Raw genomic sequence first — 144,179 nt, 5'->3', positions numbered from 1 at the left:
ACAGCAATAACAACAAAAACAGCAGTAAGAAGGAAAGATAACTTTGGAAAGAAATTGATCTGTTTGAAGAGCTTTTAGAAGTTAGTAGTTACTGTTAGAGCCTCACTCTCTTCCATGCATTGTATATGTGTATTGTATTTCAGTGCTATCACAATCATGCAAATGAGAAAGCTAATGCTATGTGGAATTAACACATTTGCTGGATTTAGTTTCTCTTCCTGTTTTCTGTTGAGAGGAAGTTCCATATTTAAGTATCTTTATTCTGTATCTGGAGGAGCTATGTTGTATTACCTTTGTATATAAATAACAAAGCGCTGGGTTTTTTCTTAATTTCTTTTTTTAGTGTGTTTGCTAATCCTGAGGCTTGAACTCAGGTCCTGGGTGCTGTCCCTGAGCTTCTTTTGCTCAAGACTAGTGATCTACCAATTAAGCCACTGTGCAACTTCCAGCTTTTTCTGAGTAGTTTATTGGAGATAGGAGTCTCTTGGAGTTTTCTGTCTGTGTTGGCTTAGCACCGCGATCCTCAGATCTCAGCCTCCTGAGTAGCTAGGATTACAGGCATGAGCCACTAACACTGAAACAGTTTTTCAGTTTTATGATTTGTGACCATGGAAGTTCATGGTTGGCTCTCACGTCACTAGGTGGAGATGTAGCATTGTTTGGTGGTATGGCTAATGCAAAAGGAATGAGTCTTGATTCTCTTTTTATGAAGTATTTATAAAGGATAATTGTTAAGGTTTATTACTGCCTGGAAAAGAAACTTACAAATCTAGTATAATTTGAAATTCTAGCTCAGGTTTAAAATTCAGTATCACCTGAAGGCCTATTTTACACTGATAAGTGAGTTTATAATTTATAAAATCAGAGAATGTCCATTAAACATCTAGCCAGGCACTATACTGAATTCTGGGTATAATAAAACAAGTGTAGGAAACAATTCCTGACCTCAGATTGGTTTTAAGGTTTTTGTCCTAGTGATTCTTTATTCTTTTTCTTTTTTCATATTAATATAAAGTAGCAATTTCTTCCTTTTTAAAATACATGGCAGTAAGCACATACTTTTGGATTGTGGAAGCCAGATTTTTTTCTTTTCCTTTTTCTTCTCTCTCTCTCCCTCCCCTTCTCTTTCTCTCTCCTCTCTCCATACTTCTCCTTCTTCTCTCCACTTCTCTCTCCTCTCTCTGATAGTTTACAGTTCAAGAGAAAAGGTATTGTGTCATGAGATACTTATGTTTCTGACTTTCTATCAGCCCCAGCCTGTTAGCTTTAGCTAATATGGACATTTTAAAGTGATGTCGGTGCCACCAATAACGGAAATTATGTGTCTCATGGCAACCCAAGCACTGAGAAAGTCCTTATTGATGTTTCATTTACAGATAACTGCCAAATCATAGGACTGATTGCAGTATTTTTTTATAATTACAAATATATCCTCTTGCTGCAGTTTAGTCAGACAGCATGAGGTTCGTTTTCATGAAAAAGACCTTTTAGCAATATTTAAAAGTTAAATGTGTGTACTTGCTGTAAAGCTAGCTATATTGTTCCTACCCTCTTTTTAATATGGCTGTAACTTTAAGGAACTGGACACCAGTGGCTTATACCTGTAATCCTAGCTACTCAGGAGGCTGAGATCTGAGGATCACAGTTTGAAGCCAGCCCGGGCAGGAAAATCTGAGATTCCAACCTCCAGTTAACCACCAAAATGCTGGCAATGGAGCTGTGGCTCAAATGGTAGAACACTGGCACTGAGTAAAAAAGCTAAGCTAAGGTTCTGAGTTCAAGCCCTAGTACTGGCATACACACACACACACACACACACACACACACACACACACACACACACTTTAAGGAAAGAGATAAGAGAATTTTTTAGTCATAGTAATACAACAAAGCCAAAAGGCTATGTTTTAAAAGATGAAGCAGTTTGCCTTTGTTACTTTACATGTTTGTACCTATGTCATTGCTGCAGAAGTGAAACTTTTCTCTCTTATAGATGCATATGAAACGGCCAAGATGCTTTGTGAGCAGTATTACATGGTGGCTCCAGAACTAGAAGTTGAAGAATTCAATGGTAAAAGAACATTAATTCTTACCTTAAATCCAAAGTATCTAAGCTGTATTTCAATGAGAATCCTTAGGGGCTGGGAATATGGCCTAGTGGCAAGTGTACTCGCCTAGCATGCATGAAGCCCTGGGTTCGATTCCTCAGTGCCACATAAACAGAAAAATCCAGAAGTGGCGCTGTGACTCAAGTGGTAGAGTGCTAGCCTTGAGCAAAAAGAAGCCAGGGACAGTGCCCAGGCTCTGAGTCCAAGCCCCAGGACTGGCAAAAAAAAATCATTGAGAATCCTTAATATGCTGGGTTTAAAAAGTCTTTACAATCCTTAGGAAAAAAAAAAACTTTTGTATACTTTTGGTCAACTGGGAATATTACTGTAAGTTTTCATAGAGAAATGTGTAATGAGTTAGATTGCAAAGTTCTTGGAGCAGAAGTGATCAAGGAAGGAGATGACAAAAGCTATACATAGACAGTTTTCAAAATAACAAATGCAAGTAGTCACTAAATGTGGAAACATGTTTAACTTTACTAATTAATTAAAGACGTACAGGAAAAACCCCAAAATGTCACTTTTGTCTTTTAGAATGAGAGTGATTAAAGCATTGTAGTGTTTTCTGGTGAGGCATGATACCTTTAGCCTTAGAAGACTAAAGAAGCAGGTGGAGAGACAGAACAGTGGTGTGAGCTTCCCTAGGCAATAGAGCAAGACCTCACCTAAAAAGCTAAAATGCTTTAATGCAAGTATAAATTCATAAAGTTTTTGTTAAAAATGCTTGCAATGTCCCTTGGTTGGCTCAGTAAATTTAACTCGTATTTCTTTGGTCTAGTATATTACACTGAAATGTATTCTAAGAAAATAGAGACGTTTGGGGGGAGGGGGAATGAGGGAGGAGGTAACAAACAGTACAAGAAATGTACCCAAGGCCTAACGTATGAAACTGTAACCTCTCTGTACATCACTTTGACATCAATAAGGGAAAAAATATATAAAAAGAAAAGAAAATAGAGATGTTCATAGTGAATGATGATCAAGTTTTGAAAAGTTCATAAACAACCCATTTTCCACAGTATACAATTATTTAAATTTCAAGATAGCCATAAAATAGAATACAATGTGGCATTCACAGTAACAATTTACATAGCATAAATAGAGAAAAATGAATTGTTACGTTCACCTTCCCAACTATCAGGAGAAAAACATTTTTACTAACTTAGTAAAGATCTTTGACTGCTTGCTTTCTTTGCGATCTAGATACAAATATCAAAGAAAAATCTACTGTTGCCATTCTTCTTGAAGAAAGGCACTAAAACAAGTCAATTCCAATTCTCCCTTAAGAGAGAGATATAACTTACATTGCTATGATACCAAACAACTTAATTTTTTAATGGAAATTTAAAGAAATGTTTTAGAAGAATATTGTGAGCCAGGTGCCAGTGGCTCCTGCTTGTAATCCTAACTTCTAAGGTGCCTGAGATCTAAGGATCACAATTTGGAGCAAGTCTGGGCAGAAAAGTCTGTGAGACTTTTATCTCCAGTTAACCACCAAAAAGCTGCAGGTGGAGCTGTAGTTCAATTGCTAGCCTTGGGCACAAAAACCTCAGGAACAGTGCTTAGGCTCAGTTCAAGCCCTAGTGCTTGTACAAAAACATAATTTCTGTGGGGTGCCAGTGGCCCATGCCTGTAATCCTTGCTACTTAGGAGGTTGGGATCTCAGGACTGAGGTTCAAAGCCACCCTAGGCAGATAAGTCCCCATGAGACTCTTGTCTCCAGTTAACCACTCAAAAACTGGAAGTGGCACTGTAGCTGGAGTGGTAGAGTGCTAGTCTTGAGCAGAGAGGCTCAAGGACAGTGCCCAGGCCCTGAGTTCAAGCCCCACAACCAACAAATAATAGTTTCTTCTAATGAAGTTAAACCATGAAAAGACTTTAAGCTACTGTTGAAGAACAGTTGCTCCTGCTGTCTACATGAAGGTATGAAATCAGAGCTGCTTTCAAAGTCTATTAGGTTCTTTCAGAAGAGTTGTACATCCATTTTGAATAAATAAAAGACCATACTGGAGTGGGTTTGGCTTGGATATTCTTTTTTTTTTTTTTTTTTTTTTTTGGCCAATCCTGGGCCTTGGACTCCGGGCCTGAGCACTGTCCCTGGCTTCTTCCCGCTCAAGGCTAGCACTCCGCCACTTGAGCCACAGCGCCGCTTCTGGCCGTTTTCTGTATATGTGGTGCTGGGGAATCGAACCTAGGGCCTCGTGTATCCGAGGCAGGCACTCTTGCCACTAGGCTATATCCCCAGCCCTGGCTTGGATATTCTTGATTGGAAATGTCTTAACATTCTACTTGTTTTCTATTGGCTAGGGTGGGACTTGACTTAAACAGTCATCCTGATTTTAATGTGGGTCAAACAATGGAACCTAAAATGGCTCCCTCATACATGGTGTATGGCGGCCTAATTCACCTTCCAGCCCAAGCAGCCAGCCTGATCTTGCTGTCCCAGAGCTTAGCTATGTCAGCACATTCCTCCCATGTAGGCTGTCGTGCTCAGCTGCTCAACCTGCCATGACCACCACAGTGTTACAATTCTTTTGATACTATCGTGAAAGAATGAAGGCCCTTTTTCTATCACTAAGCAAAAATGAATGCTGGTGTTTATAGGCAACCTCTAGTTCTCTGTTGCCTTGGGTAATGTAGTTATGATTGGTATTAATGATTTCCTGAATGCCAGAGCTCTTTGTGAGCATGATTAAAGAATATGCTTTAGCTCTAATGAGCTCCATGTTAGGCATACGGGTCAGAAGGTGATCTGAAAAACCTTAAGTACTTTTGTGTTACTGTGTGTGTGTGTGTGTGTGTGTGTGTGTGTGTGCTTCCCCCAGTATAAGAGCTGAGTGTGTGTGTGTGTGTGTGTGTGTGCGTGTGTGTGCGTGCTCCCCCCAGTATGAGCTGACCCCATGTTCTAGGGGGGGGCTCAACCCCAGATTCATGTGGGTACATTTTAGGAGAACTCTTTGTGTGTGTGCCAGCCCTAGGGCTTGAACTCAAGACCTGGGCGCTGTCCCTGATTGCCTTTTGCTCAAGGCTAGTAGTGCTCAACTACTTGAGCCACAGCTCTACTTCTGGCTTTTTTGGTAGTTTAATGGTGATAAGAGTCTCATGGAGGCTGGGGATATGGCCTAGTGGCAAGAGTGCCTGCCTCATATATATGAGGCCCTGGGTTCGATTCCCCAGCACCACATATACAGAAAATGGCCAGAAGTGGCGCTGTGGCTCAAGTGGCAGAGTGCTAGCCTTGAGCAAAAAAAAGAAGCCAGGGACAGTGCTCAGGCCCTGAGTCCAAGCCCCAGGACTGGCCAAAAAAAAAAAAGAGTCTCATGGACTTTCCTGCCAGGGTTGGCTTTGAACCACGATCCTCAGATCTTAGCCTCCTAAGTAGTTAAGATTACAGGTATGAGCTACCAGCTCCTGGCACATTTGTGAGCTCTTTGGGATCACTTTACCAGTTCAGTTTTGGTGGGTCAAGTGTATTTATTATTACATTCTTCTCTCATTTTTAGCTATGGGTTTATCCAATCTTTAGTTATTTTAAGCCAACACTGGGGCTGTAACTCAGAGCATAGGTACTATGAGCTTTTGTGCTCAAGATTAGTGCTCTACCACTTGAGCTACAGTTCCACTTCCAGATTTTTGCTAGTTAATTGAAGATAAGAGTCTCATGGACATTTCCTGCCTAGAGTGGCTTCAAAGTGTAATCCTCAGGTCTTGGCCTCCTGAGTAGCTGGGATTACGGACATGACTCACAGGTGCCCAGCAAGATTTTTTTTAAATGTAGGTACTCATAATTTTTTTCCTCTTTACTGCTTTCTCTGTGTCCCAAAAGTGATTGTAGGTTGTGTTTTTATTTCATTAGATTCCAAGAGCTTTTTAAAAATTTTCTCTTTATTTCTTCTGTGATAGCTCACTCATTCTTTAATAATGTGTTGTTTAGCTCTACATGCCCAAAGGAACTTGTAGCTTGGGTTTTCATTTTCATTAGATTCCAGGAACTTTTTTATTTCTCTCCTTTATGCCTTTACTGATCCACTGGTCACTTGTTTAGTCTCCATGTGTTTGAGTATTTTATGTAATATATTTTGCTCTTGAGTTCCAGTTTTTTATTGTGATCTAATAGAATATAGGGAGTTCTTTTAATTTTATTGTATTTTCTAAGAGTTGCTTTATGTCCTAAACTATGATCTATTTGGGAGAAAGTTCCATGGCACTTCAGAGAAGAATGTGTGTTGTGCAATTGCTGGATGAATCTACTCTGTCAATGTTTTTTTAAGTCCATGTGGTCTGTGGTATCATTTAGTTTGGAGATTTCTTTGTTGACTTTTTTTGGTTTGGATGGAGTCTCCTACCACTATGTGCTTGCCAATCCAGTGCTTGAAAATCCAGAAGTGGTTTTTAGTGCTATTGTTGTTTGTTTTCTTTTTATCAGTACTTGAATTTCAACTCAAGGCTTTGCACTTGCTCATCTTACTTGCTCAGCTAGTGCTCTTATTCCTTGAGCTGTACCTCCAGTCTGCTTTTGAATGACAGATACTTCTAAGTCACCAACTTGCCCTGCTTTCATATAAGTTTTAATAGGGTTCACAGAAAAGGTATCTGTCTCTCCTAGGGTATCTTATGTCTGGTTCCCCCATATTGGATACTTTAAGTGGCCCCCATATACAATTCAAAGGTCATTACTGAGAACTCTGTGAACATGGAGAAATGAACTTTTCGTGATGGCAATTATAGTCAACATGTATTGATTACTTACTATGTAAAAGGCTCTGGGTATACTAGTTTAATAACTGATATCTCATTTCATCTTTCTATGTACCTGATGAAATGTGTACTGGGCCCGTTTCAGAGATGAAGCACTGAGGCCCAGATGGGCTAAATACTTACTATAGATACAAATTGGCAGCCAGGACTTGATCCCAGTGTGAACGTTGAACCATACTCTATACTGTTTTTAGTAGTCTTATTCATTGACTTTGAGAATCAATTAACCACCTTTAGCTACACTTGTACCTTTTCTTTTATATGCTTTTTTTCCTACTTAGCCTCTAGTTTCTGTTTTTCATGCTTGTAAGAAAACTCCCCCCAAATAACTTTTTTTATGTAGTGTTCTGTTGACCTTTATTAAATGCTGCTTCAGCTAATGGTATTTGGGGCAACCACTGCGCAAAATAGAGACTTTGTTATTTCGTGCATCTTAAGCGCATCTTAAGCGCATAGAAACGTAGACCTTTTCTTTTCATTGACTTTTAAAATGTACTATTAGGTGGAAAATTCATATTCTGTGTCTTATTTTAGAAAGCCAACAAACATCATTTAAGCATACATAACTTAAAAGCCACTAGACCCGGGATAAGGGAAGAGTGATGGACAAAAACATTTGACTCGGTTTTAAAAGAAGGAAAGTAATGTAAACTGTAATATTCCCAAAGAAAAGTGCAAATAATTGAGCAAGACTTTAGATGGCTTCTAGAAAGTTATTTGAATTTTTTTAAAAAGCACCATAAGAGGTTTTTTTTCTTCATTTCCTTAAGATTTAGAGTGAAAAGTTTGGATTCAGAGGCTGTTTATATAAGTAGTCATGCCTTTTGGCACAAGATAGACTCTGCTTGCTCCATTGAAATGGCAATAAAAGAAGCTAGAGAAACCCAGCAATGGAAACTAGGTGGGACTCTGCAGTGCATAACTGTTTTAGTTCCTTCAGGTTTTGTTCATAAAAATCAACAAAGGTTAGGTGGCTTAGCCAGTAGACATTTATTTCTCCTAATTCTTGTAGCTGAGAAATCCCAGATTGTAGTGCATGAAGCTCTGAGTTTGATACTTTACCCAAAAGAAGTTCTTGAGCCAGTTACATTAGTTAACTTTCTGTTGCTGTAACAAAATACCTGAGATAAAGTAGGGAAGATTTATTTTGGCTCATGATTTCAGAGGTTTCAGTCCAAGGTAACTTGGCTCCATTAGTTTCAGGCTTTCTAGCAAGGCACTATATAGATATAGATGATGTAAATGTAGATATAGATATAAATCATCGCAGGGAGTGCATAATGGAGTAATGTTGCTTTGCCTCATGGTGGCCAGGAAGCAAAGAGAAAAGGGGGAAGAGCCAGGTTCCTGGTATCCCCCTCAAGGGGATACTCCCAATGGCCTAACTTACTCCCACAACACTTCACCTCTTAAAGGTTCTACCATCTTCCCATAGCTGGCAGAGATGCTTTTAACACATGGCCTTTGGAAGACATGTGATATCCAAATGATAACACCAAGTGCCCAGTTTCATAATCACTTATGTTACCAGAGCCACAGTCTTTCCAAAGCCTGTTTGCTCCCATGTACATAACATCTCCCACCCTATGAGCCACAAAGGATTTAATTGGATAATGTATGCGGAAGCTCTCTGTAGAGGATTAAGAACCAGATCAATGTTAACTGTAGATTCTTTTTTTTTCTTGCCAGTCCTGAGGACTGGACTTAGGGCCTGAGCACCGTCCCTGGCTTCTTTTTGCTGAAGGCTAGCACTCTACCACTTGAGCCACAGCACCACTTCCGACTTCTATATATGTGGTGCCAAGGAATTGAACCCAGGGCTTCATGTGTACGAGGCGAACACTTTACCACTAGGCCATATTCCAAGCCCCTGTAATTTCTTAAGTTCATATAGTTTCAATCATATCAAGTCATGAAGAGTCATATCAAGTCATATCAAGTCATGAAGAGGGGGAAGGACTACATTTCTGAGCATCTTACACTATTCTTAGTGCTTGACATAGAATTCAGTTTCTCAGATTTTCTTCAGTTCTCTGATGCTCAGAAAAATTACTTCAAGTCTCCAGAGGTTAGTTGCTAGTAGAAAGTTATATGAACCTTACATTTGACTCTACTATATGCCCTGTTCATCATAATTCAAAGTTTAATACCATATGTGCTGTTTTTTGATTCCTGTGACAAAATGCCTGAAAAAAAAACACACACAACAACTTAAGGAGAGAATGAACTATCTATAGGCCTATGGATTCAGTCTGTGGTTGGCTGACTCCATTGTTTTAAGGTAAAAAAGACTGTATGACAGAGGAGGCTGCTCACCTAGAGGAGACAAGAAACAGAAGACAAAGGGATGGTGATAAGACATACAGGTGAAGGGCAAGCCCCCCAACTCCAGTGACCTACCTCCTCTAACTGGCCCTTACCTCCTAGTTTCTACTTCCCAATCATCCTATTAAATTGAGAATCCACCAATAGATTAATCGCTGAGTTAGTCAGAGCTCTTACAATCAATCCAATCACTCCCCAGAGACCATCAGCTAGCAACTGGTTAAGCCTTTTAACACATGAATCTTCCCAGACATTGCAGATTCAAACCATTACACTGCTATTAAGTCTGATTCATCAGCCTCTCTTCTCTTGTGACTCATAGCTCCACATATGACCACTGGGGTCGGTAATGAAGGTGGCCTTCTAATTTAAAACAAAGCCAAGTGATATTTAGTTATCTGTGTAATTCTCACATCATAGCATAGATGATAATATTCTTATTTTGCTCAGCTACGTTCCAAAGAACTAGAGTGATTTGTCCAAGCTCACAAAGCTTGCTAAGTAAAGGAACTGGGTTTCACCCCAGTGTTGGTTTACTTGGAAGCATATGTTTTTCCCTCAGTCTTACCATTGGAGATAAGAACCTTATATTCATTTTATAGATTTGTGTTTTATGTACTTGGAAAATAGAGTATGAACATCATACTGACTTTTAGTTTGGGTCCTATTCATTGATGGTTTTGTCTCTGTTTGCAGCCAAAGCACCAGACAAACCTATTCAAGTAGTTTATGTGCCCTCCCATCTGTTCCACATGCTATTTGAGTTGTTCAAGGTAAGTGGAATTTAAAAACATGGAATGAAGTCTTCATTTTAAATTACTTTGATTCAGGGCATAATGGATTCATTAGATTAGCATAAGAAAAAGGTTTTGCATAACCATTTTAAAAATTCTATTTCTGATATCCTGTGGTTTTTTTTTTATAATTTGTACACTGTGAGATGAAAAATTGTTGTGTATGGTGTAGTTTTCCTGAGTATTAGTATATACTGATTTTGAAACTTAATTGTACTTTAGTGACTTGACATCAGATCCATACTGTTTTTCTTCAGTTATCAGATGAGAGATGCTTTTCAGTTTCCAAACTTGGCAAAGGCATTATTGGTGGGCGTCAGACCAAAATAAAACCATGTTTATCCCGATACATGCTTCTGAGCATTAGCTGTGATCATGCATTAGTAGCTGTTCCAGCCCCGAGAGATCCTGCGGCCCTTTTGCATATTTGAATCAGTTCACAAGCTCTGACAGAGGCAGATCTGAAGAGAAAAATGTGGATAGCCTGTACCCAACAGGACAAAAAACAAAAGCCCAAAGACAGCTGGGTGCCAATCCTAGCTGCTCAGGAGGCTGAGATCTGAGGACCTTTTCCTACCTGGGCAGGAAAAGACCATGAGACTCTTACCTCTACTTAACCTGAAGTGGATCTGTGGCTCAAGTGGTGGAGCACTAGCTTTGAGCACCCAGGCCCTGAGTTCAAGCCCCACCACCAGCAAAAAAACCAAAGACAAAAACCCTCTTAAGATTCTCTATAGACTAAGTTGTTGCTTTTCTTTCCTAGTAAATAATGATGTTAGCAGGGTTTGTTTTTTGTTTTGTTTTGTTTTGCCAGTCCTGGGGCTTGGACTCAGGGCCTGAGCACTATCCCTGGCTTCTTTTTGCTCAAGGCTAGCACTCTACCACTTGAGCCATAGTGCCACTTCCGGATTTTTCTTTTATGTGGTGCTGAGGAATCGAACCCAAGGCTTCATGTATGCTACGCAAGCACTCTACCGCTAAGCCACATTCCCAGCCCCTGTTGTTAGCAGTTTTAAAGCATTTTAAATAAAATTCTATGTCTTCCATTGTGAAAAACACTACCTTGAACACCTGAAAAATCAGTTATGCTGATTTGCTTTCAAAAATTAGAATATTACTGCTGTAAAACTATAGAGTAGAGATGGGCATTCAGTTGTGAACTTTCTCTTCAACAGCTGTCGGGGGTTTCAGAATTTCTTTGTAACTGATATTTCTTGTACATTTTTTCAGCCAAATGATTAATTTCTTTATGAGAAGCATGAATGTTTTCCATTTTTCTGCCATCTTTAGAGGAAAGGTGCTTTATAAATGGCAGACTGACAAATAGTATTTAAAGTGCACACATCAGCCTCTGTAGCCTCACTACATGTGATTTAAAAAAAAATTCCTCTGAGTTGAGTTAAATAATTTTAGAAGTCTAAAGCAAAAAATAACGGAAGCAAGGAAAGAAAAAGAAATATTGATTTGTTGGATAGGGCTAAAAACTAGATGCATTTGTTTTTTCCTTGATCGGAACTCATTTGGCTAAGCTCCTTAAAGGGAAAATGCATATAAATCCAGTTAGCATTGGCCCATAAAAATTGTTGGATATGGGCTGGGAATGTGGCTTTGGGGTCGAGTACTTACCTAGCATGCACAAAGCCCTGGGTTCAATTGCTCAGTACTACCTACCAAAAAAAAAAAAAAAGCCATAAGTGGGGCTGTGGCTCAAGTGGTAGAGTCTTAGCCTTGCGCTAAAGAGCTCAGGGATAGTCCCCAGGCTCCTGAGTTCAAGCCCTGAGACTGGCAAAAAAAAATTGTTGGGTATAAGTAACTTGTGTTCCTTTCTTTTTTACATTTGTGGGGTGGGGGTATAGTTCAATGGTAGGGTGAATGTGTGTTTAGCATGTACAAGGTCCTGGGTTCAATCCCTAACACCACAATTAATTAACTAAATACATAGTGGCTTATAAGTCAGCAGCATGTTTGGTTTTTAAAGACAGTCTTATTATTTCAGAACTCAATGCGGGCAACAGTCGAATTATATGAAGACAGAAAAGAGGGTTACCCAGCTGTGAAAACTCTTGTTACTTTGGGTAAAGAAGACTTGTCCATTAAGGTAACTGCTTTATTTACCTGTATACTTTGTCAATTGACTTAATAATGTCTAGACATTATGAGATCAGAAGAGGAGAAAAAAATTGACATCTATTATGTTATCTGTCAGTACAGCTGTGTTTCAGTCAGTCATGCATTGACTATCTATGATGGTGGTCCCCAGAAGGTTACATTGCTTAGTGACACAGTAACTGGCCTAGTTGTATAAACACACTCTTTGATGCTTGCATAATGAAACTGCCTAATGAAGCAATTCATAGGATGTATCCTTATGGTCAAGTGACATATAAATGCAACGTGCTGCATTTTTATTTTTTTTTTTGTTTTTTGTTTTGGCCAGTCCTGGGCCTTGAACTCAGGGCCTGAGCACTGTCCCTGGCTTCCTTTTGCTCAAAGCTAGCACTCTGCCACTTGAGCCACAGCGCCACTTCTGGCCATTTTCTGTATATGTGGTGCTGGGGAATTGAACCCAGGGCTTCATGTATACGAGGCAAGCTCTCTTGCCACTAGGCCACATCCCCAGCCCTGCATTTTTAGCTTGTTATCCTATTTAAACTTCAACCATAAGCCTGCTGGACCCACCATTGTTGTACACTGTTCCCAAAGGAACCACAGTGGTTCCTAGTATGTTTCCGTGCATTTTGGCATGGGATTTATTTAATGAATTCATTGCTTCCCACTAAGTATAGATTGACTTCTCTCTTTTTAAATTTTTTAAATCTATTTGTATACTGCAGATAAGTGACCAAGGTGGTGGAGTCCCACTTCGAAAAATAGATCGCCTGTTTAACTACATGTACTCGACTGCTCCTCGACCTAGCCTGGAGCCTTCGAGAGCTGCTCCTTTGGTAAGCATTACAAACTACTACTGAGGGAAATGGCTTTAATACAGGGATGGAGAGTGGCCTAGCTTCCTTACTGAATTAGGGTGCTTCCCATGTGGTTTGGAGAAAGGGAAGATTTTTGCCTTGGTCCCTCCTCCTCCTCCTCCTCTTCCTCCTCCTCTTCCTCCTCCTCTTCCTCCTCCTCCTCCTCTTCCTCTTCCTCCTCCTCTTCCTCCTCCTCCTCCTCTTCTTCCTCCTCCTCCTCCTCTTCCTCCTCCTCCTCCTCCTCCTCCTCCTCCTCCTCCTCCTCCTCCTCCTCCTCCTCCTCCTCCCTTTCCTCCTCCTCCTCCTCCCTTTTCTCCTCCTCCTCCTCCCTTTTCTCCTCCTCCTCCCTTTCTTCCTTTCTTTCTTTTTCTTCTTTCCTTCCTCCCCTTGCTTTCCCTCCCCTCCCTTTGTCTTCCCTCTTTCCCTCCTTCCTTCATTGTGCCAGTACTAGGGCTTTTTTTTGCTGGTTAATTGGAGGTAAGAGTCTCAGGCATGGAATTTCCTGCCTGGGCTGGCTTCAAAACCTAATCCTCAGATCTCAGCTTCCTGAGGAGCTAGGATTACAAGTGTGAGCCACCAGTGCCAGGCTATGGCTACTTTCTATGTGAGTCCTTTAGCCCTAGATTGCTTCTTTAATTTTTCTAGGAAACTCTCCGAGCTGAGTCTCTTCCTCCAAGATACAATGGAAAAGCATTTCCCTGTGGTGAGCATCATTTACCACCTGGAACTTGCTGTCCTTGGAGTGGGTAGATATTATCACCCAGTGAGCAAAGGCCCTAAGCAGAGAGTGTGACTTCAACATGGTCCTGACTACTTTGGTGTTGCATCTCTAGGAGGCCCAACTTACTCAGGGACTTTGACTCTCTACTGTCTAGTTTGTTTATGTAATTAGAATGTTAATTATGAAAACATTAAAAATGTCCTATTACACCAGGTGCTGGTGGCTCAAACCTGTAATCTTAGCTACTCAGGAGGCTGAGATCTGAGGATCACTGTTCAAAGCCAGCCAAGGAAGCAAAGTCCATGAGACTCTGATCTCCTGTTATCCACCAGAAAACTGGAAATGGTACTGTGGTTCCAAGAGATGGAACACTAGCCTTTAACAAATAAACTTGGTGATAGGGGCCAGACCCTGAGTTCAAGCCCCATGACTAACAAAAATTTTCCTATTAAGTCACCTAAGCACAAAACATGTAAGTGATGTATGGATTTTCTGAGTCCTTTCTGTCATACCCTTTCTTCCCTGTGGAGTGAGTCTAATTGACAAATAACAGTTGAACCCTTTGTTTTGTTTTTGTTTGTTTTTGTTTTTTTGCCAGTCCTGGGCCTTGGACTCAGGGCCTGAGCACTGTCCCTGGCTTCTCTTTGCTCAAGGCTAGCACTCTGCCACTTGAGCCACAGCGCCACTTCTGGCCATTTTGTATATATGTGATGCTGGGGAATCGAACCCAGGGCTTCAAGTATACGAGGCAAGCGCTCTTGCCACTAGGCCATATCCCCAGCCCCCCCCCTTTGTTTTTAAACACAGAAACATATCTATCAGTCTGAAAAATGGTTCGAGGTCGATAATAAATTGCATCTTAAAGTCCTACCTGACTTTGATAAGCATATAAGGTTGTCTTATGTGTATGCATAAGATTATTTTGCATCGTTTATTTGAGGCAGAGTTTGTTACCTCAGCATGTAGAAAACAAGAGAGATAGTAATTTTTATGGGGATTCAAGAAAATTTGCAAAAGATCAACTTGAAAAAGTTTTGCCTATGCAGCTTCTGATACCTACTTAAATAAACATCAAAGAAAAAGAGAATACTGCAAACAAATCCAGTGCTTTCCCAAGTTGTTTATAAACAAAACATGGCTTGCAAATTCCAGCTCTTAAAAAGGCATCCTGAGGGTAGCTGTTATGTCAGTGTTTTCCTTATGAACCTGAAGAGTTGAAGTAAGAGACCTTTAACTATGTCTTCACATTTCTACCATATAGATGAGGAAATGAGATCAGTCCTTTGTCCATGGTCAGTCAGCTGATTCATGGTAAGGCAAATGCTGGTTATATGTGAATTCTTTCCCTATATAAGGTATTTTCTCTTTCTGAACAAATGCTTCCTTCCACTGGCATCTCCCCCAGTTTGGAAGCTGCTCTCAGCTTTCAAGTGAGTGCTGGATATGTACTACTGGAAAACATATGTTCTTCTCCCAGCATCTTAGTAACTGATACCTCTGTGCTTTGACACATGCATTTCTTTTTTGAAAATGGCCACCCTGCTCATTCTTATTGGTCCATGGACACACTGGGAAATCTTGCCTAAACCTTACCAGACTCAAAGTAGAGACCTTTGTGCTGTGTTCCTCAGCACTTCAGGTTTTCTTGCCTCCTCACAGGGATTCCTGTGTTCTCTGCTGTTTCCCTGTAGACCTAGAGTTCACATGGTCTTTTCCTGTGACACCCTGATTCCACTTCAGTCACTACTATGGATAGCTTGTCTTTCCTGCTGGCTGTATTCAGCCAATCTTAATGCCCTTAAATGATGGAGGGTTGCATCCTGTTACCTCTACTCTTTCAGTTAGGCTTAACCTTGAGAAGGTAACAAGAGATGTTAGAAAACAGTAGAAATCCTTGTACCTCATTAAACTTGCTGCTCTTCGAAGTCATAATACCAGGGGCTGGGAATATGGCCTAGTGGCAAGAGCGCTTGCCTCCTACACATGAAGCTCTCGGTTCGATTCCCCAGCACCACATATATGGAAAACGGCCAGAAGGGGCGCTGTGGCTCAGGTGGCAGAGTGCTAGCCTTGAGCGGGAAGAAGCCAGGGACAGTGCTCAGGCCCTGAGTCCAAGGCCCAGGACTGGCCAAAAAAAAAAAAAGAAGCCATAATACCAACTTTCATTTCTATTAATTTTACTATGGTCTAAGCACTGTGCTAAGACTTTACATTTATTATATCCTTTAATCCTTCTAGCACAACTAAGGTAAGTATTTTTTATCACATTTGGGTACGTCTCAAAGAGATTGAGACTTCTCAGTCTCACACATTTAAGTTGATTTCAACTTAGGTCTGACTTCAAAGCCTATAGGACCACTTCCTTTTGCTTCGGTGAGAGGAGATGAAGCTTGATTTGAAAGCATCTTCTCCCACCCACTCATGACCACCACTATTAAATTTAGTCTCAATTATTCTTAGAGGTCTCATCAATATCTGAGACCCCTTTAAAGAAGAAAAAAGTTACTGGTTGTCTGAGTTCCAATGACAGATAGAGGAAGCTACTAGAATTCTTTTTCTTATCTCTAAAAAAAAATAAATTAACTACTGTATATTAACATGTCATATCATTTCCAGAACCTTAAGAAGTAGACTCAGAGGAAATGACTTTCTTTTCAGTCTTTTAGCCTTGTTACTGGTGGCCTTGAACTTTTGTGCTATTAATTCTCACTTTAGAGAACAAGCAAATCTGATAATGGAACTTTGAAATGAATGTAGTTTAGTTTTATCATCAGATAAAATTCCCTTTGATTTGGTATTTGCTTTTTGAAAGTGCTAAAAAGTGTTAGTTTAAAAAATGGGATTTTTGTCTATTATTATTCAGGCATATGAGAAATGTTTTATAGAGTAAAAATAGATTGGTAAACCATAGATAAGAATATATGTCATAGTGGTTGATTTAATAATTCATTTAAATTAAACCTGAATCAATTATTTTCATTTCTTCTGAATGGTACTCATATAAAATATTTGTGCTTGTCTCACTATTTTAATTTTTTTTTAAACAGGCTGGCTTCGGTTATGGTTTGCCAATTTCCCGTCTGTATGCTAGATATTTTCAGGGAGATCTAAAGTTATATTCCATGGAAGGCGTGGGTACTGATGCTGTCATTTATCTGAAGGTACTGCATTCTATTTCTGTTACTGTATAACTAATTGGGAAAAACACCATATCATCATTTGCATTCCTCACTTTTGATTTTATGCTCAGCATACAGCAAAATATGAAGCGTGGAAATATAAAAAGTTAAAATACTCACGTTTAAAACCATAATTCTAACTTGTCATTTTTCATAGTCTGAAGTCCTTTAGACTGTTGCTTCAAAAATGGACTGGCTTAGCTGGGCACCAGTGGCTCACGCCTGTAATCCTAGCTGTTCAGGAGGCTGAGATTTAAGGATTGCAGTTTGAAGTCACCTCAGGCAGGAAAGTCTGATTACCTACCAAAAAAGCGGAAAGTGGGGCTGGGGATATAGCCTAGTGGCAAGAGTGCCTGCCTCGGATACACGAGGCCCTAGGATCGATTCCCCAGCACCACATATACAGAAAATGGCCAGAAGTGGCGCTGTGGCTCAAGTGGCAGAGTGCTAGCCTTGAGCGGGAAGAAGCCAGGGACAGTGCTCAGGCCCTGAGTCCAAGGCCCAGGACTGGCCAAAAAAAAAAAAAAAAAAAAAAAAGCGGAAAGTGGAGCTGTTGCTCAGATGGTAGAACGCCAGCCTTGAGCAAAAGAAGCTCAAGAACAGCGCCTAGGCCCTGAGTTCAAGCCCTAAGACCAGCACACACACACACACACACACACACACACACACACACACACACACACACACTCACACTATCCTTGGCTTTCCCAAAGTATAAGAATTCAGTAACAAGCTAGGCGCTGGTGGCTCACCCTGTAATCCCCAGGAGGCTGAGATCTGAGGATTGCAGTGCAAAGCCAGCCCGGGCAGAAAAGTCCCCTATAGACTCTTATCTCCAATTCACCACTCAAAAACCGGAAGTGGTGCTGTGGCTCAAATGGTAGAACACTCACCTTGAGCAAAAAGCAGCTCAGAGACAGCACCCAGACCCAGAGTACTAGCCCCAGGACCATTGATTCTCTGTAACAACCCTTCTTACTCATTGCTACTGTTAGGCTTTTATTTCTTTTTTCCTTTTGTTTTCTTTTTCTTTTTCTTTTATCTTTAAAAAGAAGAAAAAAATCTGTATTTTTGCAAGTCAAGGGCTGACTTTCAGTAGATCAAAAGCAAGGGAGCTGCTCTGCTATGTTCAAAACTCTGATTCAGAAGTCTGTTATCTAAAAAATGGTTTGGAGCTGGGAATGTGGCTTAGTGGTAGAGTGCTTGCCTAGCATGCATGAAACCCTGGGTTCAATTCCTCAGTACCACATAAACAGAAAAGGCCGGAAGTGGTCCTTTGGCTCAAATGGTAGAGCAAAAGAAGCTCAGAGACAGTGCTCACGTCCTGAATTTAAGCCTCAGGACTGGCAAAAAAAAAACAACAACAAACTATAAAAATGTTTAATGCCAGCATCCATAGGAATGTGCATTTTATAATGGCTTTTATTTCTAAATGTGCAAATATTTAGAGTATTTTTGAATAGTTAATAGAAGCACTAGTAAAAATTTACAAAAAAAGCTACCCCCCCCAAAAAAAAAAAAAAAACAGAAAGAAAGAAAACCAAGTCTACCACCACTGGTCCTAAGCCACCAGTTCTTTTACAGTGGTGACTACAAATCTTAATTTCCTAGAGGTGATTATATATTTATAAATATATGAAAGGAACCTAGTCTTTCCCCATATAACAGAAATTTCGCTTCTTTTCATATTAGCTTATGCTTACTTTGCAGATCTTCCTACATATAATTAATATAGAACTGATTGATTCTTTTTAACTGTGGCAGAGAATGTTTACAGTATCATATATACATATATACATATGTGTGTACGTGTGTGTGTGTGTGTGGTTGTGAGACTTGAACTCAGGGCCTGGGCACTGTCCCTTAGCTCTTTTCCTCAAGGCTGGCGCTCTATCACTCTGAACTACAGCTTCACTTCGGCTTTTTGAATGGTTAACTGAAGAAAAGAGTCTCATGGGGACTTTTCTGCCCAGGCTGGCTTCAAACTGGGGTCCTCAGATCTCAGCCTCCTGCATAGCTAGGATTGTGGGCGTGAGCCACCAGTGCTTGGCTACAGTACCATAATTTAATCAGTTATTTGGAATGTTTCTCTTAGATGTCATTGATTGTAGATAATGTGATTTTTGTTTGCTTTGGTGCTAGAAATTGAACCCAGGATCTCATGCGTGCTAATAAACACACTGTTAACACAAAGATACATGCCCAGTCCTAAAATACTGTAATATTTGATATCACTTTATGTTTATAAATCTGATATGCATGAGGTTATTTCTTCCTTAACCCTTTTTGGGGAGAAGCTGCCTATTGAACAATAGCACTTGATCTAATAGTCAGATTTTGTGCTATTTATATATATTTCGGTACTGATTTTTGAATGAGTAAGTGAATGTTTTCCTTCCTTTAAAAAAGCTTCAGTTTTAACATGGAGCCAGTGGTGGTTCTTGCCTGTAATCCTAGCTACTCAGGAGACTGAGATCTGAGTAACATGATTCAAAGCCAGCCCGGGCAGGAAAGTCTGTGAGACTCTTATCTCTAGTTAACCACCAGAAAACCGGAAGTGGAGCTGTGGATCAATGTGGTAGAGTGCTAGCCTTGAACACAAGAGCTGAGGGACAGCATCCAGGCCCTGGGTTCAAAACTCCAGTACAGGGACCGGGGGAAACCTTTAAAATATGTGTATCCTCTGAGAAAAAAGCATCACGGACCAATGCTGTATGTGCTTTTCCCATAGGCCCTTTCGAGTGAATCATTTGAGAGGCTGCCAGTTTTCAATAAGTCTGCATGGCGTCATTACAAGACCACACCTGAGGCTGATGACTGGAGCAATCCCAGCAGTGAACCAAGAGATGCCTCAAAATACAAGGCTAAACAGTAATATAGTACTTTGATTGCCATTCTAAACATCTGATTTGTCCCCAGAATATACCAGCTGGATGAGTGAACAATGCTTTAACACTTGATGTCCTCTGCAGTTTTATCCCTGGGAAAGCAAAATGTTCTAGGGAGAAAGATTAAAACATACTATTCATGTCCCCACAGAAGGGCGTAACCAGAGTCACCATGTGAATAATGATCAACTCTCCTAAGAATCCTTGCACCGTGGGGGGATTAACCACAGTAACCAAATGTCTTATCATGAATTGCATCTAAAAAGCACCTCTAGCCAGGCGCTGGTAGCTCATGCCTGGAAATCCTAGCTACTCAGGAGGCTGAGCTCTGAGGATCACGGTTTGAAGCCAGCCCAGGCAGAAAAGTTCTGGTGAGACTCTTATGTCCAACTAACCACTCAAAACTGAAAGTGGTGCTGTGGCTCAAGTGGTAGAGCGCTAAGCTTGAGCACAAAGAGGCTAAGGACAGCTCCCAAGCCCCAAGTTCAAGCCCCACAACCAGTAAAAAATAAATAAATAAAAAGCACCCCAAGAAGCCTTTGTTGTCAAACAAAGAACCATTTTTTCTACCTCTTGTCATCAGAGGGACATGTACTATGTACCCTTTTGGTGTCTTTTCTTGTGTGCAGTCTATATTATTGCATGTAGTGAGCATGATCCTGTTTACTACTTAGACTGCCACACCTTTGGCCAATGGGAACTGTTTTGAATGAGATCATTTTCTTGTTTTCCATTGCGAAAACCCATTAATCATTGGAAGATTTCCTGGCTTTTGGCCAAAGATGATTAACCTAAGCTCATCTTATACCTTTCATGCCCGCTCCCAGCATTATCCGTTTCCAATGTGTTTCCCTTTTTATTATCTTTCAGTCAATATTAAAAACCTTTATCTGGGCATTGAGATTGTTCAACTAGACTACCTAGATTTTCCTAGGCCCTTTTTCTAGACAGGTATTTGCATATATATGTGTGCGTGTGCATATATGTACATATATAATGCATATATATGTATATGTGAGTGTACATATATATCACTCACACATACATGTATCTATATGCCCGCACATATATATGCATATGTATATAAGTTCATATTGTTAATTTGATTATTTTGGGCATTCTGTTATTTCTCTAATACATTTTATTTAGTCTTTTTATGAAAGCCTTGATTCTTCACATGTTTAACATAGTATAGCAGAATAGTAGCTTTTACACAATATAGTTTATATAGCTCTGCACTGTTGTACCATTAGTCTTTGCTGAAGAGTGATGTAAATGATATTGTTTCCTACAGAAATACCTTGAGAGAGCTCCATGCCTCTCATCGCAGATATGAAATTTAGACAAGTTTGGTTGCCTTTCCTTTAGTCATAAGATAGCAATGCAGTTGTCCCACTGCAACCATGATGGGTTATTCTTCTTGGGAGGAGCTGTGCTCTGACCAGCTATACAGGCTTGATTGTATCTCCTTTTATTTTAGCTCCACTTACATAAACACTTTACCATGCTCATCCAAGATTAAGCTAACCAGCTGAAATACCTGTATCACATCAGTTTCCATGTCAAATGTGTGTGTAAGCCACATAACACTTTGGACATTAAGTGAGACCCAGTAGTTCAAACTATGGCTCAGATAAAAGGAGGATTCGGGTAATACAGAAGCTATCTATAATAAAGTCCATTTGGGGTGTGAAAAGATAGTTTTGATGGAATCCTCTTGTCAGGGTAATTTTAAACTGAAAAGTGACATACACGCGTAATCCTAGCTACTCAGGAGGTGGAGATCTTGAGGATCATGATTTGAAGCCAGCCTGCGTAGAAATGTCTGTGAGATTCTTATCTCCAATTAACCACCCCTCCCCACACACACATATACAAGCAGGAAGTGGGGCTGTGGTTCAAGTAATAGCGCGCTAGCCTTGAACAAAAGAGCTTAGGGATAGTACCCAAGTCCTGAGTTCAAGCCCTAAGACCAATACACACATACACACACACACACACACACACACACACACACACACTCTAAATAATTTAGCATGTTCTATATTAAATATCCATTTCTAATATGTTGTCAAATTCTAGCAAAACTGTTTACCTTGCCAATCTTAAATGTTAAACTAACAGGTAATGGATAGAGGTCTTCAGAAATTATTTAGTAGAGTTGGAAAAATTGGTGTTTATTCATGATGAATTCTATAAAAAGTTATTCTCTAGCCAATTCTTACATACTACATTTTGTTTGAGATATAGTTCCCATTGCATGCACTTCACCCCTTTGAAGTATACAGTTCAGGTGTTCTTAGTATAGCCACAGTTTTGCAGCCCTCACCACTAATCTAAATTTAGAATATTTCCTCACCCCAAGAAGAAATCCCATATCCATTAAATAATCACGTTTCATGTCTAATCAAGATTTTAACTGAGAGCAAAGAACTATTTTAAAGTATATATAAGTAATTAAATGATATTTTTCTATAGTCACGATAAAAATGATTCTGAATTAAGGCAAGGATTTCTGACTAACTAAATGCTCTGAATAAATATGGGTTACAATAGAGATTATACTTATAAACTTACTGTGGATATTCCCCATTATTTCCTTTATAGGGACAAGATCAAGACTAATAGAACATTGTAGAAAACTGAATGCTGTGAAGAAAGATTGTCTTCTGGAACTGCACCAGAGAACTTTCTCCCACCTATTCTGACCATTACACTATAGTTACTTCCAATGTTTGAATGTGTGTTTTCTTCATACCTTTCTGTGGAGCCTTTCCTATAATCACTCCATCCAGATCTTTCACTAACGTAATAACTTGAGTAATTATTCATGGTACCTTGCTATGGTGTGGCTGGCATCTGTCATAAAAGAGCACAGAGTGCTACCTAGAGCTCCTAAACCCTCATACACTGTATCCTGTTATAATGGCATCTAGTGTCGAAAGTCTTCCCAGGATTCTGAACTCTTTGCCCATTGCAACTACAACAAATCCCACTGTTGCTTTTTTATGATATAATACCATATTTCTTCCAAGCTAGAGTCTGGAGAATCTGGAAGTGGAAGATAACTGCTGACTGTGTCTTAATAATTCAGTCCCAGAGACCTTCTTTTCTTGTCTTATATGTGTTCCTTCTCCACTCTGATTTAGACTTGTTTTCACCTTCCATCTGACTGTATTCTCACTATGAGGTATGGCATCTTTATGCTAGACCTTAATCACAATGGCATTTATTTTATTTTAACATTCGTTTGTATGCTTCCATTCTGCTGATTAAAGCACCTCCAAAAAGTTGTCTTTGAAATTTTCACTTAACAATTTGGTTTCAAAGATCTTAAGTGAAAAACTGTCTTCTAGTCAATATCTGATTTGTAAAGAATGGAAACTAAAGCTTTTATACTTTCATAAAAATCTCACCAATCTAATACTGCATCATTGTCCTATTATATTCCTTTGTCTTCTATGGAAAGTTCCTGTGTGATGTACTTTATTAGTTACAAAATAAGCCTATCAAAGAGAAATGTTCTTTCTAGTTGATTTTGAAAAAGGCTATGACTTCCTAATTTTCATTGTCATTAATTTTAGACAACTGTAGAATTGTCAGCTTAATCTGATTTTCACAGCCCTTCTTGCTGGAAGGTGGAAATAAGAACTAGCAGAAGACTTAGGACAAGGAAGGAGGATATTTACACTTAATACCAGAAGCTCTGAATGTCCAGAGTCAAACCAGCTTCGAATACGACTCCACAGTATGTGTTTTTGTTTGTTATTTTTCTACCCACTCTTAATGTCCATATAAATGCTTTACTTAAATCCACTGTTTTAGACATAGTAATTTTATAGCTTTATGTGGTGATAAACACCTATAATCCCAGCACTTGGTAGGCTGAGGCAGGAGGATCACGTGTTCAGGGCCAGCCTGGGCTACATACAAGACCCTATCTGAAGAAAAAAAGTTTTAACTTGTGAGATATTTCTCTTCCTTTAGTCGTACTATAGGAGCACTGTAGTTGTCTTTACTGCCACCATAGTTAGTGATTTTTCCCTGGGAGGAATTGTGCTCAGACCAGCTACATTTGGCTTGATTGCAGCTCTCTTTCTTAGTGCCACTAAATCTGAGTCTCTTCCATTTTATTATCTTACCTAAGCTCATGGTAGCTCCCTTCATTTTTGGAAAGGTCTTATCTCTTCCATGTCTTTGACACTAGATATATAATACAGCAGCTCACTGGTTTGAGGGTGAGTCTGTGTTTTGGGACGTGAAACAGTTCTGTATGATCATTTTCTTGTGCTTTGAACAATGTAAAAATAGGGATCCTTTACATTTCAAGATCCCAGCTTCCTTATAAACATCTGACAGCATGTCTGTATTTTACTAGGCTTCAATTTCCAAGCACCCTCCTTTATACTTTTCATGTATGATATATTATGGGGAAAAGGAAGTAGCAGATTAAGTCCATAGGAGCTACTGCCTCATTCCACCAGTATTTTGGGGGCCAGTCCCGGGGCTTGAACTCAAGGCCTGAAGGTTGTCTCTGAGCTCCTTTTTGCTCAAGGCTAGCACTCTACCACTTGAGCCACAGCTCAACTCTCAGCTTTTTTTTTTTTTTTTTTTTTGGCCAGTCCTGGGCCTTGGACTCAGGGCCTGAGCACTGTCCCTGGCTTCTTCCCGCTCAAGGCATCTGCCACTTGAGCCACAGCGCCGCTTCTGGCCGTTTTCTGTATATGTGGTGCTGGGGAATCGAACCTAGGGCCTCGTGTATCCGAGGCAGGCACTCTTGCCACTAGGCTATATCCCCAGCCCAACTCTCAGCTTTTTTGATAGTTTATTGGAGATAAGAGTCTCACAGGCTTTCCTGCCTGGGCTGACTTTGAACTGCCATCCTCAGATCTCAGTCCCCTGAGGAGCCAGAATTACAGGCCTGAGCCGCTGCCACCAGACTTGCAGCAATATTTTTATTACTTGAGGGATGCCTTCACAACAAGCATCACTTAAAGTGAAGTATGATATGGAAACATCCCGTCATCTTTACACATCCTTTTCAAAAGCAAAAGTTTGTTTCAGTGTTTAAATGAGTCCTCTACTAGTTAGTCCTCTACTAGTATACTTTGGGCTTACTTATAGCCATGTGACCCCAATACAATATGGCTCTTCTTGTTTTTGTTTCCTTCTTTAAGAATTGAACTTAAGGGGCTGGGAACTTGGCTTAGCGGTAGAGCGCTTGCCTAACATGCATGAAGCGCTGGGTTCCATTCCTGAGCACCACATAAACAGAAAAAAAATAAAGCCAGGCGTGGCGCTGTGGCTCAAGAGGTAGAGTGCTAGCCTTGAGCAAAATAAGCCAGGGTCAGTGCTCAGACCCTGAGTCCCAAGCCCCAGGACTGGCAAAAAATAAAAGAATTGAACTTAACTCCTAAAGCAACCATTAGGAGAGTTTGAGGAACATCTTACAACTCCCAACCTTGTCAACTGTACTGATCCTCCGGACTTGAGCATGTCTCTTCAGTTGTTTTCTGGGTTTGTCTATAAACAGTCAGCTTTCTATATAGAGGTTGTACTATAAATAGACATTGATCCCTTTTCAGCTAACTTCTTCCCTATTCTTCTGTAATGCCCTCTCAAGCATTCTTTTTTTTTTTTCTTCTTTTTTTGGTGTTGATGGTAAATTGGGGATAAGAATCTCATGAACTTTCCTGTCAGGGCTGGCTTTGAACTGCAATCCTCAGAACCCAGCCTCCTGAGTAACTAGGATTATAAGCATTAACCACCAGTACCCAGTTCTCATTCATTCTTATTTAATTTTCTGAGGACCATGTGTACTATATGAAATAGTGCCTGGTACATAGTAAGTATTGAATGTAAATATGTATTGAATCAAAGAAAGAAAACTTGGGGGGAGATGCAACATTTTGCAAAGTTCATAAACTGTCCTTGTCTATAAATTAGTAAGTCAGGTCCTGTGATAGTATTACATTTCCTTTTCATTGTGCTAAAAGATGACTTTAAAATGTGGGAAAGTGACAGGATGTAGAGCCACTCGCAGAGACTATCTGATCCTTTCTTTGTCTCTGAGTATCTGATTTGGGGTCCGGGGTTCTTTTCATTTAAACAGTAACATGGTTTTATAGCCTGGCTTTTAGATTCCAAAGAAATCTTTCCATTCAGTGTCACGTTGAATCATTATGGTGCCATGAGCTAGGCCATGCAGAAATAGCTCTGCTTTTCCTATGAATCACAAAGCAGTTAAGTAATTCACTAGCAGAACCAGAGTGAGTAGCTGGGTCTTCTTCTGAGGTCTGGGCTCTCAACAGTACACTGGGTAATTAGCATTGTTCCTTTTGAGGAATTCCTTGGGTATATTAATCCTCTAGAGTAAGCTACGTTCTAAACCAAAAATTTTCTATAATACAAGGTAATTCTACTCCGGAGAGGTTTTCTTTTATATATTTTCATTTTGGCAAGTTTGTTGGAGGAGATAATCAAATGGATTTGGCAGCTTTTACCTGGAAAGATAGGCACCTTAAAGTGTATAACTGTAGGTAATTACTAGAGTTATTTAGGCTTAATTCTATGTTTGAATGAAATCAGTGCTTACTGCCAACCCTTCCATACAAGACTCTACATGCAAGAACTGATGCTTTTTATCTTTTGGTAGACCTGATTACAGGTTTAGTTAGAGTCTCACATATTTGCAAATGTATTTTTATTGCTGTTACTTATGGACAGTAATTAAGCTACCAATTGGATTCTTGAATCACATTTTTTTTCTCTTGATTCTTTGAGGATGTTACTTCGTTGTTGTTGATTTCTGGTGGCACTGAGAGATCTGAGAGCAGATGGATTTTTCTTCCTTGTTTGCATATGACCTGCTTGCTTGCCAAGGATACACGTGATGCTTTGTTCATCCTTTAAATCAGTCACTTCGTTTGAGTATATCTCAGGGTTAAGGGTTTTCTTTCGGCTTTTCGAATACAGAATGAGCATTACATACTGATATGTCTGGCCTTACAATGAATTGTGTATTGTTATGGTCTGTCCTACTCTTTAAGAAGTCAACATTCTACAGGCTTTTTCTATCCTTCACATTTATCTTTCTTTTGATGGCTTTTGTGTGCTTGTCTTCTTCCTTCATGCTGTATGATTTTTTTTTCCTTCAAGTCATCCACCATTTCAACGATTCGACTTTTTTCTACTGTTGTTTGTAGGTCTGTACTGTTGATTATAATGTGGCTTTCACTTTGCTACAGGTTTTTTTTAATGTACTTTTTACCTTATACCATCATGTTATCCTTTTTTGTGTGTTTCAGTCCTGGGACTTGAACTCAGGATCTGAGCGCTGCCCCTGAACTTTTGTACTCAAGGCTAGTGCTCTACTATTTGAGTCACAGATCCATTTCCAACTTTTTAGTGGTTCATTGGAGATAAGTGTCTCACAGACTTTCCTGCCTGGGCTGCCTTCAAACCACAATCCTCAGATCTCAGCCTCCTGAGTAGCTAGGATTCAGGCATGAGCCACCAGCACCTGGCTCATGTTGTCCTTTTGGATTCCTTATTTTCTTTCTCTGTACTAGACAATTTTTTTTCTAAATGTTTTATAGTCTCTGAAATCACTATTTGTCCAGAATGTATTTATGTTTTTTGCTTTCTTGTTAGACATACCCTTGGAGTTCGAGGTATGAGGTTGTGGCTTTTTATATCTCTTTCATTACAGATAGCTTCTTGCTCAACTTTTGGTTTTGTGTGCCTGAGGACAGGAGTACTTACACAAACATAATTTATTCTGCCATCTTTCCCAGTGGTCCAGGTGCTTAAACATTGACTTTGAAGATAATGTCCTTCTTAATCTATATGTTAGTAGACAGAAGGAACCAATACTGCCAGCAGGAAAGCACCATTAATAGCTTAACAGGGGACTTGTGTTTACTGTTCTGTGTGGAAAGATAACTTTTAACTCAGGTTCCTGTTCTATTGATTAGAAATACTACTACCTTCTGGTTTAAACATAGGGAACAGATGACATTTTAATGAAATGAAGTTATCAGCCAGTAACAATGATTAATTAGTTAATTAAATACAAGAGAATATTTCAAACAAGCATATAATCAGGGTTATCAAGTATAAGCTCTTTATTAACAGGGTGTTGTCAAGAAGTCTCACTGAGGTGGTTAACCCTTCTGAGAGCTTTGCTGTAATAATTTTCCATATCTGTCTTTTCAGTGAACCCTTGTAAAATGCGGTTCATTAAGAAGTAGAAAAGTAAGTTGGGTGGCAGTGGCTCACACCTAGCTACTTAGGAGGCTGAGATCTGAGGATCATAGTTTGAAACCAGATGGGGTAGGAAAGTCCGTGAAACGCTTATCTCCTTTTAATCACAGAAAAAGCTGGACATGGCCTTATGGCTCAGTTGGTAGAGTGCTAGCCTTGAACAAAAAGAGCCCAGAGACAGCACCCAGGCCCAGAGTTCAAGCCCCAGGACTGGAAAAAAGGAAGGAAGGAAGGAAGGAAGGAAGGAAGGAAGGAAGGAAGGAAGGAAGGAAGGAAGGAAGGAAGGAAGGAAGGAAGGAAGGAAGGAAGGAAGGAAGGAAGGGAGGGAGGAAGGAAGAGAGGGAAGGAGGGAGGGAGGGAGGGAGGGAGGGAGGGAGGGAGGGAGGGAGGGAGGGAGGGAGGGAGGGAGGGAGGGAGGGAGGGAGGGAGGGAGGGAGGGGAGAAATGAAAAGTGTGCTAAGCTGAGTGCCAGTGTCTCATCATTGTAATCACAGCTACTCAGGAGGCTCAGATCAAAGAATCATGTCTAAAACCTGTCTGGGCAGAAAATTCCAAAGACTATCTCCAATTAGCCAGCAAAATGCCAGACTAGAAGCATGGGTCAAACTGTTGAGTGGCAGCTATAAGGAAAAAAATAAAAACCAACCAAGCATGAGGCCCTGAGCTCAAGCCCCTAGTACTGACACCACAAGAAAAAGAAAAAGAACAGAGGGTGCTAGGCATGGTGGTGCACACCTATAATCCCAGCACGTGAGAGGCTGAGACAGAAAGACTGAGCTTGAGGGCAGCCTGGTCTATGATATAAGACCCTTTCTAAGGTGTTAAATCTTTGTGGCAATTTTTTTGTTATTTATGAATATATATTTAAATAGTTTATAATTCTGAAGGATGTAGCTTAATGTTTCAGGAGTGTGTTTGCAGGTAGATTATGGGGTGAAGGTTTTATTTGTTGGTAGGATTGAGCCTTCTTTGCCTCAATGGCTAGTATGTCCCAGTAGCAAACTCTTGTCACGTTCAGAGCTCTTGCCTAATAGTAAAGGAGGACAAGTGACAGCCTTGTTCTCTCTAACTTTACTTAAGGCAGGGTTTCCTCATAACTAAGCTCAGAGTCAGCCTTAGGATTCAACTGGTATGAGATACAGAGTTTTGGACACATATGATGATGATAACAGAGAAGTCATGGAAATGAAAACAATGCTGTCTTCCATTTGAATCATATCCATATCTTGAACAAACTAGAAACTACTAAGTGCTGGGCCTGTGGCCGTAAGAAATTTCTAAAGCAGAGAGAAATCTCTAGAGAAAAAAGGTGATTTTATAGTACATTTGGGAGGTGAGTACCATGGAGAAAAGAATGTACTAAAGCGTTGCACCAAACTTCCTTTCTCACTGTTGGGTTCATCATAGACAGATGTGTTCATCCCAGGCAAAGTGTGAATGAGTCCCCAGTTGTTTTCCCCATTGTCTCTATGGAAGAATCTCCTGTGCCTGCCTCTGTGCCAAAGCCTGTCAAGGGCCACGTGCTGCAGCTCCGGGCAGACAGAGGGGCGCGGGTCCCTTTCAGTCCTTATCTTGCTGCCCTCTGGGAACGGAGCAGATGAAGGGGTGATGACTTCCCCATATTTTCCAGGGTAGGTTTAGGGCTGTCACTTCCTGTGTGCAACATAAAACTCTTCCGTGCATATGGCAGTCCCACTTGCCCACAGAGGGAACCTCAGAGTCAGAGTGAGGACTTTATGGTTCTCCCTCTCTGCCGGTTCCCCTGGGGGTAGAACTGAGTGACCCAACTAGGAGAGGCTTAAACTAATTGGAGAAGTGGAAGTGATGTGCTTAATTCTTCCTACCTGCAGGGCCAAATTGTTACCCTTTAAGGGGACTTACTTGCATATGAACAAAAGCACCTTGGGGCATCATTCCTAAACGTCTCCAAACAACATCTTGATATAGTTTTGTGCCTGCATTCAAAGAGAGCCCTCCCTCACATTAATATACATTAGGGGATTTACTAAAACCATAAGACATTTTGCATGCACATGGCTGTTTTCAACCCAAGGTGGAGAACTGACCTCAGATCCCAACATCCTTTCCACTGCAGTGTGGGAGATACTGTAGGCATAGGGTTTTCGATGGAGGGCTGTCTGAAAGTCTCTTGAACATGAGAAGAAACCTTGTTTTGTTGTTTGAAATCCCATAGTCTGGTGGGTACTGACGGGAACCTTTTTTGTGAGCTGCTTTTTTTAGTATAAATATTGGAGAATTGAAATGGTAACATTAGATCCAGGAAGCTTACAGTGAAAAGAGTATGAACTTAACCTGAAAAATATTTCTTCTGTTCTATAAATCTCTCAGTGACATTTGGATTAATCAAGCATAATTAAATGTAGTTAGATTTTTGTCAGATTGTAGTTCAAAATAATATTCATCTATGGAGAGGGTAATGTATTCTGTAGAAATTTTATTAAGCATTTTAGTTAAGCAAACACTAAGGAGAACAAAATCAGCCTCAGGAAGGTTAATTACTAAAAAAACACAAAGTATAGTAGATTATGTAAATTATTTTAATTTTGAATACCATGGCTGGAACTTTAATTTACATAGGTATTTTGGATTTGTTTTTCACATTCTATTTTCCAAAAGTACAGAATTATACTTGCATTCTTTAAAAGTTCTAATAATTCCAGGATTCTGTCAAGTTTGCTCAACTTTTCCTATTATTGTTTCTAAGAAATGAAGGCTTCCAGTTACATTCTAATTCTTTTAGGATTCTACCAGGTTTGTGTTAATTATAAGAACTGTATTTTATTTCTATACAAAAGATGGTTTTAAGAGAAGTATCAGTCCATGGAGGCGCTGCAATGAATGTTCACTTAAAAGAAAGAAATATTAAGAAAGATAAAACAGAATTTAGACTACAATGATAAATCTTTTTATTTTAGTAGTTTCTTTAAAGGGAGGAGTAAAGACAGAGATCCCATTGATTTTATATGTATATTTTTTATACCCAAAGACTTATTAAATTTTCACTACCCTTTCCTGTCTCAGGGAATAGCCAATCTTTCATAAGAATTCCATGAAAATCTGTAGAACTGCATTGTATTGTATTCAGTTTGGTAGTTCTTGACTAAACTTCAAGCTAGTGTTTCAAAAATTACTGTCATCTCAGGAACATGAGATTACCAAACAACTGACTCTTGCCCTTTTCATGACAAATGACAGCCAAATTTCCTTCCTAGAGAAGGCACATCCGGGTCACTTTATGGGAAGTTTTCATGGAAAAAAACGCTTTTCATTTTGTTTCGTAATTTGTTTCCTATTTTTTTTTTCATAAGAACACTATTTTCCATTGGAATTTTTCTCCTTTGGGGATAATAAATGTTCATTTAGAAGAGCTTTCCATTAAGTAATTTTAACTTCTCTTAATCTAAAAATGGCTTACTAAATACGCTAGATGACTTTCGCGCAAATGTTAAAGATCATATATGGATTAAAAGATATTTTTCCCTTCAGTTAACAAAGTAATGTGTAACTCTGTCATGCAGGATTGGTTTAACTGCTCTCCAACTCATCTTTGCCTTCCAAGTTGATTGAAAATGGCAAACTTCCAATGGAGTGCATATTAATAACAGCACTACTTCATGTTTAAAATATTTTTGCCTTCAGATTCTTTTTGAGAAAGCAAAAGGAATCTTTACCATCTAACTCTTACCCTGCTTTGGCTGTTCATGTACACTAGGCATTGACAAGGAAATTTCAAAAGTTAAATCTTGATTGGAAATTGATGCTGTTCACCACTTAACTACACTGAATGGCACATCACAAAAGGGGTGTGAGAATTCAGGAAGAAAATATTATATTGTTTAAATCATAGCATTTTTTCTCATAAATTCCGTTTTTTTGTCCTTTGAATTGCTAGAAGTGAGAAGCATCAATCTGAGCTTTCAAATGTACAACATATTCCTAGTTGAAACTGGCTTATGCTGTCATCTTTAAAAGGTCTGAGGATAGTATCCCACATGCTCAATGAGAATGTTGTAGAATATTTGTAGCTAAAGCCTATAACTGCAGGGATCTGAAAAGACTTGAGGCTGCCTGCCTCTGAGGAACCAGGTTGACTCTCGGGGGAGAGAGGAAAATTTCCCTTCAGCTCTTGTGATTAGCATAGAAAGTAAAAGGCCCTATACTGGGGCTGGGAATGTGGCTTAGCAGTAGAGTGCTTGCCTTGCATGCATGAAGCCCTGGGTTCGATTCCTCAGTACCACATAAACAGAAAAGGCTGGAAGTGGCACTGTCACTCAAGTGGTAGAGTGCTAGCCTTGAGCAAAAAGAAGCCAGGGACAGTGCTCAGGCCCTGAGTTCAAGCCCCAGGACTGGCAAAAAAAAAAGGGCCAGTACCTGCTCATTTTATTTTGCCCCTGGATGCCTGGGTAGTTTTTCCTGGGGAAAACATCACAGAAAGTCCCTGGGTCTCTTGCCTTTCACCTTGAAATTTTCCTGTTAGAGTACAATATGTTATACATATACTTAAAATTTTGTAAAACTATAAACTTCAATGTATCTTGACTCTTGAATGGACAGCCAAAGCAGGGTTTATCTATAAGTAATAAAGTACAGTGATTTGCATTGGGGTGGCTGGAGACGTAGCTCAGTGACAGGCACTTCACTAGCATGTGTGAGGCCCTGGGTTCCATCCCCAAGACCACAAAAAGAAAAGGTCATAGATTGCATTCAGTGTTGCAGAAAGAATTCTGTTGCCTCTTCCATTTCCATTCTGTTCTCGTGCTGCACTGCAGTAGAATTGAATGTTCCACTCTGGGGAGAAGTTGGAGTCGGGCTTGAGTCAGTCCTGGACAACAGGACCCACAGAACACTGGGACATACTGCTTTAGTGTTCTAGTGAACTCTGATCTCAGCAGAATTGGTGGTGGTTAAAATCACTTGAGGTTGTAATTGATGCCTAGAGTTTATACACACCATCTGTTGCTCTTAAGTTCACACACACACACACACACACACACACAAAAGTATACAAGTACTAGAAATTGAAATCGTTCCCAGATTTAGAACACAACCTGTGAATGCCTAAGAAATGCTTTGATTAGATTTTTTAAAAATGTGATTGTGGAATAAAATCAACCTTTGTGAGCATATCTAAAATACTGCAATGAAAAGTTTCTTGCTTTGCTCAGTTTTCTTCATAGCTCTTTGACTTAGGAAAGTGTTGTCTTAACTGGGAACAATTACTGATTTAATGACCAAAAACACTAACTTGCATATGAAATAAATATTCCTTACAGTATTTGTACCCACAAAAGCAAAATCAACCTGGTTCACTTTGTGCCTCTGTCAGCTTAGTCATAAGTGTACACACAGGTTCAGTGTTCCCAAGCAACCTTGTGATTTATAGAATAAAACCCAGCTTCCCTAACCCGCAAGTTCTGTGCTGATCTGTGCTCTGGCTGGTACACACTGGCATGGATAAGGAATGACGATGGATGAGGTCATTTGTCACTGCACATTCCATGGAGAAAAGTGTCTTGTGAGTGTTGGAGAAACCAAAGCAGAGACGTGTAGCTCAGATCATAGTCCCCATCCGTTGAGGGCAATCTGTGGTCTCCATCGTAGCCCGCCTAGTCCTGCAGCACACAGGCAATTCTGTACCCCAGTAACCAGAACAATAAAATGGTACTTGTTATTCACAGAGTTTCAGAGTGGTGGTGTCTGAATTCTCATCGCTGTCACCTATACACTTCATCTTCTCTCAGTTTTGGGTTTTTTTTTTTCTTTTTTAAAAATTTATTGTACAGGGGCTGGGGATATGGCCTAGTGGCAAGAGTGCCTACCTCATACACATGAGGCCCTGGGTTCGATTCCCCAGCACCACATATACAGAAAACGGCCAGAAGTGGCGCTGTGGCTCAAGTGGCAAAGTGCTAGCCTTGAGCAAAAAGAAGCCAGGGACAGTGCTCAGGCCCTGAGTCCAAGGCCCAGGACTGGTCAAAAAAAAAAATATATTGTCCAGAGGGGTTCTCTCCATTTTTGAAATGGCATGTATGAGCAACAGCAGCAGGAACCTTTGCAAGTTGCTGCAAGTGCCCCAGGGATCCCTAAATTCTTAGGAACCACTGAAGGAAAAATCAGCTTTTTGGATTCCATGTAGCAGGGAACACTGAACTCAACTCTGGCAGCAACTATGAACAAAATAGAATAGCTGTGTTAGAGTTCAGTCATTGTGGTATTTTTCCAACTATAGTCCATGGATAGAGGAAAGAAGGCAATGTGCTATATTGCCCCACCTGGGTATTTTCTGTAGGGAAAAGGAACACCTAATAATTATGCTATATGCAAACATAGAAAAATACTTCTGCTTGTAAGCCTTACAAACCGATGTAAATTGAGACTGTCCTAGACAAAGAGATGACACAGTTATAGTTCACCTACACTAGAATTACTTGAAATGCTGATTATATAGAGTCAGACTTCTGAGATTGAGGCGTGAGAATATTTTAGCGAATGCCCCAGAGAAATACTTTATATGTTTGGGACCTGCCACTTGAATTTTTCAAATAAAGGACCGTTGGATCTATGATATCTTTTAGGAAACTCAGCAACACCAGTGTCCCTAAAGTGCAATGATATACATCCCTAATAATAAAAAAAAAATGCAGTCCATGTTATTTAGCCACGTGTCATTCTTTACTGAACATTTAGTAGTAAAGGGGGGGGGGATGTCTTTTAAAATTTAACATTAAAAACCACATCATTTTCAGGCATTAGTGGCTCATGCCTGCAATTCTAGCTGGGAGGCTGAGATCTAGAGGGTCATGGTTGGAAGCCAGCCTGTGCAGGAAAGTCTGTGAGACATATCCAATAAACTGTTCAGAAAAAGCCAGAGGTGGTGCTGTGGCTCAATTAATATAGTGCTAGCCTTGAGCAAAAGAAGCTCAGGAACAGTGCCCAGGCCTAGCGTTCAAGCCCCAGAACAGGAGGGAAAGTAAATAGTAAGTAAATAAATCCATGGAAACCATGTTATTAAATTTTTTTGTCCCAAAATGCAAAATTAGTGACTTCATTTGTGCTAAACAGATGTTTCGCTGGTGTTCCTGGCCTAGGTTGGCATCTAAAAGGTAAGTACCAACAGTTTCAAGTCTCGGACACTCTCCAAGTCAATTTTGAGGACTTCCATAAAGCTGCTCCAGAGGATTGCACAATAGCGTGTATGTTTTTATTTGTCCTTCACAAAATCCTTCCCAAATGACTTAATAATGCATGCTTCCAAGTGATTATCTGCTGATAATGTTTTCAGATGTTCATGTCATAATAGCACATAGATTTACACTTTGATCACATGAATTAATCATAAGGCATCATGAAGAAGGGGCTGCCCTCTGCGAAGGGTTTCTGGAGCCATTCACTACTAGCACTCAGAGTTGTTGAGATGATCTGTGGCTGTGCTATCTGTCATGGCTGCCACTAGCCAACTGAACAGTTAAATCATGGTAGGAAGTAGATTTGCCAGTCCTGGGGCATGAACTCAGGGCCTAAGCACTGTCCCTGGCTTCTTTTTGCCCAAGGCTAGCACTGCTCCACTTGAGCCACAGCACCACTTCTGGCTTTTTCTGTTTATGTGGTGCTGAGGAATCGAACCCAGGGCTTCATGCATGTGAGGCAAGCACTCTACCACTAGGCCATATTATTTTATATGATCAGTTGTACATAAGCATTGCCCCTTTGTATTCCTCCTCTAAGAGTATCATCCTGTGGTCTCATTGTGTGTATGAATACCTAGAGTCTTGTATAATTTATGCAGAATTCATGTACCTAGCTTCTGCATATGAGAGAAAACACGTGCCATTTGTCTCTCTAACTTGGCTTACCTCACTTGACACTATTCTAGGTCCATCATTTCCCTGCAGATGACATAATCTTTCAAATGGCTGTGTAAAGTTCCATTGTGTATAGGGACCACATTCTTTGATCCACTTTATTGTAGGGCATCTGGGTTGTTTCCATAACTTGACAGTTGTGAATAGTGCAGCAATGAATATAGATGTGTGTCTATGGGATCCTGGCTTGATTTTTGTTTATTTCTATTTATTTATTGATTGATTGATTGATTGTTTGATTGGTCAGTTGTGGGGCGTGAACTCCAGGCCTGGGCATTGTCCCTGAGCTCTTTTTGCTCAATGCTAGTTCTCTACCACCTTGAGCCACAGCGCCACTTCTAGTTTTCTGGTGGTTAATTGGAGATAAGATTCTCACAGACTTTCCTGCCTAGGCAGGCTTTGAACCTTGATCCTCAGATCTCAGCCCCCTGAGTAGCTTGGATTACAAGTGTGAGCCACTGGCACCTGGCTGGTATCCTGGCCTGTGATGTTCTGGGAAGATGTCCAGGAGTTTGTATGGCTGGTATGGTTGTAGGGAAAATCTGTGTTTAGATTTTTTTTTTTTTGCCAGTCGTGGGGCTTGAACTCAGGGCCTGAGCACTGTTCCTGGCTTCTTTTTGCTCAAGGCTAGCACTCTTATGTATGTGCTGCTAAGGAATCGAACCCAGGACTTCATGTATATGAGGCTAGCACTCTACCACTAGGCCATAGTCCCAGCCCTGTGTTTGGATTTTTGAGGAACCTCCAAGCTGCTGTCCAGAGTGGTTCAACTAGTTTACATTCTCACCAACAGTGCAATAGGGTTCTTTTTCCTTCACTTTTCCACCAGCATTTGTTGTTCAATTTCTTAATGTTGACCAATCTAACTGGAGTGAGATGAAATCTCAAAGTTTTCTCTTTTTTCTTCTTTTTTGCCAGTCCTGGGGCTTGGACTCAGGGCCTAAGCACTGTCCCTGGCTTCTTTTTGCTCAAGGTTAGCACTCTACCACTTGAGCCACAGAGCCATTTCTGGCTTTTTCTGTTTATGTGGTGCTGAGGAATTGAACCCAGGGCTTCATGCATGCTAGGCAAGCACTCTACCATTAGGTCATATTCCCAGCCCCCTCAAAGTTGTTTTGATTTGCTTTTCCATAATGGCCAGGGATGTTGAATATTTCCTCACATTTTTCTTTTCCATCTTACCTCTTCCTCTGAGAAGTCTCTTCTTAGCTCCTTTGCCCATTTAAGGATTGGTTTATTAGCTTTGCAGGGGTTAGGTTCTTGAGCTCCTTGTATATTTTAGGTATTAGGCCTTTCTTTTATGTACTTCTAGTAAAGATCTTCTCCCAGTCTGTTGGTTGTCTTTCTAGTTTAGTAATTACATCCTTTGCTGTGCAGAAACTTTTTCTTTTGATGTAATCCCACATGTCAAGTCTCTCCCCTATCTGCTGTACCCCTGAGACTCTCTTCAAAAAGTTTCTATGCCTATGAGTTCCAGTGTTTCTCCTACTCCCTTTTGAGTAATTTCAAAGTTTCAGGTCTGACATTAAAGTCTTTGATCTATGTTGAGTTGATATTAGTGCATTGTGACAGACAGGAATCCACTTCTAGATTTCTGCATATGGATATTGTTTTCCCAACACCAATTATTGAAGAGGCTATCCTTTTTTCTACCATATATCTTTGGTTTCCTTATCAAATATCAGATATCTGTAAGTGTATGGTTTTATTTCTGTGTCTTCTAGTCAGTTCTATTGGCCTTTGGGTCTATTTCTGTACCAATACCAAGAAGTTTTGGTTATTATAGCTCTATAATATAGCTTGAGGTCTGGGATTGTGAGACCTACCACCAGCACTGCTTTTTTATTTTTATGTTTTGGCCTGGAATTGCTTTGGCTATTCGAGGTCTTTTGTTGTTCCATATGAATTTTTGGATTGTTTTCTCTATGTTGGTAAAGAATGTCATTGGGATTTTGATTGTCTCCTTCAGATAATATGCTTCCCTTTATTATGTTTTGCAGTGCTGGTTTAGTATTCATGAATTCCTTTAGTATTTGTTTGTCATGGAATGTTTTAGATCTTCCATTGATTGTCAATACTAGGTTTGCTGGGTATACCAGTTTAGGTTGACAATGGTCATTCCTAGCTTGAATTTTACCACTCCAGGCTCTCCTCGCAGTCAGAGTTTGTGTGGAGCATTATGTAGTAATTCTAATCTCCTTTCCCTTGTAATTAAGTTCCCTCTTTAATTTTGCTGCATTTAAGTTCAAAGCTTTCACAACAATGTGTCTAGAAGTATTTCTTCTTGGATCCTGTCTGTCAGGAGTTCTGTATGCCTCTGTCAGGTGGGTGTCAGGCCCAGAAATGCAATAGCAAGCTTTTGGGCCTGGCTGGGCACAGACTCCCAGGGCTGTGCGTGGCTGGTGGTGGCCCTCTTTTGCATGCGCATGCGGCTAGGCTGGGTGCAGACCCCAGGTGGGGCATTGGCAGCGTGGGGATGAATGCACTCATTGGCTTTTAGAGGCCCGCTGTGTCCTCTCACAGGTGCTAGAGGTTCCGTTCCTGGGGCTCGAGGCCCTGCCAAGAGTACTCTGGGTGTTAGAGGTGTTGCTGCGTCTGTTCCAGCATGAAGGGACTTGCCAAGACTAGTCCAGGGTTAGGCTGTCCAGTCTAATGCTACTGTGTCCACTCCTGGCATTAGGAACCCACGGAGACTTTCAGGAAGAGCCAGAGGGTTAGAGGCCCCGCAGGACTTTTTTTTTGTATTTTTAAAAATACTATTTTATTTATACACATGTGTGGAAAAATGATTATGTATATCATATTGATATACATAATGAAAACAGGATTCAGTAACAAGTCATATTTAAATTCTATAAAGAACAATCATTAAAACACTGATTGGTTATAGAGAGCGAAGTAGGAAGAAAAGAGTAAGCTATAATTTTCCTTTTCATTAAAGAGAAGCACCCTCTGAAAAGAACTCATTAGTGAGATATATCTACACTGCAAAGTAATATATATATATATATATAAAGTTAGTGATTGTACTGATTTTATTAATGTTACTAAGCCATTTTATCTTCCTCACACTCAATGCAAAGAAATGAAATGCAATGGAAGAAAAATATGTCCTCAATATTATTGACAATAAGAGGGTCTGCTGCACGCTTGCAGCCGGGGAGTCCTGTATGATAGGGAGCGCTCAGTGGCTCAAGTGGATCAATGCACCATTTTGATTCTGATCCAGGGAATAGGATCCCATCCGTATATAGTGACTGTACTAACTCCATGGGAGCTGTGACAAACTGAACCATTTCACATCACCCCCATTATCCCCATATCTCTCTAAATAAGAAAAGACCTTACAAAGCAAATGTAATACCTGATCTGTCTATAAAGTACCCCTATAGGCTGATTCTTTAGTGTAAGGTGGAAAAGGGCTTTCTTACATACATCTCAAGAAAAGTGTTATTGTGATCTAAAGATTGCTAGATTGACTTGTGTTTTTATAATAAGGTATACACCCAAACCACCATCAGATTAAGAAACTTCCCCAAATTTGATCAATTCTTCAAACAATGGAGCGAGTTCTTTTTCCAGGCTGACAATTAGTCCTGTGTGGGCATTGCTACTGGCTATGAAACTCACCACAAGAGGTAAACCGATTGAATTGAATTACCTGGTGGGTGTTATAGTAACAGATAATGCTTTTATTCTTTGAAAGTTAATGATAACAGTTAAACAGATAATGCTTTCATTCTTCCAAGTTTGCTCCCTTAGTCTGTTGCAAGGGCAAAAGTAGATAAGAAACCGAAGCAGAATGCTCCTCGGGAGCATTATCTTTGGCCACTTTGATAACAGGTACTCCATCTCGATCTGACACATCAATAGCATGGACTCCTTCAACACTTGGTAACTTCTTATACAGGAATCGTTTTAGGTCATCGGCCATGACGAACCTCTTTCCCTCGCAGGATCAATCTTGCTCGCCGGGGTTCCTTGGCCACCGTAGTATCCCCACCGTACTGGAGCTAAAAAACGAGTCCCCGCCAAGTGGCTGTCACATGACTCGTGACCCCCGCAGGACTTTTGTAGTTACCTTGTGAGTGGCTTTGTCTCAGAAAATGGTGTTCCTGGGGCACTGCTGTGGCTGCCTTATCGAGTTCTGAGATTCAGCTGCTGGATCCCAGGTATGTTGTTGCTGTTTGCTGGTGAGGTTGTCGCCAGAGGGGAGCGAGGTGGGGAAAGGAAGGAGGAGAGGAAAAAGAAAACACAGGATGGCTCTCTGGCTGGAGCCTGTGGCTGCCACGCAGCCGCACTGGGTGCCTGCTTTGGTTTCTCTGTTTGAATCTCGGTTGGGGCAACAACTCTGATTATTTCTAGTTTGTTTGGTGCAGTCTCTTTGTTAGCATTCCCCACCCCCTCAGGTCCTCAGCTCCTCCCGTTAGCCCTCAGATCCACTCATACCTCAACTCCATGCTCCCTGCTATAATGAGCCACTCCCAGTCACCATTCAGACCTACCTACTTCCCCTTTAGACCCAGAGAAGCTGCCACCTGGATAAGGTGCAGATGCCTTGTAGCTCCCTCTCCCGTGGGAACTATGGCCCCACTAATAAACCTCCTTATGAACCTTCTTCTCCTGTCTGTGATTATCTCCGCATGGTCCTGTGGGATGGCCGGGACATATCCTTTCCCTCTTGAAGTGGAGTTCCATGCTAAAGGCCCTGGTTCTCTGTTAATCTTTGTCAGGATTCTGCCATCTTGATTCCTCCTCCTTTGTTATTTTTTTTTTTCAATGTACATCAAACGACTATTTGTAATGTTGAGTGGATTAGATGCATGGTGGTAACTGTCGTTTTCAAATGTTGCTATTAAATCTTCTGCCCTCTGCTTATGGATGGTGCTTTTCACATAATGATTTGCCTTTGGGTAAAATAACAATCTGTAGACTTTGTTTTTATTGTTGTGGCCACATGGCCAGTCAGTTCTCATCACTGCTACACAAGCAATATACTGGTCATTCACTTCTTTGGATTCAGCTACTATCAGATTCATTTTGTTCCCTGAGCTAAAAGATTATTAATAGCTCAGAGGGTGTCAATGTGGTTCTGTGTGTTTATCTCAGAGCCCCATCCATACCTGGAATCCACCAGAGGGATTCTAGCAGGTATTTTTTTATTCCTTGCGATCTGCTAACATATGACTGTAATATGGAGGTCAGATCTGGCCAGCGCCATCATTGGCTGTTGAGGGGTGTCAGATTGACTCCAACTCAAATGAAAGAGAGCAGAAGCTGACTCCATCTTCACTAAGATCTCCCCGGCCCGATCCAGGGAAGCTCCCCTTGGCTCTGATAAGATTGTGTAAAGTGCTTGACCACCTGAGTAGTGGAATGTTCAAGATTAAACCTGTGCCTTCCCCTGGGTAGGCGTGTCCGCCTGCATCACTTGAGCCCCACCAAATCCGCGCACCAAGTCTAACTAAAATGATAGGTTGGTTCAAACAGTTGCTATGAGACAGATTGTAACTCCATTGGCCACCTGCGTGTGACCTGGCATGCTCTGTAAGTGTTGTAACTTCATTGGCGACCTGTGTGTGGCAGGCTTGACCATGTGGTGTTTGCCTTTAAAACCCGACCCGGAGCGTGGCCCGGGGCGCGCAGTCCCAGCTCTCGAGTCTGGGTCGTGACCTTGGCTGGTCAGTATACATTTTACTTCCCCAATAAATCCATCTTTTTACTTGAGACTGTCTCTGAGTGGTGGACTCTTGGAGGAATGGAGGATTCCCCACCTCGGACCCCATTACATTGTGGTCCTCTCCCTTGGGGGGACCCCATTACAATGACAGGGTTGGAAACCATTGATAAAGTCTAAGTTGGGGCTGAGAATATGACCTAGTGGCAAGAGTGCTTGCCTCATATACATGAAGCCCTGGGTTCGATTCCCCAGCACCACATATATAGAAAACGGCCAGAAGTGGCACTGTGGCTCAAGTGGCAAAGAGAAGCCAGGGACAGTGCTCAGGCCCTGAGTCCAAGGCTAAGGACTGGCAAAAATAAATAAATAAATAAATAAATAAATAAATAAATAAATAGATAAAGTCTAAGTTTTAGAATTGAATTTAAGAACTATAACAGATATTCTTAGGAGAGGATCACAAGGAATCAATAGTTATGTGCATATAATCATACAAAACAATATTTATCAAAATGAACTCCAAGAAATGGAAACAAGAGGGTTTTCTTTGTACTGTTTGCAATTATTGTTTTCCTTCAACTCAATCCCTTTTATCACTGGTTTTGATTTCTGTGCCCTCTGTCATGTATATAAATTTATCTGATTTGAGGAGAAGGGGAAGCACAGAACTGGTGAGACAACAGGCGAGCCAATTCCGCAGTGACCCTCACTAGACATTATGTTTTAAATGAGCTACACAACCTGAGGATGATGGAGCCTGGGAGAGGGAAAATGGAGGAAATAAGGGACGGTTGACACTGTTCAAAAAGAAATGTACTCATTACCTGACATGTAAATTTAACCCCTCTGTACATCACCTTTACAATAAAATTTAAAAAAGAACTATAATAGCTTGGCACTGGTGGCTCACGCCTATAATCCTAGCTGTTCAGGAGGCTGCGATTTGAGGAGCACTGTTCAAAGCTAGCCCAGACAAGAAAGTCTGTGAGACTCTTCTCTCCAACGAACTACTAAAAAGCCAGAAGTGGAGCTGTGGTTCAAGTGGTAGAGAGCTAAGTTTGAGCAAAAAAAGCTTAGGGACAGCACTTAGGCCCTGGCACAAAAAAGAGCGAGAGACAGAAAGAGAAGAAAAAAGAAAAAACAATAGCTAGAACAGTGGCCACAGCAAGCTTATTTCCTGCGCACAAAGCAGGCCTAGGACCCTGTGAACATTTCTGATGTTCACTTTAACAGCTGATAGAAAAAGATTTTCAAAGGAGAAAAGGCCTTGTCAGTTTAAATTAGGGCAACTACACAGCCCTGCTGTTTCCTTCTGTATGTGAAACCCTAAGCTAGGCTAATACTTCTCACTGGCATTTTTGTCCAAACAGAATTTGCCAGTTCTCAAACAAAATAAACACGTTAATAATTTCAATAACAGTGATGGAGGCAGAAGCTTTTGACAGATCTTTCTAACAGCTTCATATAATTGTGTAATTATTTCTAAAGTTAGAGATAATTACTGTTACCTTAACCATAGTAATTGCATTGGATTTTCCCATGCCAAAAAAAAATCTCTTCTAGGGTTACAAGTGGTAATGGGGAAATAGGTTATAAGAGGAAATAAAAGCCCTATTATTCAGAGTAGGGGGCTGTTAGACATTCTAGGCGAAATTGAGGGTAAGATCGAGAAAGACCATTCCATCTATAAAACAGTTTAAGCTATTCCCTGGGGTGCCCCAGGCCTATAAGTCAAGTCCTGAAAGTAGAGGTGATCAACAATGATGTTGGTAGCTTATCTGCAGCCTAGCTGCTAGCCATGGGTTTGGATATGAGAGAAAATTATCCTCTCCTCTCTCCTCTTCAGCATCTTCAGAGTCGTTTCAAATCAAAAATCTTTATTAAAACCGATTTTGAATTGGAAATCTTTGCATTCTAGAAAGTTAGAGCATGCCACTCCAATGAGATTAGTAAAATTAGAAAGTTAGATCACAGTAAAATTCTGTTTTGAATGGAAGCATGTATGTAACTTGAGGGGACAGGGAGGTTGAGAGAGATGGGAGACGATGACAGAAGGGGTAACATTGGTCAAGATGCATTGTATGTATAAACTGATTAGTTGAGTTGAAACCCCTTTGTATACCTAAAGATAATTTTTTAAGTAAGCAAAAAGTTTCTATTTGGTAGAATCAGAATTCTTTTTTCTTTCTTGCCAATCTTGGGACTGGGCATTGTTCCTGGGCTTCTTTTGCTCAAGGCTAGGAATTGAGGATTCATCCCTTCCTCTCCTCATGTACCAGCTAGCATGCTTATTTAAGTGAGCCATCTCCCATTCTATCTCTTCCATGCCTCTCTTGTGAGTGTGTGTCACAACTTGAGATACTTAAGCAAGGTCATCCTTATCAGCTGTTAACGAATCAAATGTTAAATGGAAATAATTAAAAAGAAGAAACTATTTCTGAAATCTTGACCTAGGAAAAGATGCAAAGTTTCATTGGGTCGCCCCAGCTCCCAGGAGCTGAGATGCAAAAAGATCATGTTTGTTCCAGGGTAGATTGATTGGGCTACATAGCCCATGCCTCCTCCTCTTACCCCCCCCCACAACCTTCCCCAAAGATGATCATGCTAGAAGAATGACTTCTATGGCCTAGTGGTAGAGTGCTTGCCTCGCATACATGAAGCCCTGGGTTCGATTCCTCAACACCACATATATAGAAAAAGCCAGAAGTGGTGCTGTGGCTCAAGTGGTAGAGTGCTAGCCTTGAGCAAAAGAAGCTCAGGGACAGTGCTCAGGCCCTGAGTTCAAGGCCCAGGACTGGCAAAAATAAAAAAAAAATAAAAAGAAGAAGCTGCTTGGAGAAGAATGACTTCTCAAAAGAAAGCCACCTCCTACTCCTCACAACGTGGGAATAGGTTGTATCAAAAGAGGTAATTAAGGTTGCTGTTACAATTGTAGATGACCTTAAAGTAAGTAGATTTTTCTGGATTATCTGGTGGGCCCAATGTGACCCTACTTGTTAGTGGGCGAGGTAGTCAAAAGGATGAGTGCCAGGATAACGCCACATGAGAAAGACTTGGTCAGTCACTGCTGGCCTTGCAGATGTTAGAGAACCAGGAGCCAAGGAAACGCCAGGTTATCACTAGTCACAGTTAAGTAAGAGGAATCTAAAATCCAGCACCAGTAGTTCACACCTGTAATCCTATCTACTCAGGTGGCTGAGATCTGAGGATTGTAGTTCAAAGCCAGCCCAGGCAGGAAAGTCCATGGGACTCTGATCTCTGATTAATTGCACATACAAAAAAAAAGCCAGAAGTAAAGCTATGGCTCAAGTGGTAGAGTGCTAACCTTGAGCAAACAAACTTAGAAACAGCACCTAGGCCTTGAGTTCAAGCTTCAGGACCAGCACACACATATAAGAAGAGGAATCTCTTTCACAGGGGCTTTCTTGGAGCCTCCAGGAAGGTACTGCTGTTACCTGACAATAGTGCCTGTTTCCTGCTTTAGCCCAAGACACTCCATTTTGGACTTCTGACCTCTAGGACTATAAAATAATAAAGCTGTATAGTCATAACCCACTCAATTTGTCATAATTTGCTTCAGCAATGGAAAACGACATACCTTTTCAACTTTTCTCATCTCTTCTCATTCATCTCCAGTTACTAGATAAGAGGAAAGGAATCAATGACTTGGTTGTGTTAGTGTGGATTTGTGATCAAGGTAGTGAATGGCATCTCATCAACATCTTATCCCCTGGATAGCTACTACTAAACAAGTAAGAAAGATGTGTTGTCTTCTCAAGCTGTGTAGTGGGGCATGATTCGTTGCTTGAAGATGTTAAAGTTATTTGCAAGTGCTATAAATTAAAAAGGGTCCCTGTGGAAAAGATCAAATATTCCATACTGTTTCAAATATAGATTCATTAGTTCTTTTTTGTGCCAGTCCTGGGGCTTGAATTCAGGTGCTTTTGTGCTCAAGGCTCCACTTCTGGTTCTTTTGGTAGTATATTGGAGATAAGAGTCTCATAGACTTTCCTTCACTGCTGGTTTTGAACCATGCTCCTCAGATCTCAGCCTTCTGAGTAGCTAGGATTACAGAGGTGAGCCACTGGCACCTGGCCTGATTCTCATTAATTTTTTAATGAGAGGGTACATTATCAAATATTTTTGTTGTATCTAATCCCTTTCAATAGAACTCTTGCTCAGAGTCCAGTAAACGTACAGACTAAACCCTTCTCTCCAACCCCAACAAAGCAAGAGTATAAAGTGAAAAAGAGATATTTGATTGTAGGGAACAATTGGGCCACATTTGAACTTGTGATCCTTCTTCCTCAACATTCTAAATGCTGAGATTACAGGAATGCACCATCACATACTTGATACTTAAAGAATTGGATCACTGGGTATACTTTGATGGGCACGAAATGTCACACTCTGTCTGAAAAGCATCTCTATAAGAGTCTCGCCTAACAGATCCTGCTGAATACATAGAGCAGTCTCTTACATATTCAAATGGAATAGCCAATGAGGACTCCAACACAGATGTCTCTGTGTGCGTGTGTGTAAAAAATTTTAATAGTGTACCTTTTCCTCAGGAATTTTGTTTATTACCAAAGGCTAATTCACTTGGGATCAATTCTCAAGGTTCTTAAATATGAGTTTTATCACACTGTAGAATTTACTGTTTTCCCTCCACATATCTAAGGTATCATTGAAGTCAAGAGGAAACCAATAACTCTTGCTTTAAATACAGCCTGCTAAAAATGTGTTTGATCTATGTGGCAAAGCTTCAGTACAGTCTATGAATAATAGGCGTTCTATTTTTAAAACTTCTTCCCTTACTGACTACAGCCCTGGCTTTGTGTATTTTAGAGCTCAGGCTAATGTTACCGCTGCAGTCATTTCAAAGCACCAACCCTCTCCAGATGGAGTTAATGGAAGTTCCTAAGTTCAGTGGGGGTGGAGGAGTGCACAGTGCCCAGAACATAACATCTGCCCTCATTGTTGACATTTGCCCTCCTGATTTAGCACCACTACCTCCATCTGTCTGTCTGCACCTGATTGCAGTGGCTTTTTCCCAAAGATGGAAAGGCAGTTGGAATGGCTACTTCCCAAAGCCTAGGAATATTTGAGAAGCATTCCATCAAGTGACAAGACAGATCAGTGGGACCCAAGAGCTTTTATGTCAATGCTCCAAGTAGGGGAATATGCTCACTTGTGCTGCTAGTTGTGGAGGTCCCAGAACAGAGAAGTAACCCTTTTTGTCCTAGTTACTTACTGACAACATGGTAGCTGGGCAAAACTTAGGGAACAATACAGGCTCTTTCATAAGTCCAGAGACCTCCATAAGCAAACGGGACCTATTTCCTCCAACCTCCCCATTTTACAGAAGCACACATTGAGGCCAGAGAAGTGAAGTGGTTTGGCCCAAGGTTGCAAGTCAAATAGGTGAGGAGTCCTACAATTCAGAGCCCTGACCAAAATCACTATGTGATTACCCCTGTAGGTGGGTCTGTTCCTAAACTTACCCTTTTTGCTGGTACCAGGGCTTGATCTTGGGACTTTATGGTTGCTGGATTTTCCTGCTCACAGCTAGTGCTCTGCCACTTGAGCCTCACACATCCCAGCCTTGCTTTTTTTTTTTTGCTGATTATTTTGGAGATGGAGTCTTACAGATTGCCCAGGCTGGCTTCAAACCTCTTGTGAAGCTAGGATTACAGGGGTGAGCCAACAACAACTTATGTTGTAAGTCAAGATACAGGTCATTTGGCAACTCCATGGCATGACGCCATTCAGCAAAGTGAAGATTCAGATCTTCCTGGAGCCACAGCTAGAGCCAGTCAATGGGCTGGGACAGTTGCCACAATGCCCATATTTTCCTGCATTGAACTAGGGCTCCTACATAGAAACAGACAGCGACACACTTCAGAAACACAAGCACAAGTGCAGTTGTGCATCCCTTTATTTATAAACCAGTTGGGAATGCCATGTTCTGTGTGGGAGCAGGACTGAGGGAGAGGGAGTGTGCAGAGAGGGAGAGGGGCTGATTCCAGTAGTTTGCGTTATTCAGCACCAGAACAAATGCTTGGGCATAAGGTCGTGCTTTAACCCAGACAAATCACCATCATCTTGTTTTATATGTACAACAGTCTCAAGCATGTATGCTCTTCTTATGGCTTTGTCCCCAGACAGATTGCAGTGACACAACAAATAAAACTAAGGAGGAGTCTAAAGAGAAGTTGAAAATGCCTCATGAACACTCTCTCTCTCTCTCTCTCTCTCTCTCGCTCTCTCTCTCTCTCTCTCTCTCTCTCTCTCTCTCTCTCTCTCTCTCTCTCTCTCTCTCTCTCTCTCTCTCTCTCTCTCATGGAAATCAGTCAGGACTGTGCTGAGAGGATGCCTGAGGAGCATGTTAGATTCTGTTAGATTCAGCTGGGACACTCATGCCATCTCACCTTTCTTTTACGTGTGACTGGGGTCCTAAAGGAAGTCCTTGGGGATGGACAGAAAATAAGCCTGTGTTCTTCATCCCCTCCCACTCCCAAGGCTGGGCTCACACAGTGTGCATAGAGCAAGGCAGAAAGGAAGACTGATCTCCCACAGCTGTGTGTCTTGCATCCAAAGCAGGCCAGAGCTAGGCTTGCTCTTCCTGGGGGTTGGCTTGCCTTTGCCTTTTTTTTTTTTGGCCAGTCCTGGGGCTTGAACTCAGGGCCTGAGCACTGTCCCTGAGCTGCTTTGTGCTCAAGGCCCGCACTCTACCACTTGAGCCACAGCGCCACTTCTGGTACTTTTGTCTGGAACTTCAGTTTATGTGGTGCTGAGGAATGGAACCCAGGGCTTCATGCGTGCTAGGCAAGCACTCTACCGCTAAGCCACATTCCCAGCCCCTGCCTTTGCCTTTTGAAGGTCCTGGCACACAGCAGTTGCTTACCACAAAGGGGCCATTCCATGTGATTATTGCATTACAAGGCCATGTCTGTTGTGGAGCTGCAGGAGGAGGTCAACATTTGGTTTCAGAGTCCCCTTGGGAGACTCTGGGAGTTCTCCAAGAAGCATGCCCAGAAGCAAAGACCTACCTGCTGCGTGGGTTTCGGCTAACCTAAGTGATACTAGACAGGAATCCCTCCTCTTTCATCTGTTAGGGGCCAGGTTAACCCTGGAAACAGAAAGGAAAATACTTACCCTCAAGCTCCCACCCCATGTCACTGCCATTTCCTCTCGTCTCGGTCACTGTCCCTTCACAGCCCTGAGTCACTGTCCTCAGCCTGTGGCTTCTTTCCCTTGAGAGAGTAGAAAGAATCTCTTCCCCTACCTTTTGTCATTGCCCATTACCTCTCTCGCTTATGGCATGCTTACTGTATGCATTCCTGGGGAGGGGGGTGTCCGTAATAGGCCTTGAAATTAGGGCCTGGGCACTGTCCCTGAGCTCTTACACTGGAGGCTAGCACTCTACCACTTTGAGCCATAGCTCCACTCTAGGTTTTCTGGTGGTTTATTGGAGATAAGAATCTCACAGACTTTCCTGCCAGGGCTGGCTTTGAACCACAGTCCTCAGACCTTAACCCCCCGAGTAGCTAGGATTACAGACATGTGCCACCTGGGCCCAGCTCTGTATGCATTTTGTTTCGTTTTTGTGGTTTTTTTGCCAGTCCTGGGGCTTGAACTCAGGGCCTGAGCACTGTCCCTGGCTTCTTTTTGCTCAAGGCTAGCACTCTGCCATTTGAGCCACAGCACCACTTCTGGCTTTTTCTATATATGTGGTGCTGAGGAATCGAACCTAGGGTTTTTTATGTATACATACGAGATGAGCACTTTACCACTAGGCCATCTTCCCAGCCATCTGTACGCATTCTTTTTTTTTTTTTTTTGCCAGTCCTGGGCCTTGGACTCAGGGCCTGAGTATTGTCCCTGGCTTCCTTTTGCTCAAGGCTAGCACTCTGCCACTTGAGCCACAGCACCACTTCTGGCCATTTTCTGTATATGTGGTGCTGGGGAATCGAACCCAGGGCCTCATGTATACGAGGCAAGCTCTCTTGCCACTAGGCCATATCCCCAGCCCTGTACGCATTCTTATTGTAGCCTTAATTCACTCTTGGCCATGACAGTTGACTGGGTGGCACAAACAAAGTGTGACCACAGCTCTTACTGTGTGTAAGGAAAAGGCCCAGAGAGACCGAGAGGCAACCAAGAACAATCAAAAGTTGGATTACAGAATCTTCTCAATAGACTTAGGGCCGTGTGAAGGTGGAGAGGTGGAGGTTAGGAGGATGAGATTTTGAACCCACTTAGGGGTTGCATTAGCTCATCCCTGAACATTCCCATTGCTGGTCATTTCCCATAATTGGCAGCTATGGTGGCACAATCTGAGTCATGTGATGTGGCACCTGTCAGTATGGTGTGTAAGGCTTGCAAATTTAAAGTCAGTCAGATACGTCAACCCCATACTATTTGCCCCAGAGCAGGACTTGGGGGAAAATGGATCCACCTGCACTGGGCTATGGAGTCAGAGCATGCAAAGACCTCCCCGGGAGAGACTGTCATGTATAAAATGAGGTCCTAAAATGGCTTAAAGAAGATTGTTGTCTTTCACTACCTATCCTCTCATCGGGAGCTTCTTTTTTTCTTACTACTTCCCCTTGGCTACCTGGTCTTCTTTCACTGTCACAAGTACCAATCAGGTGAACATGCACAGCCTGTGGACAGAAGAGGACAAGGAAGCAAGGTGAAGAATGGAGCCCTTGCCTCTCTCTGGAGAGTCTTGAAAGAACTTTCTTCTCACAGGCCATGTTCCTGCCAGTCATCTGTCCTGCAGGAGTGCTTTACAGAGCTCTGGGGAAAGAACCTTGAACAAAGGGATTCCAAGCCAGTTTTATCCCATAGTCTTGCTTTCCAACAAATACTACTCATTTCCAGGTGGGAAGGGAGGTAGACTTCAACACAAAGAGGAAAGACAAGACATACCACTTTCCTTCATTGGTTGTCCCCAGAAAACTTGTTCCCAAGGCCTCTGAAAAGGGATGCTTCTGTTATAAGAGGTCATGAGCTCTTTCCACAAGTTTCTGGGTGAGGCCTCTGCTCTGTCAGGCCCTAGCTCTGTCTGACATAGCAGGATAACCAGGCAATAGCTCCTTCTACCCAAGAGTCTCAATCTTGACTGGGCCTGCTCATCCCCTGTACACACTGAGGGAGCTGTAACGTCAGGCAGTTTCTGTGGGAAGCTTAGGGTCTTCATCCCATCAGCAAACTTAAGGCCAGAAACAAAGAAGCAAAAAAACCACACTACTACCTAAACCGTTCAAAGAACTAAATCTACAGTTCCTTGCAAAGCTATCCAGAGCCTCTCTTCACTCCAGAAAAATGTTGTGGAGGGCCATGAGAACAACAGTCATTTTCTGGTTGGGACAAAACACTCCTACAGAAATCTAAAATGAGCTTTTGACAAAATGTCCAAGTCATAAGAGGACCAGCGGATTCTTTACATACAGGGTTTCAGCAGGACACTACAGTGGAGAGCAGGAGAGAAGTATACAGAAAAATGTCTCCACCATATATTCATATTGCATATGGTATTCACCTTAGGGTAGTATATTTGGAGCATACATAGAACAGATACGTGCAGGTAGCACCCCCTATCTTTATGCTATGTTTGGTACATCAAACTGTTACTCAAGGTCTATGAAACAGACTGGTCAGAAATGGAAAGAGCCATTCCATAATAGCATCCTTGAAGGAGAAGCTTCAGACATTTGTCATATGCCACACTTGGTGTCAAAGCAAAGCAAAATCCTGGGTTGGTTGGTTTGTTAAAGACAAAATGGTTTTCCTTGTAGCAGTTCCCACCAATGAAGGTAATTTCTGGAAAGCGACGAAGTCACACCAATGATGAGAAGGTACAGCCAAGAGCATGTTAGGCTGTAGGTGAAGTTCATCTTGGAAAAAAAAAGTTCTCCTTTGAATGAGATGTTACAGTTCATATTAGATCATCTTTTTATATCTAGTCCAAAGTGAAGCTTTGTCACTGAGCCATAGCCCTGGAACTAGAGAGAGATGATCCATTGCAACAACAGGTTTGGGTGGCTGAACTGAGAAGGATGGAATTTGTCTTTAAACGTGACTATGTTTGAGATTTCTTTGCCACATTGGATGGAAGTGAATTTCATTTGGCAGAGCTCGGGTGGTAGGAAGCAACGTGCAGGGCCCTTAGAGAGCTGGAAGTAGCAGGTTGAGGGAACAGCCAATTTCCACAAGTGGTTTCTTTGATGAGGATGGGTGTACAAACCAAAGCAGAAGTCACCCCAGAGAGTGCAAGTGTTGCTAGGGTGTTCCACCCCTTTCTTCAGCAAGGTTAAAGTGGGGTGACTCTAGATGATGCTAAGAAGGTTGGTGCAGGTTGTCTGGCTGGAAACCTCCATGCTGAGCCCATGGTGAGCTGTGTGGAGAATGAGGAAGACCTGGGTCCCAACTGACATCTTCCTGTATGAGAGCTCAGGGTCTCCCTGCTGAGCTGCAGCTCCAGTGACTCTTCTACTTCAAACACCACTCAGGCATCCTCAGAACTCCCTCCTCCCCTTCCTGTGTGGTATGCTTCTTGCTTGCCAGCCTCCCTCCTTTACTTCTCATCCTCATCTCCCTCACTCATGCTACTGATGGAGGCTGAGGCTGCTTTGGGTGAGGAAGGAGGGGATGTTTTGTTTGGGAGCCATGAGAAGGTAGGGGATGGGGAACGTGAAGGGGACCGGCTCCTGGTTGGGCTGCTCACAGGGCTCTGCTTTGGGGATAAGGCCTGTAGCATCCGGCTACTCCTCTCTTGGAACATCTGCTTCTAAAGAGAAATTGGAGAGAAGGCATCTGTTAATATAGCAAACCCAGGTGGCAACTAAACAGAAAGGAAAGACAGGATGGAGAGCCAATCTCTCAAACACTGCACCCACAAACATAGACTTCCACACTGTCCAAGACTGTGAGTGGGAAAAGAAATTAAGTGAAATTCTAGGGCAGTGAGGATACCAGTATCGAAGATTACAATTACTACTAGTTCTTAGGATTCTGCTTACCTGGCTTCTCCCAGTTACACAATTTAACTGAGTATTTCTTAGTTGACAGGCAAAATAGTAATGTCCTAGTCACTGGTGAGGTACAGTAAAATAAAACATCAACTTCTATCATCATGGATATGAGGAGGAATCACAAAAGAAACAAAACACAGGGTTATGCTGCATGGAACTGTGAGAAAAAGAAAATGAGAGAGGATAGCAAGTAGAGGTGGAGGCAGGAAGTTCTAATTGTGAATGAGGCACTGAGGAAGACCTTACTTTGAAAAATGCTTATTTGAGGACTGGGAATATGGCCTAGTGGTAAGAGTGTTTGCCTCGTATACATAAAGCCCTGGGTTCGATTCCTCAGCACCACAATAATAGAAAAGGCCGGAAGTGGCGCTGTGGCTCAAGTGGTAGAGTGCTAGCCTTGAGCAAAAAGAAGCCAGGGACAGTGCTCAGGCCCTGAGTTCAAGCCCCAGGACTGAAAAAAAATGCTTATTTGAGCAAAGACCTGAAATAGATGAAGGAATCACACTTTCCAGGAGACGCACTTTCCAGGAAGACCATGTCAAGAAGACACTGAGCGGGGTGTCAGGAAGAGCAAGTAGGCCATGAGGCTAGAGTAGGGTCTGCGGGGTAAGGAGTGGAATAAAGGAAAAGTAAGGTAGAGAGAATCAGAAGGGGTTGAGGACCATGGCACCGAGAATCTTGGCAGCAATGATGGTAACTGGTCGCAGGGAGAGGGAGGCTATCATAATGACAGGTAGGGAAAGGGGAGAATGGAAAGCATTTGGGGAGATCACACCAGACAAGTAATAGGAGGCTGTTTCACATGAGCTCAAGAGAAGAGAAACATCTGGAGAGTTGGGAACAAAGCAGTAACCCAACTTGCTTTTTGTTTTCTACTGACCTCTCTGGACAGAGACCACTGAAGATATCATCACAATAGGAATTCTCTAGCGTGGTGGCTCCTCGCTCAGGATAGCTGTGGTGATAGTGGGGGAAAAATGCTAGAAGCAGGACTCTGGTGGCTCACACTTGTAATTCTAGCTATGCAGGAGGCTGAGACGTGAGGATCACGGTTTGAGGCCAGCCCAGGCAGTAAAGTCCATGAGACTTTTATCTCCAATTAACTACCAGGAAACCGGAAGTGGCACTGTGGCTCAAACTGGTAGAGTTCTAGCCTTGAGCAAAAAAGCTCAGGGGCAATGCCCAAGGCCTGAGTTCAACCCCTATGACCGGAAAAAAAAAAAAAAGCTGGATTCCCAATATATGATTCCCCTAGTACTTACTAAGGTCTAATAAACTCACTCATTTTCAGGTACAGTTCTATGAGTTTTGAAAAGTGCATCTACTTGTAAGACAACCATCACACTCAGGGCATAGGAGAATTCCATCAGCCCCCCCAAGTTTCTTTATTGACCTTTGTAACCACCCCTTATTCAGTCTCTTACATCAGATCTGCTTTCTGTCCCTCTGGTTCTGTCCTTTCCACAGTGCCATCAGAATGGAATCACGGTCTAGGAAGGTGGCTTAGTGGTAGAGCGCTTGCCTCATACACATTAAGCCCTGGGTTCGATTCCTCAGCATCACATAAACAGAAAAAGCCAGAAGTGGCGCTGTGGCTCAAGTGGCAGAGTGCTAGCCTTGAGCAAAAAGAAGCCAGGGACAGTGCTCAGGCCCTGAGTCCAAGGTCCAAGACTGGCAAAAAAAATTCTAGAAAAAAATAAATGAAATTTATTTTTAAATTAAAAAATAACTTTTATACTTTAAGAAACACCACAAGAGCTGGGGATGTAACTCAGAGGTAGAGTGCTTGCCTAGCAAGCACTCCTATAGCCCAGGCAAAATGTACATACATAGGCACACATGCACACACATATGCATACATGTACACACATGTATGTACATACACACACAATGACAAGCCATCATGAAATAAGACAAAAAGGCAAGGGGTAACAAGTATGACAAGAAATGGCCTCACTACCTTATGTATGTAAGTGTAACCACTCTGTCCATCACCTTGACAATAAAATTGAACTTTAAAAAAAGATAAAAAGGCAAAGACAAAAACTGTAGGCAGAACTACGCCTACTTAATCTTTGATAAAGGAGCTAAAACAATAGTATGGAAGAAAGATAGCCTCTTTAACAAGTGGTGCTGGCAAAACTGGCTCAACACATGCAACAAACTAAAACTAGATCCTTATATATCACCCTGCACCAAAATCAATTCCAAATGGATTAAAGACCTTGAAATCAAAACAGGCACCCTGAAAACACTAAAGGAAGGAGTAGGAGAAACACTTGGGCTCCTTGGCACAGGACAGAACTTCCTTAACAAAGACCCAGAAAGGCTACAAATCAAAGAAAGGTTGGACAAATGGGACTGCATCAAACTCCAGAGCTTCTGCACGGCAAAGGACATAGCTCTCAAGATAAACAGAAAGCCCACAGACTGGGAGAAGATCTTTACTGGACATTCAACAGACAAAGGCCTCATCTCTAAAATATATGCAGAACTAAAAAAAATTACCTTCTTCCCAAACAAAACCGCAAAGAACCAATAGCCCCCTCATCAAGTGGGCTAAAGACTTACAAAGAAACTTCTCTGATGAGGAAATGAGAATGGCCAATAGGCATATGAAAAAGTGCTCTACATCACTGGCCATAAAGGAAATGCAAATCAAAACAACATTGAGATTCCATCTCACCCCAGTAAGAATGTCATATATCAAGAAAACTAATAATAACAATTGTTGGAGGGGATGTGGCCAAAAGGGAACCCTACTTCATTGTTGGTGGGAATGTAAACTGGTTCAGCCACTCTGGCAAGCAGTATGGAGATTCCTCAGAAGGCTCAATATAGAACTCCCCTATGACCCAGCAGCCCCACTGTTGGGTATCTATCCAAAAGACCACAAACAAAATCACAGTAATGCCACCAGCACAACAATGTTCATCGCAGCACAATTTGTCATAGCGAGAATCTGGAACCAACCCAGATGCCCCTCCATAGATGAATGGATCAGGAAAATGTGGTACATATACACAATGGAATTTTATGCCTCTATCAGAAAGAATGACATTGTTCCATTTGTAAGGAAATGGAAAGAATTGGAAAAAGTTATACTAAGTGAAGTGAGCCAGACCCAAAGAAACATGGACTCTATGGTCTCCCTTATTGGGAATAATTAGTACAGGTTTAGGCAAGCCATAGCAGAGCATCACAAGGCCCAATAGCTATACCCTTATGAACACATAAGATGATGCTAAGTGAAATGAACTCCAAGTTATGGAAACAATTGTTATATCACAGTTGTAACTACTTTCAACGTCCTATGTGTCTGTGTAGTTTCTATTATTGATGATGTTCTTGTATCACCTTCCTATGGTTGTACCTACACTATCTCTGTAATCTTATCTGAGTATATTGGAAACTGTGTTTACTGGTATTGGAAGCAGGAAATTCAAAGGGAATACCAAATTTGAGAGACACAGGGTAAAAAAGGAGAAATAACTACAAAAGCAATACTTGCAAAACTGTTTGGTGTAAGTGAACTGAACACCTGGGGGGGGGAGGGAAAGGGGGGAGGGAGGGGGGGTATGAGGGACAAGGTAACAAACAGTACAAGAAATGTATCCAATGCCTAACGTATGAAACTGTAACCTCTCTGTACATCAGATTGATAATAAAAATTTGAAAAAAAAATAAAGGATAAGAAAAAAAAAACTGTAGGCAAAAATTTCACAACACGTAGACACAGGCTCCGGAATGATTCACCTGCTTAGCATATGAGGTTCATCCCAACACCACAAAAATGTAAATAGCTATATACACTAAGTCCTAGTGTATAAACAGTGCTTGGAAATAAAAAGGAGAGGATTAAAAAGAAACACTAACTAAACCAGGCACGATGGTGCATAATTCCAGTACTCTTCAGCTGTAATTCCAGCACTCGGGAGGCTGAAGCAGGACAATCCCAGGTTCAAAGCTAGCCTGACCTACCTAATAAGACTCTATCCCTGAATGAATGAATGAATGAATGAATGAATGAACGAATGAATGAAAACTTAATTTAAAAAGTAGATGGAATGTATAGACAATTTATAAAATAAATTTAGAAATGGAAAATGTTCAGTATCACTAGTAATCAAACAAATGCAAATGATTAAAATGTAAAATACTTAGAGACAGTGAGGGAAAGAGTGATATTGTCCAAAAAGAAATGTACTCATTACCTGACTTGTAATCCCTCTGTACATCACCATTATAACAATAAAAAAATTTAACGCAATTTTTTTTTGCCAGTCCTCGCGCTTAAACTCAGGGCCTGGGCACTGTCTCTGAGCTTCTTTTTTTTTTTTTTCAATTAATAAGTACAGTATGTTTTATTCAATGTTTCTGAGCTTCTTATGCTCAAGGCTAGCACTCTACCAGTTGAGCCACAGTGCAATTTCTGGCTTTTTCTGTTTATGTGGTACTAAGCAATCAAACCCAGGGCTTCATGCACACTAGTCAAGCACTTTACCACTAAGTCACATTCCCAGCCTACAAAATACTTTTATATATCAGATATTAGAGATTTTAAAAAAAAACTGTGTTGATCCTAGAGCTTGAACTCAGGGCCTAGGTGCTGTCCCTGAGCTTCTTTTGGCTCAAAGCTACCACTCTACCACTTGAACCATACCTCCACTTCCAGCTTTTTTGGTAGTTAATTGGAGATAAGAGTCTTAAGGACTTCCCTGCCCCAGGCTGGCTTTGAACTATGATCCTCAGATCTCAACCTCCTGAGTAGCTAGGAACACAGGCATGAGCCATCAGCACCTGGCTAATTTTAAAATATTTTAATATCTAATATCAAAGGCCCAGGGAAAGGCCTATACTTATGATACTGCAGGTAGGAGGGTAATGGAGTAGCAGTTCTCTGAGGGATAATTTGGCAATAGTTGCAAAAGCTATTTCTTTCCTGAGGAGACATGTTATTGAATTTATTGTTATTGTGCATATATGGATACACATATTTATTGTGTATATGTATATTCATTGCAGCATTATAACAGGCCAAACTGCAACCTCCCTAAATAGGTCAGGAAATCTAATACAACTTACGTGTTATACTAAGCGGATGATAAAAATCATGTTCTTACAAATTGTTAAATATGACAAAATATTGGGTCCTGGTGGCTCTTGCCTGTAATCCTAGCTGCTCAGGAGGCTGAGATCTGAGAATCACAGTTCAAAGCCAGCCCAGGAAAGCAAGCCCAAGAGACTCTGGTCTCCAATTAACCATCAGAAACCTGGAAGTGGAGCAGTGGCTCAAAGTGGTGGAGTGCTAGACTTGAGTAAAAAAGCTCAGGGACAGCGCCCAGGCTCTGTGTTCAAGACCCATAAAAATAACAACAACAACAACAACAACAATAATAATAATGAGAAGAAGAAGAACTAATAAGACAAAATGTTCATGAGTGATTGTGAAATCAAAATGATTTTAGGATAGTATCGTTTCAGTGTTGTAGCAAGAATGTATATAATGCCAATGGAAGAAAGATCTGGGTAGTGGGTTTGCAAGTGCTTTTTAGTCTTAGTTTACTTTCCAATAATTCTTTCCCCTTCATATCTATGAGCTCTGTATCCATAGGTTCAGCTAAACGTTGACCAGAAAGGTATCTGCACTGAACATATAGGACTTTTCTTGTCATTATTCTCTCAACAATATAGTATTAACAGCTATTTACATAGCATTTACAACACCTTTGGTATCAGATGTAATCTGGAGATCCTTTATACAAGAAGATGTGTGCAGGTTCTATACAAATACTATAAAGGACTTTTTTTTGTATAAGGGATTGAGTAACAGGTATATGAGAGAAGGCTTGGAACAAAGGAGTTACAGATACCAAGGTATGTCAACATATTGCTTTTACCATCATTGAAAAAACACATTACGGTTGGGCTGGGAATGTGGCTTAGTGGTAGAGTGCATGCCTTGCATGCATGAAGCCCTGGGTTCCATTCTGCAAGTACCACAGAAACAGAAAAAGCCAGAAGTGGCGCTGTGGCTCAAGTGGTAGAGTGCTAGCCTTGAGCAAAAGAAGCTCAGGGACAGTGCCCAGGCCCTGAGTTCAAGCCCCGGGGACTGGATTAAAAAAAAAAAAAGAAGAAGAACATTATGGTAAGAAGAAACGTGGATAACCTGGGCAGGGAGATCAGGCAAAAGGGCAAGTACTGTAATAATGACTTAGGTGAGAAAATATGAAGACCTCAGGATATCCTTAATTTCCCAGGTACTGACTTTCCTTTCTTGGGCTCTACCCTCTTATTGTTTAGAGACTCAAATTTCCTCTAGCAAATAGAATAAGAGATGTCTTGCTGATCATGAAGATCCTTTCCAGACTTAAAATTTCACATGTCTACAAATACACCAATTATTTACCTTCCATTAAGGGTACTGATAATTCAGCCAAAAGACATCCAATCCCCCTCCAATCAAACAGAAGAAAAAAACAGCACAGTACAACGGCATTCCCTTAGATTAAGCCCATTTGTGAGACAAAGTCAAATGCAAGAAGGATTGGGTAGCCTATTATTAACAGCAACATTAAAAAAATCCTTGAACTTCTAGCAGGCACTTTAAAATATGTGTTTTTATTACTGTAATCTTTAAGTATATTTTTAGTGGCAGCCATTAGCCCTCCTGCTGTTAATGGATTGTCAGCATTTCCATTAGAAGACCACTTTCTAAGAAATCTACATTTTATCTACTCTACTTTGAGTCAAGCTCAAAACTGAGAATATTCTGACTAAGGGGCTGAAAGAATTTGAATCTTTAATGATGAACAATGGTGTCGGCACTTCATAAAAATGTGATATCCATGCAAAACAGTTCCAAGCCTGGTTTGCAGATTCTCTGATCTGTTTCTGTTGGGCTTTCGAGGGTGGTTTCCCTGGCAAAGGAGCTGAATGTAATCCGGTCAGGAGACAGTTTGTAATGAGCTTCCTGGGAAGAAAAGCACTTTAGAAATATAACAAATAATGAAGACCATGGCATGACATTTTTCTAAGAGAAAAGGAATTTCAATTCAATCTTTGACTGTATTAAGAGGTTTCCATTTATAAAGTTTTCCCCCAAGAAAAATAATCCCATTTAGAGTCCTGTCCATATGAAAGTAATTTTTTTTTATTTCTCTCCTACAAAGTTTTCTTTCTTAAGAAGTACTTAACATGGAGCAAGGCAGTAAATGTCTTGACAAAGGCCTTTAAAGGTTTCTGTGTTTCTGAGAAATCCTGTCATCTTTACTAAAATGAAATGGAAAAACTCCTGGTGTGCTATGGCTTGGAACTCTGATAAGCAAGAGCAACTAGTCACAAAGAGAAGCTGGAGGTTCAGTTCTGGCCAAATCAGTAAACAGCATCATCAACAACTGACCTTTAGTTGTACCTGCCACATGTTGTGTGCTAGGCCCTGTTAGAAGGGCTTTAAAGTGTGAACGAATTTAATCCAGCAACCCTAGGACTTGCTAGAGATAGGAGAGAGCAAGGCTTGCTTTTCCCATTTATAGTTGAGAGATAGGGGTAAAAGAGCCTACCCATGGCCACGCAGCCAGGAAGTAAGTCCATGCTTCTCATCACCTCTTATAATTAGCTACTTTGGTTGTTTTTTTCGTACTGATTCTGGCACTTGAATTCAGGGCATGTGCACTGTCCCTAAGCTTTGTTGCTCAAGGCTAGCACTCTATCATTGGAGCCACAGATCTACTTGTGGATTTTCTGGATGCTTAGTTGGAGAGAAGTCTCATGGACCTTTCCTGCTCCAGCTGGCTTTGAACCACGATCCTCAGATCTCTGCCTCCTGAGTGTAAGCCACTGGTGCCCAGCTTTAACTAGCTACGTGCTTCCTAAGAGGTTTTTGGGTTTACTCACATTTTTGTACATTTTGCACATTTTGCTTGTACATTTTGTACATTTTTTGTACTGGTACGAGGCTTGAATTCATTACTGCTTTTGTTTGTTTGTTACTCATGGCCAATGCTCTACCACTTTAGCCACATCTCCAAGTTCCAGTTTTTGCTGGTTAATTGGAGATATGTGTTTCGTGGATTTTTCTACACCAGCTGGCTTTGAACCATGATCCTTAGATCTCAGTCTCCTGAGTCAGTAGGATTACATTAGTGCACCACTGGTACCCAGTATGTTTGTGCATATGTTTAAAGGTAATTGTTTTTCAAACTCATTGCCAAAAAGAAGTGTCAAATAGGAAATCAATTCAGTTTCATAAATTATATCTTATATCTCCTTTCTCAAAAACAGAACAATCTTGGGGCTGGGGATATAGCCTAGTGGCAAGAGTGCCTGCCTCGGATACACGAGGCCCTAGGTTCGATTCCCCAGCACCACATATACAGAAAACGGCCAGAAGCGGCGCTGTGGCTCAAGTGGCGGAGTGCTAGCCTTGAGCGGGAAGAAGCCGGGGACAGTGCTCAGGCCCGGAGTCCAAGGCCCAGGACTGGCCAAAAAACAACAACAAAAAAAAAACAGAACAATCTTAAGAATTAGCAGTGACAAAGCTGGACCATGATAGCTCATGCCTGTAATCCTAGCTGCTCAGGAGGCTAAGATGTGCGGATTGCAGTTTGAAGCCACCTGGAGCAGGAAAAGCCCATGAGACTCTTATGTCCAATTAACTACCACCAACACACACACACACACACACACACACACACACACACACACACACCTGTAAGTGGAGCTGTGGCTCAAGTGGTAGAGTGCAATCTTTGAGCAAAAATGCTCAGGGACATTGAACAGGCCCTAAATTCCAGCCCCAAGCCCGAAGACCAGACACACACACACACACACACACACACACACACACACACACACACACACACAATTATCAGCGGCTAAATGAGGATGGCTATTATTTAGAAAACAAAACAAAATAATGTTGGTAAAGGTATGGATAAACCATAATCTTCATGCCAAACGGATCTATTCGATACCATAGGTGAACCTTGAATACTTTATACTAATATAAGCAATATTTTATAATAAGTAATACTTCATACTAAGTAAAATAAGTAAGACTCAAAAGGGCAGATGCTGTGTTAATTCTATTTAGAGTAGTCAAATTCATAGAGAAAGAAAGTAGAGGTCTTCATGCATGGCTTAAGTAGCACAATGCCTGAGTTCAAACTCCAGTACCACTACAATAAAAAGTATAATGTTGGGGCTGAGAATATGGCCTAGTGGTAAAGTGCTTGTCTCATATACATGAAGCCCTGGGTTCGGTTCCTCAGCACCACATATATAGAAAAAGCTGGAAGTGGCGCTGTGGCTCAAGTGGTAGAGTGCTAGCCTTGAGCAAAAAGAAGCTAGGGACAGTGCTCAGGCCCTGAGTTCAAGCCCCAGGACTGGCAAAAACCAAAACCAAACAAAAGTATAATGTTCATCAGGGCTAGGGAGAGAGTTTTTGAAGGATACAGAGATTCTGTTTGGGATGATGAAACCTTCTGGAGAGGAGTGGTGGTGATGGTTGCACAGCAATGTACAAGGAATGTACTTGATGTCACTATATACCCCAAACTAGTTCGAATGGGACTGGAGCATGCGTGGGATGGCACGCCTGCCTTGCCTCCATGAGGCTCTGGGTCTGATCCTGAGCACTGAAAAAAATAGTAGAAATGGCAAATTGTATGTTGTATATGTATGTGCTTCAATTTATTAAAAAATAGCAGGGGCCATACACATTATACAAACTGGTTTCTCCTTCTAAAAGAAAAAAAATTAGAAACACAGCCTCAGTTTTTAAAAAAGACAATCTCATATATCAGATAGCACATGCATGTTTATTTGTATGGGGCAACAGGAGTTTCCTGGGCTAAGATGAACTAAATAACCTTTGCTTTTTTTTGCCAGTCCTGGGGCTTGAACTCAGGGCCTGAGCACTGTCCCTGAGCTTCTTTTGCTCAAGGCTAGCACTCTGCCACTTGAGCCACAGTGCCACTTCTGGCTGTTTCTGTTTCTGTGGTACTGAGGGAATCGAACGCAGGGCTTCATGCATGCTAGGCAAGCACTCTACCACTAAGCCACATTCCCAGGCAACCTTTGCTTTTGACTTACAGTCATTATGTCCTGCTGCTCAAGGAAAGGGTCTGTTTTTCACAGTAAAATAAAATAGGTTTACTTCATTGTAAACAAGAAACAATTCTGTTTTCAAGGCCAGTGAAGAAATACAGTGGCAGATCATTCAAAATGACACATAATGATTTAGAAAGCTACATATGTGGTTGAGATACTAACATTTATATAGAATGTACCTGCCCTGGGGATTTAGATATTTCAAACAAAAATAATAAACTTGACTTGGAATGTGGCTTAGTGGTAGAGTGCTTGCCTAGCATGCATGAAGCCCTGGGTTCAATTCCTTAGTACCACATAAACAGAAAAAGCCAGAAGTAGCGCTGTGGCTCAAGTGGCAGAGTGCTAGCCTTGAGCAAAAGAAGCTCAGGGACAGTGCTTAGGCCCTGAGTTCAAGCCCCAGGACTGGCAAAATAAAAACAACAATAATAGTGATAGTAATAAACTTTTGCTAGGAAGACTACTCCCAAAGCAATATTAGGTCAAAGTCCCCTGACCTAGGCCTGAGCCAAGCCTGACCCAGGCTCCTTCACCCTCAATACTAAGTGCCATCTCCAACATGGCAACCAAGCTTCAACATTAAATTCCTTTCAAATACCTTCCTTGAGACAGTCTTTTAGAGACACACCCACCAAAGAAAGGTAACAACAATTTAGACAGCCAAGATGGTAGGTGGGCTGAACTGCTGTCTTCCCTATGGTGTATCTATGCCATGTTCTTGCTTTCTCTGTGATATTTCTTTTCAAGTAAACTTTCCTATCACCTTAAAAAAAGAACTGTAATACTAAACCTCTGTTAGTAAGCTGCCATGGTTTAGATTTGAAATGTCCCCCAGAAACCCATGTGTTAATAGTCTGGGCTTTTGCTTATAGCACAGTTGGGAGGTGGTGCCAACTTCTAAAGTTGAGTTTGTTTGGGAAGTCTTTCCACCACTAGGGGGAGTGCTTTTGAAGAGAATCATGGGCCCTGCTCCTTTGCTTCTCAACTGCTAGGAGGTGAAGAGCATGGTCCACCACACACTTCCCACCACGATGTGCTGCCTCATCACAGGCCCAAAAGCAACAGAGCCAACTCACACTGTAAGTCAAAATAAGCTTTTTTTTTTTTTTAAAGTTGATCATCTTAGGGTTTTGGGTTTTTGTTGTTGTTGTTACAGTAATGCAAAGATGACTAACACAAGTTTCTTTGCCACTCTGGTTGGGTTCTAGGGTTCCCTCCAAATATGAGTCAAGACTACATAGAAGAATCAAGTAAAAGTAGGTCAATAAGTATAGTGATACAACTGAAAAATGACTTGTACTCTGATAATCCACAGATCAGATGGAATAAGTAGGAACAGACAATCCATTAGAGCAATTGATAAGTATATACATTGTTTCAAATTCTCAAAAGCTATTGTGGGGGCTGGGGATTGGGCTTTGTGGTGCTTGCCTAGCATGCATGAAGCCCTGGGTTCGATTCCTCAGCACCACATACATACACAGGAAAAGCTGGAAGTGGCACTGGGGCTCAAGTGGTAGAGCGCTAGCCTTGAGCTGAAGAGCTCAGGAACAGCGCCCAGGTCCAGAGTTTAAGCCCCATGACCAACAAAAGAAAAGGAATTTGAAAATATTGTTGCGAATCAAGCAAATCAAGCCTGTATATTGAATATGAATCCACTAAATACCAAGTTGCAATCATCTCTGTATCTAACAACACAGCAATGAAAGGCTAATGAGCTATCAGAATACAGAGAATTTAGGCTTTGCCATATCCTTCACAGATGCTGGAAGGGGCTAAGTAGCTTTTCCTCACACATCCACCCATTCACACATTCAGTCAATGCTCAAACATTCATGGCGTACGCACTGTAAGCTACACTATACTTCATACCAATGCTGTTAGACCAAAATTTGTACTTTAAATCTTTCTATTTTGTGCCTTTCCAAGTTTGGATTGTTTGCATCAGTACTGTATTTTCTGGTAATGCAGATCCTCTATTTTAAGAAATGAGTTCCAATCCCAAATTCACAAATAAAGAATTATTATAATAATAGCATATTCATGAAAAGCAAATTACTTATCTTGGCGTTTAACATCCTTGTAACTATTCCTGTACTTTTAATGTCAACAGAAAAAAAAGTAATGTCTAAGTCTGGCTGATATAGTAAATTAATGTTAATAACAGTTTTGACACTAATAGCAAGTTTTAAAAAGAAAAACCTCCAGTCTTTAAGCTGGGTTTCATTTCTTTAAAATTACCTGAGCTCACTGTCACCAGACTCCCCAAGAACAATTCTAGCGTCTACGTCTCCCTCACTAGGAACCTGAAACTACTCTATAAGATTCCTATGATAAGCTGGGCGAGGGTGGCTCACACCTGTACACCTAGCTACTCAGGACGCTGGGATCTGAGGATTGCAGTTCACAACAGAAAAGTCCCTGTGACACTCTTTGTCTCCAATTAGCCACTCAAAAACTGGAAGTGGTGCTGTGGCTCAAAGTGCTAGAGCACTAGCCTTGAGCAAAAGTGTCCAGGCCCTGAGGTCAAGCCCCATGACCAACAAAACAAATTCTTTTTCTAGCGGGGTGCCAGTGGCTCACACCTGTAATCCTAGCTACTCAGGAGCCTGAGATCTGAGGATCTATCTCCAACAAGCTACTCAGAAAAAGCTGAAGGTGGCGCTGTGGTCCAAGTGGTAGAGCACTAGCCTAGAGTCCAAAGAAGCTCAGCGACAGCACCTCGGCCCTGAGTTCAAGCTCCAGGATAGGTTTAAAAAATCCTATGATAGTCTCCCCTTTCCCTGCCTTTTCTTACTCCTGGTGGAGAAACCTTCAGGCCTTGGATTCCAATCTGAGAGCTTCTTGGCAGTGACATCGTTCTGAAACCCTGTCAACAAACATATACTATATGGTTTGATGAGAAGCCACTGTTGTTTCTTTCCTTTTTTTTCTTTTCTTTTTTCTCTCAGTTCTGGGGCTTGAACTCAGGGCCTGAGCACTGTCCCTGAGCTTCTTTTGCTCAAGGCTAGTACTCTACCACTAAGCCATATTCTAAGCCCCCTACATGTTTATTTAGAGCTTGAAATTGAGTTGTGAAAATGGTAACTACTAAGAGACAGGCTGGATCACATGGGAAAGTTCAAATTCTTATGTTCTGAAGACCAGAGCCTTCACTTTGTCCCCTAGATGAAATTGTCTGAACTAAATGTTTTAATGGGGGCTGGGAATGTGGCTTAGTGGTAGAGTGCTTGCCTAGCATGCATGAAGTCCTGAGTTTGATTCCTCAGTACCACACAAACAGATAATGCTGGAAGTGGTACTGTGTGCTCTAGCACAATTTTTTTTTTTTTTTTGGCCAATCCTAGGCCGTGAACTCAGGGCCTGAGCACTGTCCCTGGCTTCTTTTTGCTCAAGGCTAGCACTCTGCCACTTGAGCCACAGCACCACTTCTGGCCATTTTCTGTATATGTGGTGCTGAGGAATCGAACCCAGGGCCTCATGTATATGAGGCAAGCACTCTTGCCACTAGGCCATATTCCCAGCCCCTCTAGCACAAGTTTTGAGCAAAAGAAGCTCAGGGACAGAGCCTAGGCCCTGAGTTCAAGCCCCAGGTCTGGCCAAAAAATGTTTTAATGGGCCTGAGGAAAATGAAAAATGCAAAGGAGCCCAGTGCCTGGCTCTTCTCTTGCCAGATCTTTCTGGAAGTTGTTAGGGGTTCAGGAAGCACATGCATAATACCCACTTCTCTCAGCCCCGGTCCATAGACAAGGCATGGTTAGCCTAGAATATCCACTTCTCAAATCACTTAGAAGCTGCCAGGCTTTAAAAAAACCATCTCTTCTAACTTCTAGAACATTGTTCAAATTTCTAATTGAGTGTTTTACTTTTAGATAATCTTATAATGAATGTGCTCAAATGAGCAGAAGCCGCAGTGACAACCCATCAATAAAATAATTAAGTTGAAGTGGATTTTGTTAGAGACTTCTCATATCATAATTGGAAATCTTGACTACTTTGAATCAGAGAAATCAAATGGAATTGTTTCTTGTTATTTTCAAAGGAAAGTTAGCTTTAAAAGTATAGGACCTAACCGGGCATCAGTGGCTCACACCTGTAATCCTAGCTACTCAGAAGGCTGAGATCTGAGAATCGTGGTTCAAAGCTAGCTGGGGCGGAAAAGTCCAAGAGACTCCATTTAAACTACTCAGAAAAATCCAGAAGTGGCATTGTGGCTCAAGTGGTAGAGCACTAGATTTGAGCACAGAGAGGCTCACAGACAGTGCCCAGGCACGGAGTTCAAGCCCCAGAACCAGCAAAAAAGAAAGAAAGAAAGAAAAAGTATAGAACCTCCATTCACTTGGCTGACAATACTGCTTACTTATTTGGGAAGAGCATGTACAGTAGAAATACCAATAGAGTTCAAAGTGGTTTCAAGAATTTTCTTTTTTCTTTTCCATGTGATCATTCACAGTTATCTATAGGATTTAGGCAAGGAAACAATCTCTCTCTCTCTCTCTCTCTCTCTCTCTCTCTCTCTCTCTCTCTCTCTCTCTCGCTCTCTCGCTCTCTCAGATGATGGCCTCAGCTGCCATAAAACTTTTGTGACCAGTCTCCAGGAAACTTGTTTGCCACAGGAAAATGGGGAATTAGATGCATAATGGGCACATACTTGGCAGGGCAAAATCCTCCTCATCTCTTTCTCTTACCACCACCAGTGAAAGAGGAGTGAAGTAAATTGAGGGGATGGGTAGGGTTGGGAGATATGCAGGAGAATGATGGGAAGGATGATGTTGACCAAGATGCATACTCACAAACTGACTTGTTTAATTGAAAGCCCTTGGTACAACTACTAAAGGTACTTTTAAAAAAGAGAAAAAGATGGGCTGGGAATATGGCCTAGTGGCAAGAGTGCTTGCCTCCTACACATGAAGCTCTTGGTTCGATTCCCCAGCACCACATATATGGAAAACGGCCAGAAGGGGCGCTGTGGCTCAGGTGGCAGAGTGCTAGCCTTGAGCAGGAAGAAGCCAAGGACAGTGCTCAGGCCCTGAGTCCAAGGCCCAGGACTGGCCAAAAAAAAAGAGAGAGAGAAAGAGAAAAGAAAGAAGAAAGAAAGAAAGACAGGCACTGGTTGCTCATACCTGTAATCCTACCTACTCAGGACTCAGGAGGCTGAGATCTGAGGATCAAGGTTTGAAGCCAGCCTGGGCAGGAAAGTCTGTGTGAGACTCTTACCTCCAATTAACCACCAGAAAACTGGAAGTGGCACTGTGGCTACAAGTAGTAGAGTGCTAACCTGGAGAGCAAAAGCTCAGGGATAGCGCCCAGGCCCTGAGTTCAAGCCCATGACCAACCAAAGAAAGAAAGAGACAGAGACAGAGAGAGAGAGAGAGAGAGAGAGAGAGAAAGAAAGGAAGAAAGGAGAGACTATTCCTTATGACAAAGGGTGGCCAAGGGTTGGAAATGTGGTTCAAGTGATAGGAACTTGCCAATGAGAGTAGAGCATCAGATAGCAAGTTCAAGTCCTGGTCTCGGATGGAAAGAAAAATGGTGGCCTAGACAGCTACATTTCTTTTTGCATACTCCTCCCCAAAACATGAATGTCTGTGATTGATCTAAGAGTCCACAGACCTTGCCTTGTAAGCCAAGCTCCATGCTTTCATGACCTGCTTTGCTCTTAGTCCCAAGCTTTGCATGGGCTCCAACTCAGAGGCTGAGATGAGCCACGAAACCATTCTCTGCAATACTAGCCATTCAATGATACCAACTGGATTTCCAGCTCTGGATAAAGAATAGAAGGAGATCAGGCCAGGCTTTGGGTGATATTGGGTGCCCCAGTCAGAAGTAAGACAGTAGCTCAGTATGAAAGTAATATGAATTTGAAGTCATCGGGACTAATGGTCAGGCAGAGGCTATGGAGTGGACCAAGATGAGGAATCTGCCCTAGTGGCTCCATAAATGGAGGATGAACTGAAAACACACATCATTGCCAGGCTAAGTGAAATAATTACATACCCATGCTCCATCAGGTCCAAACAGTTCTAGGAAGTTGCCAATGAATTCTCTCGACTTCTCTTCCCACTTTTGAATTAGATCATGACTCTTTTCTTCTACTCTGTTAACAAATTCCTTTGATCTTTCCTCCACATTCTTGACCTTTTCCTTCATCTTGTCCACCTGGTTCTGGAAACGATACTTCTTCTCCTAGTTAAAATATACAGCAGGAGAAAACATGGATTTATCCAAGAGGGCATAAGAGAAATCAACCACTGATGTGAAAAAGTCAAGGCCAGCCGCTGTGGGTTCCACAGTGGAATTCTAACTACTCAGGAGGCTGAGATCTGAGGATCATGGTTCAAAACAGAAAAGTCCCTGAGAGAATCTGATCTACTATTAACCACTTAAAAACCGGAAGTGGTGCTGTGGCTCAAAGTGGTAGAGCCCTAGCCTTGAGCAAAAGAGTTCAGGAACAGTGTCCAGGCCCTGAGTTCAAACCCCATGACTGACAATAATAGCAATAATAATAACAGTAAGACAAGATGTGAGCCGGGTGACTCATACCTGTAATCCTAGCTACTCAGGAGGCTAAGATCTGAGTTCAAATCCAGCCTGGGCAGGAAAATCAATAAGACTCTTATCTCCAATTAACCACCAGAAAACCAGAAGTAGTACTGTGGTTCAAGTGGTAGAGTGTTAGCCTTGAGCAAAAAAGCCCAGGGACAGTGCCCAGGCGCTGAGTTCAAGCTCCATGACTGACAAAAAAACATCAAGATGTGGCCATTTTCCAATAGCTTGATTGATGGAAAGGCACATTTCTTGTAAAGAAAGTCACTTGTCATTGATTTATTATGATATGTAGAAGGAAGCAATAAGTGCAACACACACATATATCAGAACAATGAAACTAACAGGTTTTCTCCTTAAAGAAAAGAATACAATATACTGTTTTTCTTTATTCTATGGGAGTCAAGTTCATTTTCCATTTCAGAATTCTCTGGAACATCTTGAATATTGTAACACTAGATCATGGGTTGTTTGTTTTTTTTTTCCTATTTGGACCTTCCAAACCTTTCTGTAGCCTCAGGTGGGTTATAAGTTGTGTAAGCTTGCCCCTAAGCTCTCTGTACACACAAATGTCCTATAGGAAGTCACTCTGTCTTTCCTGATTTACTGTGTGGCTTTAGGTGAGTTGTTTAACCCCTCTGAGCCTCTGTTTCTTCACCTGTATGTTATAGTTATCACGCCCTCCCTTGAAGGCTTATCATGAGGATTAAATGAGAAAAAGTCATGTAAAACACTTAGATGGGCACATGATAAAATAGATGTGTTCACTGTCATATTTATGCCATTCTCTTCCATAGTTTTCACTGTATTGCAAATGGCCATTATATACAGCTCTTCCAGGCAGCATAAAATACTAGAGTGAGCACTGAGCTGGGAGTCATGAAACTGCTGCTACCTCTACCTGTCCCTTACTTGAGAGACTTTGGCCAGGTCCCCTCTTTTGGCTTAGCTTTCTTTATCTCTAAGTCAAGGGACTTGAACTGAATGCCTGACCGCCATCAGGTCCCTGCCACTTGTAAGGTTCTGTGATTCATCTGCACGCCCATCTGACACATTCAATTTCCTCTCTGAGCTATGGTCAGGTTTGTTGTGATAGAAAGGCGGCATTCACATCCCGGGTGCCTGCATGGTTCCTTGGGCTAAGTGGCTCATCTAAAGACCATTTAAGGAGAGCAAGCAATAACTTTTGGAAATAGCTCGCCATGCTTGGATGGTTGACTGGATTCAATTTAAAAGAACAGACAGTTTAATTTATTGAAATAACCAGGGCTTTATTCTCTATAAGATAGCAAATAATCACTTTGACTGAATTCTTTTCAGCCACTTGTTCGGGTGCCACTTGAACCCAACATTTTCCATTTTGTTGCCCGGCTAGTACGAAGCCAGAGGGCTAGACTCCCAACATGGCCTGCTCAGGAGAACAATTATTAATCACTAATTTATAATTAATAAACCCCTCCTATTTTAGAGGTGCCAATGATCCATTGTGTGGAATGCTGGATAATTATGATGGCACATAATTATAAGTATCTAGTGTTATGGACAGATTCTCTTCTCCCGCCTCCCTCCCCATATAGTATTTATTTGGGTAGGGGATGGAATTCCATGGGGAGAGAGAGCTCTGTTTGTTTTTGTTGCTCATGGGGTTTGAGGGCTTGTTTTATTTTTGCTCAAGGATAGTACTCTATGACTTTGAGCTGCAGAGCCACTTCCTGTTTTCTGGTGATTCATTGGAGATAAGAGTCTCACAGACTTTCCTGCCCAGGCTGGCTTTAAACCATGTTCCTCAGCTTTCGGCCTCCTGAATAGCTAGGATTACAGGGGTGAGCCACCAGTGCCAAGCGAGAGCTCTAGATTTAATCTTAAATATTACTCCTTGGAGGCTTCTTGTCTGGAATTCACCATCATCACGTCCAGCCTTCCACTTGCCCTCTTTGCACTGTAACAGCTTGTTTTGTTTGTTCTTTTTGCCAGTCCTAGGGCTTGAACTCAGGGCCTGAGCTCTGTCCCTGAGTCTCTCTGGGCTCACGACTAGTGCTCTAGTGCTTGAGCCACAGTGCCACTTCCAGCTGTTTCTGCTTAAGCGGTACTGAGGAATCAAACCCACAGCTTCATGATGCAAGGCAAGCACTCTACCACTAAGCCACATTCCCAGCCCTTGTTTTGCTTGTTTTAAAGACTGTTTTAACAGTGCTCTATTATTAAAACTAACAGCAGCTCTGGGAGAACAATAAGGTAGAAATACAAAAGGAAGCCAAAAACTTCAGGCTTTATTTAAGCAGCTGTAATTTCTCTGGACACACACACACAAAAAGGCAGTTAAGATTTTTAATGAGCATCTTTAAGGGCGTAATAAAATGAAAAATTACAAATGTTAAAACAAGAAAGTGTGCTTAATCTGGGCTTAATAATTCATTTCTTTTACTCTCCTTTCTTCCCTTTGAGTAGAATATAACTCTTGCCATTCATAAGCAGCAGATTTCCCAGAAACCCTTTGTTCATGTCTGAGAATTGAAGGGGGAAGTTACAAGGTTGGCCAGAAAGGAAGCGCACCACATGGTTCAGGCAGAAAGGAGTTCATTGAGGGGAGAGCAAACTGTTAGCCCACACAAGATGGAGGTATGGGGAGACAGAGGGGAAGGAAGAAGAGAAAAAGAGAGAAAGGGAGCAAGAGAGAGTAAGAGAGGGGCTGGGAATATGTCCTAGTGGTAGAGTCCTTGCCTCATTCCTTGCCTGGGTTCAATTCCTCAGCACCACATACACAGAAAAAGCCAGAAATGGTGCTGTGGCTCAAGTGGCAGAGTGCTAGCCTTGAGCAAGAAGAAGCCAGGGACAGTGCTCAGGCCCTGAGCCCAAGCCCCAGGACTGGGCGGGGGGGGGGGGGGGGGGGGCAGGGAAGAGGAAGGGGAAGGGAGGGAGGGGGAGGGGGAGGGGAGGGGGAGGGAGGGAAAGGACTGGTGCTGAGCTGGATTATATAGGGAAAGGAGAGCTATATCCAGGTGGATTGGATGTGATCTCAGAGAAGGGGGAAGTAACTACCTCCAGGTATGCCAGTTAACCTAGGTAACACAGGTACTGGGTAAAGACTTAAACAGGTGGGGGCCTCCCAGGGGTGGACCTTACAGAAGTAAGGAAGCTCCTTTATAAAAATGTGAAAGTTGATATTTGTGCTCTTGATTAATTTATGCTACCCTTTTGGTAACTATTTTCTTTCTTTTTTTTTTCCAGTCCTGGGCCTTGAACTCAGGGCCTGAGCACTGTCCTTGGCTTCTTTTTGCTCAAGGCTAGCACTCTGCCACTTGAGCCACAGCACCACTGCTGGCCGTTTTCTATATATGTGGTGCTGGGGAATAAACCTAGGGCTTCATGTATACAAGGCAAGCACTCTTGCCACTAGGCCATATCCCCAACCCCGGAACAGTTTTCTTCATGTGTAAAATGGGTCAATATGTGCATCAAATGGAACAATAAATGCCAAGTATTAAGCACATTGTGTGGTGCTGGGTGCTAGTGGTTCATGACTATAATCCTAGCTATTCAGGAGGCTGAGATCTGAAAATAACAGTTCAGTACTGGCCAAGGCAGACAAATCAAACAGACTCTTATTCCCAATTAACAGGCAAAAAACTGAAAGTGAAGATGTGGCTCAAATGGTAGAGCACCAAGTGTGGGCTGAAAAAACCTATGGCAATCATAAGGTCCTGAGTTCAAGCCCTTGTATCAGCAAAAATAAAAAAATAACTCTGATCGTATAAAATCATATTTCTCAAAATGAACTCTAGGAAATGGAAAAAATGAAAACATGTGGCAATAGTAAATGCTCAATAAATTACAGCAATAGAGTATTAGTGGTGTGGTATGGTGTGACATACTTACATTTATGAAGCTGACATTCAGTTCCTTGGCTGTGTATCCTCTCTGGAGGTTGCGTCTGGCATAAACATCATAGTCGCGGACAATTCTAGTGATGATGTCGGATGTTGAGATGCCTTCTGTTCTCTGTGTTGGAACAAACATTCCTGTTGGAGGAGGAAAGAAGAGAGAAAGCTAAGATCACTTTAGGTGACTCTTTTTTTTTTTTTTTTTTGCCAGTCCTGGGCCTTGGACTCAGTGCCTGAGCACTGTCCCTGGCTTCTTCCCGCTCAAGGCTAGCACTCTGCCACTTGAGCCACAGCGCCGCTTCTGGCCGTTTTCTGTATATGTGGTGCTGGGGAATCGAACCTAGGGCCTCGTGTATCCGAGGCAAGCACTCTTGCCACTAGGCTATATCCCCAGCCCGACTCTTTTCTTTTAATGGCTCTCCTGTCCAAAGACAAAGTTGTGGCTCTTCATATAGAGGCCTCCACACCAGATCCCTGCTGATTCTTCCAGTCCCTGTTCCATACACTTTCCCACCATTATACTATGTTCTCGTCATTGGGACCTTGACTGGCTCTTGGTATTTGCCCATGCTGACTTCTTCCTTTCTCCCCTGGCTACCCCTTCCCTGCCCATAGCAACTACATACTTGCTGCTCATCCCCAAGGCCCAGTTTTAGAGTAATGTCTTTAGGAAGTCATCCACAACATTCCTGGGCAGAATCTACAACATCTACACATAAACCTATCTTCTTGTTTACTGAAAGTATTTTTTGTTGGTACTAGGGCTTGAACTCAGGGCCTGGGCACTGTCCCTAAGCCTCTCTGTATTCAAGGCTAGAGCTCTACCACTTGAGCCACAGCGCCACTTCCGGCTTTTTCTGTGTATGTGGTGCTGAGGAATCAAACCTAGGGCTTCATGCATGCTAGGCAAGCACCCTACACTAAGCCACATTCTCATCCCTTGAAAGCATTTTTTGGCAGTACTATGATTTGAACTCAGCCTCACACTTCCTTGGCTGGTGCTCAATCATTTGAGCCATGTGCCCTGCCATGAAAGTATTTTTTGCCAGTCTTGTAGCTTGAGCTCAGGGCCTGGGCACTGTCGCTGAGCCTCTTTGTGCTCAAGGATAGCGCTCTACCACTTGCACCACAGAGCCACGGCACTACTTCTGGCTTTTTTCTAAGTAGTTTATTGGGCATAATCTCACAGACGTTCCTGCCCAGGATGACTTCAAATTGTGATCCTCAGATCTCAGCCTCCTGAATAGCTAGGATTACAGGTGTGAGCCACCAGCGCCTGGCCATGAAAGTATTTTTTTAATATCTGTCTTCATGTAGAAATGGATATTTCAAATGCACAGTTTATGCCTTAGTTGTTTTTCACATTGCTGCATGCAGGTCAGTGCTCCTGTGTCTAGTTACATAGAAGATGCTCAAAAAAAAAAAGCAATTCAAATGAGTAAGTGAATGGAGAATAACAAGTGAGTCAATGAATTAGTCAGCTGGCAGCAACTCCCAAGGAATTCTGTGGCACATTCTCCCAAAGGAAAAAAAGAAAAAGTATACTATTTTTGTTATTTCTCCTTTAAAGACATGCCTGTGGGGTACTGGATGCATTTATTTCCCTAACAAGCATTTTCCCTTCGTGGTAGCGTCATGGCTTAAAGGTCCTTTCATCTGGAATGTATGGGACAGAGTGAAAATAAACAAGCATGAAGGATGCCAAGTTTTAATTCCACTTTCTTAAAGTCTTCAAAGATGATGTTTGTGTGGACCAACCAATCAAGATAAGAATTAGGGGCTGGGGATATGGCCTAGTGGCAAGAGTGCCTGCCTTGGATACACGAGGCCCTAGGTTCGATTCCCCAGCACCACATATACGGAAAACGGCCAGAAGCGGCGCTGTGGCTCAAGTGGCAGAGTGCTAGCCTTGAGCGGGAAGAAGCCAGGGACAGTGCTCAGGCCCTGAGTCCAAGGCCCAGGACTGGCGCCAAAAAAAAAAAAAAAAAAAAAGATAAGAATTAGACTCATGCTTAAAATCCTGCTGACGGTTGATCTCATGTTTTGGCAACTGAATATTAGTGATTCCCATCATGAGAACCACTTAAATAGAAAAATCAACACTTGGACAGTATGATACAGCCTGGGGGCAAGGACAGTGTGTTCTCAGTTTACAGATGGGCAAGTCTCTGAAACCTGCAGGCCAGATACTTACCCTTAATGTTCTCAAGGAAAGTACCTAGACAAAATGACCTAACTTATCTGGGCCATTTCCTTCGCCCTCAACTCTCCATACTCCATTGCTTTCCAATCACCAACCCACTACTAAAAAGTTTCCCTTGGACTTTGGGCATAATTTACATTTTTCTAGATATAATACCAAAGGCATGAAACATTAAAGAATACCAAGAAATTGAGAAGACAGCCAGTCTGTCAGAAAACACATGTAAAAGATACCCATTAAAAGAATGGTACCAGTCGGGTACCAGTGGCTCACGACTATCATCTTAGGGGGCTGAGATCTGAGAACCACAGTTCAAAGCCAGCCCAGACAGGTAAGTCTATGAGACTTATCTCCAACAAACTACCAAAATGCCAAAGTAGAGTTGTGGCACAAGTGGTAGAGCACTAGCCTTGAGCAAAAAGGCTCAGAAACAACATCCAACACCTGAGTTCAGGGTTCAAGATGAGCACTAAGTATCTAAGTAACTATCACTATTCACCTGTATGTATGATAATAGTAGATACATAACATTATATATTAGTTGATACCCACAGACTATATGTAACCCAAAAGAAAACCCCAAAATAAACTATGGGCTTTAGTTGATTAAAAAATGGTAAGGTGGGTTCAACAATGGCAACACATGAACCACTCTGGTGGATGGGTAATGGAGTTTAACAATACCTGTTAATTCTCTGTACCTTCCTCTTGACTATGAAGCTAAATGTTTTTACATTATTTTTAAAGTAAAGAAAGTCTGAAAATATAAAAAAAAGTTTCCCTTGGGCTGGGAATATGGCTTAGTAGAGGGGCTTGGAATATGGACTAGTGGTAGAGAGCTTGCCTCGTATACATGAAGCCCTGGGTTCGATTCCTCAGCACCACATATATAGAAAATGGCCAGAGGTGGCGCTGTGGCTCAAGTGGTAGAGTGCTAGCCTTGAGCAAAAAGAAGCCAGGGACAGTGCTCAGGCCCTGAGTTCAAGGCCCAGGACAGGCAAAAAAAAAAGCCTTAGTAGAGTACTTGCCTAGCATATATAAAGCCCTGGGTTCGATTCTGCAGCATCACATACACAAAACAAGCCAGAAGTGGCGCTGTGGCTCAAGTGGCAGAGTGCTAACCTTGAGCAAAAGAAGCTCAGGGACAGTGCCCAGGCCCTGAGTTCAAGGCCCAGGACTGACAACCGTTCTCCTAATTCACCCACTTTTCTCTATGTTCTTTCGTCAACCGTTCCAATGCCATCTTGTTCAAAAAGTGTGTGTATGTGAGAGGGGTGGGGGGAAGAGAGAATGAATCAAACCCAGGGTTTTACACCTTCTAGGTAAGTGCTCTACCATGGATTTATGACCTTAAGCCTGTGAACCATTTTTTGTCCATGTCAATCTACATAAGAAGATCCACAGAATCTTTCTTTCTTTCTTTTTTTTTTTTGGCCAGTCCTGGGGCTTGAACTCAGGGCCTGAGCACTGTCCTTGGCTTCTTTTTGCTCAAAGCTGCACTCTACCACTTGAGCCACAGTGCCACTTCTGGCCGTTTTCTATATATGTGGTGCTGGGGAATTGAACCCAGGGCCTCATGTATGGGAGGCAAGCACTCTACCACTAGGCCATATCCCCAGCCCGATCCACAGAATCTTTAAAGATGCCTTTCCTGGGTTCAGAGCAAATCCTTAATTTGGCTTTGTAGCAGCTCACATAATCTCTTCTCTGTGACTCTCTCCCCTATGCTGGGCTTGAACTCAGAGCCTCATGCTCTCCCCTAGGCTTTTCCAAGCTCAAAGATAACACTCTACCACTTGAGCCACACCTCTATTTCCTGAGTTTTACTGGTCAAGTAGAGATGAGAGTCTTACAGATTTTTCTGCCCTGGCTAGCTTTGAACTAGATCCTCAGATCTCAGCCTCCTAATCGGCACCCAGCTGGCTACCGACAAATCTTAGAAAGTCATTTGGATATTGGTGACAAGAGCTTACCTTTCTTTTAAAGCCAGAAGCTGCAATAGATTTCCAGTTGGGAAGATTTGCTTCGGCTGGTTGAAAGAAGCCAGACCCTCTGCTGACATAATGAGGTACCCGGCTTCCTCCAAATCCTAATTATTGCTCTGCTAAAAATATTCAGTAATGAGCCTGATCGGAGAACCTTTTTTATCATGCTTTTCAGAACTGTAGCGTTTGGTTATGGAACTATTTTAAGAAGCAGCGAAGCACATGTTAATGAAGAAACGTTCAACAGTAGTAGGCAATATTAACATGATGATGAGTAATGTGGACCCTACACTCTATTGAACCTCAGCTCCATCTTTTTCATCCAGTTTTTTGTTTTTTTTTGGTTTCTGTGAGGCTTGAACTCAGGGCCTGGGTGCTGTCCCTGAGACTCTTTGTGTTCAAGGCTAGTGTTCTACCACTTGAGCCACAGCGCCACTTCCGGTTTTTGAATGGTTAGTTGGAGTTAAGAGTCTCACTAGGACTTTTTTGCCTGAACTGACTTCAAACCAGGATCCTCAGATCTCAGCTTCCTGTGTAGCAAGGATTACAGGAGTGAGCCACTGGCACCCAGCTTCATCTAGCTTTGTGAGATTTTGACATGCAGTTCAGACGAGCCAAACAGTGGAAAGCTTAATTCACACCCTAATATCCTTGGCTTTGTTTAAAGTGATTTTGACTTTCAAAAGAAGCCATGATTAGGAGACAAAGGCCAAATGTGAATGAGCCACTTTGGAGCAATTTTTCTCCCATAAGGACTCTTTCTTTGCCTAGACCTTGACTGCAACTCTCTCTTCTAATGAGGAATCCACAGAGACAATTACTGTATCTGAATGTAGGGTCTCTGTGCCTCTGAAAAGTCACACGCTCATAGTCTTAGGCCTGTGTTCCCAGGGTAAGTCAAATAGCATCTGATCATTCAATTTGGAAATGGAACTGGGGTGGATTAAAGAAGGCTATAATTTCTTTCCCTTGAGTTTGGGCTGGCATCAGTGAATTACTTGCATTAAAGAGAGTGCCACACATATGACACCGTATGACTTCTAAGATTAGGTCACAGGAAGCATTGAGGCACCTTTCAAAGTTGTATCCTCTCCATATAATCCCTCTCAGCCACCATGCAGTGAGAACACCAAACAACACGGAGAGGCCATAGGTACACGCTCCAGTGACAACTAAGCTCCTTGGTGACAGTCATCATCCAAGTCTCAGTCCCCAACCTGGGATCCCCAGTCTAATCAAGCCCTCGGATAATGACAGCCCCTGCCAGCATGATTATAATTATTGAAAGGCCCAAGCAAGAAACACCCAGCCAATCTCCTATTAAGATGTTGGCCCTAGCCAGGTGCTGGTGACTCATGCCTGTAATCCTAGCCACTCAAGAAGCTGAGAGCTGAGGATCGAAGTTCAAAACCAGCCTAGGCAGGAAATGCTGCAAGATTCTTACCTGCAATAAACTGCCCCTCACCCCCCCCCAAAAAAAAAGCTGGAAGTGGAACTCTGGTTCAAATGGTAGAACCTCAGGGAAAATCCCAAGCCCTAAGTTCAAGCCCCAGGACCAGCACAAAAAAAGAAAGAAGGAAAGAAAGAAAGAAAGAAAGAAAGAAAGAGAGAGAGAGAGAGAAAGAAAGAAAGAAGAAAGAAGAAAGAGAGAGAGAGAAAGAAAGGAAGAAAGAAAGAAGAAAGAAAGAAAGAGATAGAGATATGTTGGCCCACAAATCTTGAGCAAAAGAAAGTAACTTCTCAAGTCACTAACTTTAGGAGCCATTTTGTTATGCAACAATAGGGATGCTGGATTGGTAGAATGAGAATATCTTGGTCTTGTTCCTATGTCTAGACAACTGGAACTAGATATCTGATTTCTTAGGACTGGGAAAAACAAATGATTCTTACCTCAATAGACAGCACTTTTCTGGAAAGAAAACCATCACTAAGTGCTTGTTGCTATATTACAAGGTAGCTAAGGAACTATCACCCCAGGAAATAGTGATTCAGTTAACCCTAAGATAACTCAGTGGGACTCCAATCCTGGGTCTAGATTCCTGCTGGTTTAAATAAAGCCTATGGACTTGCAGTCTCTAGCAACTTGGGAACTCATTAGAAATGACAATCTCAGGGCTGAGGCTGTAGTTCAATGGTAGAGTGCTTGCCTAGCAAGCAGCCAGCCATGGGTTCTATTCCCAGCACTGGAGACGAAAAAAGGAAGAAACAAATTAAAAAGAATAGGAATGGCAAACCTTAATCTTCAGAAGATCCTGTGGAGGCACATTTAAGTTTGAAACGCAGTACCCAAAACCAGGTCCTTCTGCCAGCTTAGGGAAGAGCAGCTAGCTCACATCTTGGATCTAACAAATACTTCAAAAAGTATGAATGGCCCCATTCCATAACCCATCTTAACCATCTTAATGTAACTCATTTACGATCCAGTTTCTTCTTCCTCTCTCCTGCACCACACTTCTCAGTTCCTCAGCAGCCTCCCAAGTCTAAAATATGTAGACTTTCCTTTCCTGGAACTCTTCAAGCAAGATTAGCACTGGCAAATGTCAGGCTTCCGGTTCCTCTCCAATGCCCTAACTCCTGAGGGAGCCCAGGCTGAGATTATGGTGTATACATCTGACTCCCAAACCTACCAGAGAAAGGGCTGGGAATGTGGCTTAGCGGTAGAGTGCTTGCCTAGCATGCATGAAGGCCTGGGTTTGATTCCTCAGCACCACATAAACAGAAAAAGCCAGGAATGGTGTTATGGCTCAAGTGGCAGAGTGCTAGCTAGCCTTGAGCAAAAAGAAGCCAAGGACAATGCCCAGGCCCTGAGTCCAAGCCCCAGGACTGGCAAAAAACAACAACAACAACAAAAAAAAAAACACCAGCGAGAATAAGTGCATTCTGTGTATCAGAATGATTTCCTGAACTATTATTGCCCAAGGCATTTCATTTACAGGTATCACACCTGTCCTGAGGCCCTGTGCCCACTGACTGTAACACCCCTGTTACTTTAAATAGAGGTAGATGTGGCCAGGAAACCAGGAAATTGTTCAGCCTTTGACTTCTAAAAAAACTCTTTTGGAAGGTGTGTTGGAAAAAGAAAAATTAATAACAGCAAGCACAGGTTGAGCCCTGGTGGCTCACGCCTATAATCCTTAGCTACTCAGGAGGCTGAGATCTGAAGATCACAGTTAGAAGCCAGTCCAGGTGGAAAAGTCTCTGTGAGACTCTTATCTCTAATTAAGCACTCAAATACCAGAAGTGGTGCTGTGGTTCAAGTGGTAGAGCACTAGCCTTGAGCACAAAGAGGCTCAGGGACTGCACCCAGGCAGAGTAAAAGCCCCACAACTACCACCACCAACAACAACAAAAAGAGCAAGTACAAAAAGAACTTTCTTAATTCTAGAAGTGTTCCTTGAGTTATTAAGAACCAGAAGCTGGGGGCTGAGAATGTGGCTTAGTGCTGGAGTGCTTGCCTAGCATACATGAAGCTCTGGGTTCAATTCCTCAGTACCACATAAACAGAAAAAGCCAGAAGTAGTGCTGTAGCTGAAGTGGTAGAGTGCTAGCCTTGAGCAAAAGAAGCTCAGGGACAGTGCCCAGGTCCTGAGTTCAAGCCCTAGGACTGGCAAAAAAAAAAAAAAAAAAAAAAAAAAAGAACCAGAAGCTGAGCAGAAGTGGGCCTGGATATTTTATTGTAAGCTCTTAAGTGGGCTTCGAATGAACAAAGAGACAATTTCCTTCATTGCATTTGAGTCTGAGGAGCACTAAAATGTGTACATCAGTCCTAAGGTTGAGTACTTTGGTACTCAAGGTAATTCCTATATAAACAGTGTGTTATGTGTTTCATGATGGAGCTGTAGCACATGTCAACATAGGTGTGTAGAAGCTCCTGGGCAGATACCTGAAAACCCAATAACATGTATGCAGCAGTCCTCAGGAAAATGCCTCACCTGCCTCCTTGATATGCTTATAAACATCATCAGAACCAGCAGAAGAATACGGAATGTCATCATGAGCCACAAAGTCAATCTGTTGAAAAGGAAGAAGAGAGATATCCCTATAAGAATGGAGGACACATGTCTTCAGATTTGAAGGGGATTAGTGATCCCCAAAAAAACTTTTTTTAATTTATTTTTTAATTTATTATTTTTTTTACCAGTCCTGGGCCTTGGACTCAGGGCCTGAGCACTGTCCCTGGCTTCCTTTTGTTCAAAACTTTTTTTAAATAAGGCAGATGTAGGTTACATTTGTTGTGTGGCTCTGACTCCTTGACTGACAGGTGTTTTCAATGATCTCCATTTTTCCAGGACATGACAGAAACAAGAGAAATGATGTTTGGTTCCTCTCCTTTGTCAGTCTCTTTTTTCCTCTATCTCTGACAGTAAGTTTCTTGCCTCCATCCCTTTGCCTCTAAGTTTCTCCTTTAGAGAACTCACATATCTCTCAGATTTTAATCAGCCTTGCTATGATAAGGAACCCACATCTCCATTCCCTGTCCCATGGCAATAGGTTCTCACAGGTTATATTTGATATTATGAAAATGACTCTGTCTCTTTTCCTTTTTGATCCTCATAAACTTGTCATGTGAGTGGGATACATAGGACATAAGGTTAGAATATATAAGTGCTGAAACTACACAACTCATTAGATTTCTCCAAAGTCGTACAGGTCATTAGTGGGTTCAAAATGAGGATGGGCAATCATACACTAGGCCAGGCTTTCTTACCTCATATTGCAGCTATCTTTTTTTTTTTTTTACCTTTTTCCCTCCTGACACATTTAAATCAATCTGCCCTGAATTGAATCTCACCTTTTTGAAAACTGGTCCCTCCTTCTCCCTTCCAATGGCACCTCCATTTTCTCACTCTATCCTGTAGACTACAACCTCGGAATTGCCCTTTCTTCCCTATTTCCTTCACTTTCCACAGCGCACACGTCATCGGTTCCACTGGCGTGTATGTGCGTATGCACATGCGCACGGTACACATGTATACAAATACATGTACATATGTGTATACCCATTGCTTTCTCTTCATTGCTACTCTACCAAATGCAAGGCCCTGGCACTTGGATGACTGACACCAACTTGTATTTGGAATTCTTTACTGTAAGCTCTCTCCTCTGAAAGCCATCTTACTGTCACATGGAATGTCCTCCTTAAACACTGGTCTCCATCATCCTAACAAAGCTTCATCTTTCAATGAAGAAATCCTTCAATCAGGATTTCTCAACGTCATTATCATTGATGTTGGGGGCTAGGGAATTTGGGGGTGGGGCTGTATTGTGTATTGGTAAATGCTTAGCAGTGTCAGATGCTTTCCTCCCACTAGATGCCAGTAGCAACCTCTACCTATACAACCAAATCTGTCTCCAGACATTGCAACTGTCCCTTGGAAGGGAAACTTACTGGAGAATCACTAGATTAAGTGATGTAATTATGTAACAGTGCTTAAAAATAATAACTAGTACATGCCAAGTACTCAATAAATGTTTATTATTATCATTACAGTTATTATTAATTCTATTCTCAATACCCAAACTTAGTTCCTCCTCTCCAATGTATAACGACAACAACTTTGCCGAGTAGCTGAATTGGATTCATAGAATAGCAAAGTCTTTGGCACAGTGTAGGGCACATGGTAAGTAATAAATGGCAGTCATCATTATCATTATTAGTATCCCCCAAAATGCCTATCACATGTTGAATATACAATAGATGCTTAGTTAAAAAAAAGTGTTAGTGATTACTGGAAGTAAATCATATTGTAGTTTTTTTCCTTTTTCTTTTTATTCTCACCAGGGAAATTGTCTCCTCTGCTATTACCCATGCACATTTATCAGTGTTCTCTATTCTCTTCTGCATTGCGAATTTAAAAATAGAAAAGAAAATTCTTAGAACAGCTTAATCTTATTTTTTTTTGTACTGCTTATAAAAGGAAAGAATAGCTCCTAATGTGGGGCTGGTAGGGAGATACAAAGCACGCAATTTGATGCAGATCAAAAGAATTTCTTGTGTTTTCAACTAATAAAAATCTTATGCCAGTAGGAATCTCATAAAGTCTTTCCCTTAAAGACTGACCCTTGACTTTCTGGATAAGACATGTTTGTTCCATATAAAAGACATTTGTTCCATATAAAAGAATCCCTGTGGATCTGAAAGCACCACAAATGATGGTGGCAATAGTGATCACAGTGACCATCTTAAAACTCTTGCTATGGACCAGCGAGTTTTCCAAGTGTTCACTTGCATTACTTCATGTGATCCTCAATGTAGCCCATGAAGAAAATAGCAGTACTAATCCATTTTACAGATGAGATAAGTGAATCCAGTGGGGTTGAATAACTTGTTCAAGGCCCCATTATTAGGAGAAGAGGCAGTGTTAGGATCTGGCTGGTCCAGCTTGAACCTTTATAAGCGGGGAAGGCAGAAAATAAAGGACCCCAGGCTTGGACAGAAGAGAGATGCTACATCAAGAAAAGAGTCATTGGGGAGCTGGGAATATGGCCTGGTAGTAGAGTGCTTGCCTCATATACATGAAGCCTTGGGTTCGATTCCTCAGCACCACATATATAGAAAAAGTCAGAAGTGACACCATGGCTCACGTGGTGGAGTGCTAGCCTTGAGCAAAGAGAAGCCAGGGACAGTGCTCAGGCTCTGAGTTCAAGCCCGGGACTGGCAAAAAAAAAAAAAAAACAAAGTCATTGGGTTTTCTGCTGTCTCTGCTATAGAACAAGATTCCCTAATCCTGCATCCTAGAAAATATGGGAGAATGAGAGAAGTACCTTGTGTTTTTCCAGAAACTCTGGTGTGAGAGTCCAGGGGGCATCTCTGATGACTTCATCCACATAGCGACAGTGTCTGAGAGCTTCATACCTTTCTGCTTCATTCATCACAGTAAAACCTTTGAATTTATGGGTAAGATCATCACTGCAAACTGAAAGAGGCAAATGTATTAAATTCAGTTAACCAGCCACCTGGTGTGGGCGTGGCTTCAGCAAGACAAAAGGGACATAGCCTTATGAGGTACTCTGCATAATCAAACTTAGTTTCTTTTCCTCTTTTCTTACAAGAACAAAGGATCAGGAGAGTGAAGCAAACTTGAATCCACTGAGAATTCAAGATTCCATTTTAGTGCTAATTACGACTGCATTTTCCACTGAGGTTTTTATTAAAATGATTCTCCACAATCCTTAATGTGACTTTCACATCTCTTCATCTTCTTATCCCAGGCTTCAGTGAAAATTATAGTTCAAAAAGGAAATGACCAATTGAACAAAGGAAAGAGAAAAGGAGCTAATTCTTTTTTTTTTTTTTTTTTTTTGGCCAGTCCTGGGCCTTGGACTCAGGGCCTGAGCACTGTCCCTGGCTTCCTTTTGCTCAAGGCTAGCACTCTGCCACTTGAGCCACAGCACCACTTCTGGCCTTTTTCTGTATATGTGGTGCTGGGGAATTGAACCCAGGGCCTCATGTATACTAGGCAAGCTCTCTTGCCACTAGGCCATATCCCCAGCCCCAGGAGCTAATTCTTTTATTAGATCATTGTGCTTAGTAACCCAGGTGTCATTCACACACACACGCACACACACACACACACACACATACATACACACACTTCGATTCCATTCCCCAGGGTGAGGTCTAGTCACTCACTACACATGAGGCCACACAACAAGGAACAGAATATATGAAGTCGAAGTTCTAATCTGCCAGTTTCCTTTGCTGTCATGGACCTTTCTAGATCTCGAGTTCCTGAATCATCAAATGGAGATAGCAATATCCTTCACTAATAGCCCCAGGAAGGATTTTTATAAAAATTACTTTAACATAAACCGAATACTCAGTGCATCACTTTTATAATAACAATAAAAAACTAAAAAATAAGAAAGTCAAATTTCAGATTAATAAATCAATAAAACTGAATAAAAATATTATTTGGGCTGGGAATGTAGCTTAATGGTAGAGTGCTTGCCTAGCATGCATGAAGCTCTAGGTTTGATTCCTCAGCACCACATAAACAGAAAAAGCTACGAGTGGCACTGTGGCTCAAGTGGCAGAGTGCTAGCCTTGAGCAAAAGAAGCTCAGGGACAGTGCTCACGCTCTGAGTCCAAGCCCCAGAACTGGCAAAAAAAGAAAAGAGTACATAGTAGAATTTCTCATTTTAGGAGGAATAAAGTGAAGTTACAAACTAAAATATCATTTTCCTGAAACCACATCTTGTTCTTCACCCAGGACCAAATCTGGCCACAGAGTAAACAGAGTATACAGCTATACTCCATATTCTTGGAAACCTTCCTTTCACAGTCCTCAGACATTCCACATACAGATCATCGGCAAGGTTGCTGGCTCTGCCTTCAAAGGAGAATGCAATTAATTCTGGAAATGATCCCTTGGGTTTCATGCTCGTGATCAAAGATTACAAAGTTTTGGCTAGACTGGAAGAAATAAGTTGAATGGTCTAGTGTACTACATGGTAACCCCCCAATTAACAATGTTTCATGGACTTTAATATTACTGAAATAGCCAGGCACAGGTGGCTCATACCTGTAATTTTAGCTACTCAGGAGGCTGAGATCTGAAGACTGCAGTTCAGAGCCAGCCTGGGTAGGAAAGTCCATGAAACTCTTGTCTCCAATTAACTACCAAAAAAAGTTGGAAATGGAGCTGTGGCTCAAGTGGAAGGGTATTAGCCTTGAGCAAAAAAGTTCAGGGTCAGCACAGCCCTGAGTTCAAGCCCCAGGACTGGCAATTTTTTTTTTAATAAAATAGATTTTGAACATTCTCATCACAAAAGTGGTAAAATTAGTGAGCAGATGGATATGTTAATCATCTTGACTGAATTTTCCTGTGATGCATATGTAGATGGGAAGAGTACACTGTACCCTATAAATATACACAATTACTGTCAATGATAGGTGTCACTTAATGACAGGAAGGTCTAAGAAATGCATTGTTAATTGACTATCATTGTGCAATGATCCTCAGTGTCCTTACACAAACCTAGATGGTGTCAATCATTTGACATGGCCTCTAAGATGCAATTAAGATGCGTGCTAAACATGAGATGAACCTAGGCTGCTGCTGGTGAACTGTTTACAGTAAACATATTTTTTAACAAGTAAGAGAACACTTCAAACTAACAATAAAAAATATAAGTCTGGGCATGGTTACAGACACCTGTTATCCTAGTTAGTCAGAAGACTGAGACCTGGAGGATCATGGTTCAAAGCCAGCCTGGGCAGAAAAGTCCTCCAGAAAAAGGCGAGATTAAAGGTATGGCTCAAATGTTAGAGCACCAGCTATTAGCAAAGAAGTTGAGCACTCTTGCTCAAGGTCCTGAGTTCAAGTCCTGGTATTGGCACTCAAAAACAACATTGAACATACATTTAGAAGCCAATTCTTCTCACAATTTCCACTGCCCCATCCTGTCCACCTACTGTCTCTTTTTTTGCCAGTCCTGGGGCTTGAACTCAGGGCCTGGGCACTGTTGCTGAGCTTCTTTTGCTCAAGGTTAGCACTCTACCATTTGAGCCACAGAACCACTTCCTGCCTTTTCTGAGTAGTTTATTGGAGATAGAGTCTCACAGTCTTTCCTGCCTGGTCTGGCTTCAAAACAAGATCCTCAGATCTCAGTCTGAGTAGCTACAATTACAGGTGTGAGCCACCAAGAGTATCCAAATTTCTAAGGAGCTTGTTAAATAGGAAGGTGTCTGGGTTGTGCTCTTGAGCTGATGCCTACAACATTTGTTGTTGACAAAACTCCCAAGGCATACTATGATTAACTTGACCTGTCTGTCTTTGAATTACCCATCATATCCCAGGGCAAGTAGTAAAGCCATAATGCCTATATATGGATTCATGGATTGTATCTGCTTTTGACTCAATAAATAGGAATTACTTATGGGCCCCACTACATAATTTAAAAACATATCTAGGACATTTTAGATTATTTTTGAGGACTTTTAAATATGAAAATACAATGTCAAGAATCATATTGGACAAAAATGGGTTTTAGATTCTTCAAAGGGCACAAAACGGGAGTCAAGCCATATTCTCCCCCATTTTGAATCTGCACCTGAGCAATTTGGTAGACCTTCTACGTGACTGAGATAATGGCCTAACAACACACAAAGAAAACAAACATCCTGTTTATACCAACACAGGGCTCTATTTTCAAAGCCCAGGAGTGACTTCAAGAAGCAACTGAATATGCTGACCAGTTATTGTCTAAACATTAATTACGCCCAAAGCAGCACTGTTGTTCTTGAGCCTTGGCAAATGCACTCTGACAAGCAGATGGAGAACTCAGAGCAGTGGTATTCCATGGATGAATTCATCCTGCTCTCTGGGAGCTCATGCTGCAACTAACCTATCCTGGCAGCTTGCTGTGCTCACAATGAAATACCCTGCAGGAGAGAAAACAAACAGCAGATCTGTTCAACTTTGGAGCCCAGACTTGGATTCTAATCTCAGCTCTGTTCCTTATTCTTGGAAATGTGACTCAAATCCTGTAAACCTTGGTTGCCTGGGTCTTTAAAATAGGGTGAGGTGTTCAGAATTAAATTTGATAATCCACATGAGCAGAGACTAATGTTCAATAATATTAGCCATACATTATTACTAACCATAGTAAGGTGGGACCCTGGATAGAAATATTCTTTTGGAGCTGAGCTTCAGTGGCTCATGCTTATAATCCTAGTTACTCAAAAGGCTAAGATCTGAGAATTGAGGCTTGAAGCCAGTCCAGGCTTTGTAAAAGTCCATGAAACTCTTATTTCCAATTAATGCCCCCCCCCAAAAAAAAAGCCACAAGTGGAGCTGTAGATTGAGTGGTAGCAGGCTAGCCTTGAGCTAGTGCTCATGGACAGCTCCTGGCCCCTGAGCTCAACCCTACGACTGACACACACACACACACACACACACACACACACACACACACACACACACACACACACACACACTACTTAGGGCTTTTTGAGTAGTTTATTGGAGATAAGAGTCTCATGGAATTTCGTGCCCAGGCTGACTTTGAACCATGATCCTCAGATCTCAGTCTCCTGAGTAGCTAGGATTATAGGCGTGAGCCACCAGCACAACTGTATAAAGGGCTTTCAATTTGTATGTACAATGCACTTTGATCATAGTCATCCCTTCCAAAGTGGATAGTCTTGACTCATCAAACTATCGCCAACAAAGTAAAGTTGCATGGAAAAGTTTCAAATTAATGGCTATTTGCCCTACTTATAAGGGCAATGAAAATGGCTTAGTGGTAGAGTGCTTGCCTAGCATGCATGAAGCCCTGGGTTCCATTCCTCAGTACCACATAAACAGAAAAAGCCACAAGTGGTGCTGAGGCTCAAATGGGAGAGTGCTAGCCTTGAGCAACAGGCACTCAGGGACAATGCCCAGGCCCTAAGTTCAAGCCCCAAGACTGACAAAAAAGAAAGAAAGAAAACACTACACACACACAATTTAGAAATATAGAAGCTCTATCTTAGCTTCTAAGAGAAACAACTGCATACCTTCCTTATCTCAAAGATTAGCATCTGTTTTATGACTGGATGCTTTCTTTTCTAGAAGGAATGTCCTAACAACCTCGGGGGAACTCAGAAAGTGTAACCACTAGTGATTAAGAGCAAAGATAAACACCTATCTTTGCATAACTTTAAAGTCAGACTTCCCCCTCCCCTTGCCTTTATTATGTAACTATCTCCAGGTCAAAGAACTGGGTTTCTCTCCCTTCAGCACCCACAGTTAGAGTGGTGCCCTCTGCCTTTCTGCTGTCTGTCAGCGTTTTGTGTGCTTGCCTGATCACTTACTTACTCAATAAAGCTCTGCCAAGATTTCTTACCATAGGACTTGTCCAGAAAGAATTCATTCTTATTCTGCTATGGAAGCCAAGGACCCTCAGTGAAGAGCCCCTCCTCTTACAGGGAAATGTCACAAACCCTCACCTGGACTGAGGGACACTAAGAGAAGGGTAGTTCAATAGGACAGGCTCTTTCAACTCATCACAAGCCTGCCCCACCCCCACCCCCACCCCATCTCAGGGCTGGTACTCTACTATTCTACCACTTGAGCCACACTTCCACTTTCATCACATGTATTTTTCGTCCTCATTTTTTTTTTTTTGGTCTCTTTGTTTTGGTACTGGGGATCGAACCCAGGATGTTGCACTCGCAAGGCAAGCACTTTGCCACTGAGCTACCTCCCAGCCCCCATCACCCGTATTTTTATTTCTTAACTACACAAATAATATCAGAGCCAGCCTTTCAACCAACAAGACAGAACATCAATGTTGTGTTTTAAGAGCTCCGTTTAGAATGATCAGTTGTGAAGTAGGTTTATGATAGTCAAAAGATAATCGAAGACCAAGATCTCAGATCCCTGCCAGTGTTTGCACAGGCTTGGCAGCAAGTATTCAAGCCCAGAGATTTTTTTTCCAGGAAATCAGTGTCCAGAGCCTTGGCTTACAAAGATACCCTTCACTGAATGTACAGGATGGAGTAGAGAAGTCTCTATCTGAAACCACCCTTATCATGGCTTACAAAAGCAAGGCACCATCCAAACCTTTCTATCCCCACTACATTTCAAGGGGTGACAGGTTGTGCCTTCAGACCAAACCAAATGGAAACCTTACTTAATGACTAGTCAAAGCAAGGCTCTAAAAGCTTCCCATTTCTCCCTGGCATATACACATTTCCATTGTAGGTAAAGTCAGGTGTTAGAAACTAAATATGGTAGAATGGAGAATGATGTAAAGTTTGGTCTAACAATTTTGCCTTCTCTTCTCCCAACTATTATCAGAGAACACATGGATCTTGATGGACAAGGCCCCGGAATTCAAAGCAAAAGGAGTATTGGAAAGAAATATTGAATGCTAAAAATGGCTTTTTCATGTAGTTAAGGGTAAGCATTTTTCCAGCTATTCTCAACACTCATATTGAATCCTAAAAATGGCTTTTCTCTTGTAGTTAAGAGTAAGCATTTTTTTTCTAGCTATTCACTTCAAAATCACTTTAATAACCCAAAGCTGTATAGGCTGGTATTGCTGCCTCTCAGAAATGTAACTGGAACATTTTCTAGAATTATCAAATTTTTTAAGATACACTGAAATAAACGCATGGGTAAAACATTTACATTATTTTTTTTTCAGACTTGGTATGCATTATTTTAAAAGGAAGTTAAAAACTATTTTATAAAACTCACATTATAAAATATTCCATTTATAGATAAATCCTTATCCAATTTCATCTTCTAAAATGTTTATTTTCTACCTCCTCAGACTAAAAAATAAAATTACTGACTTCCAGAGCAATTACTTTTTGGTAGTATATTTCCCTTTCAAGCTTTAAATACAGAGGAAAATTTTAATCATGTTGTCTGCTAAAGATCATTAACTTATTTCTGATTTTTACATTTGATTTTATGTAATTATTCCCAAAGGCCAAACACTACAACTTGCTACACACACATATACATGCACATACATACAGATATTTAGAAAAAGAATATCATGGCCTTTAAAAATCATATTTCTCTTCCCATAAATACCATACAATTTTATCTGTAAATTATATCACATTACTACAAAATAATAGTACACTGGTTCATGTCTTGTTGATAGCTTATTAGGTGAGAACTACGCTGTTTAATCTTGACAGATTCTATTTTGTATAACACATTCTATAATTTATTTCTCAAAGTTTTTATAAAGAAATACACTAATACATTTAACTTTTAAAAAGACATTTGCTTGGCTTTTTAGGTTTTAGATAAATTTGACAAAGAACTAGTTTTGCCAATTAGGTTAGAAGGTATGCTGCAGAAATTTACAAAGCTAAAACTACACTTGCAATGTTTTGCTTTTAAAGGTTTTAAGCAAGCAACAAAAGCATTTTAAAAAATATTTGAATTGACAGAGGTGAGATGCAATTGCTAATATTTCCATTTCCCTCAACCTTGTCTGCATATATCTGGTTGAATAAGTTGCTTTCAAGTAAAAGAGTAAGGGTGATAATTAAGAATAATTTGATAAATATTGATATTGCCTTTTGTTATAATTTCCAGAAATGGGAAAGTAAATGATTCTAATAGCTTAGTAAAGGATCCAGGTTAGTCATTTCTAATCCATTGCTTTCAACCAATTTGAAGGAGGATCTTAACAAGTTCTCATGTAATAAACCCCTAAAATAATGAAGTGTTTTGTTTTGGTGCCAGTCCTGGGGCTTAAACTCAGGGTCTAGGTGTTGTCTCTGAGCCTCTTTTTATTCAAGACTAATATACTACCACTTGAACCACAGCTCCACTTCTGGCTTTTTCTGAGTAGTTTATTGGAGGTAAGTCTCATGGACTTTCTTAACCCTGGCTGGCTTCAAATTTCAATCCTCAGATCTCAGCCTCCTGAGTAGCTAGGATTACAGGTATGAGCACCAGTGCCTGGCTATAATAGTTATTTTAAATAATAAATAGTTCTAAAACATTTGTGTGGACCAAGTATTTCAGTCTTATATCTATAACCAGGAAAATAAAAATAAATTTGTTCCACCTGACTCACTCTAGCAGTTACACTCATCCAGCAGTACAACCCACAAATCGGCAGATTCCATTCATCTCATTAGAGACCAAACATCTTTATATTTGGTAATTAGTAACAAAAGTTAGTATGTACTGATTTAAACATATTTTCAATTCAGAAACTATAATAAGAGCGATCATGAGAAGATTTGCAAGCACCAAGGAAGCACATTGGAGAAACAGTCTAGGAGAGAAAGTCTGAGGGGGGAAAACAAAGTTTGCTAAAGATTTTAAAGCTAAAAACAGCTTGTTAGGCTGGGAATGTAGCTTAGTGGTAAAGTGCTTGCCTAGCATGCATGAAGCCCTGGGTTCAATTCCTCAGTACCACATAAATAGGAAAGGCTGGAAAGGGCGCCATGGCTCAAGTAGTAGAGTGCTAGCCTTGAGCACAGAGAAGCTCAGGAATAGTGGTGCCCTGATTTCAAGACCCAGGACCGGAAAAAAAAAAAAGCTTGTTGTCTAATTTATAAATGGATGAGTTTAAAACTTCAGAGGTATACACATCGTTATGACATATCAAACCGCTTCCAAACTTAGGTCCCCTAAATGTCCAAACCCCACATACTTCAGAGGTTTTGCCAGGGTCTCCATAACCTGGGAGCAGGCTGACTCTGAGTGATGGCACTCAGGAAAAGGTTTTCTACTGAGAACAAAGGAGAGTGAACAAGGGTGGAGTTCTCAGCCTGCTTTGAGCTCCTGGTCATGATTCAGTCAGTAAACATCGCCTTTCATCACTGGCTCTTCCTCTGCAGAGGGATTCCTCTGAAATAATCCCAAAATAGTTTTGAAGCAGGATAGATCAGAAAACAAAATGAGGCATGGAGAACCACAGCCAAGAATTCAGAGACAATATATTAACAAATAGTTCAATTAAAAGCACCCAAGAACTACTTGCTTTAAGCCGACATTCCTTCATAAGCAATAATATTTAGTGCAAGGGAAAAGAGCAGCTCTCTTCTTCTGACCTTGTCTGCTTGCCCAGCTGATTAGCATGCACTGGGCTTGAGTAAGGAAATCATTAAAACAAACATCCTGGGGGGTGGGGAGAAGACATGGAGAAAATAATTGCTCCAAGCATTAAAAATACAGGATTAGCTGTGTGTCATGCTTGTAATCCTAGCTATTCAGAAGGCTGAAATCCAAGGATCAAGGTTTGAAGCCAGCCTGGGCAGGAAAGTCCATGAGACTCTTTTCTTCAAAAACCTACTCAGAAAAATCACAAGTGGCATTGTAGCTCAAGTGGTATAACGCTAGCCTTGAGCACAGAGAGGCTCAGAGACAGCACCCAGGCCCTGAGTTCAAGCCCCAGGACCAGTAGAATACACACACACACACACGATAGAAGATGGACTGTTGTCTTGAAGAGAGTTTGTGGCAGAATCCATTTGAAGGATATGCAGACATCAATAATTCACATTTAGGGGACTGGGAATGTGGCTTAGTGGTGGAGTGCTTGCCTAGCATGCATGATGCCCTGGGTTCAATTACCCACACAAATAAATAAATAAAATTTAAAACATACAATTAATAAGCAGGCCACTCTTGAAATCTCTGGGCCCGATTCATAATACAGCACAATAGCAAAAATGACAAAAAATATATCAGGTGTCAGATAAAAGTGGAGCACTTAGCCTCAGGCAAGTTTGAACTAAGCCCCCCAACTTCTCTGCCATAAATACCCATGATATATGAGCACTTATTGCACCTGTTATCAGATGTGCCCCTACCCATACCTGGGTGTTGTACTATCTTTCTTTTGCTTTACTAATAAGCTTGCTTGATCTCTACCTCTTTTTTTCCGGATATCATGAACCCAGCCTTTTAGAGACCTTTCCTGGAACATCATCAACCTAGTAGTAATAGATATTTGGTGACTCTACTGGGACAAGCATTTTCTGTTCCTGTCTAAATTTTAATCTTGGAGAAAATAACAATATACTTAAAAAAAGATATGTGGCCTTTTATCTATCTTTTTTTCACAGTAGAAGTCTAAAGGTTGATGACACCTATTTCATACAAAACCTGGTCATATGAATGAACATACTTCTTCTTTCCAGAAGCTACAGGAGTGAGATACCAATCTTTTGAGTCAGGTACTCTATACCCTTTTGACCCTAAGTGAACTACATAGGCTTTCTTGGAGGAGGGGAGAATTTCAGTCCACACAGAAGCATCCTTTTCTTTCCACAAGCTTAGAAAGTAAGGCGGGCCTTTTATTGTGAATCAAGATTGCCTGGGCACATAAATCTCCACTACTCTAACTTACTGTACATAAATTCAACTAATTAGGGCTGTCATAACTCACTGCTATTAGCACAATATAGTCCTAAGTATTGTGGGACACACACACACACACACACACACACACACACACACACACACAAAATATACAATGACCCTGTTCAGCTTCCATCATCCTAAAGCCCTTCAGTTCTCTGAGATTTGATATCCGATTATTATTGCTTTTCTCTTGACCCAATAGAAAATTTTAGGGTTATACATGGCTCAAATACCAGGAGAAAGGTATCCATGGAAAGCATAAAGCATCTATCCTTGGGTAGTATTATTCATCTGTCTCTCTTGAAGGTCAATGGTACACAATGTCACAATGTAATTTCCCCTATGGTTGTTTTTTTTAAACATCATTTTAAATTTCAGTCAGTGAACACGTAAGCAAGGCAGAATGAACAATGTCAGATTTTACTAATGGAAGCTTGAAGGGAGTCCCTCAGGAAACATTTATATAAAAGAACTTTTCTGGACAAAGAGAAAATGCTCTTCTTACCTCCTACCAACAAGTAGCTGTTAGGAAACAGGGTCTTTGCTTGCATAAGTGCCCTGGCATGACCCGAGTGGAAAAGGTCAAATATTCCATCGGCATATACTCTGACAGGTCTGTCAACTGTGGAAGAAAGACAACAGCACTGTTAAGACAATCTCAGAATAAAGAATCCCAGTGATGGTCCATTAGTATTATACCATAAGAAAGTTTACCTGGATGAGACACAATCTCTAGTTAGTATGGGTTTCACATTAGTACCTGAAATTGATTTTAAGAATCGTTTTTTTCCCCTTAGGAAAGGAACACAAAGGTGCAATGCCTAAGTGCATCTGATCACATAAAATAATATTTATCAAAATGGACTCCAGGAAATGGAAACAAGAGATTTTTTTTCTTTGCTGTGGTTTTTGTTTTCTTTTCTTTTTGTCTTGTTTGTTCATTTTTCTGTCTTTGGGAGGGTAAGAGGAGGCACAGAAATGGAGGGACAAAGGATGAACAAATGCAGCAATGATACTCACTAGACATTATGTGGAAAATGAACTATACAACTTGTGGGTGGGGACGGGAAGGAAAAACTGGAAGAGAGTGAGGGATGAGAGACATTGTCCAAAAAGAAATGTACTCTTTACCTGACTTAGGTAACTGTAACTCTTCTGTATATCACCTTTATCATACAAATTTCTAAACCTTTTTAAAAGAAAGAATAGGTTCTCCTAAAGACATCAAAGCAGAGCAAACACAAAATTAAAATCAAACCAAAGTATATATTGTTAGCCAACAGGGAAGATAAACACAGAGCACTAAGGGAGGTATCTAGACCCCCAGGGGAATTGTAACATCTGAGCCAGCAGAGTAAGCCCGGCTGGAATATCAAGGTATAAGGAACTGAGGAGTTCAAAGAAAAGGACAAAGGATTCCATCCTTGAGTCTAGACATTCTCAAAGAAAATCCCAAGTCTTGTTCTCTTAGGTAATAATGTGCTGAAATTTGTGTATACTATTCAAATAAGGTTGTGCCAAGTCTCATTGGTAGCCTGGAATGAACCATGGTAGGAGTGTTTACACCATGTAGCAGATGCTACAATCAAGGCTTATTTCTCCAGAGAGGATAAATTGGTCCAGGTTACCAGTTTACCATCAGACAAAGGTCACTCTGTAACCTTTTTGTTATTATAAGAGAAGAGGAAATATATGTGGAAAGCGAGTAGTACTTGTGTAACAATGTTGTATGTTGTTGATAGCTTGCTTCTGGCCCTGGAGCTCTGGTCCGAGATGAGCAGACAACACTATATTCCTTCACAATCCTGCAGGACACCATCTGGCTGAACCAGCCCCAAATCCATCCCTTTCAAATCAGAGACAGTGGAGAGGACAGGTTTCCATCAGGTTGGCATATTAAGCAGGTTACAATAGGGGAGGAAGGAGTTGCTCACTCTATTATACTCCCATCCTACTATTCTAAGAAAATCTTTGTTACATTTGTGAAAGTTTTATATTTGTTTGCCAACTTATACACCTTTTCTACTCTCGATTAGAAAGTGAAAATTGAAGCCAGTGCTGCTGACTCAACAGCTATAATACTCAGGAGGCTGAGATCTGAGGATCGCCATTTGAAGCCAGCCTGAGGAGGAAAGGCTGTGAGACTCTTATCTCCAATAATTTACTCAGCAAAAGTCTGAAGTTGGCACTGTGGTTCAATTGGTAGAGTGCTAGCCTTGAGCAAAAGAAGCTCAAGGACAGGGCCTAGGCCCAGAATTCAAGCCCTAGGACTGGCAAAAAACAAAACAAAACAAAAAAAAAAACACCAAAGGAAAATCTAAGAAAATAATCCAAAGATGGATGATGAAAGAGAGTAGTTTCCCATATTCAGATATTGCTCTTATTCTAAGTACATCAGACACCTTTTCTCAATAGGTACAGACAATGTTGAGATATTTTATGCTTGTATGCAATAGAAGGAAGGAGACCTAACAGTATTCTTTTTAAAAAGAATATAAGAAGTTGTGCCTGGTAGCATGTACTTTTAGTTCCATCTACCAAGAAGGCAGGAGGATCATGACTTTGAGGAAAGCCAAGGATACATAGCAAGGCTTTGTCTCAAAAAAAATAAAGAATGGGGCTGGGGATATAGCCTAGTGGCAAGAGTGCCTGCCTCGGATACACGAGGCCCTAGGTTCGATTCCCCAGCACCACATATACAGAAAACGGCCAGAAGCGGCGCTGTGGCTCAAGTGGCAGAGTGCTAGCCTTGAGCGGGAAGAAGCCAGGGACGGTGCTCGGGCCCTGAGTCCAAGGCCCAGGACTGGCCAAAAAAAAAAATAAATAAATAAAGAATGATTATAAGAAGTTATTCTAGGGTTGGGGATATGGCCTAGTGGCAAGAGCGCTTGCCTCCTATACTTGAAGCCCTGGGTTCGATTCTCCAGCACCACATATACAGAAAATGGCCAGAAGTGGCGCTGTGACTCAAGTGGTAGAGTGCTAGCCTTGAGCAGGAAGAAGCCAGGGACAGTGCTCAGGCCCTGAGTCCAAGGCCCAGGACTGGCAAAAAAAAAAAGAAGTTATTCTAATGTCAACCTTGCACCTGTTTGGCCAATCTATTTTTATTTCCTCCTCTTCTTATCTCCTAAGTTTCTGGTAAGTACTATTTCACTAATTATCTTGATTTGATTTTTACCAAATGTATACATGAAGCCAAAATCACATTTTCTTGATAGCTCTGTACAATTATTACATGCTAATAAAAAAAATAAAATGCAGGGGCTGGGAATATGGCCTAGTGGTAGAGTGCTTGCCTCATATATATGAAGCCCTGGGTTTGATTCCTCAGCACCACATATATAGAAAAGGTCAGAAGTGGTGCTGTGGCTCAAGTTGGTAGAATGCTAGCCTTGAGCAAAAAGAAGCCAGGGGCAGTGCTCAGGCCCTGAGTTCAAGCCCCAGGACTGGCTAAAAAAAGCAAAACAAAAAATGTAGAAAATAGGGATATAAGGGCTAAATAGGCTGAAACACACACACACACACACACACACACACACACACACGCATTTAATCTCTACCTCCTCCTAAAATACCATAAATTATCTTTTAAGCCTAAAAGGTATTATTTTTCCCATGATCAGACAAAACAGGGAAAACAATGACAATGGAAGAAATGTCAACTACATTTTTGAAAGTTGATTATCAAGCATTAAGTACCTACAAAGAACAAGAATTAGTGTCAGACTAAGAAAGGAAAAGAATCACAAGTTTTCATTGTAAACCAAAGAGTTCTACTGACATTTAGAAAATATCCACATGTGTTATATTAATGGCATAAAAATGAAGTTTTAGGGACCAGGGATATGTTCAGAGATAAAGTACATGCTTATCTTGCACAAGGTCCTGAGTTCAATCCTCAGCACCACAAAAGAAGTGACACTTTTAAAAAGGAAGAAATATGTGCCAACGTCTGTTGAATGATCTTTAGGATTTGATTAAAAACTATGATTATTTCTTGAGGCAATTCAACTTCATTAATTTAGAACATAAAGACATTAATAGATTTAGATGATAGGATGCTATTAATAAATTAAATTTCTCTAATAAAAATCTAGAGGCTTTATGTCAGATTAAGAAATGCAACTATTTTCAATTATACACTATTTTGAACAAACAGAATTGCAGGATTATACTGTATTCTAAATAAGACACAGTAAACAGAATATGCTTGGAAATAACAAACTGTCTAATGAGGGATCCTGGGTTTCAATGGTCTTATTCAATTTGAATTCAATTGAGGAAAATTTGTTTTAAGATATAAACTCCATGAAAAAGCAGATGGCAGTTTGTAGAACTTTTTGCTAATGATTCAGAGGTGAACAGGAGAAATGAATTCAGGAAGCAAAGGAGAGAAAAGTAAAGAAAGATGACATAATTACTGAGAAAAAGGCCATTTAGTAAATTTGAGGAGTATTTGCAGAGTTGATTTTGCAATAAGCTCACTTTTAAAAATTGTAATGTGTCAGCAATTTCCAGACTGTGGGAATTTCTACAGGACAAAAAGAAAAAGAAACCTAATCTTTTCTTGTCTTCAGGAAGCAAGGAGGTAGGTTGGGGAACCTGCAGGAGGAAAAATTTTAAGACATAGTAAATTTTATTGTGCCAGTACTGAACCATAAACTTGGGGCCAGCTGCTCTCTCTTGGCTTTTTTTTCTCAAGCTGGTGCTGTACTATTTGAGCCACAACTCTACTTCTGCCTTTTTGCTGCTTAATGAGAGATAAGAGTTTCACTGATTCTTCAGCCCCAGGCTGGCTTGAAACCACAATCCTCAGATCTCAGCCTCCAGAGTAGCTAGGATTACAGGTTTGAGCCACCAGCTCCTAACAAGACAAATAACTTACTATAATGTGCAGCCCATGTTCTGCCTTGCTCTATACCTTCCACCTTTTAGCCCAATGCCTGAGTATGTTTGAATTTAGCCCTGCAGGTGCCTAAGGCCAGTGCTATACAACACTATACTGTTTGAAAAAACTGAGTGGAAGCTGGGGCACAATGGCTCATGCCTGTAATACCAGCTACTTAGGAGGCTGAGATTGGAGGATCACGGTTAGAAGCCAGCCCATGCAGGAAAGTCCATGAGACTTATCTCCAATTAATCCCTAGAAAGCAGGAAGTAGGGCTGTGGTTCAAGTGGTAGAGTGCTACCAGGACTGGCAAAAAAAAAAAAAAATATATATATATATTTTTTTTTTTTGAGGACAGCTCCCAGGCCCTGAGTTCAAGTCTCAGGACCAGCACACACACACACACACACACACACACACACACACACACACACACACACACACAGATGGAGAGAAGGAGGCACAGGGAATATAACAAAGAGGGAAACTTCAAAGTACACTCACTGTATGTATTGATAGAACTATCACAATGCAACCCCAATATACTATTAATGTATGCTAATAGAAACAACTTAAAAGCAATATGAGAGGTAAAGGGACTTGCAAGTGAATCCTAGTACTACCTGGCCAGAACATTCCAAATATTTCTACAGTGCCCCAAGTGCTCATTTGTGTTCTCTGTAGATAGGACATAATAATATTCATTACAGGGCTGGGAGTATGGCCTAGTGGCAAGAGTGCTTGTCTCGTATACATGAAGCCCTGGGTTTGATTCCTCAGCACCATATATATAGAAAAGGCCAGAAGTGGTGCTGTGGCTCAAGTGGTAGAGTGCTAGCCTTGAGCAAAAAGAAGCCAGGGACAGTGCTCAGGCCCTGAGTTCATGCCCCAGGACTGGCAAAAAAAAAAAAAAAAAGCCAGAAGTGGTGCTATGGCTCAAATGGTTGAGCACTAGCCTTGAGCACAAAGAGGCTCAAGGACAGCACCAGGCCTGGAGTTCAAGTTCCAGGATAGGGACAAAAAAGAAAACAACAGTATCAACTATGTTTTCATTCCTCTCTGAAATCTTACTTGTGGCACTCCAGAACACATGAATCTGGGTTTCTCTGAGCTATTATTTAGCATCAATATTGTATATTCATGCTGCTTGTGGCTTTCATTGTATATATAATTGTCTTATCTCCTTAATTATGAATCCTTGGGAAACAGAAATGGCACTTTATAATTTTATTGATTCATTGATTGATGGTACTCAAGGTCTCATGCTTGCTAGGCAGGTATTCTACTGTTTGAGCAATGCTTCCCACTCCTTTTTGCTTTAGTTATTTTTCAGATAGGGTTTCACATGTTTTCCTGGGGTTGGCTTTGGGCTACCATATACCTACTTATGCCTCCGATGTAAGCTGGGAAGACAGACATGCACAGCCTCACCCAACCTATAGTTCTTGTTAGATCTCAGGAAGGAATGCATGAACAAACTTCTGTAGCAGAGGTAAGTCATTTTAAAGCCTACTAGAAACTTTTAAAAATGCATACAGCGGGCTGGGAATGTGGCCCAGTAGTAGAGTGCTTGCCTTATATACATGAAGCCCTGGGTTCGATTCCTCAGCACCACATATATGGAAAAAGCCAGAAGTGGCGCTGTGGATCAAGAAGTAGAGTGCTAGCCTTGAGCAAAAAGAAGCCAGGGACAGTGCTCAGGCCCTGAGTTCAAGCCCCAGGACTGGCAAAAATAATGCATACAGGTCAGGCACTGGTGGCTCATGCCTGTAATTCCAGCTACTCAGGAAGCTGAGATCTGAGAATTGAAGTTCAAAGCCAGCCCAGGCAGAAGAGTCCCTGGGAGACTCTTCTCTCCAATTAACCACTCAAAAGCTGGAAGTGGCACTGTGGCTCAAAGTGGTAGACGACTAGCCTTGAGCAAAGAGTTCAGGGACAGTGCCTAGTCCCCAAGTTCAAACCCCATGATGGACAAAAAATGCATACAGACTTTAAAGAATAGTAATAATTGGGCTGGAGATGTGGCTCAGCAGCAGAGTGCTTGCCTAGCAAGCTCAAGGTCCTGAGTTCAAATCCCAGTTCCTCCTCCCAAAAAAAGAATTTAAGAAAAGAATAAAAATCATAGCAGCTTAGATTCATAAAAGCCTTCATAGGCCTGGGAGCTGGAAAGTCCCACCTAGCTGCGTAGAAGACTGAGATCAGAACAATCATGGTTTGATGCCAAGTGGACTGAAAAGTCCATGAGACTCCATCTCCAAAAATAATCAGCAAAAAGCCAAGTTAAAACCTGGGCCCTGGTGGCTTCTGTCTATAATCCTAGTTACTCGGAACGCTGATCTGAGGATGGAAATTCAAAACTAGCCCAAGCAACTCTTATTTTCAATTAACCAGCAAAAACAATGCAACAACCATGAAAACAAACAAACAGAAGTAGAGGTATGGCTCAAGTGTAGCAGTAGCCTTGATCTGAAAAAGTTAAGTGGGGGGGCTGAGAATATGGCCTAGTGGTAAAAGCACTACCCTCATACACACGAAGCCCTGGGTTCAATTCCTCAGCACCACACATATAGAAAAGGCCAGAAGTGGCGCTGTGGCTCAAGTGGCAGAGTGCTAGCCTTGAGCAAAAAGAAGCCAGGGACAGTTCTCAGGCCCTGAGTCCAAGCCCCAGGACTGGCAAAAAAAAAGCTAAGTGGGAGCACAAAGTCCTGAGTTCAAGCCCCAGTACCAGCACACATATATTTTTTAAAAAGCACCAGGTTGGAGGTGTGCCACAAGTGGTAAACTGCCAGCCGAATGAACAAACAATGCTAGTACCAAGCCCTTGAGTTCAAATCCCAGTACCGGTGGGTGGGAAAAAAAAATGCCTTCATAATTTAAAAATTACTTAGGTACATTTAACTGAACTTAGCTGTCACACAAACCTTGTGAAACAGGTGTCCTCTTTATCTTACTTTGATCCCTCCCATGACTTGCCCCAGGCTGTAGAACCAGTAAATGACAGGCCTGGGGCCCAAGCTCATGTATTGGGCTGCCCATTGGAACAGGTTCCTTTGATTGGTCTAGGTTACCACTGTTAATGTTTACCCTTCTTGCCCTGTGCCTGCAATCTTTTAACTTCAGCTGTGATGGAGTGCCAAAGCTTGCTGATGCTTCAAAATGTCAAGGTAGAGTCCCTTTGGGGAAGAAAAGTACAGCCTTACCTGGTGTTCCTAAGCGAGCCTGAGCAATGGTTAGTTTTTCATGGGGTGCCTGGCACTGGCAGCTGGATTCATCTGCAAATGGGGCTGGTGCAGTCAGCGTCTGGAAGGGAAAAGAAAAGAAAAAATATATATGTGTGTGTGTGTGTGTGTGTGTGTGTGTGTGTGTGTGTGTGTGTGTGTGTATTCTTCAGCATTATCTTCCCCTGAAGTTTTATTTCTGCTGACTACATGAGTAAGATGAAGAAGTAGAACAAATCTGTGCAGTCTCTGAGAAATATCGTACTGATCAAAATAAAGACAGGGCTTTGTCCCTGAGCACCCCTCCCCCCTTTAAACGGATGCCTCACAAACAGTAAGAGCTTTTCAGTGTCTACCATGTGCCAGGTACCAAATGAAGTACCCTAGATCTGTTATCTCTCCTAGGCCTTCGAACACTCTAGAATCAAGACATCCTTCTGGTCTCCTATAAGATTGGATTCTATTCCACCTATTTCACAGAAAAGGCAACTGAGGCTCTGCTGGGTTAAGAAATATGCTAAGTCATACCCTTATATAGAAAAGTCATAATGCCCAGCTTTGAACATTTCCCAACCAACGATGGCAGCCTTCCAACATTTAGACTCACCCACACCCGGGGTACTCGGCTAAACGGAGCATCATACTCGGAAGTGTGGCCCGACATCCTCCTGTACTTCACACACACAAGGCCAGCCAATCACAACCTCTGACGTCTCTCTTTGCTGCAAAGGCCAAAGCCCCGTTATCTGTGCCCAGAGAGGGCCTAAAAAGCCCAGCAATTCTGGCGGGCTGCAGATAACTGTTACTGTGGTAGCTTCACCAGCCACCAATGGCTGGAGGCCCCGCCCCAGGCAGCTTGGGCTGGGGCTCTGGGGAGCGCTGTGAGAAAGATGTAGTCACTTGGAAGCCTGCCCAGGAAGTGGCCCTGCATTTTTTAGTCAGCCTCTTAAAATGAAAACCTCACTCTGTCCAGACAGAGGAAGACAAAGCGGGTGGTGTTTTGGTAAACAGAGCAAATACAGTCCAGAGTTGTCCATTTGAAGGCTTGGAGCTCTGTCATTCCTGCAGTCACCAACACAGTGTCTCTGGGATTTGGGTTTTTTTGTGTTTCTTTTTGAAAAGGTGAAGTGTAAAGCTAAAGTAGTCACTGTAAACATTACTCCAAGTGCTGCATGAATAGTTGTATAGAGATAGAGACAGGTGTTCCTTGACTTGGGAGGATTCCACTGAAGAAAGAAGGATTCAGACACTTGAACAGGTGCCGTGACCCACTTTTGCCATTCATTTATTCAATCACTCATTCATTCAAATATATGTCAGACACTATCTTAAAATCTCAGGCTAGAAGTGGGGATAGACAAGTCCCTGGTGTGTGTGTGTGTGTGTGTGTGTGTGTGTGTGTGTGTGTGTACACGTGTGTGTTTTAGGTAGGATCTGGCTGTGTAGCCCAGGCTAGCATAGAACTTGTAATCCTTCTCCTTCAGCCTCCTGAGTGCCAGGATTACAAGTATGTTTCACCACACTCAGCATCCAGCCATAGAATTTATGAAGCCCCAAGTTCTCTGCAGAGAACTGAATCTTTCTCTAGCCCCATCCACTTTCCCCATTCTAATACTTTCCACTCTGGAAGAGGAATCCTGCGTTAGTTTCATGTTGACACCGACCAGTTGCTTTGAGACTTTCTTTGCCTTCACCCTGTCCTTCAGTATTCTGGAATGCCAGCCAAGACTTAGAACAAGGATTCAGGACACTTGCGTCCATTATTGGTTCTTTTTTAGGTACATGAAGGTGATTCCATGGACTCTGATGGACCAGAGCAGAATTTGTAATGTGGCAAAGGGGTACAGTGATGAGAGCAGAAACTCTGTGCCCAGAAAACCAGGACTCAAATTCCCCTGGCAGTACTTGCTTGTCGTATATTTTAACTTGACTCTTTTGGATAAGATGAACAAGCACTAACATTAACTCAAAACCTGGTAGGATGACAAACACCTGTAATCCTGGCTACTAGGAAGGAGAGGCAGGAGGATCACAAGTTCAAGACCAGCCTGGGCAAAGTTAACAAGACCCTATCTTAGAAACAAAATACAAACAAAAGGGCTAGGGATGCAGCTCAAATGACAGGGGATTTAGTCGCATATTGTATAAGGCCCTGGGTTCAAGCCTCAGTAACTGCACCCCCCCCAAAAAAAAGCAATGATTATTAATATAAAAATAAAGTTAGCTCAAGGTATGAAGGATTTATTTTAAGGCTACCCTGGCATAGAAACAGAGAAAAGAAAAGGGGTGGAATGTGGCCCCAGAATGCCAAGTGCCAACCTGGCTGTTCTGTTTCTGGTCCTTTCTGCCCCACCCTATCCTCCAACCACGCCAAACTCAACACTCCATATCATCAGCCTGCTCATCCCAGCCTCCCTTCACAACAATCATTTAACAACTTTTGGTTCTGCCTTTTAGCCTCAGCTCTGCTCCTACTAACTTAGTGCTTCTTTCCATATTTCTTAACTCGAATTCCTAATGCCAGGCTAAGAATTTGGTACACTGATTGCTTAGTATGCAGGAAGCCATGGGTTCAATTGTTGGTATCACAAAAATATCCTAAGGCACAATCTGACTGGCCAAGCTCATCTTTTCAAATCAGGCCACAACTAGGATTGGCTAGAATTAGGTCAGGGTCCACTCTAATGACTAACAGCTGTGGTAAGGAACGTCATGGATGGTGAATCTTTTTCAACCTGATCTAAAATAAATTGCTATTTGGAGATCTCTTCTGTGTTAGTCACAGAGTTTATTAAAGAGCAAGGTGTTGTCATTTTCCAAGAAAGGTGTATCCTAGTGGGTGTGAGATTTGGTATTTAAAGCAGAGGTAGAGAAATTTGTAAAGCAACAATGGTTACTCACAGGTGGAAAAAAAAAACTTGTGTGTGCTATGCAGTTTGGTGTTAATTATTGTAGCCTGCAGGTAGGAGAAGGGAAAAGTAAAGACCCGGAAGACAGTCTCTAAGTGCATGAATATGCTTTGTGTGCATTACATAAAATGTGAATAACTTTTATAGCAGGTGACTTGCAAATAGGGTATTCCTTCTTCTATATAAGCAACTGTGCTTGGAATGGAGAGAATGTAACACAAATGAACCACAGCCTCACTCTGCAGAACATCGCCTTTAAAAGCAGGGCAGAAGAGCCCTTGGTTTAAAAGTGAGAATCCATATTCAGCAAGACTTAGTTAGCGCCTGACTAGCACCAACAAGGCTTAAATCAAGTCACTGTTTTATTTGGGGATGGGTAGGTTGTGAGGCTTGAACTCTGGGCCTGGGCACTGTCCCTGAGCTTTTCAGCTCAAGGCTGGTATTCTACCACTTGAGCCACAGTGCCACTTCCAGTTTTCTGGTGGTTCATCCGAGATAAGAGTCTCACAGACTTTCCTACCTGGGCTGGCTTTGAACCTCTATCCTTAGATCTCAGCCTCCTGAGTAGCTAGGATTACAGGTGTGAGCCACTGACACCCAGCTCAAGTCACTATTTTTTCAGTCTGAACTCCAAGATTACAGTTTTTAAAAACGCTTCCGGGCTGGGAATATGGCCTAGTGGCAAGAGTGCTTGCCTCGTATACATGAAGCCCTGGGTTCGATTCCTCAGCACCACTTATATAGAAAATGGCCAGAAGTGGCGCTGTGGCTCAAGTGGCAGAGTGCTAGCCTTGAGCAAAAAGAAGCCAGGGACAGTGCTCAGGCCCTGAGTCCAAGGCCCAGGACTGGGGGCTGGGGATATAGCCTAGTGGCAAGAGTGCCTGCCTCGGATACACGAGGCCCTAGGTTCGATTCCCCAGCACCACATATACAGAAAACGGCCAGAAGCGGCGCTGTGGCTCAAGTGGCAGAGTGCTGGCCTTGAGCGGGAAGAAGCCAGGGACAGTGCTCGGGCCCTGGGTCCAGGGCTCAGGACTGGCAAAAAAAAAAAAAAAAAAAAAACCAAGGCCCAGGACTGGCAAAAAAAATATTAATAAAATAAATAAAACAAAAATGCTTCCTTCTCAGGGCCAGAAAACCACAACATCTGATTGATGAGGAATTCTATGCTTCCCCCTTCTGCTCTCTCCATGTATACCAGGGAGACCAGCCTCAGAAGCATCAGGAGTAAGCTATACAGTGGCTTGACAGGAACAAAGGCCACAGCAAGCTGACCCCCAGGCTACCTGACAGCCTGCAGGGGACCTACTCCTCACCATTTGCCAAAGCTAGAATGTTTCCAGAAATACCCTAGACCCTACATAAGATATAAATTTGGGACCCAAAAGCATAACATGATAGCTAAATCATTGAGTGTCTGCTTAATGCTATTTATTATATCTATAATCTATCATCTATGTACCTATCAAAAGATACTAAGCACTTAAATACTTTGGATATATTTTCTCACTGACCCTGTACAACCGATGTAGATACTGTTTCTGTTGACTAGTACAGGACCTGTTTCCTACAGTGACACCAACTGACAACAAGAAGCAACAGCAGTGGTAGGTTGCCTTTCTATCTCCCTCTCAACTGGGGAAATGTTCCCAATTCTTAAGACAATGTGAATAGACAGATGTCAAAAAGGACATCCTGAAAGTCCTAAAAAATTAGAGAAGGGAGAGCAAATAATCAAAGAAATCAAAGAATGTGACTGTAGTTTTACCCAGATTTCAAGAAGCAGGTCAGATGACACATATGTAGTTAGAGTTTGGGGTATGTACTGGTACTGGGGCTTGAACTAAGGGCCTTGTATATCACTCAGCCATATCTCCACTTCCATTAAACCTCTTTTTGTAGTATCCTAATATATATTCTTAAAAACTTGGGAAACCTGAGAAGGAAACAAAGCTCACCAATAATCTTACCTGTTAATGGTTACTTTAGCTCTCCTGATATGTCATATATACATATATACATGTCAAGAGCTTTGAAATCTTAAGTATAGATGGGTTTATTCACTCAATATATCATGGTTATTTTATCATGTCATTTAAATAGTCTTCAACCTTACTAATTTTTAGAGCAGTAAAAACACTACTGAATAGAAAAGGCATAATAAAAAATAATTTTCTATTATTGAATATGAAATTATTTCTATTTTACTAATAGAATAACATTTGGAGCATAATTCTGAGCCTCTGATAATTTCCTTAGGATAGATCCTTAGGAGCTGAATTACTTAGATCAGGGGTATGAACATTTTAAAGATAAACATTTGAAGAACGTTTTAACATGTATTTGTAAATTACCTTCCACAAAAGCTGTATCATTTACACTCACATTACAATGTATGAAAGTGCCTATCTTGCTGCCATCTCACTGGCACTGAATATTATCTTTGTCAATTTTATAGACCAAAATATGGCATCATGCTGTTTCAATTTGCATTATTTTGATTACAAGAAAGATTGAACACTTTTCAAATGTTTATTAGCCATTTGCATTTTCTTCTGAAAAATAATCTGTCCTTTGTGCATTTTTCTATTGGTGAGAAATAAGTATTTTGAAATTGGATAAAAGCCAAACAATAGCGCAGTTAAAAAGTTACATGAGGGGGCTGGGGATATGGCCTAGTGGCAAGAGTGCCTGCCTCGTATACATGAGGCCCTGGGTTTGATTCCCCAGCACCACATATACAGAAAATGGCCAGAAGTGGCGCTGTGGCTCAAGTGGCAGAGTGCTAGCCTTGAGCAAAAAGAAGCCAGGGACAGTGCTCAGGCCCTGAGTCCAAGCCCCAGGACTGGCCAAAAAAAAAAAAAAAAAAAAAAAAGTTACATGAAATACCTTTTTAAATGCATCGTTCCAACTTATTTAGACGTCCCTCTTGAGAACTCCATTTTTTAGTCTGATTGGTTTGAGCAACACAGTCTCACTATTTAGCCCAGGCTGACAATGAAGTAATGATTTTCTTTCTTTTTCTTAAAATTTTATTTTGCCAGTCTTGGGCCTTGAACTCAGGGCCTGAGCACTGTCCCTGGCTTCTTTTTTGCTCAAGGCTAGCACTCTACCACTTGAGCCACAGCGCCACTTCTGGCTTTTTCTATATATGTGGTGCTGAGAAATCGAACCCAGGGCTTCGTGAATACGAGGCAAGCACTCTACTACTAAGCCATATTCCCAGCCCCAGAACTCCATTTTTTTTTCAAACCAATGTGAAACATCTACATGTGGATCGGGCTAGTAATTTCTACCTTTCTGGAGACCAAGGGTCCAGATTTCTTTTTATTATGCTCTGGGATGGGAGCTTCTTTAAAACACCACTGCCCATAAACTGAATTGCTCCCCTGCGGTTACCTTGGAATCCTACAACAGTCACTTTAAATAACTAGAAGACTCTTCCTACTATAAATAAAACCACATTTAATTGATTCTAACATTTACATTTCTCTCTCACATTTTAACATCTCTGAAATTAGGAGCTGTCTTCCCGTAAATATTATGTGTTGGCCATTGTTGCACATTGTAAGTGCTGCTTAAAATTAATAGCATCTTAGATTCACAACAAATATAGATAATAGTACTATAAGAAACTAATCTTTGTATAGAGATAAGAAATTCAATATGCTAAATTGCCTTTTTCCCCCCTTAGGCAGTTGAGCCTAGGAGTTTATAAGGAATACTAACAAGAATCATATATTATATTTGTGTTCTACATTCTGTTCCCCCCAAAATCTCAAGGTGACTTAAAAAGAATAAAAATTTAAAGTTTAAAATAGTAATGATGAGGCTGGGAATGTGGCCTAGTGGTAGAGTGCTTGCCTAGCATGCATGAAGCCCTGGGTTCCATTCCTCAGCACCACATCAACAGAAAAAGCCGGAAGTGGCGCTGTGGCTCAAGTGGTAGAGTGCTAGCCTTGAGCAAAAGAAGCTCAGGGACAGTGCACCAGGCCCTGAATTCAACCTGAGTACTGGCAAAAAAAAGTTAAAAAAGAAAAATAGAATAGTAATGACAAGATCTGGGGTACTGTTTTTAAACCAGGGGTGAGGAGTTAGGTATATGGTTGAGTGGTAGAATGCTTATATAGTGTGGGTGAAGAGGCCCTGAGTTCCATCCCCAGCACACACGCACACAAAGAGAGAGACAGAGACAGAGACAGACAGAGACAGAGAGAGTGAAATAAGCATACAGGGATAGATATCATGCTTCTAAACATTTTAGAGAGGTGGGCTTGTAGCAAAAAGGAGAATAAAGTTAATATTGCTTTTAAAAAGCTACTGAAGTGCTGGGAATGTGGCTTAATGGTAGAGTGCTTGTCTAGCATACACAAAGCCCTGGGTTCAATTCCTCAGCATCACATAAAGAGAAAAAGCTGGAAGTGGCGCTGTGGCTCAAGAGGTAGAGTGCTAGCCTTGAGCAAAAAGAAGCCAGGGACAGTGCTCAGGCCCTGAGTCCAAGCCCCAGGACTGGCAAAAAAAAAAGGAGTCTCAATGGGGCTGGGGATATAGCCTAGTGGCAAGAGTGCCTGCCTCGGATACACGAGGCCCTAGGTTCGATTCCCCAGCACCACATATACAGAAAATGGCCAGAGGTGGCGCTGTGGCTCAAGTGGCAGAGTGCTAGCCTTGAGCGGGAAGAAGCCAGGGACGGTGCTCGGGCCCTGAGTCCAAGGCCCAGGACTGGCCAAAAAAAAAAAAAAAAGGAGTCTCAAGAAAAAGCCATTGAGTTGGACATGGTGGCTCACATCTGTAATCCTAGCTACTCAAAAGGCGGAGATCTGAGAATCACAGTTCAAAGCCAGCCTAGGCAGGAAAGTCTGTGAGTCTCTTGTCTCTAGTTAACCACCAGAAAACCAGAAGTAGCACTGTGGCTCAAAGCACTAGAGTATGAGCATTGAGCAAGAAAGCTCAGAGATAGCACCCAGGTCCCGAGTTCACACCCCATGACCAATTTAAAAAAAGTTATTGAGGAAAAGCTGCCTTTCCTGGTGCTGAGCTCTGGAAAGAATCTCTCCCATGGTGCCAACCTCAAAGAGCATGCTAGGTGAAACAGTAGTGCCATCTACATGTTCAACAACAGCTTCTTGATAGAGTCTGGTTTCCTTTGTTGGATTTATAGCACCCTGAATGCAAGGCAGAGTCCCATAGATAAATCATTTCTACAAGGAGCCAAATTGCAGGCTGTAAATGCAGTTCTTTCTTCCTGAAAGTTGAACCCAAGATCAAGATTTATAATATCTAGGGCAGTGTCCTCTAATCTAGGAATAGGCAAGAGAGTCCTATGGAGAGCAACACTCATGCTTATAGTTAAGGCTATTCTCACTATAGTTAACATCTGACTGGAGCTTGTGGGTTTATATTGGCACCTTACATTCACCATAAAGTACATGAGGGATCCCAAAGGGAGTATAAAAGTTGGGTTGGTGACATGTCCATTTATTCGGTTTCAACATATTATGCTACATTGCAGTTTACTTGGGCCTTGAGATATGTCTAGTATTAATTAAACCAATGCTCAGCAGATCTGTAGGTGGCTTAAAACATTTCCTGCAACAAAATAGAGAAGCAAAGCTAATCCAAGCACAGGTGAACAGTAAGAAAATGGCTGAGCTGACCCTTCTACTAGTCCCTGTATGAGGTTTGCCTCAGCCACTTCATCAGGTATGGGAAATGACAGCCTAATCTCCTGACAGCTGAACACAAAATTATCATACAGAAGACTATTTGGAAATCTGCTACCCTTTGCATTAAACTTCACCCTGAACATATATTGTACCTTAAGATATTAGCTAATGAGAGTGGGAAGTTATGGTCATTATTATAATACTCTAAAATGAAGCAGCCAGGGCTGGGAATGTGGCTTAGTGGTAGAGTGCTTGCCTAGCATGCATGAAGCCCTGGGTTCAATTCCTCAGTAACACCTAAATAGAAAAAGCAGGAAGTGGTGCTGTGACTCAAGTGGTAGCATACCAGTGCCCAGGCGCTGAGTTCAAGCCCCAGGACTTGCAAAAATAAATAAATAAATAAAAATACAATGAAGCAGCCAGAACATGAAGACAAGGCTGGGAATATGGCCTAGTGGCAAGAGTGCTTGCCTCGCATACATGAAGCCCTGGGTTGGATTCCTCAGCACCACGTATATCAAAAATGGTCAGAAGTCGGGCTGGGGATATGGCCTAGTGGCAAGAGCGCTTGCCTCGTATACATGAGGCCCTGGGTTCAATTCCCCAGCACCACATATACAGAAAATGGCCAGAAGTGGCGCTGTGGCTCAAGCGGCAGAGTGCTAGCCTTGAGCAAAAAGAAGCCAGGGACAGTGCTCAGTCCCTGAGTCCAAGGCCCAGGACTGGCCAAAAAAAAAAAAAAAGGTCAGAAGTGGCACTGTGGCTCAAGTGGCAGAGTGCCAGCCTTGAGCAAAAAAGAAGCCAGAGACAGTTAGTTGTCAGGCTCTGAGTGCAAGCCCCAGGACTGACAAAAAAAAAAAGAAAGAAAGAAAGAAAGAAAAGAAAAGAAAACGGCCAGAAGTGGCACTGTGGCTCAAGTAGCAGAGCGCCAGCCTTGAGCAAAAAGAAGCCAGGGACAGTGCTCAGGCCCTGAGTTCAAGGCCCAGGACTGGCCAAACAAACAAAACAACATCAAGTTTCAGTGTTTCAAGTCATGTGATCTTCAACCTCATATGCCACCACAAAATACCATTACATGTAATGATTACGGTTTACAAACCTTTTGTTGAAGGTACTATAGTTCAATGGGGGAAAGAACAAAAGTCCCATACTATTACGCAAACATCTGTTCCCGCCACAGGGAACAGGCTTCTCTAATGTGTAGAAAAAAAAAAAAAAAACTGATGTCAAACTAAAACGCATTCCTTTGTCAGCAAATATATTTAGAAGACATATAGAAAACATTGCTGAAGATTGGAAGAAACAAGCATTAGACAAAATTATGCAGTGTGGGAGGTTTGTGATACAGTCGGATAGAAATACAGATATTTCTAACTTGTCTCAGCCTGAAGTATTTGCTAGATTCTATTTCCATAATAAAATTTCTTTTTGCTGAGCTACTAAAGTAGGCACATCCCAAAGAAGACATAGTCTGTAAAATGGATGACTTCTTTAACACAGAATATATTGTTTAATGGGGCAATGATGCAAGAGCCAATGAGGTGATGATGTTAATCTTGGATTCCTGACATCCCACTTAGTTGAGAAGTGCCTTTCTGTCTTCTTTTCATAATTTGTCTTCTATTGATTTGCTAAATGCCCCATCCCAGGAGACTGTGATGTAAAGTACATTAATTTAACCAGATTTCATGTAAGGACAGGTAGATACCAAAGGATTCTAACGGCTTTTATTACAGCTCTTTTGTTCTCCCCTTCTAAGAACCTGGTAGGATGGTGCAGAATCTGTTGCTTTCTAGAATTAGCCCTGTAGCCGGATGATTCTGAGGCCCTTTTGCTAGCTAATCACTTCAGTACATCTCCTTCTGAGCACAGAAACTGGCTGCAAGGCTGAATCATTGTGAGATAAAGCATATAAATTGGGGATCATGGATTTTAATTCACAGATAACCTGGATGGATCCTAGAAGTATAGCAGATTTCATTTATGGCTCACCTGGACTCTATTTAAGGCTATCTGAATATACTTAATTCTAAGATGGCTGAGAATATTATTAGCAACCAAGCAGTAGGTTGTAAAGTAACTCCTCAGAAGGGTTATCTTTTGGACCACCAGAATCATTTGGAAATGAGAAATATGTGGTAGAGTCCATTCTTTCTCTATTACTATAGTGAGCATATCTTCACTTTGTGCCAGAGAATAATATACATACAAGAAATTACAGGTGAGCCAGTGGCTCACACTTTTAATCTTAACTATTCAGGAGGCTGAGATTTGAGGATCATAGTTCAAAATCAGCCTGGGCAGGAAAGTCTGTGAGACTCTTATCTCCAATTACTGCAAGGAAACCGAAGTGGTGCTGTGGCTCAAAATGGTAGAGTGCTAGCTTTGAGCAGAAAAAGCTCAGGGACAGTGCCCAGGCCCTGAATTCAAGCCCTATGACCGACAAGAAAAAAGGTAAAGAAATTACATACCCTAAGTGTGTGACTCAATGAACTCTCCTAAGCTCAGTACACACAGTACACAGATCAAGTAACCAGCCATGGCCAGCATCTACCCCATGCCTCTTCTATTATGCTGACTTTTGTATCACAGTTGCACTCTACTTTGAGTTTTATTTCTTTTTTTGTGCTGGGTCTTGAATTAAGAGCCTGGGTGCTGTCCCTGAGCTGTTTTCACTCAAGGCTCTACCACTTGAGCTACAGCTCCACTTGCAGCTTTTTGGTGGTTAATTGGAGATAAGATTCTCATGGGCTTTCTTGCTTGGACTGGTTTTAAACCATGATCCTCGGATCTCAGTTTTCTGAATAGCTAGGATTACAGCGGAGAGCCACTGATGCCTGGCTTTCTGTCTTTTTTTTTTAATAAAAAATAAATCAAATAGTGCATACTATTCTGTGTTGATTCTTTCATCGAACATTAGGTTTGCAAGATGCATTCACATTTATGCAAGTTGTTGTACGTTCTTCATTTTCATTACTGTATAACATTGTGTTGTGAAAATATATCAGTTTCCAGTTGCAATTGTAATGAATAATGCAGCTAAAATATCGAATAGTAATGGGGGTCTGGGTGGTCATATGTACAAATTTCATAGATGAGGAACTACTGGATTAAAATACTTTGGAGCCAGTTGTGATGGCACATCTGTAATTCTAGCACTGAAGAGGCAGGAGGAGGATTACAAAGTCAAAGCCAGCTTGAGCTACATAGCAAGACCTTGACTCGGAATTTTTTTTTAGAGCTGGGAGTTGGTGGCTCACGCCAGTAATCCTAGTTACTCAGGAGGCTGAGATCTGAAAATGGTAATTCAAAGCCCATGAGACTCTTTTTTTTTTTTTTGCCAGTCCTAGGGCTTGGACTCAGGACTGAGCACTGTCCCTGGCTTCTTTTTGCTCAAGGCTAGCACTCTGCCACTTGAGCCACAGCACCACTTCCAGCTTTTCTGTATATGTGGTACTGAGGAATCAAACCCACGGCTTCATGCATGTTAGGTGAGCACTTGACCACTAAGCCATATTCCCAGCCCCAGTGAGACTCTTATTTCCAATTAACCATCAGAAAACCAGAAATGGCGCGTTGGCTCAAGTGGTAGAGCACTAGTCTTGAGCTGAAGGGCTCAGGGACAGTGCCCAGGCCCAGAGTTCAAGCCCCACAACTGACAAAATAAATTGAGGCCGAGGATGTAGTTGAGTGGTAGAATGCTTGCCTAGTAATGTGCAAGGTCCTGGGTTTGATCCCTAGCACTTCAAAAAATATATACATATTTACTTTGAATTTGTGATTTTATTATAGAAGAAAGGCTTTAACATTGGAATAATTTCCTACTCCTAGTCCTGAAAATGGAGGATGTGGCATAGGATGACCAAAGCGCTGGAAGCATAGCTCAAGTAGTAGAACACCTGCCTAGCAAGCACAAAACCCTGAGTTCAAACACCAGTACCACCAAAACCACTATCAAATCTTTTTCTTTTTTTTTGCCAGCCCTGGGGCTTGAACTCAGGGCCTGAGCACTGTCCCTGGCTTCTTTTTGCTCAAGACTAGCACTCTACCTCTTGAGCCACAGCGCCGCTTCTGGCTTTTTCTATATATGTGGTGCTGAGGAATTGAACTCAGGGCTTCATGTATACGAGGCAAGCACTTTACCACTAGGCCATATTCCCAGCCCACAACACTATCAAACCTGTGTCTCAGTGACCCGGGGGCTTGAGTCTTTGCTCCTGTTTGCAAATTGTGTGTTGTGGGAAGCAGATGTTTTAGAGGTCAGATCTAATTTTAAAACCTAGTTTAGGTTAGTAGCTTTCTGATCTTTGAGGAATAACTATTCTAGAATTTTTTGGTTTTTTGCCAGTCCTGGAACTTGAACTCAGGCCCTGGTACTGTCCCTGAGCTACTTTTGCTCAAGGCTAGCGCTCTATCACTTGAGCCACAGTGCCACTTCTGGCTTTTTCTGTGTATGTGATACTGAGGAATCCAACCCAGGGCTTCATGCATGCTAGACAAGCACTCTACCACTAAGCCACATTCCCAGCCGCTATTCTAGAATTTTTTTAAATAACATTAAGAATAATTATCCTTATTTCATGGATATATAGTCTGTTTAACTGTGATAACATAGAACACTGGACATAGTAACTACACAATTATTCCATTTCCCCATTGCCCATAGATGAGTGAGACCTCTAGCTGTGTACCACACATGTAATAATTACTTAATAGCTAAACAGTTTGGAGATATAATGAAATTTTTTGTTGGTTGTGGGCTTGAACTCAGGGTCTGGGCACTGTCCCTAAGCTCTTTTGCTCAAGGCTAACACTCTACCACTTCGAGTCACAGTACCACTTCTGGTTCTTAGGTGGTTAAGTGGAGATAAGAGTCTCACGTGGGGGCTGGGAATATGGCCTAGTGGCAAGAGTGCCTGCCTCATATACATGAGGCCCTGGGTTCGATTCCCCAGCACCACATATACAGAAAAGGGCCAGAAGTGGCGCTGTGGCTAAAGTGGCAGAGTGCTAGCCTTGAGCAAAAAGAAGCCAGGGACAGTGCTCAGGCCCAGAGTCCAAGCCCCAGGACTGGCCAAAAAAAAGAGTCTCACGTGGACTTTTCTGTCTGGGCTGATTTCAAATCACAGTCCTCAGATCTCAGCCTACTGGGTAGTAGAAATTACAGGTGTGAGCTACCCCCACCTTTAATTTTTTCTTATGTGACTATACCTATAGTTGATATTAGACACACTACAGATGAATTACAGATGCCAACAAGTACCAAGAATGGGCTTTCAACATCATTCAGTTGGCAATAAACTATACATATCATAAACTATACTATATCATTCATGATGTTTCTATTAACCTATTGTTGATCTCTCTTACTCTTTTTTTCCTGAGGTTTGAACTCAGGGCCTCATATTTGCTAAGCAGGCACTCTACCTCTTAAGCCATGTCTATAAACTTGCTTTATTGCTCATTATTTGGAGATGGAATCTAGTAAAGTGTTCTACCTGGACTGGCCTTGAACCATGATCCTCCAGATTTCAACCTCCTGAGTAGCTAGAATTATAGATAAAAAGCCACCTGTGCCTGGCTGTTATTTTTCTTAAATGCCAGTTTCAATAACCCAAAGCACCCTTTTACACTGATGTCAGGTTTAGTGCACATGAACTACTGAGTGAAAAACAAAAACCACCCAGTTAAAGACTTTGATGGGAGGGAGGAGATTATATGAAAATGAATCCTACTCACTAGGCTAGCCCCGTGTGGCCCTGCACATTATTATGCTGGCTCACACTACCAGGGCTCACAGCTTTATTTTCTAATCACTGTGTTTTCAAGTTGGCCTTCAAGATCATTGAGTGCTAAACTGTCTTTTTATCCCCAAGTAAGGTCAGCTTCCCCAGCCTCCCATACAACCTGGTTCATGCTGGGATAAAGAGGAAGATAGGAATGTTAAAACAATAATACTATGGTCTGAGGCCGGCAACGGGTAATCAGACTCTTCTAAGGTGGAGGCTGTTACCTGGGAGATTATTGGAAGAAAATAGGCCTAGCTTGCAATGACTTAGTTTGTTCCTGCCTTCCTTGCTTTCTTCCTTTTTCATCCTGCCCCTGGTGATCAGAGAGAATAACTTCTTTTCTGCATTTATTTCCCTAAGGGTCAACTGAGAAGCTTTGTGGAGGCACCAGCTAAAGGCTCAAGAGTTTCAGGACAATGGCCTGACCTATTGCCAGGCTGTAACCTCAAGTATTAAGCTTAGATGGATAACATCTCTTAAGAAGGATCCTCAAGGGCTGGGAATGTGGCTTAGTGGTGGAGTGCTTGCCTAGCATGTATGAAGCTCTGGGTTCCATTCCTTAGTACCACATAAACAGAAAAATCCCGAAATGGAGCTGTGGCTTATGTGGTAGAGTGCTAGCCTTGAGCAAAAGAAGCTCAGAGACAGTGCCCAGGCCCTGAGTTCAAGCCCATGCACTGGCAAAAAGGAAAAGAAAAAAAAAAGACCCTCAAATCAGGCACCCTCAGCTTACACCTGTAATCCTAGCTACTCAGGAGGATGAGATCTGAGGATAGTGGTTCAGAGCCAGCCTGGGCAGGAAAGTCTGTGAGAATCTTTCCTCAAATGAACCACAAGTGCAGCTGTGGCTCAAGTAGTAGAGTGCTAGTTTTGAGGAAAAAAGCTTAGGGATAGTGCCCAGACCCTGAGTTCAAGCCCCAGGACCAGCACAAAAAGAAGACCTTCAAGTTCTATATCCCACTGCCATGACTCAAAGAAAGACCAATATAGGGCTGGGAATGTGGTTTAGTGGCAAGAGTGCTCGCCTTGTATGCATGAAGCCCTAGGTTCAATTCCTCAGCACCACATATATACAAAAAGGCCAGAAGTGGCGCTGTGGCTCAAGTGGCAGAGTGCTAGCCTTGAGCAAAATAGAAGCCAGGGACAGTGCTCAGGCCCTGAGTTCAAGCCCCAAGTTTGGCAAAAAATTTAAAAAAGTAAAAAAAGAAAGACCAATGTATCAAACTTCAGTAATATAGAATAGATAAATTAGGAGGCAATTGTTCACATTAAGAATCAACATAGATATACTTTAATAGTTAAGAGACTATTCTAGATAAGATTTGGAATAAATTTTAATCTTTCTAGGAAAGCACCTGAAGAATAAAGCAGAAGATAAAAGTGGTTTGTACAATATTAATGTAAAATTCCCAAGTTCCCATGGCCACTTATTAATATTTAGCGTGTGTGTGTGTGTGTGTGTGTGTGTGTGTGTGCTGGTACTTGGGCTTAAACTCAGAGCCTAGGCTCTCTCCTTTAGCTTTTTTTTTTTACCAGTCCTGGGATTTGAACTCAGGGCCTGAGCACTGTCCCTGGCTTCTTTTTGCTCAAGGCTAGCACTCTGCCACTTGAGCCACAGCGCCACATCTGGCTTTTTCTATATATGTAGTGCTGAGGAATCGAACCCAGGGCTTCATGTAAATGAGACAAGCACTTTACCATATTCCCAGCCCCTCCCTTAGCTTTTTTTGCACAAGGCAAGTGCTCTGCCACTTAATTCACAGCTCCACTTCTAGAGGTGAACTGGAGATAGGAATTTCATGAAGTTTGATGGCCAGGTTGGCTTTGAATGCTGCTAATCCTCAGATCCCAGCATCTTGATTAACTAGGGGATTACAGACATAACTACCAGTGCCCGACTGCCAAAGTGTTTTACCATATAGTTATTCCACCTATTTTTACACCAAATAGAAAAGGAGGTAAGGAGTAAGGTTGCCCAGACAATGCATCAGGGAGATGGAGTATAGCAATTTTTTCTTGCCAAACTGGCCTCAAACCGTGATCCTGCAGATCTAAACCTAAGTACCATGATCCATTAGCACCCAGTGATACTTTCTCTTTTCCCATTCTCCCTTTCCCTTGCTCCTCTTTTCTTCTTCCTTGTTCCTTGTTCTTTCTTTTTGTGCTGGTCCTGAAGCTTGAATTCAGGGCCTGCGTGCTTGGTTCCTGAACTTTTTTGCTAAAGGCTAGCACTCTACCACTTTGAGCCACAGCTGCACTTCTGGCTTTCTGTTTGTTAACTGGAGGATGAGTCTCACAGAATTTCCTATCCAGGCTGGCTTTGAACCTCAATCCTCAGATCTCAACCTCCTGAGTAGCTAAGAATACAGGGATGAGCAACTGATAACCAGCTACTGAATATTTTATATCCCCCTCACTGGCTGAACGATGACATATGCACCCCTTTGATTTCTATATGCCCAAATACTAAAATAAAACAAAGAAACTACTTATCTAATATTTTATATCATCTTATTCCTTCTATAATGAACGTAGTACTGTATTAGGCAAATGGGAGTTTGGAGAAATAATGAGATTAAAAAAATCTTGAAACTGTAACTCCTCTGTACATCACCTTTATAACAACAATAAAAATTAACAACAATCTTGAAAGAATGGAAGAAAGGCATACATTGATTCCGTGTTCAATACACCTGACTATTATCAATCTGCAAGAAATGGATTTGCATTTGCACAGAGACCAGCAGGAAGATATCTAATAATAACTTTGGGCAGAATTCCAGTTGAACACAGTAAATGCCTAAGGAAGCTCATGGTTGTTTATTTTCACCAATATAACACATTTAAAAGCATCTCTTATTGCAATGCATGCTACTCTGAGTGGCTAAATAGATGGTAATATGAGAAATGAAAAACACTGATGTCTGGAAAGCCAATCATCTTTCTCAGTACTAGTGGCTAAGCATCCTACATCCCAAATGACATAATGCACCTTCTGCAAGACAGCAGTCTCTTGGCACTGCTCCACTTTGAAGTACATCCCAAAAATGAACTCCTGCTAACATGGCATATTGAGCCAGCTCCTTGTTTTATTTCCAAGGTCTTCTCAGTTGATCTGTGGTACATTCATCTTCATGGAGAAAACTATTGCAGGCTAGAATTACAACTTCCTTCTGACAGCAGAATGCACCACTAGAAGAACTTGACCAAGGTCATTAAACAAATTCTCCAACAGACAGTTTTAAGGTTGGCTGGGCCTTGTTAGAAAGGGTTTATGGGGAGCACCTTTTGAGCTCAGAGGATTTGTCTAGGCACAATCAAAGGCTTGGGGAGGTAGAGGACACTTTATGTCCACAAAGAGTTCCGATCCCAAAGGAAATTAAGTTTTTAAGGAGAGCTGTTATATCACCCAAGGTCACTCTTTTTTTTTCTTTTTTTCTTTTTTCTTTCTTTTTTTTTTTTTTTGCCAGTCCTGGGGCTTGGACTCAGGGCCTGAGCACTGTCCCTGGCTTCTTTTTGCTCAAGGCCAGCACTCTGCCACTTGAACCACAGCGCCACTTCTGGCCGTTTTCTGTATATGTGGTGCTGGGGAATTGAACCCAGGGCTTCATGTATACGAGGCAAGCACTCTTGCCACTAGGCCATATCCCCAGCCCCTTGTTATGCTTTTTGTCAATCTTGGGGCTTGAACTCTGGGCCTGGGCTGCTTAAGGCTAGCGCTCTGCCACTTGGAGCCACAGCGCAGCTTCCAGTTTTCTGGTGGCTAATTGGAGATAAAAATCTCACAGCCTGAGGCTGGGAATATGGCCTAGTGGCAAGAGTGCTTGCCTCGTATACATGAAGCCCTGGGTTCGATTCCCCAGCACCACATATATAGAAAATGGCCAGAAGTGGCGCTGTGGCTCAAGTGGTGAAGTGCTATTCTTGAGCAAAAAGAAGCAAGGGACAGTGCTCGGGCCCTGAGTTCAAGCCCAGGACTGGCAAAAAAAAAAAAAAATCTCACAGCCTTTCTTGCTAGGGCTGGGTTTGAACCAGGAATCTCAGATCTCAACCTCCTGAGCAGCTAGGATTACAGACCTGAGCCACCAGTACCCAGCATCACTCTGTTTTCCTTCTTCACAATTAAACATCTGAGCCACCTTGCATTATATGTAATCAGAAAAATATTGAAGGACAGAAAATGGTTGAGAACACACATTCCTAGTAACAGAAAGAAGAATCCTCATAAACATCTTAAGCTATGTCCTAGAGTCTAACATCTATAATCCTAACTACTCAATGCCTGATATTTGAGGATCAAGGCTCAAAGCCAGACTAAGCAGACAAATTAGAAAGACCTTTACACCCAATCACACAGCAAAACTGAGGAAGTAGAGATGTGGCTCAAGTAGAAGAGCACCAGCTGAAAAATTTGGTGTGAAGCCATGCACCAGTGGCTTACACCTGTAATCCTAGCTACTCAGGAGGCTGAGACCTGAGGATGGTGGTTTGAAGCCAACCCAGGCAGGAAAGTCCATGAGACTCTTCTCTCCAATAGATTTACTCAGAAAAAGCTGGAAGTAGTGCTCTGGCTCAAGTGGTAGAGCACTAGCCTTGAGAATGAAGAGGCTCAGGGATAGCACCCAGACCCCGAGTTCAAGACCCAGGACTGGCAAAAAAGTACAGTGAGAACTTGAGGCCCTGAATTCAAGTCCCACTAATGGCACAACAATCTCAAAGCAGAACACCATAGTAAAGTGATAAGGGTAAAAAGATGACATTCTTGCCGGGCACTGGTGACTCTTACTTGTAATCCTAGGAGGCTGAGATGTAGGATCAAGGTTGGAAGCCAGCTTGGGCAGTAAAGTCCCCATGAGACTCTTATCTCCAATTAACAACTCAAAAACTGGAAGTGGTTCTGTGGCTCAAAGTGGCAGAGCACTGGCCTTGAGCAAAAGAGCTCAGGGACAACACCCAAGGCCTGAGTTCAAGCCCCATGATGGGGAAAAAATATGATATTCCTAAAATATAGGTCCCATCATAAAACCTAAGTGAACTCTGTTATGCTTTTTCATTTCTTTGGTAGTGTGGTTTTATTCTATTTCTCCCTCTTCCTCTTCTTTCTTATATTTTCCACCAAATGTGGAATAAGACAGCTGGGAAAACTACATGTGTTCCCTCCAGAAAAGTTTCCCCTTGAAATATGAATCAATTGAGTTCTCAATATAATTATAAATAGGCTAATTACTGGGATCTAAATATAGATTTTTTTAAAGCTCTGTTTATTCAGTGATGCCATTGTTGCACAAATTTCAACAAATAGAAGGGCCTGATACCTGAAGAGGAATCTAAGTGTAGAGTTTTATTCCTAAGCAGGCCCCTCTGAAATCTTTCATGTATTTTCCTTTGTTAATTAGGCAATTTAGCAGCCAAAGTCTGTTGATGCTTATGGCACACTCATCCACATGTTCTAGGGCAATATGGGTGTTGGGAGAAAGCATATCACCTATCAAAGTTGAAAGATGAAGATGCTGTGCACTGGTGGCTCACGCCTGTAATCCTAGCTGCTCAGGAGGCTGAGATCTGAGGAGCACAGTCCAAAGATAGCCTGAGCAGGAAAATCCATCCGACTCTTATCTCCTATTCACCACTGGAAATCTGGAAGTGGCACTGTGGCTCACAGTGGTAGAGCACTAGCCTCAAGTCCAAAGAGACTCAAAGACAGGGCCTAGGCCCTGAGTTCAAGCCCCATATCTGACTAAAGAAAAGGAGAAATGTGAACCTCGCATTTCCATGTGCCACATCAACAAAGTATGTAGTTCCTATGTATCAGCCAATCCTTATTAAGGTAAGACCCACAACAAAGGAAAAGCTGTTCTACAATGCATAAATCTAAATTTAGATTATAACCAACACTACATTGATCAAAGTTTGTTCATGACATACCAGGTGCTTCAAAAAATTAGTACTTCATAAATTATAAGTCTCCATGCCTCTATAGAAACAGAGGCACTTTTATTTTTCCAGTCCAACTTTTGGAGTATGTATTGCTTGGGGCTCAATTCCTAACTGTCCCAAGGTGAACTGCTACTTATTCACTCTGAACCCGTTTCTCCATGTCCGGAAGGTGAGGGTATAACACTGTGGAGGGATTTGGCATGGTTCTTGTGAGTTACCTAGGCTGAGTGAACTGGTGAAAGTGAAGTGAAAAGCAACTTGAACTTTCTTCCTTCCCTGGATTTTTCTCTGCCTTCTCACCTCTCTCAGGGCAGGCCAACCCAGGAACCAAACCCCTCAAAGGTAAAAGGGATGGGAAGGAAGAGGCTGAAAGGATACACAAATAAGATGTGGATGTTACCTTCCTCTCCCAGGCCCTATATCTCTGTCAGGAAATTATGTTATTCAAGTTCAAACATTGATTGTCTTCTAAATACAGACTCTGGGAAGCCAGGTGGTGCGCGCTCAAACCTGTAATCATAGCTACTCAGGAGGCTGAGATCTGAGGCAGGTCAAAGCCAACCTGGGCAGGAAATTTTATGAGATTCTTATCTCCAATTAATCACTAAAAAGTCAGAAGTGGAACTATGGCTTAAGTGGAAAAGCACTAGCCTTGAGCACAAAAGTTTGGGGACAGTGTCCAGGCCCTGAGTTCAAGCCCCGGGACTGGCACGTGTACACACACACACATACAGAGAGAGAGAGAGAGAGAGAGAGAGAGAGAGAGAGAGAGAGAGAGAGAGAGAGACTCTGGGAGCTCTTGTAACACACTTTTAGAAGCAAACTTTTCAATGCTAAACCATGAGTTGTTTAGTGGCTCAAAGGAATCCTTAGTAACAAACTTATTAAGATAGTTTGGGTCCCACAGAAATGTGGATTCTAGGGCTGGGAATATGGCCTAGGGGTAGAGTGCTTGCCTTGCATACACGAAGCCCTGGGTTCGATTCCTCAGCACCACATATATAGAAAAAGCCAGAAGTGGCACTGTGGCTCAAGTGGTAGAGTGCTAGCCTTGAGCAAAAAGAAACCAGGGACAGTGCTCAGGCCAAGACCTAGGACTGACCAAGAAAAAAAAATGTAGATTCTATATTGTTTATGTCATTCAGCAACTGGCTAAAGGTTAAGGAGGCAATGAATAGTAAACTACCCTAGGAAAACATGTTTCAAAAAATTAAAAACATAGTCAACAAACTAACACAATTCCTTTGTTTTCCTGCTTTTAAGGACTTTGTTGTAAGCTTGTCTTTGAACCCTTATTAACCTTTACTCAGAAATAAGAGTTCCATCAAATCTGTAAACCCTCATTTGGAGAATTCTCAGAAAATACTTCATCACAAAATCATTTAATAAAAACCTTTTCCCAGGGTCAAACACTTCAGCCAATCAAAGCATTGCATCTTTAAACTTGGGATCACTTAGTGTTATCTCTTGGACTTGGGGGTTCAAAGAGTGATCTCTCTAAGAGAGACTACAAGACTTCAAGTCTTAGAAGCCCCAGAACCTCCCCCCATTTGATGGTTTTGATTCCTTGAGGGCACTGAGGTGATTGGGAACAAAGTTCTTATCTGCCTGCAGGATTGTGACTGGAGGCAGAGAGAGTGATGAAACTGGGATGCAGGTTACTGAGATGAAGGAAGCTCTGAGTGGCCTTTTCCACACTCTCATTAAAGGCATGCAGCCCCATTCGAAATAAATACAGCTTCCTGGGCTCTCCACTATCTGAATAGATACCCCCCACTACACACTGTCGGAAATGTTCACCATTTATTTTAAATGCACCTTATTTCGAAATACATCCGTGAGGGATTGGTACTTATTGATTTTGACATTTTCATATGAATGAGGAAGTTTTGCTTCCATGTCGCTTTCATCCCCGCCACCCCCCAAATTGGCATCAGGCACCCAAACCAGTTGGGGACCGCATCATTCCTGAGCTAAAAATTGATAACTTAACAGGGGACTCGTTCCAAGCTTTGTGAAGAGAAAAACCATTTTAAAATTGCAAACTATAGGATTTTTTACCTCCAGATACGACGGTACACCTAAAAAGGAAAGAAAAAAGGAAGAAAGAAAGGAAAAAAAAAAAAAAAAGGCCGTTCGTTCCCTCCTCCCAAAGCACAAAAACACAGCATACCCAAGCGCAGCCCGTTTCCTACCCAGCCAATACAATAATGCTTTGTAAGCTGAGAGCAGCACCCGGTATAGAAGCGAAGTATAAACAGCTGAGAAGGATTAGGCAGTTAGCTCCATTCTCATTTACATGAAAATCCTCTAAGCATCGTTTTTCTCGCTGGCTGCCGCCACATAAGGAACTCTTTTGTGCCCTCGCCACGCATACATTTACATCCTTTGTCTTTACTTACCAGTCGAGGCTGTGGGCATGTGTGCTCTATTTCCTCCATGGTTTCTGAGGGAGGCTCATTGGAAAGGGATTTTGGGATACCTGTTTCTGACTCAGCATCACTAAGTACTGGCATGACCAGTGAATGCTCCCTCCAGCTCTACACCCTCTGAGAGTCTCCTCCCAGGCAGAGAATGTTTTCTTTGTCACGTATTTTTCTCTTCCCTCCCATCTCCCTTCTTTGCTGTCTTCCCTAGGGGAAGTAAAGAGGTTAAACGTCCCCCCCCCTCGCTCCCACCCCACCGCCGCCCCTTTCTTCGGCAGAGGAGCCAAGAGGCAAGGCCTCAGTTTATCACTATAACAACCAAAAGGCACAGGAGCGTCGAGTGCGGATACAGTAGCCTCATTTGCATGGAGCGCGCTGGTTGGCTACTGTCATCATAGTACCACTCCACCGGCGAGCGGCTGGGCCCTATTGGCTAACCAGCGGTACCTACTGCCCGAACTTGCCGCTTTTGTTTGTTCTGTTTAATTCTGTTGCAAAGGTCTCCTTACATATTCTGAGTAAGAGAGTCCAGCTGCAGGACTGAGATAAGATAAAGCCCCCTTCCTGTCCGACCCAGGATGCTTGGAGAAAGAACATAGCAGACCTCTACCGAAGAAGGACCGTGTTCCTAGTCTGAGTGGATGAGGTGCTGCAGTCACAATATGCGCTAAATCGGAGTCACCCTGAAAGACAAAGACACTTTTGAGCCCAAATCCACTGTGCCAATTGCCACTGGTCTCTCGGGAAATTCACTGTGGGCCCCTGAGAGTTCACCTCCTGGGCTGCATAGGGCAAGAAACACTGGCAGATCCCCTAAGACCTGAGGGAGCCCAGGAAGAACTTTGAAGGAGTTAGATTTTCTTTTGAATACCCTCCCCAACGGCTCCTTCCTCTTGTGGGCCACTCTGGCCTCTCTTAAGGAAGTCGGTTGTTTAACACGCCGTTCCATGGGCTGGTATAGCATCCTGCTCCCGTTTTATCAGGTCTGGGGCCAATCTCCTAAGCATCCTGTTGTCAGCCAATGGCGAAAACATACATTGACTGAGAAAAGATGTTTTGTTTTGTTTTTTTAATCTCAAAAGGAATGTTAAAGGGCTGGGGATATAGCCTAGTGGCAAGAGTGCTTGCCTCGGATACACGAGGCCCTAGGTTCGATTCCCCAGCACCACATATACAGAAAATGGCCAGAAGGGGCGCTGTGGCTCAAGTGGCAGAGTGCTAGCCTTGAGCGGGAAGAAGCCAGGGACAGTGCTCAGGCCCTGAGTCCAAGCCCCAGGACTGGCCAAAAAAAAAAAAAGGAATGTTAAAGAGGAACATTCTGGCAATACTCAAAAGAACTTACAAAAGTTACTTGTTCTAGTGAAATGCTTATGTTTAACGTTAATTTAAAAAAAAACAGATAATGACTACCATTTATGAAGTATAGATACAATGCTAAATACTTTACCTATATTATTTAATCTTCTTAAGAACCCAAGGAGGTAGGGCCTATTATTACCTACATTTTACAAGAGAGGAAATTGTAACTTAGAGTAATTGTTCAGGGTCTCAACTCAAAATTCCTCAGTAATGGAACTGGCATTTGAAGGATTTGAGGTTGAAAGGATATGTCCCGGCCATCCCAGAGGACCATGCGGAGATAATCACAGACAGGAGAAGAAGGTTCATAAGGAGGTTTATTAGTGGGGCCATCGTTCCCACGGGAGAGGGAGCTACCTGGAGTCTGCAACTTATCCAGGTGGCAGCTTCTCTCTGGGGGTAAAGGGGAAGTAGGTAGGTAGTGAGTAGGAGTGGCTCATTAGGTATGGGTGGATCTGGGGGCTAGTGGGAGGAGCTGAGGACCTGACGCTGGGGAAATGCTAACAGAGGTGGTAGTCAGGAGGCTGCACCTATACTAGAAAATGAAACAGAAGGTGGTCTCTGGCGCTGGGAATATGGCTTAGTGGTAAAGTGCTCCCCTCCTGTACATGAAGCCCTGGGTTCGATTCCTCAGCACCACATATGTAGAAGATGGCCAGAAGTGGTGCTGTGGTCCAAGTGGTAGAGTGCTAGCCTTGAGCAAAAAGAAGCCAGGGACAGTGCTCAAGCCCTGAGTTCAAGGCCCAGGACTGGCCAAAAAAAAAATGATGTCCTCTAAGAAGTGCCTGTTCCTCTCTTTTTTCCCCCTCCAGCCATAGTTTGTGATTCCGTCTGGGCCAGGGTAACTAGCATCACCAAGAAATTTGTTAGAAATGCAAATTATTGCTCCCATCCCTGACTCCAGACCAGATTTGGCAAGTCTGAAGTAGGACTGGAATTTTCATTTCTAAAAGTGATTCTAATACTTTAAATATTGAAACCTTAATTTGAGAACTGTTATATAGTAAGTTATCCGAGAAGCCACATACTGAGAATCAAATCTTGGAGTTGTTTTGTTTTGTTTTTCCAGTTCTTGGGCTTGAACTCAGGGCCTGAACATGTTCATGGCTTCTTTTTGCTCAAGGCTAGCACTCTACCTCTTGAGCCACAGCGCCACTTCTAGCTTTTTCTGTATATGTGGTGCTGAGGAATCGAACCCAAGGCTTCATGCACGCTAGGCAAGCACTCTATCACTAAGCCACATTCCGAGATGCAAATCTTGGAGTTTTTATTAGAGCATTAGCAGTCTGCAGGCAGCCAGTTGTTACAAAGGCCTGCAGCCCACAAATACACTCAACACTATCAGGAAACAGGCCAGAGAGGGAAAAACAAAAACCATACCAACAAACCAATTCAGCTCCAATGGAGAGCTGACTTGGGATGGCATGGTGACTGGAGACTGAGCCAGGAAACAGGAAACAGGACAACATGGAGACCTATGGCATGGCAGCATAAGGGCACCTGAGCTGGCCTGACCCTAAATAGGGTCAGGTCGGGGGCAGGGTCACAGGAAGCTCCCAGTCCCAAACACTTGACTCACAGGTTCAGTAACCTATAGGCCATATGCCCACCCCTGTCTCTAGGGATTCAGGAACACCTATCACCTGGGGATGGGACTTCCCTTCTTCTAGGAATCCAGGCACACCCATCAAGACAAGATGCCAGAGAGTACAACTCGCCATGTGGCCAATGATGGCGCTGGCTAGATCTGACCTCATTACATTACCAGTACACCAAAGGATAGGATACAGTGATCAGCACCTCTTCCCTCATGGAATTTTGGGAGTTCAAATGAGCTATGTTAATATACTTTGTAAATTAAATATGTGATGCTAATATAAAGGGACTTTTTTTCAGTCAAGGAGCTTGTACTCAGGGCCTGGGTGCTGTTTCTGAGCTCTTTTGCTCAAGGCTAGTGCTCTACCACTCTGAGCCACAGCGCTGTTAGGTCTGACCAGCAGGAAAATGGCTCCTTCCCTTTGTTTTTCCACCATGCACATTCCATAGAAGTCCTCCTCCAATTTGTAGGCCAAGTAACTGTCTCACCTGGGGACAGTGAGAGGTTCCCAGGCTCTGAGGATACTTCCACATCTGCTGTGGCCCCTCCTCCTGCTCCTCCTCCTGCTCCTCCTCCCCTATATAAGCAATCTCCAGGATTAGTTCTCCCCTTCCTCCCTTTCCCTTCCCTCTCTCTACTCTTTGCCTCTCCCTCCTTCCCTTCTCTCTGCATAGTTCAGTTCCCCACCCCCCAGCCTTTGCACACTGCATCTTCTGCAGGACCGGCTGGTTCTTACAATAAACTCTCCGCCACCTGAACAACCACGTGTAGGTCTCCTATATCCGAACTTACAAGCACTACTTGCGGTTTTCTGGTGGTTAATTTGGAGATAAGAGTCTTGAGGCCTTTACTGCCCTGGCAGGCTTTGAAACAACGATTGTCAGATCTCAGCCTCCTGTGTAGCTAGGATTACAGACATGAGCCACCAGCCTCCAGAGAGGACATCTTTTTTAAGACTCAAATAAGCAAAGAAGAAAAATGGACCCTGCAGCAGAAAATCACCTAGTTTGACAGTGACAGATCTTGCTACATTAAGTCAAGATGACATCATTGACAGTAAGTTACCACAGCTGAAGATAACTCCTGAGATACAAAAATTCCAGTGCTGTTTGGGTCTTTTGAAGAAGGGCCAAGTTCTTATCTGTCTTCTAGAAACATGATATGCCTCCAGCTGTAAGTTTAGCTGAAAGGACCTGATCCACACAGCTGAGCCCAGCGTTACTTTTAAGAGCCCTTTCTCCACCCAGGTTGAGTGATGAATTATAAGCTTGTTTTTCTAATCTCAATATTTTCTTTGCCTTAGAGAATCGGTTCTCAAGTGCAGTTCCCTAAGGAACAGCAGCAACAATAGTCCCAACTTGTCAGGCATTCTCACTCCCTCACCCTAAGCCCTGATGAATCAGAAACTGAGGTAGTGGAGCTGAGAAATCTGGCTTTAAAAGAAGCTCCCAGTGTGAGAAGTATTCTGACATATGCTAAAGTTTGAGAACCAATGTCTTAGAGTTACATGCTCACATGGGCACTTCACCTTCCCTGTATTCTGAGTCACCAAGATACTTGCTTGGTTCACAAATTACGTCTCCAATTCTCTCTCTAGGTAGGGAGCTTGTCTACCTGCTTAGTTAACTGAATTCTGGTGTCGAGCTGGGCCTAAAGTCTTTTTAGCTGGGTGCTTGTGGCTTATGCCTGTAATTCCTAGATACTGTAATACAGAGGTCAGATCTGGCCAGCGCCATCATTGGCCACAGGGTGAATTGTACTCTCTGGTATGTCTACATAGCCTTGATGGTAGAAGCGGAGTTTTCATGCTCTATGCAGAGAGCTCATTACTAGACACACCCACTTTGCACCCACTTTGGAGAACAGCCTTGGATGATACTGCAACGTAAAGTTAGAAGGTCTTTTATTTTTATTTATTTTTGCCAGTCCTGGGCCTCGGACTCAGGGCCTGAGCACTGTCCCTGGCTTCTTTTTGCTCAAGGCTAGCACTCTGCCACTTGAGCCACAGCGCCACTTTTGGCCGTTTTCTATATATGTGGTGCTGGGGAATCGAACCCAGGGCTTCATGTATACGAGGCGAACACTCTTGCCAGTAGGCCATATTCCCAGCCCCAAGTTAGAAGGTCTTAATTGAATAGTGTGTGTGTGGTGTGTACTGGTCTTGGGGCTTGAAGTCAGAGCACTATCCCTAAGCTTTTTTGCTCAAGGCTAGCACTCTACAACTTAAAGAGTTTCAGCTCCACTTCCTTTTCTCTGGTAGTTTATTAGATTCAAGAGTTTCTTGGGCATTCCTGCCCTGGCTGGCTTCAAACTACCACTCTCAGATCTCAGCTTCTGGAGTAGCTAGGATTATAGGCATGAGCCACCAGTGCCTGTCTTGTTTGAATGATTTTTTTTTTTTTGCTAGTCTTGGGGCTTGAACTCAGTGTGTGGGCACTGTGGTTGAGCTTCTTTTGCACAAGTCTAGCACTCTGCGACTTGAGCCACTGCACCACTTCCAGCTTTTTCTGTGTATGTGGTACTGAGGAATTGAACCCAGGGCTTCATGCATGCTAGGCAAGTGCTCTACTGCTAAGCCACATTCCCAGCCCCTTGAATGGATTATTTTAACTGAAGACGTGTAATACTCTCAAGACAAAGAGCTGAGAATGACCAGTTAATTCCACACTATGGAATGAAATCATTCATAACGGTCTAGAGGTTATTATGCAGGGATGACTGAAGGGATAGTAAGAGACAGTTTATTGGGGTGACAAATTGTTCTGTATCTTCATTATGGTAGTAGTTACAAGAAGCTATGCATGTGTGAACATCATTTAAAACTAGCAGCCCTTGGTCTCAGAATTTCACTTGAGAATTTGTCTCCTTCCACAAAGAATCAGAGAAGCATGAACATAATTTTGTACCAAGCTGCTTAGTGCAACATTATTTATAAAAGCCAAAAATGATACAATTTACAGCAAAAGCAGGAACCATTTACATAAAAATGAAATGGAATATTATATATATTCATATATATTGAGTCATGATTTTCAAGACATTGTAATGGTATGGAAACATGATAACATTTAAGATCAGGTGAAAAAAAGAATACAAAATAACCCAAAAAGGACTGGGAATATGGCTTATCAGTAGAGTGCTTGCCTTGCATGCCTGAAGCCCTGGGTTCGATTCCTCAGCACCACAACAAAAAAGCCAGAAGTGACACTGTGGCTCAAGTGGTAGAGTGCTAGCCTTGAGCAAAAAGAAACCACGGACAGTGTTCAGGCCCTGAGTTCTAGCCCCAGGCCTGGCAAAAAAAAAATCAAAATAATTATTTCAATTACATGATATGTACATACATAGAAAAAAAGCAATGGAGGGAAATATATCAAGGTGTTAACAACACATTTTTAAACTACAATTGCGGAAGATTATTTTTTCACATTTTTCTGTCTCTAGTGCCAGGTGCCGGTGCCTCAAGCCTGTAATTCTAGCTACTCAGGAGGCTAAGATATGAGGATGGAGGTTCAAAGACAGCCAGGGCAGGAAAGTCCATGAGATTCTTATCTCCAATTAACCACCAGGAAATTGGAAGTGGCACTGTGGCTCAAGTGGTAAAGTGCTAGCCTTGAACTAAAGAACTCTGAGACAGTGCCCAGGCCCATAGTTCAAGCCCTACGACCTACAAAAATAAAGGCTGGGAATATGGCCTGGAGGCAAGACTGTTTGTGTCCTATACATGAAGCCCTGGGTTCGATTCCTCAGCACCACATATATAGGAAATGGCCAGAAGTGGCGCTGTGGCTCAAGTGGCACAGTGCTAGCCTTGAGCAAAAAGAAGCCAGGGACAGTGCTCAGGCCCTAAGTCCAAGGCCCAGGACTGGCAAAAAAAAAAAAAAAGCCAGGGACAGTGCTCAGGCCCTGAGTCTAAGCTCCAGGACTGGCAAAAAAATAAGTAAATAAAATAAAAATCAAGGCACACTTCATCCTTTTTATTTTTTATTCTTTGAGAGAAGTTAGTCTTGAGACTGTGATCTTTTTACCTTAGCCTCCTGAGTCCTGGGATTATACATATATGTCACCACACCTGGCTATGTTACTCTTATAAGCAGAAAAGAACATACTCTCCTTCAAAAGGCAAAAAGGTCTGGGATTGGGACTGGAGTAGGAGTGGGGGTGAGGTTAAGACTGGTGAGCACAAGAGTTTATAGAGGGATGGGGATGTGGCTTAGTGGTAGAGTGATTGCCTAGCATGCATGAAGCCCTGGGTTCGACTCCTCAGCACCACATAAACCAAAAAAGCCAGAAGTAGCATTGTGGCTCAAGTAGTAGAGTGCTAGCCTTGAGCAAAAGAATCTCAGGCACAGTGCCCAAGCCATGAGTTCAAGCCCCAGGACTGGAAAAAAAAAAGAAAGAAAAAGAAAAACTGAGAAATACAAAAAAGCTAAGTCAGAAACCTGTCATCAGTTGAGACATCAGTGTTGGAGGCAGGTTGTTAGGAAAAACCCCAGGGAAGCCTAGCTTCCCAGCTCCTCCATACTGTGCGTGGAGGATCACTGCTTGAGGCCAGCCTGGGAAAGAGTAATGAGATTCTATCCTGTTTTATTTTTATGATAGTGTCTCAAATACAAACACAAGGGCTAGAGATCTAGCTTTGGTGATGGAATGTCTAGGGAAAGCCCTAGGTTTAAATCCCCATGGAACGTCTGAAACTGTGGTCCAAAGTCCTATAGCCTCAAGTAGGGTGTGACTATGTGAGCCATTGTGAGGTCAGTGCTGTCCTAACAAGCATCCTCATTATTGTTTCAATCACTTGTGGAGTACCTGTCATGTTTTTAGCAGGAGACCAGACTAAGGTAACCTCCACATTGGATCAGATAGGTATTTGTTTTTTTGTTTTGTCAGTCACGGGGCCTTAGGAAAATGGAGGAGAATGGAAAAGAAATAGGCCCAACTTGGGGCTGGGAATATGGCCTAGTGGCAAGAGAGCTTGCCTCGTATACATGAAGCCCTGGGTTCGATTCCCCAGCACCACATATACAGAAAACGGCCAGAAGTGGCGCTGTGGCTCAAGTGGCAGTGGCGCTGTGGCTCAAGTGGCAAAAGGAAGCCAGGGACAGTGTTCAGGCCCTGAGTTCAAGGCCCAGGACTGGCCAAAAACGAACAAACAAAGAAATAGGCCCAACTTGATCCGCAACAGGCAAAGACTATTGAGCAACAGCAAGGGGCCCAGACCTTCCCATGGGATTGGAGGTTGTGCTCCCAACTGGATTTTGGGGTGGGCTTATATAGGGCTTAACAAGGAAATCGAAACCAGAAAATGAGCTATGGTCCCTGGGTGATGTCCTTGACCAGCCCCACAGTGGAATGGTTCTCGTGGGGTGGGGGCGGCTATTGTCCCCTGGGGACCAAGGGTGGTTGGTGTCTAGGCCAGGCCCAGATTGGAACTGCCTGAGGACAGGCATGTGATCAAGCCTGTTGTTTTACTTGATCTTGGGGAATAAGACAGGAATCAGTCCTTCAGGCCTGATCTCAGGGCCTAGGCTAAGCGCTCTACCACTTTGAGCCACACAGCTCCACTTCTGGTTTTTGTATGATTAATTAAAGTGTCTCAAGGACTTTCCGCCTGGGCTGGCCTTGAACCTCAATTCTCAGATCTCAGCCTCCTGAGAAGCTAGGACAACAGGGGTAAGCTACCAGCACTTTGCTTAACGTAGGTGTTCTGTTGTCCTGCTTTGCAGAGGAGGACGCTTCAGGCTAGAAGACCTGTGGGAAATGTCAACATTCTTCCCACCAGCAATCTTCAGGATCTCCATGCTATCAACCACAAAATTGTTGAAAATACCTTTCCCACAGGTCTGCCGAGAGGAACTTAAAATAACCAGATGCTGTCTGAACCCTATCCACATCCCCTCAGGCTTTTCTGTGGTAGTCAACACCTAGCCTGTGGTGAACTGCCAGCACCTGCATCTCTGCCTGCGGGCTTTCTCTGCATATCAAACTCCTGCTTACAACACCTCTGTACTGACCAAGGAAAATGTCTTTCAGATCCTTGTCCTCTTTGAGTAACAATACGTAATAATATCATATATTGTTGCAAACTGCCCAAGCTCCTTATTCCGTCATGGCCGGGAGCAAAGCAATGATAGAGACTGGACCACAGAACTGGCTTCGGGTTCCAGGGGACCTGCTGCCTAACAGATCCACAGAGTCCCAGGAACAGGGCTTTTGTAAAACATCAAATAGGGGAGTATGGCAGAAAGCAAGGTAGCAGTCTCTTTGTTTTGTTTTTTTTGCCAGCCCTGGGGATTGAACTCAGGGCCTGAGCACTGTCCCTGGCTTCTTTTTTGCTCAAGGTTAGCACTCTGCCACTTGAGCCACAGCGCCACTTCCGGCTTTTTCTATATATGTGGTGCTGAGGAACCGAACCCAGGGCTTTATGTATATGAGGGGAGCACTCTTGCCACTAGGCCATATTCCCAGCCCTACAATACATCTTTTTTTTTTTTTTTTGGCCAGTCCTGGGGCTTGGACTCAGGGCCTGAGCACTGTCCCTGGCTTCTTTTTGCTCAAGGCTAGCACTCTGCCACTTGGCACAGTGCCACTTCTGGCCATTTTCTGTATATGTGGTGCTGGGGAATTGAACCCAGGGCCTTAAGTACACAAGTCAAGCACTCTTGCCACTAGGCCATATCCCCAGCCCCCATCCTACAGTACATCTTAATGTCACCTTTTTCATCATTCTTTCCCATCCCTCCCAACCCTCCCATCAGTTTTCTTAGTTTCATGGATATGCATTGAATAGTATGATTGCATTCTCCCCCTAACCCTTCCTATCTTCCTATCTCTGCTACACCTTCCAAGTGCCTGTTTCCTGGTATTCATTTTCTTGAACAGTGTGTTGGTATTTCTAAGGAACTACACTGTTTCTGACTTTTAATAATCTCTTTCCCTCTATGTTCCAATTTTATTTATGCTACTGAAAATTTTATACCCATTGTATAAAAATGTTATGACAATCCTAAAATTTTAACATTATTCAGCTATAATTTTTATGTCATTAAATGCCACCATATTAGGTAATGAAACCAATCCATAAATCTTTTTCATCCACTCCAGTACATTGTGTGTGTGTGCACGCGCGTGCATGTGTACATGCACATGTACACATATATCAGTACTGAGGTTTGAACTTATGGTCTGCTTTGTTTGTGTGCCATTTCTAGGGCTTGAACTCAGGGCCTGTGATATCCTTGAGCTTTTTTGCTTGGAGCCACAGTGCCGCTTCCAGTTTTCTGATAGTTAAGTGGAGATAAGAGTCTCATAGACTTTCCTTCCTGGGCTGGCTTCAAACCTCCATCCTCAGATCTCAGCCTCCTGAGTACCTAAGATTACAGGACTGAGCCACCCAAGCCTGGCTAACAGTGTATTTCTTATCATCTCGTATTTCTCTTTGTCCTTTTTCTTCTTCCTCTTCCTCCTCTTCCTCTTCTTCTGTCATTATTCTCTTCATTTCATTCATGTCTAATTCTCTTGCCAGTACTTGGGCTTGAACTCAGGGCCTTGCGTTTTTTTCTCAGCTACTTGCTCATGTCTGACAGTCTACCACTTAAGCCATACTTCCAGCTTAGCTTTTTGTTAGTTAATTGGAGAAAAGAATCTCTCATGCTTTTCTGCCTGGCCTGATACCATCCCTTCTTTTCTATTGATTTCATGAAATATGAAACACTCTTCATCTTTATTCATTTAGTCTACTTCAAACTTGTGTTAGAATGGATTTGGACTCATTGTGAGTGTGTATGTTGACTTATAACTGAAAAACTAACACTGATGCACTCCCATATTCACCAAAGGGTCAACAAGGGCACTGACACAGGGCCATGACCCATAAAGTTCATCAGGGGAAAAAAGCAACAAGACAGAGTGGAATTCCAAAGTTTAATTTTTGGAAAAAAGCAGAATGAAAGTTCTTTGTCTTGTTCTTTTATTAAAAAATGGTATTGTGTCAGTCCTGGGGCTTGAACTCAGAACCTGGACATTCTCCTTGAGTGTCTTTGGCTCAAGAACTAGCACTCTACCACTTGAGACACAGCTCTACTTCCAGCTTTTCGGTGGCTAGTTGGAGATAAGAGTCCCATGGACTTTCCTGCCCACACTGGCTTTGAACTTCAGTCCTCCGAGCTCAGCCTCTTTTTTTTTTTTTTTTTTTTTTTTTTGCCAGTCCTGGAGCTTGAACTCAGGGCCTGAGCGCTGTCCCTGGCTTCTTTTTGCTCAAGGCTAGCGCTCTACCACTTGAGCCACAGCACCACTTCTGGCTTTTTCTATATATGTGGTGCTGAGGAATTGAACCCAGAACTTCGTGTATACAAGGCAAACACTCTACCACTAGGTCATATTCCCAGCCCCTCCAGCATTATTCTTAAAGTGAATATTCTCCCTTCTCCAACTTCTACAATAAATGAAGGATTGACCTTCACTCATTCATTTGGCTGAAAAGTATGGATCTTAAACATAAGTTTTAAGGTACTGGGGAGGAGCTGTATAGACCAACCCATTGCTAACTTATAATATGTCTAGCACATCTTCCATCTTTTATATTTAAAAGAAAAAATATTTGTTGTGAGTCAGAGACATTAGCAGAAAGGAACTCTGAAGTTCTAGCACTATGAGATGCCATAACGTATTGATTTTATCTGTTTTTAGGATTTTTTTCCCTAGTATGTACAAGGCCTTTAGTCCTTAAAAAAACACAGATTTTTAAATATATATTTTCAGTAGTCATGCAAAGAGGATTCAGTTGAGATGCTCCTTTTTTAATCAAAATGAGAAATGTACTTATTTAAATGTTGATTAAATCAATTGTAAATCATATAGGTTGTGTATTGCTATAATAACAGATATGATAGGATTTTTGAGTATAAATTAAAAATATCCTTAGGTAGAAGAAAACAGTCTTCTTGACATTAGTAGCTCTATAGTCAGTAAAGAATTATTGTTGCTATTCCTTGGCAGTATTTATAAACACTTTTATGTTCCAAGTGGTTTACAATCACTTATTGTCTAATTAATAGCTAATCATCTGTTTACAAGTAATAATCACACATGTAGTATAGTTTAATCAAAACTCTAAACACAACTACCATCACACTCAAGAATGCTGTGTAAATTTCGGTCCCTCCTTCATGGAATTTGGGGTCATACATGTGACAAAAACACATAATAGAAAAATGGATTCAATTTGGATTTAAGCATACTTTGACTTTACAACTTTTGTCTGCCGAATATAATGTCTGAATGTCAGTAGGTAAGTAGGATGATAGATAATTTTCCATACTTAATAGCATGATTTCACACATACATAAAAATGTAATTTACTTAACTCACAAAATTGGATGATAGTTTATGAGAAATGGTCAAGGCCAGGCACCAACTTAACATTGCAACAATTAATCACAATTGCTGTTTCAAGGATTTTCATGAACACGATCAAATGTGCTCAAAGTGGTTCAGGGACCTTCCAGTTTAGTAATCTAACCAGGTTCAAGTCTAGAGCAAGGTACAATGGTACAAGCACCTGCCAGTATTAATTAGCCAATGTGACTGGATATGCTGCTGTCTTTCTTCAGGATCTCCATGTTATTTTATAGGAAGTTATAGGAACTACGTATGAAAGGAACTTCTAAGCAGGTATATGATACGCATATTAATCTACTTTCTCTCCCAGAATGAAATTTTTTACAAGTAGAATTGTTGAGTCAGAGTCCTTGCCTTAAGGTTTTTGATATTATTATGAGTTGCCCACACTTACACTTTGTCATATTCTTTTTTTTGCCAGCCAAGGGGTTTGAACTCAAGGCCTTGGCACTGTGCCTAAGCTTTTGCTCAAGGCTAGCACTCTACCACTTGAGCCATAGCGCCACCACCACTTACAGCTTTTTTGGTTTGTGTGGTAATGAAGAACCAAACCCAGGGTTGCATGCATGCTAGGCAAGCACTATACCATTGAGCCCCTGAGCCCCTGTCATATTCATAAAGAATCCCATTTCTTAGCTATTTATCTGGCATAACTAGTTTATTCCTTCCTTCTGTCCCACCCTGCTATTGGAAATACTGCAGGAGCTTTCCCAATGTGATAAGAATGAGTTTGCTGGGCAAGTGAGTAATGCAGACCAGATGCCATCATGGATACATTCAATCACAAGTGTACTAATGTTTTGGTTTGGTTTTTTGAGATACTGGGGTTTTAATTCAGGACCTCCTTCTTGTTATGAAGATACTCTACCTCTTGAGCCAAGCCTCTAGACCTTACTAATTGGTTTTTAGGCAATTTGATTTTCCTTGCAAAAACTGGACTCAGAATCTTTGAGTGCTCAAAGAAATATTTGGCTTAATCAACCTATGGTTGCTGTAACAATCTATCACAAAGTTGGAATCTGATAACAACAGAAATGAAATATCTTAAAGTTCTAAACCAGGATCCAAAGTCTAAATTGGATCTCAGTGGGCTAAAACTGATATATGAGCACCATTGCATTTCTTCTGATGGTTCTATGGAAGAATCTGATTTCTTGCCTTTTCCAGCTTCCAGAAGTTGTCTGCATTACTTGGCTCATCACCCACTTCCTTCCATCTTGAAAACCAACAGTTGCACTGGGTGCTGGTGGCTCACGCCTGTAATCCCAGCTACTCAGGAAGCTGAGATCTGGAGATCACAGTTGAAAGCCATCCCAGGCAGGAAAGTACATGAGACTCTAATCTCCAATTGACTGCCAGAAAACTGGAAGTGAAGCTGTGGCTCAAGTAGTAGAGCACTAGCCTTGAGCACAAGAGACTCCCAGAACCTGAGTTCAAGCCTCACTCCCCCAAAAAATAAACACCCAAAAAGAAAACCAGCAGTTGTATCATTACATCCTGTCTTAGTTATCTCATCTTCTAAATCTTGTTTCTCCTCTTTTGCTTAAAGGACGACTCTGGTGATTATATTGGACCCACATGGATAATCCAGGATACTGTTGCCTATGTTGAGATCTTTAAGTTTGTAATCACAAGTACAATGTGCCATTTAAGGTAATATAGTCACAGAATATGAGGATTAGGACACATATCTTTGGGGCGAGCACTCTTGCCACTAGGCCATATTCCCAGCCCAGGACACATATCTTTGGGAGGCTGTTGTTCTCCCTACCATGTATACCTGATCATGACTGGGCCTGATATCTCTAGTCACAGTAATAATACATTGTCTAGAAGTTCAGTATTACAGTTTATAAAAAGTTGCAGAGTTACAGGCAACAACAAATGCTGGAGAGGGTGTGGGGAAAGAGGAACCCTTCTCCATTGTTGGTGGGAGTGCAAATTAGTACAACCACTTTGGAGAACAGTATGGAGGTTTCTCAAAAAGCTCAATATAGACCTACCCTATGACCCAGCCATACCACTCCTAGGCATCTATCCTAAACAGCCAGTCCCAAGATATCAAAAAGACATTTGTACTTCCATGTTTATCGCGGCACAATTCACAATAGCCAAAATATGGAAACAACCCAGCTGCCCCTCCACAAATGAATGGATCCAAAAACTATGGTACCTATACACAATGGAATACTACATAGCGATTAGGAATGGTGAAATATTGTTATTTGCAGGGAAATGGTCAGAACTCGAACAAATAATGTTGAGCGAGACAAGCCTAGAACACAGAAAACAAAGGGGCATGATCTCCCTGATATATGACTGTTAAGAAAGGGAGACGGAGAGACAGTAGAGACCAGGTCTGTGAAACCAAAAACTGCTTGTCAAATGGTATTTCCCACAGGATTGGGGCAGCGACCCAACAGTATGTAACTAAAACCAAACAACTACTCAACATATAAAGGCCAAAAATCGACCTCTCGGGCTGGGGATATGGCCTAGTGGCAAGAGTGCTTGCCTCTAATACATGAAGCCCTGGGTTCAATTCCCCAGCAACACATATACAGAAAACTGCCAGAAGTGGCGCTGTGGCTCAAGTGGCAGAGTTGCTAGCCTTGAGCAAAAAGAAGCCAGGGACAGTGCTCAGGCCCTGAGTCTAAGGCCCAGGACTGGCAAAAAAAAAAAAAAACCACACACACAAAAAAAATCGACCTCTCAGTGGAATACAATAGCTCAAAAGCTATGTATGTACGTTCATATAAGTCTACTGTCAACATATTGTATAATATCGACATTACATTTAAAGCCCTAGGCGAATTTTCTTGGGCTTGGCCACATGGTTACTGTATATGTTCTTGATAAATTGTATATTGTATATATGTCTACCTGACCTAGAGAAGGGAAAGAAAAACAGGGCGTAAGATATCACAAGAAATGTACACACTGCCCTACTATGTAACTGTACCCTTTTTGCACAACACCTTGTCAAAAAAAAATTGTGTTCAATTAATAAATAAATTAAATTTTAAAAAAAAGTTGCAGAGTTAGTCTGTAGCAGCACTAAATTCAGGGCTACGGGAGTTCAAAGCAAAAAAAAGAGATACCTTCATATCCTTTAGAAAATCAAAGTAACATTGCTTAAGTGGATTTGTTAGGAACTCTTCTCTGAGAGTGCATGTAAATTTCTGAATAATAATGGGTGGTACTGGTGAGAAATGATCTTTCCAAAAGCTCATAAATACTTCAAATACAATGTTCTTAGAAAAGAGAGGGAGACAGAGACAGAAATCCCCAGCCTAACACTTCCAGGGTCTAAGATCATGTCTTCTCAGTCTTGGTTGTACATTAGAATTACCTGTGGGGATTTCAATTAACATGAAGGCTCTCGTGTGCGTGGGGTGGGGGGCACTGGTTTGGGGGATTAAATTCAGGGCCTGGGTGTTGTCCCTGAGTTTTTGTGCTCAAGGCTAGCATGCTATGATTTTAACCCACAGCTTCACTTCCAGCTTTTTGGTAGTTAATTGGAGATAAAAGAGTCTCATGGGGCTGGGAATATAGCCTAGTGGCAAGAGCTTGCCTCATATACATGAAGCTCCGGGTTCGAGTCCCCAGCACCACATATATAGAAAACAGCCAGAAGTGGCACTGTGGCTCAAGAGGTGGAGCCTTAAGCAAGAAGCCAGGGACAGTGCTCAGGCCCTGTCCAAGGCCCAGGACTGGCAAAAAAAAAAAAAAAAAAAGAGTCTCATGGATTTCCTCCCTGGTTTCCCTGCCTAGTTTTGAACCGGGATCCTCAGATCTCAGCCTCCTCGGTAAGTAGGATTATAGGCATGAGCCACCAAGCTTAGTGCGTGAAGACTCTTGAAAGTTCAGGACCACTATAGTGGAGCAAATTATTAAAATATAGATCTTAATAAATTTAAACCCCAAACTATTATTCCCTTCCTCTTACAAAAAAATCTCTATTTCTCTTGCATGAAAAGATGGTAACCCTATTACTATTTGTGTCCCAAGAAACTGGATGTGTAAAAACACTCAATATGTCCAAAAGCTATCCTGTAAACCAAAAGCTATCCTGTAAACAATCTTCTAAAATGCTAAATGAAAGACTATGCCAAATGACTCACTGATAGTGATTCAGAGTTACTATATGCAGCCAATGGTCCTCAGCAGAAACCTATCCTTGCTAGGAGAAAATATTCTCTGGAGTAAGCAAGTGAGTATGGGATAAACATCGTTTCGAAGAATAATTCCTTATTTCTGCAAAATGGCTTGATACACTCATACCATCATCCACCATAGAAACTTAAAAAGGAGCAAAACCTAGCAGCAGGTAATACTGCCATTACTACAAGCACTTTTGGACAAAGTCTTTCAAATTTTTCATCATGGCTGGGCACTGGTGGCTCACACCTGTAATCCTAGCTATTCAGGAGGCTGAGATCCAAAGACAGCCCAGGGCAGGAAAAGCTGTGAGACTCTTGCCTCAAATTAACCACTCAGAAACTGGAAGGAGAGCTGTGGCTCAAAATGGTAGAGCACTAACCTTGAGTAAAAAAGCTAAGGGCCAGCACCCAGACCCTGAGTTCAAGCTCCACAGCCTGGGGAAAAAAATTCATCATGATAATTCATCATGGCCACTCCTAATAACACACAGATGTGTACAAACATTGCTATCAGACTTTTAGTTCTGCTACTAGATTATAAGCTATGTGTCCTTGAGCAAATCTCTTGAATTCTGTAAGCCTCAGTTGCCAAGAATACAATAGGACTAATAATGTTGTATAGTAAATTATCCGAGAAGCCACATATTGAAGGATCAAATCTTGGAGTTTTTATTAGAGCATTAGCAGTCTGCAGGCAGCCAGTTGTTACAAAGGCCCGCACCCCACACATACCCTTAATACTATCAGGAAACAGGCCAGAGAGGGAAGAAAGAACAAAAATAATACCAACAAACCCATTCAGCTCCAATGGAGAGCTGATCTGGGACGCCAAGGTGACCGGAGACGAGCCAGGCGACAGGACACAGGATGCGAGGATGAAGACAAGTGGCATGGCGTAATAGTGCCTGAACTGGCCTGACCCTCAGGTCAGGGGACAGGGTCACAGGAAGCTCCCAGTCCCAGGCACTTGACTGACAGGTTCAGTAACCTATAGGATAACCTATGGGATTGAGGAACACCCATCACCTGGGAATGGGACTTCCCTTCCTCTAGGAATCCAGGCACACCCTCCAAGACAAGATGCCAGATAGTACAACTCACCCTGTGGCCAGTGGTGGCGCTGTCCAGAGCTGACCTCCTTATTACAATTCTAATGCTTCAGAGAGTTTGGTGGGGATTAAATGCAAAGTAAATATTTAGTAGAATCCCTTAAATAAATCCCTTTTTAGAGCTTCCTTTGTTCTCCTCCTCTCTCCCCTACATTGGGTTGGGCTTTTTGCTCAAGGCTAGCACAGTAACGCTTTGAGCCACAGCCCTTCCGGTTTCCTGGTGGCTAATTGGAGATAAGAGGCTCTCCCACCTGCTCAAGCTGGTTTTGAACTGTGACCTTGGAAACTCAGCCTTCTGAGGAACTAAGATTACAGAAATGAGCCACCAGCGCCCAACACTTTGCTCTTTTTGTCTGACACATTTCAATATAGAAATGCAAAGAGCCCTAATTGTTGTCTGGACAGGTAATTTTGATATAGTCAATTTCATTTCAAATAATTCTCTGAGGAGGGTAGATAGTCTTGGAATGAGTTATTGAGAGAGTTTAACCCTTGAGGGTCCTAGGAATGGGGAAGAGAAAGAAGGTAGTACCTACCTTCAGTAGTAATTCAGCATTCCTCAACAGTGGGAGAATTTTGGCTGTTATAACTTGGTGGAATGAGGTACTGCTGGTAGTTGATGGTTCTAGGTGAAGCATGCTGATAAGTACCCCACTATGTACAGAATAGCTCCTTCAACAAAGAACAATCTGATCCCAAATAGCAGTAAGCAGGGAGGTTGAGAAACCCTGGGATAGGGTGACCGAAATTCCTTGATGCAACTTTTCCCAGGTAATTAACTTTGCCTTTCTTTGTTCTTCTTATCCAACACATACACGTTATTAAAGGCATGCTCCAGAGAAATTACTCAAAATGTGATTACTTTAACCCGGTGGCTCTAATTTGATATTCATTTCTTTATGAGAAAAAAAATCTGAGTAGTGTTCTAATTTTATTGCCTTTGAGTTTCAAATGCCAAACTCCAAGCATGTTCTGATTATCTTCTTAATTAATAGTCTGTGAAGGCTGGACATCTCTTCCCTAACGAGTGGAAAAGATGTACCATCTCATGCCAACTCTGGAGTCTTTGTATCTAACTCTTATACCAATGGCGGTGGTAGAGATGACATAGATTCAGTCATTAGCCCCTAGGAGGACTACATTTCTCTTATAGTAATAACCCATCTTCATTTAGATGATGCTACCTAGTATGTCATATTAAATAGAAACTAATATGTGTAATTTGTCCTGCATTCCCTTAAAAATATCAGGAAATTTGAAGTCAAAACATCACTGTATGCGCTGACAGAGATCAACTGTGTATTCAACTGTCAGATAATATAGCAAGGTGATTTCTGAGAGGTGGTTTTTGTTTTGTTTTGTGTTTTGTCTTTTGGGGAACAGGGAAGTAAAAATGGTGATAAAGATTTTGGGAAGTAGTGAAATATCTCTACAGAAATAGAATGGTTTAAGAATCTATAATGGTTCCTATTCCTCCCAGCCCCACATCCTGTACCAGAGTTTGAACTCAAACCCTGGTTCTCTACAACTTGAGCCATAACTCTAGT

The 144,179-nt window shown here is 41.9% G+C and overlaps 2 protein-coding genes and 1 pseudogene across 11 annotated transcripts in view; 1 reads left to right on the top strand and 2 right to left on the bottom strand.

Annotated features, from left to right (window-relative positions):
* Window positions 1-23,037, top strand: part of Pdk3 (pyruvate dehydrogenase kinase 3) — a 71,142-nt gene extending 48,105 nt beyond the window's left edge. Inside the window, exons 6-12 of one of the 2 annotated variants that reach the window (XM_048336478.1) lie at window positions 1,994-2,071; window positions 9,888-9,964; window positions 11,982-12,083; window positions 12,820-12,930; window positions 16,720-16,833; window positions 19,583-19,722; window positions 22,347-23,037. In XM_048336478.1, coding sequence (XP_048192435.1) covers window positions 1,994-2,071; window positions 9,888-9,964; window positions 11,982-12,083; window positions 12,820-12,930; window positions 16,720-16,833; window positions 19,583-19,722; window positions 22,347-22,377 — 653 coding nt within the window. In that variant the 3' untranslated portion in view covers window positions 22,378-23,037. The remainder of the gene's footprint in view (window positions 1-1,993; window positions 2,072-9,887; window positions 9,965-11,981; window positions 12,084-12,819; window positions 12,931-16,719; window positions 16,834-19,582; window positions 19,723-22,346) is intronic. The other variant, XM_048336479.1, reaches the window with a different exon arrangement.
* A 16,306-nt stretch (window positions 23,038-39,343) lies between these two features.
* LOC125343825 lies at window positions 39,344-39,921 on the bottom strand (annotated as a pseudogene).
* Window positions 39,922-50,122: 10,201 nt separating this feature from the next.
* Pcyt1b (phosphate cytidylyltransferase 1B, choline) lies at window positions 50,123-125,209 on the bottom strand. Of its 9 annotated transcripts, none has more exons than XM_048336386.1 (9): window positions 124,985-125,209; window positions 102,264-102,363; window positions 94,681-94,797; window positions 84,103-84,254; window positions 81,270-81,348; window positions 73,145-73,287; window positions 68,720-68,908; window positions 65,520-65,591; window positions 50,123-51,472 (listed from the first exon to the last, which is right to left on the bottom strand). In XM_048336386.1, exons 1-9 carry the CDS (start codon window positions 125,096-125,098, stop codon window positions 51,347-51,349), a joined length of 1,092 nt encoding a protein of 363 aa, XP_048192343.1. In that variant the 5' UTR covers window positions 125,099-125,209; the 3' UTR covers window positions 50,123-51,346. The 9 variants fall into 9 exon arrangements, with proteins under 9 accessions (XP_048192343.1, XP_048192345.1, XP_048192338.1 ...); XM_048336381.1 differs by having other exon boundaries at window positions 51,343-52,365; XM_048336382.1 differs by lacking the exon at window positions 124,985-125,209 and adding an exon at window positions 102,889-103,021 and having other exon boundaries at window positions 51,343-52,365.
* Between the last annotated feature and the right edge of the window lie 18,970 nt (window positions 125,210-144,179).

The sequence above is a fragment of the Perognathus longimembris genome, chromosome 28 (genome assembly GCF_023159225.1).
Source record: "Perognathus longimembris pacificus isolate PPM17 chromosome 28, ASM2315922v1, whole genome shotgun sequence".
NCBI lineage: Eukaryota > Metazoa > Chordata > Mammalia > Rodentia > Heteromyidae > Perognathus > Perognathus longimembris.
Note: the sequence above shows the minus strand (reverse complement) of the source record. Positions and strands in the feature narration are given on the sequence as shown.

Bases quoted from the DNA above. Each gene is read 5' to 3' on its own strand.
- Pcyt1b (XM_048336381.1), bottom strand. From the start codon at position 125,098: ATGCCAGTACTTAGTGATGCTGAGTCAGAAACAGGTATCCCAAAATCC. The intron at 68,909-73,144 runs GTAAGTATGTCA...TATTTTAACTAG, and splicing joins TGAATGTCAGCTTCATAAAT to GAGAAGAAGTATCGTTTCCA. The intron at 52,366-65,519 runs GTAAGAAAAGGC...ATTTCTCTTTAG, and splicing joins TGAAGGTTTCTCCACCAGGA to AAGCAGATGTTCCAAGAGAG.